General features: G+C 48.7%; 2 protein-coding genes and 1 non-coding gene across 20 annotated transcripts; 2 read left to right on the top strand and 1 right to left on the bottom strand.

The window, feature by feature from the left end:
- Window positions 1–2,916: 2,916 nt before the first annotated feature.
- On the top strand, window positions 2,917–35,433 carry PTPN23 (protein tyrosine phosphatase non-receptor type 23). 8 transcript variants are annotated; one of them, XM_019023919.4, is made up of 25 exons: window positions 2,917–3,181; window positions 18,157–18,231; window positions 26,673–26,800; window positions 27,026–27,102; window positions 27,770–27,819; window positions 27,936–28,067; window positions 28,346–28,426; window positions 28,502–28,633; window positions 28,724–28,771; window positions 29,155–29,211; window positions 29,334–29,392; window positions 29,530–29,609; window positions 29,721–29,835; window positions 29,914–29,979; window positions 30,369–30,514; window positions 30,790–31,101; window positions 31,177–31,331; window positions 31,431–31,582; window positions 31,669–31,848; window positions 31,942–33,688; window positions 33,785–33,969; window positions 34,095–34,199; window positions 34,284–34,422; window positions 34,515–34,628; window positions 34,707–35,433. In XM_019023919.4, the coding sequence occupies exons 1-25, from the start codon at window positions 3,098–3,100 to the stop codon at window positions 35,184–35,186; spliced, it is 4,899 nt and encodes a 1,632-aa protein (XP_018879464.4). In that variant the 5' UTR covers window positions 2,917–3,097; the 3' UTR covers window positions 35,187–35,433. The 8 variants fall into 8 exon arrangements, with proteins under 8 accessions (XP_018879464.4, XP_063559815.1, XP_055238200.2 ...); XM_063703745.1 differs by having other exon boundaries at window positions 2,919–3,181; window positions 27,966–28,067; XM_055382225.2 differs by having other exon boundaries at window positions 2,919–3,181; window positions 27,966–28,067; window positions 34,515–35,433.
- Window positions 35,434–35,704: 271 nt separating this feature from the next.
- On the bottom strand, window positions 35,705–100,824 carry SCAP (SREBF chaperone). Of its 11 annotated transcripts, none has more exons than XM_031009019.3 (23): window positions 100,618–100,824; window positions 67,932–68,151; window positions 60,076–60,205; window positions 50,216–50,373; window positions 49,150–49,370; window positions 48,860–48,965; window positions 47,701–47,873; window positions 47,189–47,315; window positions 45,637–45,749; window positions 44,155–44,249; window positions 42,638–42,736; window positions 42,261–42,479; window positions 41,040–41,416; window positions 40,370–40,558; window positions 40,036–40,237; window positions 39,849–39,964; window positions 38,971–39,490; window positions 38,789–38,874; window positions 37,088–37,170; window positions 36,817–36,983; window positions 36,562–36,642; window positions 36,170–36,376; window positions 35,705–36,089 (listed from the first exon to the last, which is right to left on the bottom strand). In XM_031009019.3, exons 2-23 carry the CDS (start codon window positions 68,051–68,053, stop codon window positions 35,844–35,846), a joined length of 3,837 nt encoding a protein of 1,278 aa, XP_030864879.1. In that variant the 5' UTR covers window positions 68,054–68,151; window positions 100,618–100,824; the 3' UTR covers window positions 35,705–35,843. The 11 variants fall into 11 exon arrangements, with proteins under 11 accessions (XP_030864879.1, XP_030864876.1, XP_030864878.1 ...); XM_031009016.3 differs by having other exon boundaries at window positions 38,971–39,493; window positions 100,618–100,814; XM_031009018.3 differs by lacking the exon at window positions 100,618–100,824 and adding an exon at window positions 91,473–91,552 and having other exon boundaries at window positions 38,971–39,493.
- Window positions 91,446–91,545, top strand: LOC115934240 (small nucleolar RNA U13). Its single transcript, XR_004070060.1, has one exon. It is a non-coding gene; the product is annotated as a small nucleolar RNA U13 (small nucleolar RNA).
- Window positions 100,825–119,903: the final 19,079 nt, after the last annotated feature.

The following is a 119,903-nucleotide window of genomic DNA, read 5'->3' on the forward strand; positions in this document are numbered from 1 at the left end:
TGAGCCACCATGCCCGGCTTTGCCCGAAATTTCTCTATCTCTGACCAGGTGACCTCAAGATGGTCTTCCAGGCTGGGCGCAGTGGCTCTTGTCTTTAATCCCAGCACTTTGGGAGGTTGAGACAGGCAGATTGCTTGAGCCTAGGAGTTCAAGACTAGCCTGGGCAACATGGCAAAAACCCATCTCTACAAAAAATACAAGAAAAAATTAGCCAGGCCTGGTGGCACACGCCTGTACTCCAGCCACTAGGGAGGCTGAGGTTGGAGAATTGAGTGAGCTCAGGAGGCCAAGGCTGCAGTGAGCCGACATCACACCATTGCACTCTGGCCTGGGCAAACAGAGCAAGACTCTGTCTCAAAAAAAAAAAGTCTTCCAGAAACAAGCTCTTCTAAGATGCTGGAAGAACTGGCAAAATTTTTCTTTCTCTTTAAATAAATTATTTGCAAGGTCTTATATTTTATTTTTTTTAAACTGTGGTAAAATATACCTAACAAAGTTTACAATTTTTCTTTTTTTTTTTTTTGAGACAGAGTTTCGCTCTTTGTTGCCCAGGCTGGAGTGCAATGGCACAAATCTTGGCTCACCGCGACCTCCGCTTCCCGGGTTCAGCGATTCTCCTGCCTCAGCCTCCCGAGTAGCTGGGATTACAGGCATGCACCACCACGCCCGGCTAATTTTGCATTTTTAGTAGAGATGGGGTTTCTCCCTGTTGGTCAGGCTGGTCTTGAACTCCCAAATCAGGCGATCCACTCGCCTTGGCCTCCCAAAGTGCTGGAATTACAGGTGTGAGCTACCGTGCCCAGCCACAAAGTTTACAATTTCAAGCGTACAGTTCAGTGGCATTAAATTGTTCAGATTGTTATACAGCCATTAAACAGTAACTCTCCATTCTCCCCTCCCCTAGCCCAACAGACACCATTCTACTTTCTGTCTCCATAAATCTGACTAACTAGGTATCTCAAGTAAGCAGAATACAGTATTTGTCCTTTTGCAACTGGCTTATTTCACTTAGCATAATGTCTTCAGGGTTCATTCATGTTGCAGCATGTAACAGAATTTCATTCCTTTTTAAGGCTGAATAATAGTCCATTGTATGTACACACATCATCTTTATTCATGCATCCATCCATCACTGCATGGATTGCTTCTCTTTTGGCTACTGTGAAATGGTACTGCTATGAACATTCATGTAATTTCATTTTCTTCTGGTCTAACTCCAACTGGAATGAAGCTAGGCCCTTGACTAAGTCTTGAAAGGGTTTGAGGTCTCATAACAAAGGGACCTGGGCTCTACCTTGTGGGTGAAGCCTGTCTTAGAATCCCAGATCCCACCCACATCCCACGGTCTCCACAATTTTTCTTTTTCTTTTCTTTTTTTTTTAACACATGGTTTCACTTTTGTCTCCCAGGCTGGAGTACAATGGCACAATCACGGCTCACTGCAACCTCTGCCTCCCGGGCTCAAGGATCCTCCCGCCTCAGCCTCCTGAGTAGCTGGGACTACAGGCGTACATGAGCCACCATGTCCTGCTAATTTTTGTATTTTTTGTAGGGACGGGGTTTGGCCATGTAGGCTAGGCTGGTCTTGAACTCCCGGGCTTAAGTGATCCGCCCGCCTCGGCCTCCCAAAGTGATGGGATTACAAGCGTGAACCACCGCACCCGGAATCGTGGTCTCCACATTTCATCCAGAACGAGTCAAAGGCCTTGACCTCGAGCTTAACACGGACCTGAACCTTTGCTCTTCCCTTGTTTTCCCTTTTCAGTAAACAGCCCCACAGCCACCCAGCTGCACAAGCCAGAAGCCTGGAAATCATATTCGACGTCCTCATGCCCTTACATCCATCCATTCCAAGTTCTGATACTTTTGTCTCCAAAATATTCCTCAAATATTTCTCAAAGTGGGCAAAATATTTCTTTGCTCACTTTTTACTTCCCTCTGCTCCAAGCCACAATCACCTGTCTCCTGGAAGACTACAAAAGCCTCACTGATCTCCCAGCTCGCACTTTTGCACTCACTATCTCCAGGCCATTCTCTGTTATTTATTTCTATTGTTACTATTATTATTTTGAGACGGAGTCTCGCTCTGTCGCTCAGGCTGGAGAGCAGTGGCACGATCTAGGCTCACCGCAATCTCCGCCTCCCAGGTCAAGCGATTGAACCTCCAGCCTCAGCCTCCCGAGTAGCCTATTATTTATTTCTAAAAGCAGGTGATACAGCCATATGATTTAACAATTCCTGCTCTATAGGTCCCCTCTCCAGAGGCAACAGGTGCTCTCCATTCCGTGGTCTCCTTCCAGATACTGTGGGCGTCCCTGGGTGCTCACCTGGCCAGATACCTTCCCCCACCCACTTCCCCACAGGGCCCGGGGCCTCCTCGCTCCGCTTGAGACCCTCCATCCAGACGCTCCCTCCCTATCGTCCGTCTCCCTTGGGCACTGCCCGGCCTCCCAGGCTGGGCTGAGTAGGCCAGTCTCCGATCAGTGATTCTGTTCCAAAGCTCGAAAGCCTTCGCAGCACTGGGACTGAAACCCCCTGCTCTCAGCCCCGACTCCTTCAGGCCAGGTGCTCCCTCCGCACCCTCTCTAAGGCCCGTTTTCGCGTCATCTCTTTCCAGCGGCCCGCCCGCCACGTCATCTCTACCACAGCACCAGTCCTCCACGGCCCTTGACAATACGTGGGAGGGCAAGTTCATAGGTGAGGTCTCATGCTCTTCCTAGGAGGGAGGAGCGCGGCGGGCGGGACCCGCAGCTGGGCTTGGCCCGGGAGCGGGGAATAAGCTCGCTCCGCGACTCTCAGTTTACTGGATGAAGACTACTATCCCAGAAACCCTTTCGCCTCGGGCTGGCGAGCTCCTCCCCGCCCTACTCCCTCCGCGCGAAGAGGACTGAGCATGCGCAACTGGGACAGCGCCTGCGCAAAAGACTACGCGGGCGGGTGGCTGGGTTCACTGCAACTCCCGGCAGGCCGGTGGCATTTTTCATTCCCTCCCGTGACCAGTGACTTCCGTCACGAAGGGGCGGGGCTGGGCTCGTGGCTGAGCCAGCAGCTGCAGCAGCTACGGGAGTGGCCGGGTGGCCGGCGGGTGCCAGCCGCCATGGAGGCCGTGCCCCGCATGCCCATGATCTGGCTGGACCTGAAGGAGGCCGGTGACTTTCACTTCCAGCCAGCTGTGAAGAAGGTGAGCTTGCCTTCCATCTTCCCCCCATCCGCCGCGTATCTCCGTCGTCTGCAAGCGCGTGACGCCCCCCTGCGCGCCCATCACCTCCTCAGGCCCGGTCGCAGGGTCCGGTGAGGCCAGGAGGGGCCTCCGCCGGTTTTCCTCAGCCTGTCCCACACCCCGGCGCCCGCAGGCCATTCTTCTCCTCCCCGATAGCCCCGTGCTAGCACCTGCATCTTCATCTGAACCCGGTTCCCGACTTCTGCCCCGAGTCATCCGCTGTTCCCACTGAGGCAGCACACTTCCTCCTTCTGACGCTCGGGACCCAGTTCTGCCCCGCCCCTCCTCCATGCCAGGACCGCCCCGCGCGGGAGCGGTGGGCGGCCCTGACCGTGCGGATTCTTTTGCTGCGCCCGGCCCTCGGTGCGCTGTCAAGTCCACGACCCGCCTGGGACAGACACCGGGGATGGCTCAGGGGCGTGTGTTTAAGACGTGAGCCCCGGTGGCCCAGGGAGATGCCCGACCCCTGCGGTGAGGGTTTGTTTTACAATTGCTGCGATTCTGTATGGTCTCCCATTCGGGAGTCTCTTTGGACCAAACAATACAATCCCATGACATTTTTAGGAGGGTTACTGCTTTTCGTAACCGACTGGAGGGCATAAACAGTGTTGTAGAGCTCAGAGAAATCTTACTGTGTTGGAAGAACAGACGGGCAGGTTTGGCGTTGACTAAGGCAAGGAACTTCTGTGGAGAGGTTCAGGTGTGGTGATTGAACACAGGTGCCCTCCGAGACATCCGCTGTATTGGTAACACTGAGGGCTAGAGCAGAAATGAAAAGGAACAACCAGGAGGCCGTCGCAGGTGGGGGGCCTTGTGGGCTTAGCACAGCAGATGCCAGAGTAAGCCCCAATCTAGATGGTGCACCACTTAGCGAGACGCTTGGGAAAACAAATAGGAAAAAGAAAATGGGTTTGGAAGTAGTTTCCCAAGAAGCTGTCTCCCCTCTAATCGCCATACACCATTGCCTTAGTTCAGACAGTGTTTGAGTCCATCGTCTAGCCTCTTGGGCCCAGGAAATGAGGGTAATTGATCCAAAATTCTAGAATTTTGTTAACGGTTATCCAGACGTTGCTCTCTTCTTCATCTGCTGTTTCTTTTTCCTACCTTTTTTTTTTTTTTTTTTTTTTTGAGACGGAGCTTCGCTCTTGTTGCCCAGGCTGGAGTGCAATGGCACGATCTCGGCTCACCGCAACGTCAGCCTCCCGGGTTTAAGCGATTCTCCTGCCTCAGCCTTCCAAGTAGCTGGAATTACAGGCATGCGCCACCATGCCCGGCTAATTTTGTATTTTTATTAGAGATGGGGTTTCGCCATGTTGGTCAGACTGGTCTCGAACTCCTGACATCAGGTGATCCGCTTGCCTCGGCCTCCCAAAGTGCTGGGATTACAGGCCTTCATCTGCTGTTTCATACAAATACAATTGGATGAATTTTTCTAAGACACAACAAAACTCCTGTTTTCTTTTTCTTTTCTTTTTTTTTTTTTTTGAGACGGAGTCTCACTCTGTCACCCAGGCTGGAGTGCAGTGGCGCAATCTCAGCTCACTGCAAGCTCCGCCTCCCGGGTTCACGCCATTCTCCTGCTTCAGCCTCCCAAGTAGCTGGAACTACAGGCACCCGCCACCACGCCTGCCTAATTTTTTGTATTTTTAGTGGAGAGGGGGTTTCATCGTGTTAGCCAGGATAGTCTCGATCTCCCGACCCGTGATCCACCCACCTTGGCTTCCCAAAGTGTTGAGATTACAGGCATGAGCCACCGCGCCTGGCCAAAACTCCTGTTTTCTATTTTACAGAATAGATCCAGTAACTTTTTTTTTTTTTTTTTTGGAGACGGAGTTTTGGAATAGAGCCAGTATCTTTAGTTTTCCATTAGAGTTCTTCCAGACTTATCCCACTTCTTTCAGCATTTATTGAGTCCCCACTGTGTGCTTCATCTACTGTGTGCATCTGATAGAGGTACCCTAGATTCTGTTCTCAGTCACTTGCTGTTTCCTTACCATACTCTGTTTCCTCTTCTGTGCCGTTGGTCATGGAATTCCTCCTGCCTAGAAGAGGTCTCATTTTGCCCTGTGGGGTGGTGAGGTGCCCTTCTTCAATCTCCGTGAATTCCATTTTCTTGTCTCCCATCCAACTTTCAAGGTCTACTTAAGCTCTCCTTTCTGCAGAGCCTTTCTTAATCTTTCTGCCTGGATTAATCTTTCTCTTCTCTTAATTCCTTAACTCTTTTCATCCTTTCCCTGGTGACAGTTATGTATGCTGTGTTTTAACCCCCCTGTTCAAGTGTGTGTTACCTGAGAAGCATCTCTGTGTTCCCCAGAGCCTAACAGTGTACCCTCTACATAGTTGGCAGTCAGAAAAATATTTCTCAAATGATTGAATTACAGGTGAGCGGAAATTTAGAGATGGTGACCATAAATATATGGGAATGCAGTAGATAAAATCTTGGCCCAGAAACTCCTAGGAAGTATTTTTGTTTGAACTTAGCCTTTGCTGCTCTGACGATTCACACCGACCCAAAGGGTATTGTGTGACCAGTGACTTCCCTCCATGCACCTGGGCCTCCAGGAGAGGAGCTGCTCATTAGCCCTTTAGCCCGAGGTGGTATCAGATATGAAACAATTCCTCCTATAGACATTGGAGGAGACTGTGCAGACACCACTGCAGCCTGGGGACTCTTCCCAACCTGCACCCCCTTCCCCAACTGCAGAGCCCCTTCTCTGCCTTCTGCCACTGGCACCCTTGTCCTGCTTTATGCTTGCTCTGAGCTGCGGGAACCTCTGCCAGTGAATTGGAGCTGAGGGTTAGAATTTAATTTAGAATAGAAGGGTGAAAATTGGTTCTGTTTACATCAACTGGTTAAGTACTATGCTGAACCTTGATAAGCAGACAAATAAGAGACAGCCTTTTTTTTTTTTCAAGGAATTCATAAAGGAAATTTAAAAATTATAGTGATGACATTAAGAGTAGAAGTATTTGTAGGCCGGGTGCGGTGGCTCACGCCTGTAATCCCAGCACTTTGGGAGGCCGAGGCGGGCGGATCACGAGGTCAGGAGATCAAGACCATCCTGGCTAACACGGTGAAACCCCATCTCTACTAAAAATACAAAAAATTAGCCGGGCATAGTGGCGGGTGCCTGTAGTCGGGAGGCTGAGGCAGGAGAATGGCGTGAACCCGGGAGGTGGAGCTTGCAGTGAGCCAGGATCGTGCCACTGCACTCCAGCCTGGGCGACAGAGCGAGACTCTATCTCAAAAAAAAAAAAAAAGAGTAGAAGTATTTGCAGTGTATAGAAATACCAGCCTGAGGAGGGGCCATCAGGGAAGGCTTGCCAGAGATGGATTTTAAAGGATGAATAGGAGTTTTCCAGACAGGTAAAGGGGTTCGTTGTTTGAGAGGGCTGGGCTTTTGACAAATCTTTCATGGTGGCTAGTATTGATTTTCACTCCCAGTGGACAAGCCTTCCATTATGGCATAATGTGAAATAGAAGCCAGAAAAGCAGGATGGTTTTGAACTGCAGTGGCAAACTTTAGGTTAGGATACTGGACCCGTGTGAATTTTTTTTTTTTTTTTTTTTTTAGATGGAGTTTTGCTTTCGTTGCCCAGGCTGGAGTGCAATGGCACCATCTTGGCTCACCACAACCTCTGCCTCCCGAGTTCAAGTGATTCTCCTGCCTCAGCCTCCCAAGTAGCTAGGATTACAGGCATGTGCCACCACGCCTGGCTAATTTTGTAGTTTTAGTAGAGACGGGGTTTCTCCATGTTAGTCAGGCTGGTCTTGAACTCCCGACCTCAGGTGATCTGCCTGCCTTGGCCTCCCAAAGTGCTGGGATTACAGGTATGAGCCGCCACACCCAGCCATACCCACGTAATTTTTTAGTGGGGAAATGCTGCTGGCCTTGCATCTTCTTAACTTGTGCTTTGGAGGCCAGAGTGCTGATTCACTGGAAACTGATGATGGATGACTCTTGTCCTCCTTATCAGTGAGTGATTTGGCCTCAGGTATTACTGTTTGAAGTTCTTTATTCTTTCTGGCCCAAACACTTGCCCTTAACCAGCTGTACTTGAGCTCAAGTCCAGCTTACTTGGACTGAGCTGTTACGTTCATCCCTGATTCATTCATTGAACAAATAGTTATTGAGTGCCTGTCATGTGCCAGCCCTGGGTACAGTGGTGACAAAAACCTGTGTCTTGGCTGGGAGCAGTGGTTCTAACCTGTAATCCCAGCACTTTGGGAGGCTGAGGCAGGTGGATTGCTTGAGTCCAGGAGTTTGAGACCAGCCTGGCCAATATGATGAAACCCCATCTCTACTAAAAATACAAAAATTAGCTGGGCATGGTGGTGCGTGCCTTGTAGGCCCAGCTACTTAGGAGGCTGAGGTGGGAGGATCACTTGAACCCAGAGGTGGATGTTACAGTGAGCCAAGATCACACCACTGTACTCTAGTCAGGGCGACAGAGTGAGACCCTTTCTCCAAAAAAACACCACAAAACCCTGTCTTCATGAAACTTACCTTCTAGTAATCTACACAGTAACCCTCATCCTCAAGTGCAGGTGTACATCTGGCTGGTAGCCACCCTGCCTGTCACTTGGCTTCTCTTCATCTCCCATCCTCCCACTCTGGCTGAGTTGATCTCTAAATCTCTACTTTCCCATCAGGCTGCTCATGGCCTGTCCCCAGCTTGCTTCAGCCTGTCTCTCTAACTTCACTCCCCAGTCCTGTCCTATGAGAACTTTCAGCTTCTCTTCCTTCCACATCTGGTCACTGCCCTTGCTCAGGCCCTTACTGGAATTCCCTTCCTCTTGTTTATCACATGGGTTGAACTGTACGTCATTAGGGTCCTCTCAGCCACCCAGCAAGTGTTTGGGCCAGAAACAAGAAAGAACTTTTCCCTCCTCTGAATTCAGACTGTCTTGCTGTCCACCACTGGGTTAGCCTGCACCACAGAGTGCACGCTGGTTTTTTTTCTTTTTTTTTGGAGACAGAGTCTCGCTCTGTCACCCAGGCTGGGGTATAAATGGCGCAATCTTGGCTCACTGCAACCTCTGCCTCCTGGGTTCAAGCAGTTCTTGTGCCTCAGCCTCCCGAGTAGCTGGGATTACAGGTGTGTACCACCACGCCCAACTAATTTTTGTATTTTTAATAGAGATGGGGTTTCGCCGTGTTGGCTAGGCTGGTCTCGAACTCCTGACCTCAAGTGATCCGCCCACCTCGGCCTCCCAAAGTGTTGGGATTACAGGCATGAGCCACCGTGCCCAGCCCACAGTGCACACTCTTGTTGCCTTTTTTTTACTGTTCATTTTATTCACATCCGGGTAGAAACCTGGTTTTTCAGGCTTATGGAATTTTTTCCCCTTCCAGATTTTGCATGGGATGGCTGGCTCTTGAAAAACTAGCTTGCACATGTACGTACATACACAGACACACACATAGAAAGGTAAATAAGAGGACTAGAGGCCTAAAAGGCCTCTGGCTGCTCAGCAGTGAGGGGCATGGGACATTGCCAGTTACCTGTGGTGGTGACCTGTCTTGTCTCTTGTCACAGATTTGGAGTCACCCAGTTGCCTGATCCTGTCTGTTCACTTGTATTTGCAGCAGAACAGCTCCAGGCACAGATGACCTGGATTGTCCATTATTCTCTGACTTGAATCTCATACACCAGATGCCTATATCCATTTCAGTTAGAGTTTAGACCAGATTCTTTCCTTTACTCAGGACGTAATAAAATATTTGTATATAGGGAGTGCTTAACAAGCATTGGTTGAATGACCTAGTCTAGTTCTAGGACCTTCTGGGAGAGGTAACCTGAGTCTTCCTCACTGTGTTGTTCAGACAGGCAAGGGGCCATTCAGAAAAGATGTGGGAACGAGGCCTTGAGTATTATTGTAGGGATTAGACAAGGGGAGGATGAAGGTATGTTTTTATCCCCAGTACTCTTGGCCTGTGGCGGTTTTCTTTCAGGCTTGCTGACATGGACCAAGGAGCTGAAGATTTCACTTGGCAATACGCCATTCTCTGAATATAATTAGTCTCATTTGAAATTTAGTAGCTGAACATATACTGTATTAATTAACAATACTGGTCAGGCACGTTGGCTCATGCCTGTCATCCCAGCACTTTGGGAGGCCAAGGCAGGAGGATCACTCAAGACCAGGAGTTTGAGACTAACCTGGGCAACAAAGCAAGACCCTGTCTCTACAAAAAAAAAAAAAAAAAAAAAAGAAAGGTCAGGTGTGGTGTGGTGGCACACACCTGTAGTCCCTGCTACTCGGGAGGCTGAGGTGGGGGGTATGGCTTAAGCCCAGGAGGTCGAGGCTGTGGTGAACCAAGATCTCGCCACTCCAGCCTGGGTGTCAGAGACCGTGTCTCAAAAAAAAAAAAAAAAGTTTGTTTCTTAGAGTAGCCCAAGGAGTGCCCTACATTTGAGTCAACTCTGGAACTGGAGAAAAAAGAAACATAATGTAATTGGTGAATAAAGGTAAAACTAACACATGTGATGCCTTTAATTGCCTTTTCTTCTTGTCTTATTGCTTTAATTAGCATGATGAAATTCCAAATGTTACATCAAATTAAGAGCAAAGCATACATAGAAGAATGAGAACATACTAGTACAAGAGAAGGTGACACAGAGGGATTAATATTAGGTCTGGAGTCAGGAAATCTGTCTTGGGGTCCTAGCACTATCATTGCTTATCTGTGGTTTGCCCTTTCTCTAATCTGCAAAATCATGGCAGGACCAGGATGGATGTTTCCAGTGATCTCACCTAGCTACAAAATTCTCTACTGTTTGGTGCTCAGTAAAATAGCAGAGTAGCATCATGGAAATAGCATAGCTATTGGAATCAGACCTTGGTTTAGGTCCCCTCTCATTCCTTTAATAGCTGAATGACCTTTAGCTGTCACAAAGATTACGTAACTAATGTAGTCCTCACTTTTCTTACCTGAAACATGGAACTAATAATATACCTCATAAGCTTCTGAGAATCAAAATTAATGCTTCTAAGTTCTTTTTTATTTTTATTTTTTTAGAGATGGGGTCTTGCTGTAACACCCGGGCTGGAGTGCAAAGGCACGATCTCAGCACACTGTAGCCTCTGCCTCCAGGTCTCAAGTGGTCCGTCCACCTCATCCTCCTGAATAGCTGGGACCGCAGGCACGCACCACTCTGCTAATTTTGCTTATTTGTTTTAGAGATAAGGTCTCACTGTGTTGCCCAGGCTGGTCTCAAACACCTGGGCTTAAGTAGGTATATAAGTATATACACCTACTATGTACCCATAAAAATTAATGGGGTACTTGATATGGCCAAACAGGTATAGTAATCACATCAGGGTAAATGGAGTATTCATTACCACAAGCATTTATCCTTTCTTTGTGTTACAGACAATCCAATTATACTTTTATTTTTAAATGTAATAAATTATTGCTGACTATAGTTACCCTGTTTTGCTGTCACTACTAGATCTTTTTTTTTTTTTTTTTTTTTGAGACAGAGTTTCGCCTTGTCACGCAGGCTAGAGTACAGTGGCACAATCTCGGCTCACCACAACCTCCGCCTCCCGTGTTCAAGCGTTTCTACTGCCTCAGCCTCCCGAGTAGCTGGGATTACAGGCATCTGCCATCATGTCCAGCTAATTTTTGTCTTTTTAGTAGAGTCTGGGTTTTGCCATGTTGGACAGGGTGGTCTCGAACTCCTGACCTCAGATGATCCACCCGCCTTGGCCTCCCAAAGTGCTGTGATTACAGGTGTGAGCCACCATGCCCAGCCTCAAATACTAGATTGTAGTCATTCTATCTAACTATATTTTTGTACTCATTAATCGTTCCCACTCCATCCCCCCACCCCACTCCCACTACCCTTCCCAGCCTCTGGTATTCATCATTCTACAGTCGGTTTCCATGAATTCAGTGGTTTTAATTTTTAGCTCCCACAAATAAGTGAGAACATGCAGAGTTTGTCTTTCTAATGCTTGTTAAGTTCTTAGTACAGGTCTTGGCCTATTGTAAACAATATTTTCACCTGAGCATCTTCCTTCCCTGTTTAGGAAATAACTCGAATCCTTATGACAGCTCTGAGCTAGACGTAGCAAGTGATATTAACCCCATTTTACACATGAAAAAAGCCAAGCCTAGGCTGGGCATGGTGACTCATGCCTGTAATCCCAGCGCTTTGGGATGCCGAGGTGGGAGGATAGCTGGAGGCCAGGAGTTCGAGACCAGCCTGGGCACCATAGCAAGACCCCTGTCTCTACAAAATAAAAATAAAAATTAGCTGAGGCCAGGCATGGTGGCTCACGCCTGTAATCCCAGCACTTTGGGAGGCCAAGGCGGGTGGATCACGAAGTCAAGGGTTCGGGACCAGGGCCTAGCTCAGTGGCTCACGCCTGTAATCCCAGCACTTTGGGAGGCCGAGGCGGGTGGATCACGAGATCAGGAGATCAAGACCATCCTGGCTAACACGGTGAATCCCCGTCTCCGCTAAAAATACAAACAATTAGCCAGGCGTGGTGGTGGGTGCCTGTAGTCCCAGCCGCTCAGGAGGCTGAGGCAGGAGAATGGCGTGAACCCGGTGGGTGGAGCTTGCAGAGAGCCGAGATGGCACCACTGCACTCCAGCCTGGGTAACAGAGCGAGACTCCGTCTCAAAAAAAAAAAAAAAAAAAAAAAGAGTTCGAGATCAGCCTAGCCAACATGGCAAAACCCCATCTCTACTAAAAATACAAAAATTAGCTGGGTACAGCTGCATGCGCCTGTAGTCCCAGCTACTTGGGAGGCTTAGGCAGGAGAATTGCTTGAACCCAGGAGGTGGAGGTTGCAGTAAGCCGAGATGGCGCCATTGCACTCCAGCCTGGGTAACAGAGCAAGACTCCGTCTCAAAAAAAAAAAAAAAAAAAATAGCTGGGCATGGTGGCACACAGCTGTAGTCCTAGCCACACAAGAGGCTGAGGTGGGAGGATCACTTGGAGTTTGAAGCTTCATTGAGCTATGATAGTACCACTGCACTCCAGCCTGCCTGACAGAGCAAGACAATTTCTAAAAAAACAAAAAACAAATACCAGGCCCAGATTTCACAGCAACTCAGGGGCACTGTTTCCCACTTGTAATCTGGTAACTCCTTTCTTTTCTTTTTCCCCTCGGTGGCTGTGATCCCTGGATGTGCCCTCACTGAGAGCTCTCCACGGGTCTTCTCTTATTCCTTCAGAAAAGGATCCCCAGCTACTTCAAAGCCTGGCTGTTTTTGGAGGTTCTCTGGTCTTCTTCCTGTTAGTTGTGTAGGTACTGGGGTCCTGTCAGGGCCTCTGGTTATTTCTCCTCGTCTGCTGCTGGGCCTGCCTTCTCAGCCTCCATTGGAGCTTCTTACTTCCCGCTAGACTGTTCCGAGTTCTGCAGAGTCCCAGACCATAGCGAAATGGGGACAAGGTCTCTGTCCCTTACTCCAGGAACTTCACCCAGCCTCTTTCTTCTTTTTTAGTGGAGTGATCAGCAGTCACAGAGGATTTTGTTAGGGTTTTAAAAATATCCTTTTTGCTTCTAACAGGCTGCAAATAATAATAATAACATAAATATCCTGGCTGCTCCACTGACTCACTGTGTGGCCAGGGATTCATTTTCTGTGCCTGTTTTTCAGAGTTGTTTGTAAGAACCATATTTTTAAAAAATAGAAATGCTCTGGGAGGCTGATGTGGGTCAACTGCTTGAGCCCAGGAGTTTAAGACCAGACTGGGCAACATAGTGAGACCCCCATCTCTATAAAATAAAAAAAAGTTTGGGCGTGATGGCTCATGTCTGTAATCCCAACACTTTGGGAATCTGAGGCAGAAGGATTGCTTGAGGCTAGAAGTTCCAGACCAGCCTGGGCAATATAGCAAGACACTACCTCTACAGAAAATTAGCTGAGTATGGTGGTATGTGCCTGTAGTTCCGGCTTCTTGGAAGGCTGAGGCAGGAGAATTACTTGGACCCAGGAGCTTGAGACTGCAGTGAGCTATGGTTGCAGTACCACTGTAACTCCAGCCTGGGCAAGAGAACAAGACCTTGTCTCGAAAATAAAATAAAACAATAAAAAATAAACTAAAAACAATTTAAATAGAAATGGAATGGTCTAATATGGAAAGAACATGGGCTCTGGAGCCCAAATGCCTGGGTTTCAGTCATATCCCCATCAGTTATTAGCACTGTGACCTTGGTGAATACCCTAACTCTTTGCCTCAGTTTCCTCATTTCCTCATCTGTAAAGTGGTGATGATAATAGTGTCTACCTCTTAGGGTTGTTCTAAGGACGGAGTGATTACTAGGCACTCAGCACAGTGCCTGACCTGTGGTAGGTTCTCAGTTAAGCATCTGCTGCTGATCTTATAGGAGGACGGAGATGAGATTCAGATAGAATGTGACCTCTAGGCATGATTTGCTAGGGGTGGGAGCAGCATCTTTCTGTCACCATTGTGTGAACAGCAGGGTCAGATGTTCCTAGTGATATCACGGGAAGCCTTGTTTCTAGGACGTAGGAGTCTCCTGTCCATCTGATTCCTTTGGCCTCTATCCTACGAGACCTCTGAGCTACACTTTTACTCATTTTCTCTAACCTAGGGGTGGGCAAAACCTCTTACTGCAAAGGAGTTAACCACAGAACATTCTCTCATATAGTCAAGTTTTACCTCATAGCTTAGGCCACATTTTAAAAAATATTTTAGTTAATTAATTATTTTTGAGATAGTGTCACACTGTCACCCAGGCTGGAGTGCAGTGGCACAATCATGGTTCACTGCAACCTTGAACTCCTGGTGTCAAGCAGTCCTCTCACCTCAGCCTCCCAACTGGCCAAGAGTGTAGGCGTACACCACCACACCTGGCTAATTCTTGTGCTTTTTGTAGAAATGGGGTTTTGCCATGTTGCCCAGGCTTGTCTTGAACTCCTGGGCTCAAACGATCTGCCCACCTTGGCCTCCCAAACTGCTGGAATTACAGGCATGAGCCACTGTGCCTGGCCTATTTTTATTTTTTAATACAGACAGGGTCTCACTCTGACACCCCAGCTGAAGTGAGGTGGTGCCATCATAGCTCACTGCAGCTTCAAGCTCCTGAGCTTAAGCAGTCCTGCCTCAGCCTCCCAACTAGCTGAGACCACAGGCATGCACCACCACTCCTGGCTAATTTAAAAATTTTTTTTCGTAGAGATGGGGGTCTCGCCATATTGCCCAGGCTGGTCTGGAACTCCTAGCCTCAAGTGATCCTCTCACCCCAGCCTACCAAAGTGTTGGGATTATAGTCATGAGCCATTATGCCCAACCCAAGGCCACTTTTTATAGTTGTGTTTTTGTTGTTGTTGTTGTTGTCATAATTATTTTTGAGGGAGGGAGTGGAGAGGGGGTGGAGTTGGATAGATCAGAGTGAGGATTGTTAAATGCCTGTCAGCTCCCTAAAGTTCTTGGTAAATCCTTATGTTTGTGCATAGTTGAAAATTTCTAGGGGGATTTATTTCATGGCTTTTATCATATTCTCAAAGGACCCACAAAAGGCTAAATAAAAACCACTGATAGGGGAAAGTGGTATTCAGGTACCATTTAGCTCTTCAGCAACTCTTAAGACATTTGTTTTCCAAATTTCAAACATATAGAAAAATTGGAAGAATAATTCAGTGCTCACCCAAATTCTCACTATCTAGTCTTTTTGTTTTGTTTTGTTTTTAGAGACGGGATTTACTCTATGTTGCCCAGGCTGGACTTGAACTGCTAGGCTCAAGTGATCCTCCTGCCTCAGCCTCTGGAGTACCTGAGACTACAGATGTGCGCTGCACCTGGCTGATTCATTTTTAAATTTTTGTAGAGATGGGATTTATTGTTATGTTGCCAGTCTGGCCTTGAACTCCTGGGGTCAAGTGATCCTCTGGCCTCGGCCTCCCAAAGTGCTGGAAGTACAGGTGTGAACCACTGCACCCAGTGTGTTACCTAGTTTTGTTTGTTTGTTTTGTTTTTTTAAGATGGAGTCTTGCTGTGTGGCCAAGGCTGGAGTGCAGTGGTGTAATCTCAGCTCACTGCAACCTCCCCCTCCTGAGTTCAAGTGATTCTCCTGTCTCAGCCTCCCGAGAAGTTGGGATTACAGGTGCCCACCACCATGCCTGGCTAATTTTTGGTTTTTAGTAGAGATGGGGTTTCACCATGTTGGTCAGGCTGGTCTCGAACTCCTGACCTCAAGTGATCCACCTGTCTTGGCCTCCCAAAGTGTTGGGATTACAGGCATAAGCCACTGTGCCCGGCTACGTAGTTTTGATGGATGTATTTCACCTTATTTGTTTTCTCTCCAGATAGATAGAGAGAGAGAGAGAGAGAGATCCCACAAGCCCTTTGAAAGTAAGTTTTGGACATCACTTTTCCCGGACACATCTCAGCATGTGTTTCCTAAGAGTGAGGACATTCTACACAATCACAATATTATTATCATACCTAAGAAAATCTACAATAATTTTCCCCTATCTTTTATGACTTTTCTTTTTTTTGCAGACTCAGATCCAGCTGGGGTTCTCATATTGCATTTAGTTGTGTTCTGTCCCTTTAATCACTTATTTATTTGTTTATTATTATTATTATTTTTGGAAACAGACTGGAGTGTGCACACAGCTCACCACAGCCTCAACCTCCCAGGCTGATTCTCCCACCTCTCCCTCTTGAGTAGCTGGGACTACAGGCGTGGGCCACCATACCCAGCTAATTTTTTTTTTTTTTTTTAATTTGTAGAGATAGGGTCTCATGTTGCCCAGGCTGCTCTGGAACTCCTGGGCTCAACAGTCCTCTGACCTCAGCCACCCAAAGTGCTGGGATTACAGACTTGAGCCACCATATCCAACCTGTTTAATCATTTTTAATCTAGAATAGTCCACTGCTCAACCCCCTCCTTTTACATGACATTAATTTTTTGAAGAGAGTGGGTTCATTGTTGCCCCATTTTCTGAATTTTTTTGAGTGTTTCCTTTTCGTGTTCATCTGTCCTCTGCATTTCCTGTAAAAGCAATCATTTGCTGAGTATACAACACATCTGATAAGGCCCCTACCATTCCTTAATGCTTATTGTTTGAGGTTGGGGTCACTGGCATGACCCTGCCATCGGCACACAGTATGTTGGAGGCATGTTTGGAATGTGAGCGGAAGAGCAGCTAATGTTCAAGGCAGTGACATTTCGGCTGAGTCTTAGTAGAGAAAGTAGGGACAATGTAGATAGGCATTGATACCTGAGAGCAGCAATTCCCAAGTACTATTGGCTGGTTGTCCCTGGGAGGTGCCAGAGGAAAATCCTTGAAGGTTGTGGGGAGCAGGTTGTTTATTTTTGTAGAGACGGGTCTTGCTCTTTTGCCCAGGCTGATCTCTAATTCCTGACCTCAAGTGATCCTCCCACCTTGGCCACCCAAAGTGTTGGGATTACACGCTTGAGCCACCTCGCCCGGCCAGGAACAGGTTGTGCAGGGTCATAAACTCTATGCCAAGATTAGATTTGGTCCTAGAGGCTTTGGGAAGCTACTGCACACATTCTTTTTAGATTATACATCATTTCCTATCATCTCACTGTCCTGAGATAAGCATGTTTTGGTCTATCTTCTCCCTAAGGGTGTGTGTGTGTTTCAGAAGGATTTAAAGCTGGAAGTCACCTCAGAGTTGTGCTAGAAATAACAATTCTGGCTACTTGGTAAGGGACGGATTTGAAGGGGTGGGTTGTCCAGGACAGAGGTGGCATGGGGAGAGAGAAAAGAGCTTATGGACACAGGGACTTTCAGGAGCTGAAACCAACAGAAGAACCAGGGTTAGACTCAGAGGTTTGGGAAAGGGTTGCTTGGTGCTGTAATTAGCTCAGCTGTCGCCTCCCTGCCATCTGTTCCTCTTCTCCCTTTGCTCACCAGGCAGACAGAAGCTGTCACACAGGCTTCCCGGTTCCCATCTGGCTGATTCCTTAGCTATACATCCTGGGTCCTGGGAAGGGACCTCAGGAAAGATGGGTGGGCCACACACATGGTGTGAGTGAGTGTGCTCCCAGACAGAGCAGGCTGCCTCATCTCAGCCTTTCTCAGCCACCTCTCTCTACCTTGCAAACCTTGGTCATGGCCTTAAGGAGCCCTGTGAGGTGGGTATCAGTGCTCATAGTGTTTGTGGCGTGAGTGGATCTGGCCTCCCAGATTGCTAGCCAAGACACCAGCAGCAAGTACTGCAACAGGGACAGTTGCAGTTGCCTTAGTCTGGTGATCTGAGTTGAACAGGGGGCCCTTTGGGCTAAGCCTGTGCCTCCAGGTGGGTGTGTATGCTCACTGTCCAAGACAGTCTGCTCTGGAGGTGGTGAGTGCCACTGTGGACAGGCACTCCAGTGCTCTCTCTGATGTGGGTAGTGACCTCCCCTTCTCACCTTCTCCCACCTGGGCCATTCTCCTCACACAGCTGCAGGTCTTTCCTCACAGATGAGGACACTGCAGATCACATATTTCTATGCTATCCTTTCCCAGGCCAGGAGAATGGGTTGGTGAGAGAGGCTTTCTGTTCCCACTCTTGTTTGGTGCCTCTTGCCTGCAGTTGCTATCAGCTTAGGGTTATGGTAGTCACCCCAAAACGCAGCAGGGCCCAATCTTCTAGGGAGGCTTGAGTTCGTGACCCTTTCTGGAATCCTTATTAGGACCCCATTTCAGTCCACTGAGTTCCTTGGCTTCCTGAGCTGGCAGACTCCTGGACTTTGTAGAGAGACTGCAGCGTTAGGAGGACCTGCCAGAGTGTTGGTGCAGGGTCAAGGCTCTCGTGGTCAGCATTTTGGTGCTGCCTGTTCAGGAGGTGAAGTTCCTGGTGGTCCAGGAGACACGCTTATGGTTGTAGGTCTGCACTTAATCCTGAGTCCTGGTTGGTGCTTGCCCAGGACTCAGAGGGCAAGGCGGGGGTCTTCTCTGCCACTGGCTTATGTTCTTCTCTCTCTATAGTTTGTCCTGAAGAATTATGGAGAGAACCCAGAAGCCTACAATGAAGAACTGAAGAAGCTGGAGTTGCTCAGACAGGTAGGAGGATAGTATTGTCTTTTTATGCATGGGTAGACAGGATTGGTTTGATAGGGAGATAAAGAAACTGCCTAGGCTGGGCGTGGTGTCTCAACGCCTATAATCCCAACACTTTGGGAGGCCGAGGTGGGCAGATCATTTGAGGTCAGGAGTTTGAGACCAGCCTGGCCAACATGGTGAAACCCCATCTCTACTAAAAATACAAAAATTAGTCAGGTGTGGTGTCATGTGCCTGTAGTTCCAGCTACTCAGGAGTCTGAAGCAGGATAATTGCTTCAACCCAGGAGGTGGAGGTTGCAGTGAGCTGAGATCATGCCACTGCACTCCAGCCTGGGTGATAGAGCGAGACTCCATCTCAAAAACAACAAAAAAGAAACCACCCGGCCCATTTCTAGCTTTTGACGTAAAGTGAAAGACAGCTGGATGTGTGACTCATGCCTATGATCCCAGCACTTTGGGAGGCCAAGGCAGGAGGATTGGTTCCTCCTGGAGTTCAGGCCCAGGAGTTTGAGACCAGCCTCAACATAGTGAGGCCCTGTCTCTACAGAAAACAAAAAAAATTAGCCAGGCATGATGGTGCACAGCTATGTCCCCAGCTACGCAGGAGTCTGAGGAGGGAAGATCACTTGAGCCCAGGAGGTTGGGACTGCAGTGAGCCAACCATGTTCAATACCACTGTACTCCAGCCTGAGTGACAAAGTGAGACCCTGACTGTTTAGAAAACAAAACAAAAGTGAAAGATGTGTGACTCTTCCTTTCACTTAAACACTTAAGAGGCCATTGTAGGTTATTAATTGGCCTAATTTCAATATTATTGTGTCTCAGGGAATAGGGAGCCTGAGGAGAGGGAGAGAGGCAGGAAAAGGCCAGCCAGTGAAGCAGTGAGAACACATGGAACATTTATAAGTCTGCCGTCTTCTATGGGTGCAATTCATGGCACCAAAAACAATTATAATAGTAACATCAAAGATTACTGATCACTGATCACCATAACAGATATATAATAAAAAAGTTTCAAATATTGTGAGAATTACTAAAATGTGACACAGAGTCATGAAATGAGCACATGCTGCTGGAAAAATGGTGCCGACAGGCCTGTGTGATGCAGAATTGTCACAAACCTTCAGTCTGTAAAAAACACAGCACCTGTGAAGTGCAATAAAATGAGGTATGCTGTATTTTTTTCCTGATTATTGTATGTACTATTGGATAACAACATGTTTTCCCTTATGTTTTTGTTAGAAGGGTGAGAGTCTGCACTGGCATGGCTGAGCTTGAGTACCAGTGATATAGATACATGCCATAGAAATCAGTAGCTGTTAGTGTTTTCTTGTCTATCATGGACCACATACTAATCCTTGCAATAACCCAGCAGTATTAGCAACTATTGTCAGTGTACTACCCATCAGTAAATTTTTGGATACATTTTCATTTAGTCTACTGAGTGAAGATATTTTCTTTTTTCTTTTTCTGAGACCTAGTCTCACTCTGTCACCCAGGCTGGAGTGCAATGGTGCGATCTCAGCTCACTGCAACCTCCACCTCCCAGGTTCAAGTGATTCTCCTGTCTCAGCCTCCTAAGTAGCTGGGACTACAGGTGCCCACCACCATGCCTGGCTAATTTTTTGTATTTTTAGTAGAGACAGGATTTCAACATGTTGGCCAGGCTGGTCTCGACCTCCTGACCTCAGGTAATCCACCTGTCTCGGCTTCCCAAATTGCTGGGATTACAGGTGTGAGCCACCGCGCCCGGCCTGGTGAAGATATTTTCTATGTCAGTTATTCAAAATTAGTACAAGGCCAGGTGCAGTGGCTCACGCCTGTAATGCTATCACTTTGGGAGGCTGAGGCAGGTGGATCACTTGAAATCAGGAGTTCGAGACCAGCCTGGCCAACATGGCGAAACCCCCTCTCTACGAAAAATACAAAAATTAGTCGGGCATAGTAGCAGCGCATGCCTGTAATCCCAGCTACTAGGGAGGCTAAGGCAGGAAAATTACTTGAACCCGGGAGGTGGAGGTTGCAGTGAGCCAAGATCGCACCCCTGCATCCAGCCTGGGCAACAGAGTGAGACTCTGTCTCAAAAAAGAAAAGCTAGAAATTATTACACTTAGTAAGGAAGGCACGTGAAAAACTGAGACAGGCCAAAAGCTAGGCCTCTTGCACCAGATCACCAAGTTAGGAATGCAAAGAAAAAATTCTTGAAGGAAATTAAAAAAGAATCGAATGATGTCATATCTCTGGATATCAGATTCTCCCCCTTCCCCGGGAATTGCTGGGTTTTTTTGTGTGTTTTTGATTGTTGTAGGCTACCCCTGTGCCAATAATCAGCCTGAAATGTAAACTTAAAGTTGTTTTTTTTTTTTTTCCCGAGACAGGGTCTCGCTCTGTCGTCCAGGCAGGAGTGCAGTGGCACAATCACGGCTCACTGCAGCGTCCATCTCCCCAGTTCAAACCATCCTCCCACTGCAGCCCCCAAGTAGCTGGGACTACAAGTGCACACCACCGCATCCAGCCAATTTTTAAATTTTTTGTAGAGATGGGGTTCCCCTGTGTTGCCCAGGCTGGTCTCAAACTCCTGGGCTCAAGTGATCTTCTGGCCCCAGCCTCCCAAAGTGTGGGGATTAAAGGCATGAGCCGCAGCACCCGGCCTTCTAAACTTAAGGTCTTCACAGGTCTTTTCTGAGCCTGTATCATTCCCTGCACATGCGCAGTGACTTTCTCATTTGCCCTATATATGTGGTTGCTTTTGAACATCTTACTCTTTAGTGTCTGCCTCCCAAAGGAGGAAAAAGAGAAAAATGAAGAAGGGAAAAGATGCCAGGCCTTTAGATCCCTTGGAAGTTCCTTCAGCTAGAGGTGAAGAAGCTTACGGCCATGGAGGGAGGTGCAATAGTGGAGGAGCTGCCTCTTTCTCTGTACCTCTGTGATCAGAAGCAGCAATCAGCAAGATCTCCTGTATTTGGAGGACAGAGTCCTTTTTGTCCATGCTGGCTCCCACAAGCTGCTCCTGGAACTGGTGCTGGGGGTGGGAGATGGGTGGCTGCTACTATGGTAGGGGCTGAAATTGACCAAAATTAATGGCAGTGAGCTGTACTGTCAAAGCCTTTGCCTAGAAGTTGTAAGCCTTTAATAGACTCCAGAGTTAAGTCAGATTCTGCCAGTGCAGCTTGTCTTGGTGGGGAGACCAAGCTTCTTCTTATGCTGTCTTCTCAGAACCCTCCTCATAAATTGAATCTTTAAAAAGGGTTTATTTGAACAAAGTTTGAAAACTAGTGAGATAATCTTAGCCCCTGGGGCAACCATCATTTTGCACACACAGGCACACACTACACACAAGGACGCAACACACCCTAGAAGGAGCATTACCACCAATCTCCAAAGCATCCTCTGAGACATATCCTCCAAAGCATAAGGCAGGCAACCTGCACAGAGCAATGGGCTGGGTAGAGCAGCCCCTGAGAGAGCTGTGAGCCAGCAGCCTTCAGACCTGTGCTTTTCCAGTGCAAAAAAAGCTCACACGTGGCCATCTGGGGTAGCCACTTCCCCTTCCTGGGACTTGGTTTAATTTATCCCAGCAATGTGGGAGTTGGACTAGATCACTGTTTTGTTTTTGTTTTTGTTTTTGAAGACAGAGTCTCACTCTGTCACCCAGGCTGGGGTGCAGTCTATCTCGGCTCATTGCAACGTCTGCCTCCTGGATTCAAGCGATCCTCCTACCTCAGCCTCCTGAGTACCTGGGACTACAAGTATGCACCACCATGCCTGGCTAATTTTTGTATTTTTTGTAGACATGGAGTCTCGTATATTCCCCAGGCTGGTCTTAAACTACTGGCCTCAAGCAATCCTCTGCCTCAGCCTCCGAAAATGCTGGGATTACAGGCGTGAGTCACCACGCCTAGTCTAGATCACTGTTCCTTAAACTTGTGAAACCCCAGAACAAATTTTCTTACACAGGACATTGATAATAATCTTTCAGTGAAAAAGTTATTGGAAGCTTTAGGCAGTCCTCTTTCCCTGATCTGAGCCTCAGTTTCCTCATCTGTAAAACCAGGGTTTGAATAGTTGTTTCTAGGAAGACTTTCCTTTTTAAACTCTGAAATAAATTCTTGGCTCTGTGATTACAGGGAATAAAACTGACAGGTGCAGGGGATGCTATGGGGGTGTCGCAGCATCAAGCTCTCTCTCAGACTTCTCTGTGTGGCTCTGCGCAGCTCGTCTGAGAGTCTGACAGACCAGGCTAGAACCACAGGGGGCTGCATTCTTGGGTGGATTAAAGGGTACAGGTGATCTCTTGGATCTGGAGGGGAGACTGCTTCCATTGTTTCCCAAAGATGGTTTTAGGAAGTACAAGACAAATTTTATTTTATTATTTATTTATTTTTGAGACAGAGTTTCACTCCTATTGCCCAGGGTGGAGTGCAATGGCACAACCTCGGCTCACCACAACCTCTGCCTCCAGGGTTCAAGCTATTCTCCTGCCTCAGCCTCCCGAGTAGCTGGGATTACAGGCACTCGCCATCACGCCCAGCTATATTTTGTATTTTTAGTAGAGACAGGGTTTCTCCATGTTGGCCACACTGGTCTCAAACTCTTAACCTCAGGTGATCCACCCGCCTTGGCCTCCCAAAGTGCTGGGATTATAGGTGTGAGCCACCGCACCTGGCTTTTATTTTATTTTATTCTATTTATTTTGTTTTATTATTTTATTATTTGAGATGGAGTCTCACTCTGTTGCCCAGGCTGGAGTGCAGTGGCGCAATCTCGGCTCACTGCAAGCTCCGCCTCCCGGGTTCACGCCATTCTTCTGCCTCAGCCTCCCAAGTAGCTGGGACTACAGGCGCCCGTCACCATGCCTGGCTAATTTTTGTATTTTTAGTAGAGACAGGGTTTCACCTTGTTAGCCAGGGTGGTCTTGATCTCCTGACCTCATGATCCGCCTGCCTCGGCCTCCCAAACTGCTGGGATTACAGGCGTGAGCCACTGCGTCTGGCCTTTTATTTTATTTTTTGAGTTAGGGTCTCACTCTGTTGCCCAGGCTGAAGTGCAGTGACATGATCATGGCTCACTGCAGCCTCCACCTCCCAGGCTCAATCACTTCTCCCCCTTCCCAAGCCTGTAGTCCTGAGTAGCTGGGACTACAGGTATGCATCACCGCACCTGGCCAATTTTTGTATTTTTTGTAGAGGCGGAGTCTCACCATGTTCCTCAGGCTGGTCTCAAAATCCTGGGCTCAAGTGATCCTCCCACTTTGGCCTCCCAAAGTGCTGGGATTATAGGCATGAGCCACCATGCCCGGCCAAGATTTTTCAATATTTTTATATGTGCTATTTTAGTGAGTATTGAAAAAAACTGCGTGGCTAGCGCATCACACCTGTGATTTTAGAGCTGTTATTGCTTAGGATGTGGCTCTTAATTTTAAAAATGGATTGTTTAAAGAAAAATGTTAAGTACAAGTGGTATTTGGATATGGCAGAGGTCATGATGGAGGGGTATGATAAGAATGACTAGATTTGAGAAGCATTGGCCTAATGCTGTGAGCTGCAGCTGTGACATGCCTTATTCTTGCACTGGGCATTCTAGAAGCCTCACTACCAGGGAGATTATCATCCCTGTTTAAAGAAGAGACTGAGTTTCAGAGTCTCCCAAGACACTGCTGGGAAGTGGTGTAGAGTACAACTGGTGCCTGACTCTTCTGTTCCACTGTCCCCAGGGTGTATGTACCCCTTCTGAGAGCATCCCTGCTGGCAGCTCAGAGCCGAGCTCCCAGAGTGGAGTGTCCTGGAGGATTTCTTCTGGCTAAGTCCTAGTGAGAGGCTCTGGTCCTCTCTGCAGGGGGCTGAGGGCAGACAGGTGTCAAGCCATCCCCCTCACTGTGCACCTGCTCCGTGGAGGGTGTATTGTTTGCTTTTCTGTTTGTTTAAGCAGAGGGTTCATTTTTTTGTTGTTTTCCCCCCAAAATAATAGCTCTGTTGTTTATCATAAATATTGAAAATGTTTAATATAAATACATAAACAATATGAAGAATTAAATACATGTCTGTCAGATGTATACATATTTATCTATCTATTTATTATTATTATTATTATTTGAGACCGAGTCTCACTCTGTCACCCAGGCTGGAGTGCAGTGGTGCAACCTCAGCTCACTGCAACTTCTGCTCCCCGGATTCAAGTGATTCTCCTGCCTCAGCCTCCTGAGTAGCTGGAATTACAGGTGCGCACCATCATGCCTGGCTACTTTTTGTGTTTTTAGTAGATACGGGGTTTCACCACGTTGCCCAGGCTGGTCTTGAATTTCTGGGCTCAAGCGATCCACCCGCCTCGGCCTCCCAAAGTGTTGGGATTATAGGCGTGAGCCACCTCGCCCAGCCATATCTATCTATTTATATAGAATAAGATAAATTACTTAAATCCTGTCATTCAGAGATAATCATGGTTAACATTATGGTGTACAGTCTTCTGAATTCTCTTTTTGTTTATGTACCTATTTGTGGGTTTTTTTGTTTTTTCTTTTAAGACAGAGTTTTGCTCTTGTTGCCCAGCCTGGAGTGCAATGGCATGATCTCAGCTCACTGCAACCTCCGCCTCCCAGATTCAAACGATTCTCTTGCCTCAGCCTCCCAAGTAGCTGGGATTACAGGCACACACCACCACGCCCAGCTAATTTTTGTATTTTTAGTAGAGACGGGTTTCACCATGTTGGCCAGACTGGTATCGAACTCCTGACCTTAGGTGATCCGTCCGCCTCGGCCTCCCAAAGTGCTAGGATTATGGGCGTGAGCCACCTTGCCTGGCCTGTGTACCCATTTGGATATCAGTATTTGTATGATCCCATTTGTTACATTCTTTTTTTTTTTTTGAGATGGAGTCTCGCTGTCGCCCAGGCTGGAGTGCAGTGGCGCGATTTCGGCTCACTGCAGGCTCCGCCCCCCAGGGTTCGCGCCATTCTCCTGCCTCAGCCTCCCGAGTAGCTGGGTCTACAGGTGCCCGCCACCATGTCTGGCTAATTTTTTGTATTTTTAGTAGAGACGGGGTTTCACCGTGTTAGCCAGGATGGTCTCGATCTCCTGACCTCGTGATCCTGCCGCCTCGGCCTCCGAAAGTGCTCGGATTACAGGCGTGAGCCACCACGCCTGGCCACATTCTTTTCTTTTTTTTTTTCCCCCAATAGCATGCCATAGGCATCTTAACATATGAGTAACTAGAGACTCTTGTCTTTAGTTTTCATGGCTGCAGCATATTCTCTTGTGAGGCGCCTTGACATAATTAATTTAAAACAGTCCCCTTTAGTGGGAATTTTGGTGGGTATCCAGTTTTACCTTTTGCTTTTTTTGAGAGACAGGGTCTTGCTTCATCACCCAGGCTGGAAAACAGTGGTACAACCATAGCTTACTGCAGCCTTAACCTCCCAGGCTCAATCGATCTTTTCCCGTCGGCCTCCCAAGGAGCTGCGACCAAAGGCACCACCACGCCTAGATAATTTTTAAAATTCTTTTTTGTTGAGACAGGGTCTTGCTACATTGCCTAGACTGGTATCTAACTCCTGGCCTCAAGCAATCCTCCCACCTTGGCCTCCCAAAATGCTGGGACCACATGTGTGAGCCCCCGCACCTGACCTGGAGTCCAGTTTTTGATCCTGGTAATAATGCTGTGATGAATATCCTTGCGTTCATATCCAAGCATTTGCTTTCCTGGATGTCTGTTACTGTAAACTTTTAGATACAGAACTGTAGGTCATGCTGAGTGTGGCAGCTCACACCTTTAATCCCATCACTTTGGGAGGTAGAGATGGGAGGATCACTTGAGCCCAGGAGTTTGAGAACAGCCTGGGCAACATGGCAAAACCCTGTCTCTATTAAATTCAAAAAACTGTGGGCCAAAAGTTAAGTACAGTAAAAAACTTAAAACATGTTGCAAACTGCTTTTCAGATATTTGAGATGGGCTGGGCACAGTGGCTCATGCCTGTAATCCCAGCACTTTGAGAGGCTGAGGCGGGTGGATCACAAGGTCAGGTGTTCGAGACCAGCCTGGCCAAAATGGGGAAACCCCGTCTCTACTAAAAATACAAAATTAGCTGGGCATGGTGGCGTGTGCCTGTAGTCTCAGCTAATTGGGAGGCTGAGGCAGGAGAATTGCTTGAACCCAGGAGGTTGCAGTGAATACTGCATTCCAGCCTGGGTGACAGAATGAGACTCCGTTTTTTTTTTTTTTTAAAAAGGAAAAACTATGTGGGATAGATTCAGTCAGCCAGCTGCCAGCCCTGGCTTGTGGAATGTTTTGTTGAACGACTATAGGTATAGCCATGGACTTTTTGGGATCCCTTGGTGTGTGCAGTCGGCCAGCTGTGATGCATTTTCCTGGCATTTGTGAGTTAGCTGGCCTGCCTGTCCACTGCCCCATATGACAACAGGCCTGCTTCTCCCATCCTGCCCCCCAGAATGCTGTCCGTGTCCCACGAGACTTTGAGGGCTGTAGTGTCCTCCGCAAGTACCTCGGCCAGCTTCATTACCTGCAGAGTCGGGTCCCCATGGGCTCGGGCCAGGAGGCCGCTGTCCCTGTCACCTGGTGAGAGCCGCAGGCAGGGCTGGAGGATCCCACGGGGAGTCTGGGTGGTGGGGGTGCTCCTCCCCTCTCTTCCCCCTTCTCCTTGCTGCATAGGATGGGGAATGGCCTCATATGGTCCCCCCAGGCCTCCCCACATCCCCACAACGGGGTGTTTAGTCCCCTTACCTAATCTCAGGGCCCTGGCCAGCTCCTGCCCTCGAGATAACTGGGGTGCCATGTCTGCAGGACAGAGATCTTCTCAGGCAAGTCTGTGGCCCATGAGGACATCAAGTACGAGCAGGCCTGTATTCTCTACAACCTTGGTGAGCTGCCTGATCCCTTCCCCATGGCCCTACTCCCAGTCCTGCCAGCCTAGCTTTCAGCTCTTCAGATGGCCACAAAGGCAGTGGGCTGATAAAGGGAAGACTCCAGGATTCCCGCCCCTCCACTGACTTGCCCACAGCCTTGCCAGCTCCTCCACTGTTTTCTGGGCTGGGCCCGTGGGGAGCCTCTGCTGGGGCAAGGCTCTACTGGGCTGGCTGCCACACAGAGTTGCCACTGTGTGCTCTGTCTGGGAGAGAGGGCCTTTCTTCTTTGACTGGACAGCCCCTCCCCACTGTGGTTTTGGGCTGCTTCAGGCAGGAGGAGAGCGTGGCTGGCCTCAGCTTGCCCTGCTAGTCAGCCTTAGCCTGGCTCAAGGGAGAAGCCTGGGGAGCCCCAGAGTTCTGTGCAAACATCCCTGAAGCTTCAAGATTGGACCCCTTGGACAGGAGCCCTTCCATCCTCTGCCAAATGCAGAGCAGGAGACTGAGGGCTGGGCAGGACTTCTGAGTTTCCCTGTTCCCTTCAGCTTGGGTGTCCTTGGACTTGTTGCCCTGGTTCTCAGAGCCGTGTTGTCCTGATTGTGGATAACAGCAGTGCCCCCTCTGTCTCACCTTCACATGGGTGTGAGCAGCCCCAGGCCCCTAATACTGTCCCCTCCCTCCCCAGGAGCGCTGCACTCCATGCTGGGGGCCATGGACAAGCGGGTGTCTGAGGAGGTGAGGAGAGGGGCAGTAGTGGAACATGTGGACATACCAGGGAGGGGCAGCCTCCCAAGTATGGATGAATCCTGACCCATGGAGTGGACACAGGCCATCCTCCCACTCCCTCCCAGGGCATGAAGGTCTCCTGTACCCATTTCCAGTGCGCAGCCGGCGCCTTTGCCTACCTACGGGAGCACTTCCCTCAAGCCTACAGCGTCGACATGAGCCGCCAGATCCTTACGCTCAACGTCAACCTCATGCTGGTGAGGAGGCGCCCTGGTTGGAGTGGAGTTGAATCCAGGGAAGGGGATGGCCAGGGAGGGGGCAGTTGGGCCTGGATCGTGGACCAAGGCAGTGAGGGACAAGCAAGGGGCCTTGGCTTTGTTGAATCAGGAGCATGGTGGTGCTGCTTGGAGTGGGGGCAGCTGGGGGAGAGGGCAGTGAAGAAGGATCCCTCAGTCTGCCCCTGGGGAAGGATAAAGGGAAGGGGAAGGGGGAGGCCTTGGGTGAGCGAGGGAGTGCACCTCACGTGTCGCCCCAGGGCCAGGCTCAGGAGTGCCTCCTGGAGAAGTCAATGTTGGACAACAGGAAGAGCTTTCTGGTGGCCCGCATCAGTGCACAGGTAGGGACGGGGCTGAGGGGAGGCCTTCACTTTACTGCTGACTCCCCCACTCATTGGGCCCCACCCTGTTCTCAGGTGGTAGATTACTACAAGGAGGCATGCCGGGCCTTGGAGAACCCCGACACTGCCTCACTGCTGGGCCGGATCCAGAAGGACTGGAAGAAGCTTGTGCAAATGAAGATCTACTACTTCGCAGCCGTGGCTCATGTGAGGGCCTGGGGCCCCAGGGCGGGGCAGGGTGGGGCTGAGTGGCCACAGCTCAGGAAGCAAGTCGTGGCGTCTCTTCTTCTTTCCCAGCTGCACATGGGAAAGCAGGCCGAGGAGCAGCAGAAGTTCGGCGAGCGGGTGAGTGAGTTACAGCGAGGAGGGGACTGGGGACCAACGGCAGCCTTCAGTGAGATGCTGGTGTGCTCCCGCTCCTTACACACCAGGGGGTGGCCTTCTCTGTCTCACCCTGGCCATCACCCTGCTGGAGGCCTGGTGTCTTAAGTGTTGTCCCATCTGTGCAGCCCTCGTCCCTCGGGGTCTGAGAAGGTGGGGCAGGCTCCCTACAGAGCAGGTGGCTGGGGCAGGGTGTGGCACCACCTTGCAGCTGTTGGCTGGGGTGGTGCCCGGCTGCCTCCTGAGCTGCTTGTCATCTGATGGACAGGCAGGGCCGGGTGGGAGGCAGGAGGAGAAGGGGTCCAAGCAGAGGAGGACAGAGCAGGCTTTCCTGCCACCCTCCACAGGTTGCATACTTCCAGAGCGCCCTGGACAAGCTCAATGAAGCCATCAAGTTGGCCAAGGTAAAGCTGAGGAAGGCCTGGCTGCCCTGAGGGTATAGGAGCAAGCCCGGTAGGACTGAGGGGGTGTCCTGGTGCCAGCCTTGGTTGGTGCTAAGGCCCCACCCCTGTCCCTAACCCCACAGGGCCAGCCTGACACTGTGCAAGACGCGCTTCGCTTCACTATGGATGTCATTGGGGGAAAGTGAGTCTGTGGGGGTGGCCCTGGTTCCCTCTTTTTATGAAGGGTCTTGTCCCTCTGCTGGCATCTACATGGGAAGTAGGTTCTGGATCCCCACTGACACCCCGTGACTGCCCACTCCCCCTGCTCCTGATCCCCAGGTACAATTCTGCCAAGAAGGACAACGACTTCATTTACCATGAGGCTGTCCCAGCATTGGACACCCTTCAGCCTGTAAAAGGTCGGGGAGCTGAGAGGTGGGGGCAGAGGTGACGGTGGGGTGGGGACAGGACACAGGAGGCTGCCTCAAGGACTCTGCGTGGGCCTGATCTCCACAATTCCCACCCCCCAGGAGCCCCCTTGGTGAAGCCCTTGCCAGTGAACCCCACAGACCCAGCTGTTACAGGCCCTGACATCTTCGCCAAACTGGTACCCATGGCTGCCCACGAGGCCTCGTCACTGTACAGGTGGGTGGAGGGTGGCACAGAGGGAGGTGGGGTGTCTTGAGATGTGGGTCTTCAGCAAATGCTCTGTCGCTTCTGCAGTGAGGAGAAGGCCAAGCTGCTCCGGGAGATGATGGCCAAGATTGAGGACAAGAATGAGGTCCTGGAGTGAGTGTGGGACTTGGGCGGGGAGGCGGAGGCAGGCAGCACTTCCCGGGCCTCTGGGGGCCCCAGGGCTGCCTATGCTGGGAGAGGAATGAAATGTCCATTCCAAACAGGTTTCCCAATGCTGCCTTCCCGCCCAGGGTGGTGGGGCTAGTGTGTAAGGCAGGAGTCGTGTCCTGGGAGGAGGAGGTGCCTTCTGTTCCACTGTTTCCAGCAATGCCCTGGGCATGTTCTGTGAGACCAGGCCAGACCTGGTAGTAGGGGTCCGAGGTCACAATTTGCTCTCTGCTGAGACCTCAGATTGAGTGGTGAGGCTCGCCCTAGCGGCTCCTTTGACACGGTCAGAGTTGGATCAGCACCCAGCACCCACCTGGCCGTGTTGCTCCCCACAGCCAGTTCATGGATTCAATGCAGTTGGATCCCGAGACGGTGGACAACCTTGATGTCTACAGCCACATCCCACCCCAGCTCATGGAGAAGTGCGCGGCCCTCAGCGTCCGGCCCGACACTGTCAGGAACCTTGTCCAGTCCATGCAAGGTGAGTAAGGGGCAGAGCAAGCAGGTGGAAGGGAGTGTGGAGGTCATCTGCTGTGGCCTCCTCCGTGTCCCTGGTCACTGAGGATGGAGGCTGCACCCCTCTAGGCCCTGGCTCGGGCATCCACACCCACTCGTCTGAATCAGCATACCTCATGCACCCTGCTCAGTGTGCGCTGGGCCTCACTCAAGCCCTGACCTGAGGGGGGGGTTCTGTCTCTTGGGGGAGGGGCCCGGTCAGCCTGCCTCAGGGGCTGCCTGTACAATCCACAACCCCAGTGCTATCAGGTGTGTTCACGGATGTGGAGGCTTCCCTGAAGGACATCAAAGATCTGTTGGAGGAGGATGAGCTGCTAGAGCAGAAGTTTCAGGAGGCGGTGGGCCAGGCAGGGGCCATCTCCGTCCCCTCCAAGGCTGAGCTGGCAGAGGTGAGGCGAGAATGGGCCAAGTACATGGAAGTGCACGAGAAGGCCTCCTTCACCAACAGTGAGCTGCACCGTGCCATGAACCTGCACGTCGGCAACCTGCGCCTGCTCAGCGGGCCGCTTGACCAGGTCCGGGCTGCCCTGCCCACACCGGCCCTCTCCCCAGGTGAGCCCCACCAGACCCCATTGGGAGACTCGAGCTGGGGGTTTCTCTGGCCTCACTGACCACTGCTGCCCACAGAGGACAAGGCCGTGCTGCAAAACCTAAAGCGCATCCTGGCCAAGGTGCAGGAGATGCGGGACCAGCGCGTGTCCCTGGAGCAGCAGCTGCGTGAGCTTATCCAGAAGGATGACATCACTGCCTCGCTGGTCACCACAGACCACTCAGAGATGAAGGTGGGCTGGGTGAGCAGGGTGGAGGGGCTCTGGCTCCGGGCCCCACCCTTAGGAGTCGAGGCCCTGAGTGTCCATCCCCGGCCCCCACCCCTTCCTCAGAAGTTGTTCGAGGAGCAGCTGAAAAAGTATGACCAGCTGAAGGTGTACCTGGAGCAGAACCTGGCCGCCCAGGACCGTGTCCTCCGTGCACTGACAGAGGCCAACGTGCAGTACGCGGCCGTGCGGCGGGTACTCAGCGACTTGGACCAAAAGTCAGTGCCCAGTCCTCTGCTCTTTCCCGGAGCCACCTGGAGCCCAGCCCCATGGTTCACCTGGAGCTGGCCCTTCTGCCCACCAGGTGGAACTCCACGCTGCAGACCCTGGTGGCCTCGTATGAAGCCTATGAGGACCTGATGAAGAAGTCGCAGGAGGGCAGGGACTTCTACGCAGATCTGGAGAGCAAGGTGGCTGCTCTGCTGGAGCGCACACAGTCCACCTGCCAGGCCCGCGAGGCTGCCCGCCAGCAGCTCCTGGACAGGTTTGTGTGGCCCTGGGGCTGTGGTGCGGCTTGGGTCCAGACAGGCTGGGGTGATGGGAGCCTGGCCCCACTTTTTCCCTGCCTGTCCCACAGGGAGCTGAAGAAGAAGCCGCCGCCACGGCCCACAGCCCCAAAGCCGCTGCTGCCCCGCAGGGAGGAGAGTGAGGCAGTGGAAGCAGGAGACCCCCCTGAGGAGCTGCGCAGCCTCCCCCCTGACATGGTGGCTGGCCCACGACTGCCTGACACCTTCCTGGGAACTGCCACCCCGCTCCACTTTCCTCCCAGCCCCTTCCCCAGCTCCACAGGCCCAGGACCCCACTATCTCTCAGGCCCCTTGCCCCCTGGTACCTACTCGGGCCCCACCCAGCTGATACAGCCCAGGGCCCCAGGGCCCCCTGCAATGCCCGTAGCACCTGGGCCTGCCGTCTACCCAGCCCCTGCCTACACACCGGAGCTGGGCCTTGTGCCCCGATCCTCCCCACAGCATGGCGTGGTGAGCAGTCCCTATGTGGGGGTAGGGCCGGCCCCACCAGTTGCAGGTCTCCCCTCGGCCCCACCTCCTCAATTCTCAGGCCCCGAGTTGGCCATGGCGGTTCGGCCAGCCACCACCACAGTAGATAGCATCCAGGCGCCCATCCCCAGCCACACAGCCCCACGGCCAAACCCCACCCCTGCTCCTCCCCCACCCTGCTTCCCTGTGCCCCCACCGCAGCCACTGCCCACGCCTTACACCTACCCCGCAGGGGCCAAGCAACCCATCCCAGCACAGCACCACTTCTCTTCTGGGATCCCCGCAGGTTTTCCAGCCCCAAGGATTGGGCCCCAGCCCCAGCCCCATCCTTCACAAGCGTTTGGGCCTCAGCCCCCACAGCAGCCCCTTCCACTCCAGCATCCACATCTCTTCCCACCCCAGGCCCCAGGACTCCTACCCCCACAATCCCCCTACCCCTATGCCCCTCAGCCTGGGGTCCTGGGGCAGCCGCCACCCCCCCTACACACCCAGCTCTACCCAGGTCCCGCTCAAGACCCTCTGCCAGCCCACTCAGGGGCTCTGCCTTTCCCCAGCCCTGGGCCCCCTCAGCCTCCCCATCCCCCACTGGCATATGGTCCTGCCCCTTCTACCAGACCCATGGGCCCCCAGGCAGCCCCTCTTACCATTCGAGGGCCCTCGTCTGCTGGCCAGTCCACCCCTAGTCCCCACCTGGTGCCTTCACCTGCCCCATCTCCAGGGCCTGGTCCGGTACCCCCTCGCCCCCCAGCAGCAGAACCACCCCCTTGCCTGCGCCGAGGCGCCGCAGCTGCAGACCTGCTCTCCTCCAGCCCGGAGAGCCAGCATGGCGGCACTCAGCCTCCTGGGGGTGGGCAGCCCCTGCTGCAGCCCACCAAGGTGGACGCAGCTGAGGGCCGTCGGCCGCAGGCCCTGCGGCTGATTGAGCGGGACCCCTATGAGCATCCTGAGAGGCTGCGGCAGTTGCAGCAGGAGCTGGAGGCCTTTCGGGGCCAGCTGGGGGATGTGGGAGCTCTGGACACTGTCTGGCGAGAGCTGCAAGATGCGCAGGAACATGATGCCCGAGGCCGTTCCATCGCCATTGCCCGCTGCTACTCACTGAAGAACCGGCACCAGGATGTCATGCCCTATGACAGTAACCGTGTGGTGCTGCGCTCAGGCAAGGATGACTACATCAATGCCAGCTGCGTGGAGGGGCTCTCCCCATACTGCCCCCCGCTAGTGGCAACCCAGGCCCCACTGCCTGGCACAGCTGCTGACTTCTGGCTCATGGTCCATGAGCAGAAAGTGTCAGTCATTGTCATGCTGGTTTCTGAGGCTGAGATGGAGAAGGTGAGAAGAGGGGGTGGGTGCCCACGAGGGCAGTGTGGGGCGGCAGGGCAGGGGATCCTGGAAAACCAGGTCTGTCTTGGCTTGTCTGTCCCTCAGCAAAAAGTGGCACGCTACTTCCCCACCGAGAGGGGCCAGCCCATGGTGCACGGTGCCCTGAGCCTGGCATTGAGCAGCGTCCGCAGCACCGAAACCCATGTGGAGCGCGTGCTGAGCCTGCAGTTCCGAGACCAGAGCCTCAAGCGCTCTCTTGTGCACCTGCACTTCCCCACTTGGCCTGAGTTGTGCGTCCACTGCTCTGGATGGTGGTTGGGGTCTAAGTGCTGTCCAGTCCTTGGTGCTGGGAGGGATGAGAGCCTCAGGTCAGGCCTGGCTCATAGGCTCTTCCCCGCCCCATCCTGTCCCACAGAGGCCTGCCCGACAGCCCCAGCAACTTGCTGCGCTTCATCCAGGAGGTGCATGCACATTACCTGCATCAGCGGCCGCTGCACACGCCCATCATTGTTCACTGCAGGTAGAGGGTGGGCCTGAGGGTCTCTCCTCTATGGGCTCTTGGCCTAGCCTCATACCCCGGCCTCATACCCCCTTCTTGGCACAGCTCTGGTGTGGGCCGCACGGGAGCCTTTGCACTGCTCTATGCAGCTGTGCAGGAGGTGGAGGCTGGGAACGGAATCCCTGAGCTGCCTCAGCTGGTGCGGCGCATGCGGCAGCAGAGGAAACACATGCTGCAGGAGAAGGTGAGGATCTGGGCAGGTGGGGCTGGGATGGGCCTTCTGTCCCAGGGTGACGGGCTCCTGCCCAGCTGACCTGGCCAAATGCACCTGTGCAGCTGCACCTCAGGTTCTGCTATGAGGCAGTGGTGAGACACGTGGAGCAGGTCCTGCAGCGCCATGGTGTGCCTCCTCCATGCAAACCCTTGGCCAGTGCAAGCATCAGCCAGAAGGTGAGGAAGGTTCCGTGGAAGCTGCTGGGAGAGCCACAGCCTTGGGACTCCCTCTCCTCACTCACTCTGTCTTCTCAGAACCACCTTCCTCAGGACTCCCAGGACCTGGTCCTCGGTGGGGATGTGCCCATCAGCTCCATCCAGGCCACCATTGCCAAGCTCAGCATTCGGCCTCCTGGGGGGTTGGAGTCCCCGGTTGCCAGCTTGCCAGGCCCTGCAGAGCCCCCAGGCCTCCCTCCAGCCAGCCTCCCAGAGTCTACCCCAATCCCATCTTCCTCCCCGCCCCCCCTTTCCTCCCCGCTACCTGAGGCTCCCCAGCCTAAGGAGGAGCCGCCAGTGCCTGAAGCCCCCAGCTCGGGGCCCCCCTCCTCCTCCCTGGAATTGCTGGCCTCCTTGACCCCAGAGGCCTTCTCCCTGGACAGCTCCCTGCGGGGCAAACAGCGGATGAGCAAGCATAACTTTCTGCAGGCCCATAACGGGCAAGGGCTGCGGGCCACCCGGCCCTCTGACGACCCCCTCAGCCTTCTGGATCCACTCTGGACACTCAACAAGACCTGAACAGGTTTCGCCTACCTGGTCCTTACACTACATAATCATCTCATGCACACCTGCCCACACCCAGCAGAGCTGCTCAGTGGGCACAGTCTCTTACTCCCATTTCTGCTGCCTTTGGCCCTGCCTGGCCCAGCCTGCACCCCTGTGGGGTGGAGATGTACTGCAGGCTCTGGGTCAGGTTCTGCTCCTTTATGGGACCCGACATTTTTCAGCTCTTTGCTATTGAAATAATAAACCACCCTGTTCTGTGGCCCGTGTCTGAGTCTGCCCATTGCTGCCTCAGCTCCAGTAGCACTGCCAGGAACTTAATTAGCACCTTTTGTGGATGACAGGATGGTACCAAACTGCCACACTACCAGGACAGTCTTTCTTTAAGGGCCCTGCAGTTCTGGCTTGCTCATCCTCCCCGTGCCACACTGTATGTATGTTTCCTCAGCAGCTCTGAGGAGGATCCAGGCAGAGTGTGTGCACAAACAATTCCAAGAGACACAAGTAGCTCCCAAAGTGCCTGACAGATGATGTGGTTTTTTAAAAAACTTTAATATTACAGTCAGGAGGCAGCGGCTGGAAGATACTCGGCTCTTTCCCCCAAGTCCAGGTTCAGTGCATTGGCCCCCACACAGCACCCCAGCCTCCTGCCTGGGCAAGGAGGCCCTGTGCTCAGTCCAGCTTCTCCAGCACAGAGGGCACATACACCAGGCTGAGCTCACTGCCAAAGTTGCAGACAATGGCAGCGTTGTCCAGCACCAGGATCTGGCGGGCAGGCTGGGCCTCACTGTTCTTCCCCAGGTAGACTGTCTGTAACAGGTCCCCGTAGTTTAGGTCCCAAAAGGAGACACAGCCCTGGCCGCCAGTCACCAGCAGGTTGTCTGAGATGACACCCAAGCTTGCACCACAGCCCAGGTCCTGGAGGCAAGGACATGACAAGCTCAGTCCTGAGTCCTTCCCTAAAATCCCAAGAATCCTATCATCCCCACCCCCTCTACCTGCTGAATGGAGTAGAACTTGATGCCTGTGCTACGGTCCCAGATGCTGATGAGGTCATCCAGGCCACTGCTGATGACACAGGAAGTGGTACAGGTAAGGGAGGTGACATCCCCACGGTGAGCAAACATGTGGCTGACCCGGCTGCCAGTCAGTACATCCCACAGGCAGATGGCCCCATCTTGTCCTCCACTGGCCAGCACCATGGTCTGGGGAAACAGGCCAGGGGAGTGGGGTCACCATGGTGTAATACCTCTGTCAACAGTGGTGTCCCTGTGCCCCAGTGGGTGGGGCCCTGACTGCTTCCTGGAAGGCCCCTGGGGACCAGCTCCCAGGAGTCAGCAAACATGGGCCACAGACTCTGTACCCCCTACCCCACCTGCAGGCCCCTTACCTGGTCAATGTACACGGTTGTGATGGCCCCTGAGTGGCCCTGAAGGGTGAAGAGGCAGCACGAGTCCTCCAGACGGAACACCTGGGACAGGGATGGGCCTCAGGTTCTGGTCTCTGGGATTTTCCAAGTTATACTTTGGCCGGGAAACGCCCTCTGTTCTTCACCAGGACTCTTCCAGCCTCTCCCTGACGAATGCATCAGGCTCCCACCCCGTGCCGGGCCACTCCAGCACCCAAGAGACAAGACAATACTCACTCTCAGTGTGTGGTCTTGGCTCCCAGTCACCAAGCGCCCAGCAGCGGCTTTCAGGGCTGTGATGGGTTTTTGGTGTGCACAGGGCACTGTGTGGGTCAGGTGACAGGCCACTGTGTCGCTGCTGCTGTACACTGGAGAGGCAGGGGAACTGCCCCGCCCTGGGGTCCCTGAGGACAAAAGGCCAAGTGAAGGATCTCTGAGAAAGCAATGGGTAGACGGCTCCTGCCCGTCCCACCAAGTGTGAACACCTGCCCACCCCAGGCCCTCCGACCTCTAAACTGCAGGGGGCTGAGGGCAGTGTGGGTCTCCAAGGAGAAGAAATCAAGGGAACCGTTGAGCCGTGCAGCCACAATCCTGGAAGAGAAGAACAGCTGCCAGGGGCCTCTCCCTTAGAGCCTCAGCCCTGGGGCTGAGCATGTGGACACGAGAGTTAAGGGCCAGTTCAAGAAGGCACAGGACGGACATGGCCAAGAGGAAAGCACATGGTGCCAGAACAGATGCTGGAGCCAGAGGGCAACTCCAAATATTAACCACCTTGTGCCTCAGTTTCTTCATCCGTAAAATGGGGATAAGAGTACCCACCTCACAGGGTGGTCCTGAGAATCAAGTGAGCTAACGTGTAAGGTGGTACCTGGTGAATATCACTTAAGTTTATAAATTAAAAACAAGCAGAGGGCTCCATGTAGCCTGGAGCTGAAGGGAGGGCTGCTGAGGGGAAACAGGATGCAGGGTGGGCTATGTTGGGTGTTGCGGAAGCCTGCATTCTCCACATAAAAGCAGCTTCAACCCAAGCACAGCTCACACCAATTCCTTTTTCCACAAAGAAACAAGGATTTTCTTTGCTCTCCAAAATTCCTAGGTACAGTCTGACAGGCAGGGATGGATATATTTGCCCAGTAACCCCAAAGCCTCAAAGCAGATGAGGTTCAAAATCTTACTGCAGGGAAAGGCAATGCATGTCTGCCTACAACCTCTGCCCATGAATTTGAAGGGCCTACACCAGAGCTGGGGAAGCCAGTATTATGATTGGAAGTGGGTGGACAAGGAGAGACCACAGTCACCAGGAACCCTGATGGTCAGGTTGAGACATCGGGGCTTTCCTTAAAGCTAAAACAAGCAGCAAAGGAGAACTTCCAAGAAGCATGGAGGGACCTGGTGAAATTGGCCAGGCTGGAGGGGAGGATGTCAGCCAAAGCCCATGCAGAACCTGTGGTGACAGGAATGACGGCAGCAGCCCACTGGCAGAAATCAACATCACTAAGGGCAAGGGACGCCCCCTCCCCAAGAAAAAAGACTCCAGCTCTAGGTCAGATGGTGCTGCCACCAACAGTCAAGGAGCCTTGGAGGAGGAGCCAGTGTGGGACAGGCAGGCGAAGGCATCCAGCAGAAGGCACCTGGCCACTGGGTGGAGACCCAGGTTCACCAGCTTGGAGGTGGGGCCAGAACCCAGGTGGCTGAGACTCCCCAAGGAGTGTGCATGCAGACGGAGTACTGGGGACGCCCACAGCCAACAGGCTTGCTGAGGAGGCCAAGCACGACAGAGGCAGGGAGAGCAGAGAACAGCTGCCAGCGGCCAAGGAGAAGAGAGGGTTCTGCAAGCGCACTCTGTAACTAAAAATGCAACCAAGATACCCCAAAGGCTCAATATTGACAAGCTAATCAGAGAAACTGGCTTCATTGAGAAGGGCAAGAAAGGATAGGAGTGTATCACTCCCCACTGTCACTGCTTAAGGCCCCGGGAGGTCACCATGTGCCATGCCCTATTCCAAGCACGTCACACCCCTAACGCTTTTAATTGTTACCTTCCCATCCAAGTGGACTGCCCTCTGCTCACAGGTGTGGAAGTGGGCACCAAGAAGGTCAATCGAATCATACAGTACAGCAGTGGAAGAGAACCAGAACTCAAGACTCAAGAGTATGGCCTAGCCAACAAAGGCTGGGGACATCTGGGGCTGAGGCAGGCCACGCTCACCTCTTGTCCAAGAACACCAGAGCGGTAATGCCTGAGGAGACCTCCTCGCTGCTGCAGCACAGCACCCCTTCAATGGCGTCCCACACCTACGAGTCCAGAGGCTGTGAGCACCTGCTGGCCAAAAAGGCCCACAATCCCCAGGGCGGACAGCCGCTCTGCCCACCTTTAGCCCCTCTGCCCACCTCCAGCCGGCCGCTGCTCCGCCCCACCACGATGAGGTTGCCCTGCAGCTCCAAGCTCCAGATGGAACCCTCCGCACTGGGGGCCCAGGCGAGGGAAGGGGAGCCTTTCTCGGGGGAGCCACCCTCGTCCTCAGGGGCCTGGGACAGCACCGGCCCAGGCGAGGGTGGGCGCAGGGCTGGTGTGCAGGCGGCCGCCAGCCCCTCCTCCTGGTACACCCGCTGCACCAGGCGGCTGAAGTCATAGCCTGGGGAGTCCCGAGCGCGGCCACAGACCGCCCGGTGCCGGGGCTCGGGCTGAGTGGGCTGTGAGGACCGAGGCTGCGCCGAAAAGTTGGTGTCAATTAAGCAGGTGAGGTCAGGCTGGTCCCCGAAGAGGGAAGGCAGCGGAGGGCCCCGGGGGTGGTGTCTCAGGGGAGGGCTGTCCCCAGGCTCCTCTGGGCCAGCCTTCCCACCATCTGAAAGTCGTTCCCAGCTCTCCTGAGCCTCAAGCCCGCTGCCCACGCCACTGTCCCGGCGCTGCCTGCTGGGGGCCAGGAGGGCGGAGTGAGAGGGGGCACGGGGGAGGGGGGTGAGAGGGGGCGCGGGGGAGGGGGGTGAGAGGGGGCGTGGGGGAGGGGGGTGAGAGGGGGCGGGGGAGAAGTGAGAGGGGGCAGGGGAGTGAGAAGGGGCAAGGGAAAAGGGGGTGGGGGGAGAGGGTGGTGCGGGGTGGGGAGAGGGGGGTACGGGGTGGTGGGAGGGGGTGCGGGGGTGGGGGGAGAGGGGGGCTGGAGGGGTTGGGGGATACCTCGGAGGAAGAAAGGAGGGGAGATACGTGGCGGCAGGGGGTGGGGTGAGGGGGGTTGGGGAGGCACAAAGTAGGAAAGGGCAGCCGCACCTACCCTGGGCGCGGAATGCGCGTTAGGCAATCCCCGGTCTGCGCGTCCCACACGCAGACGTGGCCTGCCAGGCAGCAGCTCACCAGCAGCATGCCGTCACTGGCCAGGCACTCGATGTCCTGCAGAAGTCTGGTGTTGGTATGGGCCAGGCCCCGGCCCTCCCCTGCCCGGCCACTGTGCCCCTGCTCACCATGAGGTGGCCGCGCAGCACAAGCGGCACGATCTCCGTCTCGGGTGGCGCATAGCCGTAGTCGTCGCAGGGCAGCTCCCCGCGCCTCCGCCGCCCGGGCCCACCACCCGGCTGCCCATAGTTGCGCGGGCACAGCACGCGGTAGAGGCAGAGCAGCAGCAGCACCAGGACGATGCCAGCGGCCAGGCCCAGCGCCGCCACCCTGCACGGGAGGGCGGACTGCTGTGAGACACACCTCACAGCCTGTCCCCTCCCCTCCTCCCTCTCCCCTACTCTTGCCCACCCATCCCCCTCCCCACACTCTATCCCACCCCACCCCACCCAGCAGCCTTACTTGTACAGCGTGACGTCTCCATGGGCCTGCACCCCACCTGGGCCCTTGGGTCCCGCTTCCCAGTGCCCAGCAGGTATGGGCCCCGGTGGGGGCCAGGCACTGCGGCCGTCCTGAGGGTGCCGGCCCTCCAGAGCCTCCCTCGGGTTCAGGCGGAGCGTGACTGGGATGACGGGCAGCAGGCTGATGTACCTGGATCCGGACAGTGGGCAGCCTCAGCAGGGGGCCTCCCAAGGCTTCCTCCTGCTGTGCCCGCCAGCCAGTCCTCTCCCTCCTCCCCAGGCAGGCCTCAGCTCCACCGGCCAGACTCTCCCAGCATGCGGGTTGGGGACAGAGGTAGGTCCCTCCCCAGCCCAGCTTAGCAGCCAACTTGCTGTCCCAGATACCAGCACCCAAGCAGCCCTGGTGGCCGTGTGGGATATCTCCCTCCCCACTCCTGGCACAGGTGGGTGGGTCTCATTCTGGTGAGGGCTGGCAGCCACCAGTGACTCCTCAGAGCAACCTAGGCCTCCTCTCTTGGGTTATGGCTGCCTAAACCACCAGTTCCCACCTCACAACCTTATGAACTGTTAATTATTTGCACAATTCAAACCTGTGGGCCTCCTGCATTGGGGAAAGGAGATGGTGAGTTGACACCATCGAGTGAGGTGGCACCTGGCACAGCCCAGCTCACCTCTTGGCCAGTGTGATGTTGTAATAGCTGAAGAGCGTCGGCCAGTGGCGGAAGGACAATTTCCTCCAAAGTTCCTCATCCTCAGGCCCCCAGGTTACCTCTGGGACTGGGCTGTCATGGACAACCTCTGCTGGACCTCCACGCTCAGGTGACTCGCCTGGCGACGTCTGGTTCTCAGGTAGCTTAGGGGCATCAGGTGGGAAGATGGAGAAGGCAGGGTCCGGGTGGCTGGCGGGCAGCATGCCACTAGGCACGGGCATGGGAGCCAGGGCTCCCTCACCCAATGGGCTCTGTTCCGTCACCTGGGCAGCGAGGTAGTTGCGCAGCCCTGCTGGGTCTGTGTATACCAGGATGCCAATCCAGACAACGGTGCCAGCCTGTAGTGGGGCAGGGGGTACTCAGTGGGAGGAATGGGCCCCAACCCCCAGCAGCTTCAGCCCTCATGCTGAGAGGAAGCAGCACAGGGACCTCAGGCCTGGGGATGGAGAGAGGACACAGGCCCCACTGTGTCCTTTCCTCCTGCCTCTCCAAGTCCTCCTGCTAACACCTGCCAACACTTGCTGCTGAAGGGGCCTGCTTGCCTTTCCACAGTTAGAGGCTGAGTTTCTTGGCCTGGAAATACACTGAAGGACCCTGAGGTTTGACACAGAATGTCCCCACCCCTAATCTCCACCTCAGCTGGAGCCAGAAAGCTGCTACCATTCCTACGGTCAGAGGGCCAGCTACCTGACCTGCTCCAGAGTCCCCCAGAGGTCCTAGTCCCAGGGGGCCTCAGCCTTCCTCCCATCTCAGTTCAGCTCCCTGGAAGAGGCACTGCTGCCCCACGGCCAGCCCAGCCCGGCTGGTGACTGATTTTGCCCAGCACTTTCCAGTGTCTGCACACCATGCAGCGGCCGATGAAACCGACCCAGGGCAATGTGGTGGCCACAAGTGGGTCCATCCCAGAGCACTCAACTAACAGGCTCCTGTCCTGGGCCACTCTGGGGAGAGGATGGCTCCTGTACCTGAGAACCCTGGAGCTGCTTCTCCCACAGGCTTATCTCCTCAGAAGCCACCAGGGTCTGGGCAGGGAGGACACAACGGGCAACTCCCCAGAGCCAGGCTTCCAGGGGCCACCAGGGCTTGAGGAATACCCCTCGCCACTCTAAGGCCAAGTGCAGCACCACAAGGGGCCTGGAGCACCGGCCCTCCAGAAGAGGGCAGGGCAGGGGTGGCAGGTACCATGATGAGGCGCTGTGCCAGGCGGGTGCGGGCCAGGAAGTAGACAACACGCAGCCTCTTGGGGAGCCGCAGGTTTCGGAAGGAAGACGGCTGCAACGTGATGGTGTGGGGTGTGGACGGCCGCACAGCCAGCTGCCGCTCGTAGCGCGTTGGCTGCCCCACTGGCTTGGCTGAGGGCAGGCAGGCCTCAGGGGGCAGTCGCTTGTTCAGGTCCGCTAGCTGTTGGGGGCACAGTGGTCAGGGCCTGAGTCCACCGTCCAGAGGCTGCCCGCACAGGACCGCTGTCCTGCCCAAGGTCTACACCCTTCTCACCCAGGACTCCCTCAGTACAGCCAGGGCTGAGGAGGCGGGCAGGGCAGGGCTCAGCCCACTCCTACCTCCATCCGGCGAATGTCAATGGACAGGACAGTGGTGAAAAACAGCATCTGAAGGAAGAAGTCAGACACCAGCCCCACGACGGCAAAGAGACAGAACTCCTGGAATCAGAGCACATGGGGGTGGGGGGGTGCCGTGACCTCACTGTCCCAGCCCAAGAGAAGCAGTGCCCGGACTGCAGCCACCTCATAACCGGCAGGGCAGCAGCAGGCAGGGCATAGCAGAGATGAAGAGAGATGCTGGTTGGTCCTCAGCTCACATACCACCAGCAGCTCACCCCGTCTCCACCAGGGGGCAGCAGAAACCCTCACACTTTCTTCAGAAAGGGCTGAAAGGGAAGGGGAAGTACCTTCCCTGAATCTTCCGGTCCCTCTAGAGAGGACTGAAGGCCTGATCCAACCCGGAAACCTCTAAGCCCCACCAGCCTGCTCCCCAAAAAGTCCTTCCCCACTGAGCCCCCGCCCTGCTCATGCATCACCAACCCAGCTAGAGCCCAGGCCTGATTCAGGGGCTCTCAGAAAGGTTCCCAGCCAGCAACTGCCCCGGAACAATGAAGAGAGAGAGAGAGGGATTAATTCTCCTCTAAAACTGAAAAAGGGTGAGCTCTCTGCTCCCCAAGCTCTGTCAGCAGACAAAATTTTCTGAGATGTCGGTGTTGAGACCTCTAGCACATCACCACAGTGCTACTCCGATCTGGGGTAAGACCATGGAGTGCAGATAGTGGCACAGTGGTTGTCTCAGCTCTAACGTCCCAAGACTGTACCCTATCCTGCAGATACTACTGTTTTTCCAGGAGAAGCAGCCCACAGCCCATCTGTTCTCTGCTCACCCCCATCCCTCAGCTGGCCTGCCAGCCCTGGGGGAAAGACGGGGGAGAAAAGATGGCATCCTCCCCTTCCTGCAACTCCTTCTGGAATGGCTGGCATCAGTCTGGGGTTCCAGCTCAGTGCAGGGCCACCTCCACCTCTGCTCACAGCCCACAGCCGAGTGAGGGCACTTTGCCAAGAGCAGGGTCACTCTGGGCAATGGGTCGTGGCCCTCCCACCGGTCAGGCCAGGCAAGGCCATGCGTCTGGCGACTGCGGCACAGGCCAGGGCCAAGGGAGGAGACCGGAGGAAGGGTCTAGGAACCCCACGGTGCTTCTCCCTCAAAAATGGGAAACAGGTGTGACAAACTGCACAGCCAGTCCCCAGCTCCTGCCATGCCCTTGCAGCCTCCTCCTGCCACTTGGCTGAAGGGGAAGCAGGCAGGGAGGGGTAGGAAGACAGGGTCAAGGGCAGAGTCTGCCTGGCTAGGTGCTCAATCTGGGAACCCAGCCAGGGTTTGCTGAGCACTTCTGAGCCAGGCATGCCAGGGGCCACCTGTGTGCTGTAGTGATCTGCTTGCCAGGCAAAGAGGTCCCACCTCAGAAGCAAGGATGCCTGTGCTGAAGAGGGGAGCACCCTGCCCATGGCTGCACAGCTGGGGAGCACAGCAGTTGCTTCCATGCTCATCCAGGTGGCAGGCCTTGGGACCTTACCTGGATGGCCGGCACTAGGGTGAAGTAGCCGATGAGGATGATGCCCAGCTCCGTGGCCATGTTCTTCATGATGGACCAGCTCTCGCTGCTTAGGCCTGCAGAGGGCAGCAACAGGGCCCAGGGCAACACGTGGCCACTCTGCTACATGACTCACACAACCTCATGGGCCTCGGAGTGGCAGAGGCATGGCGAGGCCCCCCAGCCCTTTGAAGCAGCCATTCCACCAAAGCACCCCAACCCTCAGGGTCCTGCTAATGCCCAGACTTTAAGGGGCCATCACCACCACAGCTGCTATGGGGAACGGGTGTTCACAGCCTGGAGGGTGCAGGGGAGAGCTATAATCATCAAAAGAGGGAAGAAGCAGAGTGTGGAGATGAGAAAATCCACAAGGAAAGCCAAGTGCCACCCACAACAACCACATCCAACCTCCACATGTGGTTCTTGTCTGGTCTGCACGGGCCAGCATGACAGTGTGCCCATCAACCACATGGCAGAAGCACTTGGCGGGTAGAGGACCTGGCTGCGTTCTTCCTCAAGCCCCTTCCTGTGGTGAGCCCTGATCCCACGCTATCACACTGTCACATGTCTAAGGCTCTGTGCTCCTACTGGGTAAGGACAATTTCGCCCCATCTCTTCCTAACTCCATATCCAGCACAGGGCCTGGCTTCTCACAGAGGTCTGCTGGATGAATGGACGGCTGCCTACAGCCCCATTCCTCACAGACATGGGGTGACGAGGAAGAAGAGGCTCAAGTGACCAGGCCTCCAAGGCCAGGCTCTCCCTTTTCTCATTTTCCCTAGAACCCCAGATCCCCAGCTTCTACCAGCAGGGCCAGAGGGAGCTTTTCTGGCAGCCGTGAAGGCAGCGTCTCTGAAATGGCCAGCCCCCGGGGCTTGGGCCTAGTGTGCTGGAGTGAGGCAGTAAGAGAAAATACTAGGCGCTAAACTCCCCAGACAGAAAGCCACCACCAAACACAAGCCCCACCCACACTGAAGTGCAGTGGTGTGATCACGGCTCACTGTAGCTTTGACCTCCCAGGCTCAAGCAATCCTGCCGCCTCAGCCTCTTGACTAGGTGGGACCACAGGTGCATGCCAATATGCCCTGCTAATTTTTCTATCTTTTGTGGACATGGGGTTTCACCATGTTGCCCAGGCTGGTCTTGAACTCCTGGGCTCAAGTGATCCACCTGCCTCAGCCTCCCAAAGTGCTGGGATTACAGGTGTGAGCCATGGCACCCAGCCTGGTTTACTTTCTTACTGACACATGAACCAGGACGAAGTACAGTCCAGTGGCCCCATGGCTCCCCAGGGCACACACTCAAGAGCTGCCAGAGCCCAGTGGCCCACTGCATATTATGCCAGAGGCAAGAGCAAGGGACATTTCAAGGGCTCTGTTTGCTCACAGAGCGTTAACAGCAAGAGGAACAGGCCCCACTCCAGCCCCTCCTGCAGCCCTCTGCCCAACTCTCCCACTGCGTTACCTTGGGCGATCCGCAGCTTCACCTCCAGGTCTACCGGGGTTGAGACCACAGACTTGGTGAGCACCAACACATTCTCTAACCCAATAACCACCACAAGGTAGGGGAAAATCTCGCTGGGGACAGAGAAGGAGAAGGTGAGGACAGTGCTGTGGTGGTTCCCAACAGACTGGGGCCCTCGGGAAGGCTGTGGGGTTTCCAGCCTGTCATGGGGGCTGCTGAGTGACTCCCACAGGTGCTGGGCAGAAACCCTCCCTTGTCCACCTCACCCAACAAGACCTGCATCTACACAGCACTCAGCTTTCAGGCAGGCTCCAGAGCCTTGCAGAGGGGCCAGCAGCCATCCTGTCTCTAGCCATCCAGCACAGGAGGGCTGGACGAGGCCCCTCAGGGAGAGCTGTGCAGCGCCACTGCTAGACCACACTTCTGCTGGCCCTTCCCAGGAGAAGACTGCTGGCTAAAGACAATGACTGCTGCCAAGACCCACACCAGTAACTCTGGGTGGACCCATCACAGCTAAATGCAAGGAGATGAAACCACCCTGAAGGCCCACTCACCTTTGTTGAGAAGCTGTGTGTGGAGAAGAACGACTGTTCCTACAGAAAGCTCTACCAGCTATCTGAGCCCACCGTCCCACACTCCCCGCAGCAAACCCTAAGAAAGTCTATGTGCGAGGAATGCCAGCCAAGTTATACCTTGCAGGACCTCTGCTTTGGAGCCGAAGGAAGGGAGGGCCCTGTGGAGGGTACGGCAGACGGTATGGGGGAGGGTGGTGTTTAACACTCAGGCTCAGGAAAGGGAGCAGGTATCTAAGAGCAAGGAAACTACCAGAAACAAAATACGACGTCGCTTTTCATAGGACCAGCCTGATGGGCCAAAGTGGGGGACAGGCCAATCCATAATCCATTAATAACCATTAACAGACAGGCAGGCGGGCCTAGCCAGAGCCAAGATCAAAGCCTGAGGACAAGCCGAGGGAAGGGCTTCCAGACTAAGGTTCAGAGAGGAGTGGCAAGGGGAAAGTAAACATCAGCGAAAAAGGCGACAAATTACAGTGTGCTCATATCTTCCAAAGAGCTTCCTCTAAAATGACCTATTTCATTAGGCATTTAAATATTCTAATCATGAAAAAAAAGAAATGTTCTCTTCTCTATCTCACACCTCCAGTGGCTTAAGCCATCAAGCTGCAGTTTGTGTGTGGTGTGTGTATACAGAATACATAAACACAGACACACAAATCCAACTACACACATGCAATACATACTCATGTATACACAAACATACCAACACACACCCCTTATATACAAACCCAGCCCACAAATATGCATTTTTGTACATATGGACACTCACTATAGCTAGATATGCTATATACAAAGACAAGTATGAATACAAGCCAGACAAAGAAGAGGAAGAAAATGTACCTCTTAAATGTCAAAAACAACAATGTGAAGACGTGAGGTCACAGCAAAGTGCAGGGAAGGCCAAGTACCCAGAAGTGCAAGGCTCTCTGGCCTGAGCCCACCCTGTGGCCCAGTGGAGCCTGCTAGGGACCTACCCGCCATTGAGGGTGGGCGTCAGGCCGAAGAGTGTGCAGAGTCCCACAGACATGAGCAGCGAGCTAAGCACTGTGACCACGGCAGCCAGGGCCAGCCCCCACTTGGACTTGACCATGTCGATCTTCCCTGGAGGGCAGAGATGGCATATCAGGGCGGCCCCTCCCCCCGCCCCCCGCCCACTGGGGCTCCCGGGAGTAGGTTGCCCTGACAGTCGAGGAAGGGAAAACTCCTGGTTTCACCAAAGGAAAGGGACAGGCACAAGCACTTCCCAGTGTCATGGACATAGTACACCTTTTAGGAACCCTAACTCAGGAAGGGGCTGAAAGTGGGAAGAGCCCCGGCCCCACCCAAGCTCCTAAGACCCTGCTGGGGGACAAAGCCCTAGCTCTGACGACCACCAGGTGTGTTCTATCTCTCTACCCCAAGACACCTCCAGAGCCAGGGAAGCAGGTGACATGGAAATGCCCGTTTAGCTTGGAGAAAGCCCTCAGCCTCCCTGCTATGAACCTACGCGTGGAGAAGTAGATGTAGGCAAACAAGATGATGTAGGTGGTCACAAGGGGGATGAGCTCAGCGACACCAATCTCCTCCTTGAAGTGCACGTGGACCAGGCTCTCCGCCCGAAGGCTGCAGTTGGGGCTGGGGTGCAGAAGCATCAGGCGGGCACGCAGGCTGCCCAGGAACCTGGTCAAGGAGCAGGGTGGGGGTAAATGGAAGTGTTGCTCTTGGTTCTGGGGACAAAGACAATCCCCGGACAGAGGGTCCATCAGGACCTCCCTCCTGCCCCTGTGTTGAAAGGGAACTTCTCTATGGTGCCTGAGCTTCTCTATAGTCTCCAGGGGCACTGGGAAAATCACAAAGGGGACAAAGTTTTCTCAGGAGCTCCCCCTGCTCCTTTCTTTGTCTCCCTTTCCGGACCTACTCCAACACTCTCTTTTTTATTTATTTATTTATTTTATTTTTTATTTTTTGAGACAGAGTCTCGCTGTCGCCCAGGCTGGAGTGCAGTGGTGCCATCTGGGCTCACTGCAAGCTCCGCCTCCTGGGTTCACGCCATCCTCCTGCCTCAGCCTCTCGAGTAGCTGGGACTACAGGTGCCCGCCACCACGCCCGGCTAATTTTTTGTATTTTTAGTAGAGACGGGGTTTCACTGTGTTAGCCAGGATGGTCTCGATCTCCTGACCTCATGATCCGCCCGCCTCGGCCTCCCAAAGTCTGGGATTAGAGGCGTGAGCCACCGCGCCCGGCCTCCAACACTCTTGATTGCCAGAGGCCTAGGAGAGCCAATCAGAAGCACCTCGAGTGCCCTTGCCAATTGGGGAGCTGCCTGCAGTGCCCCACTGGGAAGGACACAGGCCATATAGGGCGCTCAGTAGTAACCAGCTGGGGATGCCTGCCCTAGGCTCAAGAGAGACCAGAGGAGGCACCAGGACACTGAGACCGCCAGCCCTGCCTTAGTCCCCTATGCTTAACCAGCTGTCAGGTCATCCCCATTAAAATGTGGTAGACAGCATCATCTAGTCTGAGGGATGTAAACATTCAACAGGAGGCCTGGAAACTCTCCCAAGTTTCCAGGGGGCATTCAGAACACTCTAACCAGAAGAGGGACTACTCAAAGCCTCATGTCACCCAGCAGACCAGTCAAGAGCCCAGGGTACTGTCAATCTTACTTGGCATGGTAGTGCTGGAAGACCAGGGTGATGGTGTAGGAGACCATCCTCTTCCTGGTGTAGAGGCTCACCCCACTGTACTTCCCGGGAACACCAAATAACAAGTCTGCAAGCAGAAACCAGCAGGTACTGACAAAGAAATGACAGCTACTGCAGAGCCACCAAGGACCCCTTTTTCACCCCCATCCTGGGAAACAAAGGGTAAACCCTGATCTGCCTAAGCACACATCAAAAAGACGGTGACCAATGGGCACCTTTACAGGTCTGAAGGGAACTTGTACTGGGGCTACCTTTGAGTGTGGCTGAAGTCTGCAGGGTTTTAGGCTCGTGCTGGTGGATGGTCCCAATGATGTCAGGATCAGCATGGAAGCGTTCCCAGTCATTCTGCCAGAAGTTCCCAGGGGACAGCAGCAGGCATCCATGCTCAGGGAGTAGGTTCCTGAGCTTCCTGAGGCCTGGCAGCAGGTCGGTCACTTGCAGACACAACTCCTCCAAGCTCCTGGTCCCGGAGCTGCACAGGAGACAGGACAAGGCACCTGCTGTGTCTGCCACCACAGGACAGACCTGCTGTACTTAGGGGACGTCCTCTGTCTGTTCTTCAATGCCCCATATTTGCTCTCTGGTATTGCCAAAGAGCCTGACCACTAGGGCAGCAGGGGGAAGTACTTCCAGGTGGCCAATAACCTAACCATGTGGCTGTCTGACTTTCAAAGTGCATCTGAAGCCCAAAAGCCCATCAGCTCTGAGGATGGGCAAGTGTACTATAAGAGCATGCACAACCCCACCCACTAAAACACCCTGGCCAGTTCAGTGGATGAGCAGGGACTGGGGTAAATTAGGGGCTTCATTTAGTTCACCAAAATATCTGTCAACGCCACTAGCTAACTAAAACCTGGCAGTGATGCAGCTTGCCAGTTACACACATTGTATGCCAAGCCAGCATAACCCAGGGACCCACTGATAGGCAGGGGAGCACGACTTGGGCTGGGGCTTCAGAAGGTACCCCCAGGTAGAGCTTGCTTCTCGTCGGCAGAGACACCACCATTACATTCACACCATAACCCACAGGCAGGAAGCCATGTGGGTCATGAGTTAGCACAGTGGACACTGACTCCATCTGAGATGTAAGGATGAGACTCAAGGCTATGTGTGTGCCATCTGCATAGGTTCAAGCGGAATGCAGCCACCGTAGACCCACAAAGATGCTGAGAAATTCAAGGCTAGCTCACCCTCCATCCTTCTTGCTTGTTCTATCTCTGCAGAGCCGACTGGCTCACTGCAGTTACACTGAGGACTGTAACTCTTCCTTCAGTACAGAATGGGATTCAGGGAGGCCAGGGTCCCTGAGAGGGGTACCTGTCTCTCAGCACGTGGTTCCGGATCTCCTCCACCAGTTGGAATGCCCGGGACAAAGGTGAACGAAATACATCTACTGCCAGGAGGTTCTTGTGCCAGGGAAACACTGAGGACTTCACAAATATCTGCTGGACATAAGCCACCGGGGCACCCACATACTGCAGAAGAAATGAGGGAGGGCAGAAAGGGCAGCTGAGCACAGGAAGAAGAAAGACGGTCCAATTCAAGGGACTTAATGGGCATTGGAAACAGTGCCCCACAGAGTTAAAGAAACCAATGACTAATACAAGTTCTTGAGTTTGCAGGATGGCAGATAAGAAAAGAAACAATTTGCTGAAACCCAGAAACTCCCTCCGCTTATGAGATAAAAGAACTGGCTGAAATAAGCTGGAACCAAGATGGCCGACTGGAGTTGTGCAGAATGAGCTTGCCGATGTCACAGCCTGAATTTCCACTGCATGTTTCATACTAACTCCCCCAGAATTTGCACATGGGACCTGTGAGGTGGCATCAAGAGATAACTGGGCATGCTCAAAGACTTCCCAGAAATCACCCTTCCTTCCACCAATCATCTGCTAATCCTAGTATCCACCCTCTAAACCTTTCCTAATAAAATTACTGCCTTAAAGCCAGCACAGGGAGACAGATTTGAGCTGGACTCCTGTCTCCTAGGGAGTCAACCTTCAATATAAAGCTTTTCTTTTCCCCATATCCCGGTGTCACAGTATTGGCTTCTAGCACATTGGGCAGTGAGCCTCTTTTGCTCAATAACACATCTACTATGGGCAAAGCACTGTGGGACCAGGTGTAGGCAAACGATGGCCTGTAGGCCAAATCAGGGCCCATGCCTGTTTTTCTTTTTGAGACAGGGTCTTGCTCTATTGCCCAATCATGGCTCACTGCAACCTCAATCTCCCAGGCTTAAGAGATCCTCCCACCTCAGCACCCCCACCCACCAAGTAGCTGAGACTAGAGGTGTGTGCACCACCACCATGCCTACTTTTCAAAAATGTTTTGTAGGGACAGGGTATCACTATGTTGCCAGGCTGGTCTCGAACTCCTGGGCTCAAGCGATCCTCCCATTTTGGCCTCCCAAAGTGCCACACCTGGCTAACTTCTTTATTTTCTGTAGAGATGGGGTCTCACTATGTTGCCCAGGCTGGTTAGTGCCTGTTTTTCCACTTCCAATTTTTACTGAAGCACAGCCACACCCCTACCATTACTATTGTCTATGGCTGCTTTCACTCTACAACAGCAGGGTCAAATGGCTGCAACAGAGGCCGTCTGGCCCGCAAAGCCTAAATGTTTACTATCTAGCCCTTTATGGAACATGTCTGCTGACCGCACTATAGACTCTACACTCCCCAAAGCATGTAACCTGTCTTACTGATTCAGGTTTTGTCACTTGCAGCAGAGTAGCGGATTTTGAAGATCAAAGGACCCAATTTAAAATCACAGCTTTCCAAACATATGGCCTTGAAAACACTTTTGACATCTCTGGACTTCAATTTCCTCATTGTGAAAGAGGAATAACGACATTCACCCTGCAGCATCAAGATGTATGCACACACCACACACGCATACAAACAGTGTCTGAGAGATTAGCAGAAATATTAACAATGAACAATCAGGCATTTCACTTCATCTGACCCTCACAACAGCCTGATGAGAAGCAAGGAGAGGCTCAGGCATTGTGCCTGCCTAGAGCTTCACACTCCAGGCAGGGTGGTGTAAGGACTCAAACCAAGGTCTCCTCACTAAATATTACATACTTTTCTCACTAGAATCTGCCATCTCCCCTTCAAGAGCTTAACAGGGATGTAAATGACAAGAGTGTTCACATATGCAACCCTCAGTGACAGGCATGTCGCGGAGCACCCCAAAACATGCTGGGTCAGCCACAGCAGGGTTATGGCCCAGGAGAAGCTGAGTGGAGCCATAAGGTTAGAAAAGAACAGGTAGGAGAGGAGCAGGAGGGAATGTGAGTTGCAAGGGATGCTGAGAGCACAGAAGGCCTGGACATCTGCACCAAGGAAACCTGTCAGGGGATAACAGAAATTACGAGGAAGATGACAAGCAGGCTTAGACTGAAGCCTTACTGAGCTGTCAGGATTTTAATCAGTTGACAAAGCAAAGCCCAGTGTCTCTGAGGTGAAGGGGCAACCTGATGAAAGCAGTGCTCTGTAAAGACTCCCCGGGAGTTGGTGACAACTGGAGACAAGGAAACATGGCCCTAGACAGCGGTGTACTTCGAGGTGTGGACTGAATGGGGCAGGGCCCAGCCCAGCTGAGGGATGAGGGGCTGTCTCCATGCCTGGGCTGCAGTCAGGAACTCCAAGGGGCATGCGTGTGGATGAAAGGGAGGCCATGGAGCCACTCACCAATGCAGTACTCCAGGTTACAGCATAGGCAAGGGCCAAGATGCTGACCAAGCACAGCAAGTTAATGCCTCCTGGGACCCTGGGCACAAAGGAACAACCAGAGGCAACCGTCTGAGCCTTTGTGAACTTTATGTGGCTGTGCCTTAGTGAGGGCTCTGGGGACAGAAGGCCTCATCCACTTTGTCTTCTGTATCACGCTCAGCCACTAGAAGCTGCTGGGAGGCACAGAGGCACCTGGATAGAGCTGGCTGCCACAGGCTATGAGCAGAACAGAAGCTCACACAGGCCTAAGCAGGAAAGGAGCACTAACCTGGTAAGGAAGATGTGCGCAGGGCCCACACTCACTGTGCTGAGTGAGCTCCCACAATCCCTACTTAATATTCAAGAGAGAAATGGACATGGAAACACTGGTATCTTGAGTGGGTGATGGAGGAAGTAAGGGCCAGTGGGGTCCAGATGCCCCTAGGCAAAAGACTCCTAACTAGAGAGAGGCTGTGGTAGGCAGCCTTCTAACACGGTCCCCAACAGTCCACACCTCCTGGTGCTCATGCCCTTGTGTAATCCCATCCCCTTAATAGTGGGCTGGACCTAATGATTTGCTTCTGACAAATAAATACAGCCAAAGCAATAAGAAATCACTTTTCCAATTAGGTTACAAAAGACTATGACTCCTTCTCCCACCCTGGCCCCCTTCTTTTGGGAGCCACCACTCTGATGAAACCAGCCACCACACTGTGAGCTGCTCAGGGAAGGCCTATGTGGCAAGGAATTGAGGGAGGCCTTCAGCCAATGCACAGTGAGGAACTGAGATCCTCAGCCCAACAGCCTGTAAGGAACCTACCTTTAAGTGAGCTTGGAAGGGGATCCTCCCCCAGTTGACCTTTGAGATGGCAGCAGCCTTGGCTGACAGCTCTATTGTAGTCTTGTGAGAGACCCTGAGCTAAAGGGCCCAGATAAGAAAACCATGGCTCAGAGAGATAAAATGAAGTGTCCGAGGTCACACAGCTGATAGGCAACAGAGCCAGGATTGAAACCCAGGGCTGGGTAGCTCTGAACAATATGAGTCTTATGGAGAACAAGACACAGAAGGAAAGGCCTAGCACAAGCGGCGTGGGAGAGGAGCTGAGGTCCTGGAAGCCCTGGAGTCTCCAGCCACCACAGTTCAGAGCATGAGGCTCCCACCCAGAGCTTCCTGGAAACCCTGTGTCCACGCTCACGCAGCCACCACAAACACTGCAATGTTGGCCGTGGAAGTCCAGCATGGAACAAACCCAGCCACCTCTGTGGACCTGTCAGCTAGGCCTTCGTGTGAGGCTCAGGTTTTCACAATGAGCTAGTCTTGGGGACCCAGGCAGTGCTGGAGACCTCAGGTTTTTGAAAAATGGAATCCTTCCTTTCTATTTAGATACAGCAACCTAGAGCTCCAGGTATTTTACCTTTACACCAGCATACCCGTGGGCTCCCTCAGAACAGGATGTGGAGGACTCCTGCCACTCAGCTCTTCCTAGAGAAAAGGCCTCCTGATCCTTGCCCTCCAACCCTGGTGGGCAAGGGCTGTGGTGGGAAGAGCAGGCTCAGGAGACCTGCCTGAGTTCAAATACCAGTGCCACCACTCCCTGGCTGTGTCCCTTGGATGATGGTCTCTATACTCTCCAAGGCTTGTTCCTTACTGAGGGAAATGAGAATAAAACCTCAGCCCTCACTAAAGCACCATGAGGACCAAACAAAACAACTCCTGTGAACCATCCAGATCTAGCAAAGTGTCTGAAAATATATTAGTTATATCATTTATATTATCCCTTAAAACTATGAAAACGAGTTGGTGTCCCATGCACAATCATCTCAGTCTACAGGTTTCTCCAAGTTCAATACGATGGGTCTTCTTATCACCACTGTCGTCGAGTCATTGCCTCTAAGGGAATGGCTTCCCAATGCCTATGGAATTAAAAGTTTAAACTTCACAGATCAGGAGATTCAACTTGGTTCCACCTAACATGCTCCAGGAAAAACTGCAGACTCACTGTCTCCTAAATAAGCCATACTGTTTCTTTATTTAACAAGAAACCTTTCTTGAGCATCTACTGTGTGTAAAACATTGGAGTGTATAAACTTGAATGAAACATGACTCCAATGGGGTCGTCATGTAGAACACAGAGAAGAAGCAGAGGACATATTGTAAGGGAGCTGGGGAAGGCTTCCTGGAGGAAGTGACTCTGAGCTGAGGTTGATAAAGCCTCAGGAGTGTACTTCTGGTGCACACCACAGGGCAGTCCAAGCACATGAATCTACATTCTCCCCTCTGCTTGACCAGTCAGACTTGATCAATGACAATGATGACAATGGCAACAGCCACAATCATTTGCTGAATGCAAGTGATGAGCCAGGCACTGTACTAAACCCTTGCATTGTTTCACTTAATCATAAGAATGACAATGTATAATGTAGGTATAATTATCCCACTTTATGGATGTGGAAACTAAAGCACAAGGTGATAGTAACTTGCCCAAGGTCACAGTGCTGGAAAACGTAAAGTCTCTACTGTTTCTGCTTCGTTCTTCTCTTCCTCTGGTAAAAACATCCCTCTGCCCAGAGAGAAATGCCCTTCCCCAAGAGTGGCCACAGAGGCCAATGGTCACAGTGACAACACAGGGTGAGCCGAACTCAGAGCACAAAGACATGGCAGAACTGACTGGAGTCCTTTCTGGAGGACACATAAAGGTTTAACTGTAGGGTGCAGCCATCAATCCCATTGTGGAGAAGCATCTAGCAAAAGGGGAGGAGGAGGGCTACATAAAAAGAGAGCCGTCTCCAGCATAGAGAAAGATCCACAATTTAACAAAAAGAAGTCAAACAACTCAAAATGGGGTCATCTGAACACACACATCACAAAGGAAGACAGGCAAATACAATAAGCACTTGAAAAAGTGACTAAGGTCATTAGTCATCTGGGAAATGAAAATTCAAATCACAATCACAATGACATGTCCCTATATTAGAATACGGCTTTTTAAAAAATCCAAACAACTGAAGATACCAAGAACTTTACAGCACAAAGACTGAATCTTAATGTATGCGAATTTTTAAATAATTTAGGAGGCTGAGGTATATAAAAAGAAGGACATTTCATCTCTGTAGTCCTCCTTCTGAAAACCAAAGTCCACAGTGAAATTCTTAACCAAAGTCCAAAGTATATTCAGGTTTTCTAAGTTTTTGCCTAATGTCCTTTTTCTTTTCCAGGATCCCATCCAGGAAACCACGTTACGTTTAGCTGTAGTGTCTGAGGCTTCTTGTAGCTTGTGACAGTTTCTCAGACTTCCCTTGCTTTTGATGATCTTGGCAGCTTCAAGGGGTACTGGTCAGGCATTTTGTAGGGTGTTCCTCAACTAGGATTTGTCTGATGTTTTACTTCTGATTATACTGCGGTTATGGGTATGGGGGAAGAAGATCAGCGGTAAAATGTCCTCCTCCTCCTCACATATCAAGGGCATAATCAATCAATGTGATTTATCACTGCTGCTTTAACCCCAATCACTTACTATAGGAGGTGTCTGTCAGGCTTCTTCACTGTAAAGTTACTTTTTCCCACAGTCACACTGTCCTCTTTGGAAGAAAGTCATCATGCATAGTCCACACTTTAGGATACATTACTTAGAATTTTTTTGCCCAGGAGATTTGTCTATTGTCATCCATTCATTTATTTATATTTATTCAAGCATATGGACTCAGGAATGGACTCACAGAGAATTATTTTATATTTTGGGTCTTAATTCAATACCAGTTTATTTTGTTGCAAAAACTGCTCTAGGCCAGGCACGGTGGCTCACGCCTGTAATCCCAGCACTTTGGGAGGCCAAGGCGGATGGATCAATCACAAGGTCAGGAGATCAAGACCATCCTGGCCAACATGGTGAAACTCTGTCTCTACTAAAATACAAAAAATTAGCCAGGCGTGGTGGTGCGTGCCTGTAGTCCCAGCTACTCAGGAGGCTGAGGCAGGGGAATCACTTGAACCCGGGAGGCGGAGGTTCCAGTGAGCTGAGATCGCGCCACTGCACTCCAGCCTAGCGAAAGCAAGACTCCGTCTCGAAAAAAAAAAAAAAAAAGAAAAAGGAAAAAAAAAAAGAAAAAAAAATTGCTCTAGCACTGACCACTGGGGAGCTCTTTCGATTGCCCCCCTATGTCTCTTTGACATACACTATATTTACTTTAAACTTTGAAAAATCTTTGTCTTCTCTTTCCAAACAGTATAGGATCTCCTCAAGGACACTGAGCCTCTATCTGTCCCCCACATCATCCCACACCACGCGTATGCAATAAACGAGTGCTGAACTGAGCAGTGAGTCGAGTAGGGAAGGAAGTTTTGGCTCCTTCGTATAGGCAGCAGATGCCTGCAATGTACTGTCTACTGCCCGAGTCTCCTATTTTCCCTTTTTTAAAATTTATTTACTTTTTATTTTTTTAGAGACAAGGTCTCACTCTATTGCCTCAGCTGGACTGCAATGGTGTGATCATGGCTCACTGCAGCCTTGAACTCCTGGGCTCAAGCGATCCTCCTGCCTCAGTACTGGGATTACAGGTATGCACCACTGCACCCAGCCCTATTGTCCCTTTGGAAACCATCCTCTCTCATTCCCAGCAAGGTGCTGACAACAATGAAATACCTGCCTTTAGCCATAGGGCTTGGGAAGGGGACAGGCAGGTAACCCTATTCATAGCCAACTGGGCTCCCTTTTATCCTCCACTGGATTGGATGATGCAAAAACATGGGGCTGAAGCTGCTAGGGCCACTGTTGGGACGACCAAAAGTGAAGCTGACCCAGAGAGGACAAAGTCAAGAGATGGACTCCTTTTGAGGCTCAAACTATATCGTGCTTAAGTCAGCCCTGCACCTGGCTCAGTTATATGAACCAAAAATTCCCTTTCACTTACTCTGATTTGGGTTGAATTTTCTGTTCTTCATAACTAAAACAGTCCTTACCACCCACTTCAGTATCGCTGGCCTGTATCTTTACCAAGGACAGTCAGTGGAGGTGAGATAAGTGACCACTGAGCTGTGTGACACCAGGTGACTGCCCTGGGCCCATCTCCTTCTCAATCCTGCAGGGGATGAGCGCTCCAATCAGAGAGAGAGAAAATGGACAATGCTCCTGATTCCAAAGCCCTCTAGATATTCTGCACCAACACTTTCTATCATCATCCTATCATTCAAAGAGCTCACAAACACATCACACCCCTTACAGCCTCATCATTAAACATCTATTCCACACCAATGGGCCAAATGAACTCTTCTAGTCAGGAAACACAAATATTCCCTTATGTGCTAACACTGCATTAAAAGGTTAATGAAGTCCGGACACAATGGCTCATGCCTGTAATCCCAGCACTTTGGGAGGCTGAGGCAGGTGGATCACCTGAGGTCAGGAGTTTGAGACCAGCCTGGCCAACATGGTGAAACCCCACCCCTACTAAAAATACAAAAATTAGCCGGGCATGGTGGCAACATGCCTGTAGTCCCAGGTACTCAGGAGGCTGAGGCAGAAGAATCGCTTTCAACCCAGGAGACAGAGGTTGCAATGAGCTGAGATCACGCCACTGTACTCCACCCTGGGCAACAGAGTGAGACTCCATCTCAAAACAATAGAAAAAATATTGTTAATGAAGGTAAAAGGTTTAAGCAAGAAGGTCCCACAATGAGCCAGTGAGCCAATGGCCAACCTGGGACATAAAGCCACAAAACTGGTTTCACCACAAAACTGGTTTCAGCCAGCATCAGACCTTGCATCCTTTGACCTTCATAGGCAGAGCCCCATGAAGCCAGGGTGGTGCACTCCCCACTGACACCATGTATAGTTGTGCCACAGACCTATCTTGCCAGATATGCCTCTATTTCAGCCGCAGAGTCAAGTTCATAACAAGTTACCTGACTACTACATTAACCAAAAAGGAAATGGGAATATGCTATGACTGTCAGAGAGAAGGGGGAGGAGAGCTCTGTTTGCTGAGCTTTGGTTTTCCTCAACAACAGATTCAGCAAGTCCAGCACGAATCCAGGGACCACAGAACAACACAGAAGAAAGGGCACTTTGTCCACACCTGACAGGCAAAAGGTACACAGATGAGCTAGTCAAGCTTCAATGAGCTCCAAATAATGAGTGCGGTGTGATGGTGAGTTAGGTCCCTTGACTGAGCCCCTCAACTGAAGACCTTTTTTCTCTTTTATATCAGTGTTCAGCCCAGAGACAGTCAACTGAAAACAGCACAGTCCAGAAGGAGGAGTGGGCTGGGGTCAGGAGACCTAGAGTTCCAAACTAAATAACTGGCCGGGTGCGGTGGCTCATGCCTGTAATCCCAGCACTTTGGGAGGCCAAGGTGGGTAGATCACCCAAGGTCAGGAGTTCGAGACCAGCTTGGCCAACATAGTGAAACTCCATCTCTAATAAAAATACAAAATTAGTTGGGTGTGGTGGCGCACACCTACAGTCCCAGCTAATCGGGAGGCTGAGGCAGGAGAATCACTTGAACCCGGGAGGCAGAGGTTGCAGTGAGCCGAGATCATACTACTGCACTCCAGCCTGGGCAACAGAGCAAGACTAAAATATAAAAATTTAAAAATTTAAAAAATAAATAAATAACTGAGGCACTTAATCATTCTGAGCCCAGCTTCCTTACCTGGAAAAGAGATCTAAAACCTGAACTTTTTGGATTGTGAGAATAAAATAGGACCTGACAGACCTGAAAAAATTAGGTGCGCGATACAAATACTAGACAGTGCTGGCACTCTGTGTCAGAACACTCTCAGGGATGTGCAGTTGTTCTGACTGCCCAGGGACAAGAAGGAGACGGCCTGTGTGTCTGCCAGGATACTGCCACACACCCACGCAGCATGTGTGAGCAACTCAGGGTATGAACCCAGACCCGGCTGGCCACAGCTAGAACAAGCACAGATCTCAGTTTTACTACAATAGTCAGGCTTTGGCATCATTTGGTGTTTCCTTTCAAAAAAAGTTACTCAATAAATGTATAAACTAGCCAGGTGCGGTAGCTCACATCTGTAATCCCAGCACTTTGGGAGGCCGAGATGGGTGGATCACCTGAGATCAGGAGTTCAAGACCAGCCTGGCCAACAAAGTGAAACCTGGCTCTACTAAAAATACAAAAATTAGCTAGGTGTGGTGGCGGGCGCCTGTAATTCCAGCTACTCTTGAGGCTGAGGCAAGAGAATCACTTGAACCCGGGAGGCGGAGGTTGCAGTGAGCCGAGATTGTGCCATTGCACTCCAGCCTGGACAACAGGAGCAAAACTCCATCTCAAAAAAAAATGTATAAACTAAGTATCTATATGGTACACTGATAAAGCTGTTAAAGTACATGAATTCACAAATCAGAAGCTGACCAACCTCAATCTCACTGGCAGACCCCTGCCTCAGCCAGTCTCCACCCAATGCTCTGTGCTGGCCTCAGGAACATGACGAGTACCCACCCACTCAGGCTGCTCAGTAGGCTCTCCTTGTTTGCGGTCAGAGTCCACAGGCGGGGGCGAGTAATCCTTCACAGGGGTGGTGAATTCCACAGGTCCTGTTCCTGGCAAGGGGAGTTTCAGCAGTGGGTAGCTGGGATGTACAAAAAGGAGATAAGAATTAGACACTATGAGAGGCAGTCCTCTCTCAGCAGTGACACAGGAGCCACTGGAGTTAATAACTAAATTCTGTCAGGACTGTACAAATGTGCAAAATATTAGAATCACAAAATTGCAAAGCTGAAACTCAGAAGTCATCTAGATTAGAATTTTTCAAACTTATTTTAGTCACATAAACCTTACGAAGAAGCCCAACTGGTAAAATAGACTGTTCTGTTAAATGTTTTCAGGCTGTATAAGCTAAGTATGTATAAATATACTTAGTTATACCATTATATATAACATTAATATATATAATATAAACATACATACATACACACACACACACACACACACACACACAGATAGATAGATAGGCGCCTGCCACTACATCCAGGTAATTTTTGTATTTTTGGTGGAGACGGGGTTTCATCATGTTGACCAGGCTGGTCTTGAACTCCTGACCTCAGGTGATCCACCCACCTCAGCCTCCCAAAGTGCTGAGATTACAGGCGTGAGCAACCGTGCCTGGCTAGTTTATACATTTAATGAGTAACTTTTACTGAAAGGAAACACCAACATGTTATAATATATAACATTATATTAATATTTTCAGGCTGGGCGCAGTGGGTTATGCCTGTAACCCCAGCACTTTGGGAGGCCCAGGCTGGAGGGCTGCTTGAGCCCAGAAGTTTGAGACCAGCCTGGACAACATAGTAAGACCTCATCTCTACAGAAAATCAAAAAAATTAGCCAGGCATGGCCGTGTGAACCTGTGGTCCCAGCTACTCAGGAGGCTTAGGTGGGAGGACTGCTTAAGCCTAGAGGTAGAGGCTGCAGTGAGCCATGATTATACCACTGCACTCCAGCCTGGGCAACATAAGACCCCTGTCTCTGAAAGACAAAATTTTCAGAGACTTAATAAAAGCAAGACGCTAAAAACAAACAAAAAAAATCACCTTGCCAAATTAGATATAAGGGAACAATAAAAAACAAAAGTGGGGGTACCTTTAAAAATCCAGAAAGATTCCAATTCAGATAGCTAAGCAACTATTCCACTTAAAGGGACAGACCATGAAAATTATGTATAATTAACTAAGGATGTGGTTTATACTAGGATCATGAGGAAAGTTAAGTTAATGGACCCGATATACGCAAGGAAAAGCCCTGACCTTGCATCAAAAAGTTGGCAAATAAGCTGGGTGCGGTGGCTCAAGCCTGTAATCCCAACACTTTGGGAGAGGCCAAGCAGGCGGATCATTTGAGCTCAGGAGTTTGAGACCAGACTGAGCAACACAGTGAAATCCCATCTCTACCAAAAATACAAAAAATTAGCTGGGCGTGGTGGTGTGCACCTGTGGTCCCAGCTACTGGCTGAGGCAGGAGGATCATCTAACCCTGGGAGGTAGAGGCTGCAGTGAGCTGAGATCATGCCACTGTACTCCAGCCTAGGCAACACAGTGAGACCCCATCTCAAGTGAAAAAAAAGAAAAAAAAGAAAAAGTTGGCAAATAGATGTACATTTTGTTTCAGATCTCACTTTCTTAAAATTTAGAAATAACTTCTATATAGTACAATGCACAGATCTTAAGTATAAAGTGCAGTAAGTTTTTACATGTGTATATCTGTGTAACTACTATCTAGATCAAGCTATAGAACATTTCCAGAGCCTCAGAAGGCAGCCTTGTGCCCACTCCCAGTCAACAGCATACTGCTCCCCACCACCAAAGGTAACTATTAGAATCTCTATCACCATAAATTAGTTTTACCTATTTTTGAATGTCATATAAATGAAACCATTCATTCTACTTATATACTGTTTTATGACTGGCTGCTTTCACTCAAATTCTATCTGCTAGATTCTCCACACTGGCGCACATAGCAGATCATTCCTTTTTGGATACATACTAGTCCACTAATGAATAAAGTATAGTGCATTTGTCTATTCCACTGGTTGAGGAACATTTGGCTGTTTCTGGTTTGAGCTATTAAGAATAAAGTTGGGCCGGGCACAGTGGCTCGCGCCTGTAATCCCAGCACTTTGGGAGGCCGAGGCAGGTGGATCACCTGAGATCGGGAGATCGAGACCAGCCTGACCAACAGGGAGAAACCCTGTCTCTACTAAAAATTCAAAATTAGCCGGGTGTGGTGGTGTATGCCTGTAATCCCAGCTACTCAGAAGGCTGAGGCAGGAGAATCACTTGAACCGGTGAGCTGAGATGGCGCCACTGCACTCTAGCCTGGGCAACAAGAGTGAAACTCAATCTCAAAAAAAAAAAAAAAAAAAGGAGAATAAAGTTGGCCAGGTGAGGTGGCTCATGCCTGTAATCCCAGCACTTTGGGAGGCCAAGGCAGAAGGATTTCTTGAGCCCAGGAGTTTGAGACCAGCCTGGGCAACATGGTGAAACCCCATCCCTAAAAAAAAAAAAATACAAAAGTTAGCCAGGCATGGTGGTGCACACCTGTAGTCCCAGCTCGGGAGGCTTAAGTGGGAGGATCGCTTGAGCCAGGAGGCTGAGGCTGCAATAAGCCATGATCATGCCACTGCATTCCAGCCTAGGTGACAGAGTGAGACCCCCATCTCAAAAAAACAAAACATTTTGGGCTGGATAATTGTTTTTAATTAAAAAAAAGAAAGAAAAAAGAATAAAACTATTATCCTTTATTGGTTTTTGGTGGCCCCATAAGCACTTATTTCTGTTGGGTATATTCCTAGGATGAAATGGCTGGGTATGGAGTTATATGCACATTGAGCTTAGTAGATGATACCAAACAGTTTTCCATAGCGGTTGTACAAATTTATGTTCCCACTATCACCAGTGTAATAGGAGTTCCGGTTTCTCCAAATCCTTGTCACCTCTTGATATTGTCAGTCCAATTAATGTTAACCATTTAGAGGAAGAGACAGTGGTATCTCAGCATGGTTTTAATGTACATTTTCCTGATAAGAAACAATTTAAAAAATTATTTCATATACTTACTACTGGCCACTTGGATATAGCAACTTTTGTGAAACGCCTCTTCTTTTGACAATACCATGTTTTGAATATTTTAAATACATTTATTATGTTAATTACAGAAAACAATTACACAATCTCCTTACCTTCACAAAAATCAATTTTTACTTTTCTCTGGCTTTTCCATCTTTACCTACACTCAAAAACCATTTATTAAGTATGTATTACATGCTGGGCACTGAGAATACAAAAGATAATACTACGGTCTGCCTCCAAGATGCTCTAAGTAGGAAGAGAGAAACGACTACAAGAGAATGTGATCAGAATTCATTTAGGGCTGCTCTGCCTATGGAGTAGCCATTCTTTATTCCTTTACTTTTCTAATAAACTTGCTTTCACTTAAAAAAAAGTTAATTTAGGCTGGGCACGGTGGCTCACGCCTGTAATCCCAGCGCTTTGGGAGGCCGAGGTGGGTGGGTCACTTGACGTCAGGAGTTCAAGACCAGCCTGGCCAACATGGTGAAACCCCGTCTTTACTAAAAAAACAAAAATTGGCTGGACGCGGTGGCACACGCCTGTAATCCTAGCTACTCGGGCAGCTGAGGCAGAAGAATCGCTTGAACCCGGGAAGTGGAGGTTGCAGTGAGCCAAGATCATGCCATGCCAGTGCACTCTAGCCTGGGCAACAGAGAGAGACCCTGTCTCAAAAAAAAAAAAAAAAAAAAAAAAATTAGGCTGTGGCTACAGCGTTTGCATAGCAATCACAGAGTATAGTCAGTTTTTGTTCTATGTTTAGACTATACATGTTTTTGGATTCTGCTTGTGCTTTCTGGCTGTGAAGGTAGAAGACTAGGAAGACAGTGAACAATAACAATGAAAAACTCATACATGATATTTAATATGTGGAGGCACTATTCTAAGCACTTGACATGTACAGATACGCCTTGACTTACGATGGGGTTATGTCCTGATAACACTGTCGTAAATTGAAAATATCCTAAGTCAAAAATGCATGACTAGGCTGAGCAAGGTGGCTCATGCCTATAATCCCAGGACTTTGGGAGGCTGAAGTGGGCAGGTTACTTGAGGTCAGGAGTTTGACACCAGTCTGGCCAACATGGTGAAACCCCATCTCTACTAAAAATACAAAAAATAGCCAGACGTGGTGGCTCACACCTGTAATCCCAGCTACTCGGGAGGCTGAGGCAAGAGAATCACTTGAACCTGGGAGGCAGAGGTTGCAGTAAGCCATGATTGTGCCATTGCACTCCAGCCTGGGCGACAGAGTGAGACCCCGTCTCAAAAATCAAAAACAACACAATGTGATTCCAATTTCCTCTCCAAATTAAAATCCACCTTCTCTCACCATGAGCAGCAGCTTGTTGAATCAAATGTCTCAATGACTCACATCACTCTCTGACCTGCACATAGGGCAGTCCAACTAACATGGCATCTGGGTGCTCTTTTTATCCCAGGGTGCACCCACCGCTTACCAGGGCAGGTTCAGATTAACAGTACCCTCTGTCTTGCTGGGCTGCTGCTGGGACATATCCTGGGCCCAGTGGTCTAACCTCCAAGAGTTATAAACAGACACCTCTTGCCATAATGCCTATTTGCTACACATTTCATCAGATTTTCCCAGAGGAAAGAACAATCACTGCACCCAGGGGCCAGGCAGGAAGAACAGCTAACTCTAGCTCACCTGCAAGGCTCAGCACTGGGTTCATTTGAAGTAGTGTCCTTGGCTCTCAGTCACTGAAACCTGCAGCCTCAACAGCAGCTCAGAGAAGAAAGTCACACATCCTCAGTGCTGTTTGGGGTGAGCCTGACGCATATACAGATGCCCTCTCTCACTCCCTGGATTCTTCTGCCTGATGGAGACAGGCACATTCCCAAGCTGTCATTGATCACCACCCCCCCAGTACTGCTCTGTACTTTCCCTGGGGTGACCCAGTGGTAGTGAGCCAGTGGTGTGCAAAAAGTATTTCTGCAGCTCAGGTGGCTGTTAGATCTGAATAGGGAAATTAAGTGCAGCAGTCCTTTGGGTTTGGCTGTACAAGTCTTTCATCCCAGGAACAATAAAAGGTAAGCAATTAAATGGAAACTGAATGTCTAGCAAAACTACTAGAAGCAGTCTATATCCATACTTTATTTTCTGTAGGCAATCCCAGGCTCTGGAAGAAGGGGGCACTGCTCTGCTGCTCTGGACAGAAAAGCTTCAGTGGGTTGAAGACAATGATGAGGCTTGTGTCCCTGGGTCCATGATCTCTGGTTTTCTGGCCAAGTCCCAGAATCTATGGATTCTCTTATACAACCTTTTATTAGTCTTTGGAGGCTGAGAGACTTCACCCAGCCTTGGAAAAATTTTCTCAAGTCAATCAGGTTTTAAGAAAAAAACAAAATAAAAAAAAAAACTTTAAGATCACATGACAAAGATACTCATTTGGGAAAATAAGTACACAGCACTAAGAATGTGACAGTACAAGGCCAGGTTTGGTGGCTCACACCTGTAATCCCGACACTTTGGGAAGCCGAGGCGAGGGGATCACGAGCTCAGGAGTTTGAGACCAGCCTGGGCAACATGGCGAAACCCCAGCTCTACTAAAAATACAAAAAATTAGTGGTGCACGCCTATAGTCCCAACTACTCAGAGGGCTGAGGTAGGAGAATCACTTGAGCCCATGAAGTCGAGACTGCAATTAGCAGTGATTGCACCACTGCACTCCAGCCTGAGCAACCGAAGCGAGACCCTGTCTCAAGGAAGAAAAAAAAGAATGGGATAATACAGAAGGGTCTTTCCTCCTCTTTTTTTTTTTTTGAGATGGAGTCTCACTCTTTCGCCAGGCTAGAGTGCAGTGGCGCGATCTCAGCTCACTGCAATGTCCATCTCCCGGGTTCAAGCGATTCTCCTGCCTCAGCCTCCCGAGTGGCGGGGACTACAGGTGCAGGCCACCACACCCAGCTAATTTTTGCATTTTTAGTAGAGACGAGGTTTCACCATGTTGGCCAGGATGGTCTCGATCTCCTGACCTCGTGATCTGCCCGCCTCGGCCTCCCAAAGTGCTGGGATTACAGCCGTGAGCCACCACGCCCGGCCAGGTCTTTCCTCTTAAAAGAAAAACAGGGTGACTACAAAAGAGGAAACCATAGTACCATCAGAGAGTGAAACCAAAGGAGGGCAACATAATGAGACCCCATCTCTACAAAACACGAAAAACAGCCAAGCGTGGTGGCGCACACCTGTGGTCGTGGCTTCTTAGGAGGCTGAGATGGGAGGGTCGCTTGAGCCTAGGAGGTTGAGGCTGAGGTGAGCTGTGATTGTGCCACTACATTCCAGCCTGGCTGACAGAGTGAGACCATGTCTCAAAAAAATTATTTTAAAGAAGAAAAGAGAAAGGTCAATTAACTTAAAGGAAAAAAAACCCAAGAGCTGAGTTCTTCGAGCACTCCAAATTCATCACTTATGGGACACAGCTATAAGTATTTTATCTTGTACAACACAATTTAGCAGTTTAAACACCAATACAAACATACTGAGCCAGAGTGAAACCAGGTGACAGTAACACAGGTGCAGGCGGGCACCAGAGTCCCTATGGCTTGGATTTGAATTTGAACCCCAGTTTCCCTAATTATTAGTTATGTGGACCAGACAAATCTCTAAGTCCCTACCCCTCTTTGTTAAATGGAAACATAACTGGACCACTTCCTAATGTTATACCTGAAGCATCAACACAGCACCCAGCAAGAAACTCTCAGTGATGTTCATCTTTCTTTCTTTTTTTTTTTTTTTTTGTCTTGCTATGTTGCCCAGGCTGGTCCTGAACTCCTGGCCTCAAGTGATTCTCTCACCTCAGCCTCCCAGTGTTGGAATTACAGGTATGAGCACTGCACCTGGCCAAAGTTCATCTTTCTTACTGATAATCAGGGAAGAGCCTGAGATCATTAGCAACTGAACTGAACAGGGAGTTCCCTCCTGACTTCTCATCCTCCCTTCAGCATAGCACTGAAAACATCTATAAATGTTTTAGACAATGAATCTGAAGAACAGAATTCTTTCCAGAGAAAAGAATAAGATGGGCTCTTTTCACAGCTGTCAGCATTTTAGAGCTAAAAGGGTCATCATATGTCATCTCATATCAAACTCCTCCTTTACAACGTCATTGTCAGCCATAGCCTTCAGGCTTCTATGAGGCCTTGAGAAAGACAGACAGGAAAAAGGGCAGCTACAGCTCTCACAACTGTCCTTGGCAAGTGCAGCTGGCCACAAGAATCAACAAGAAGTCTGAAGCAAGCTCCATGTGAACACAAGAAAATGACTAGAGAGCAAAGAAGCAAGTCTCTGAGGTTAGCCTGCCACAGGTTGTCCAAGGTACTGTTCTAATGGACTTTGCCTCGCAACACACAAAAAAGGCTCTTGCACTTAACCAGGTACTAAAAGGAAACCACTACTATTAAGAAAGAAAACTGAAATATCATATCTTTCAATTATTTCAGTGTCTTAGAAGTATCTAAACATTATTTGGAGATAGAGTACCAGCGATATGAATAAATCTGGTGAATCAGTAGGTCAGGGCCAGCCGGGACTATTTTATTATATTAGCTAACCAGGCCAGGACTAGAGTTCTCCACTCACAGTTATAAGGAGCACAAGCTCCCATTGTGTAAAAAGCATACAGAGGCCAAGGGCTCCATAGTAGTTAGGGTTAGAAAACCTACTGTCCTAAGACACTGGCCCACCATATCCAAGGCAACCCAAAAACATACCAGCAGGCTAAGATGCAGAACCCCGTGAAGAGGATGATGGGGATGGGATAGGATGCACAGAGGAGCCCATGGTTGTAGAAGGCCCGAGATATCTTCTCACGCAGCCTTTCAGTCAGGGTCATCCTCAGCCGAAGTCACCTTGCTGCCATCCCGGAAAGTGACCATGGATCACCCTGGCACACACTTGACAGCACTGACAAAGAACAACATGTGCAGGTACCTGGTAAGAAGGGAGAAAAGCCGGTTAACAAAGAGTACTTGGCTCTGCACACTAGGGCTGCTGGAGGGAGGCGATAGTTATGTGGCTGGGGAATGGTTTCAGAATGCCTATATGCAAGGTCTAGTGACCTCAATCCCAAAATACACACACACACACACACACACACACACACACACACACACACACACTCTCTCTCTCTCTCTCTCTCTCTCTCCCCCTCCCCGCCCAACTCCCTCCCTCCTATATTAGGCATTGCTAAAAGGCCACTCCCCAAAGGGCATTTTTCTCACGTGTGGCACAGGAAACCATGCCTGTGTAACAGACGTCACCTTCAGCTGCTCTCTGTCAAACAGGCATTCTTCCCCACCCTTCTCTATGCACAAATCCCACTGAGAGAAGTCCTTTACATAGGGCTACAGAGAAACCCTTTACATAGGGATGGCCTCCTCAAAACACACTGTTGTACAAATAGTGCTTCACTCATGAAGAATGTCTAGTGAGGTCAGCCCTCAACATAAAAACGCTAAAAAGCTTAGGTCTCTGACACAATGGTCACCAAGCAAAATTCACTCTGGTAGAACTCTCTGCTCTTGGTCCTATAGTTGTTCCTGGGAGTGCAAAGGCAGAGAGCAGCTCCTGTTCCTGCCTGCCCAGTAGCTGTCCCCTTCTATAAGTTAACAGCAGCCTGGTATGGCTCAGGGGAACCACCTCGCTCCACAGGATTTAACCTGGATTAACTATGAGTCAAGGTGCCCCCTGCTGACCCAAGCTACACAAATTGGGCCTCTCTCCCTGCACTTTGACTTCTGAACACAAAGAAACAGGAACTTGGATATTCATGATGTTTATTCATCTCACAGAGGTTCCTGCTCCCAAGATGCCCAGGCTGTTCTGGCTCCCATCCTTTCTGAGGACTGGCTCATCAACTTTTTTTTCCATTTTGTAAGCTATTCTATACCCTTCTAATAAATTATCTTTTTGCTTATGTTGGCCAAAGTTAATTTCTGGTGCTTTCAAACAAATAACATTAAACCAATAAAATCAGAATAGAAAACTCTAGGAGGCCCAGGGATCTAGAATTATCTTCCCTACTGAGCCCTCTAATGGAATCCAAGTTTAAACCTACTTCTCTTGTTCCATGTTGCTGTTTTCTTCGGTCTGTGCTAGAGGGAACCTGCCCAGACACATTTCTTGGCTTTACTGTACTCACTGATGAAAACCCAGACTCAAAGATGACTCCTCCTAAGTGTCAAGACCAGAAACAAGAAGCAAAAGGAGTCACACCACAGCCAACTCAAAAGCCAAAAGGAATGCCTATTGCTCGTTCTACCTTTCCGAAAGCAGAAGCGTTAAGCGCACATGCAAGTTTCCAATCCAGGAACCTTTTTTTTTTTTTTTTTGACACAGAATCTCACTCTATCGATCAGGCTGGAGTGCAGTGGGCACTCTCTTGGCTCACTGCAACCTCTGCCTCCCAGGTTCAAGTGATTCTCCCGCCTAGTTTTCCAAGTAGCTGGGATTACAGGTGTGCACCACCATGCCCTGCTAATTTTTGTATTTTTTTGTAGAGACAGGTTCTCATTATGTTTTCCAGGCTGGTCTCAAACTCCTGGGCTCAAATGATCCAGCTGCCTCAGCCTCTCAAAGTGCTGGGATTACAGGCACGAACCACCACACCCGGCCAATACTTCATTACTTTTTTTTTTTTGAGATGGGGTTGCCCAGGCTGGAGTGCAGTGGCACAATCTTGGCTCAATGAAATCTCCGTCTCCTGGGTTTAAGCTATTCTCCTGACTCAGCCTCCCAAGTAGCTGGGATTACAGGTGCCCGCCACTACACCTGGCTAATTTTTGTATTTTTGATAGAGACCAAGTTTCACCATGTTGGCCAGGCTGGTCTCAAACTCCTGACCTCAAGTGATCCGCCAGCCTCAGCCTCCCAAAGTGCTGGGATTACAGGCATGAGGCACCCAGCCCAGCCACTTCATTACTTTTTATGGCTGAATATTTCATCAAATGGGTATGCCACATTTTGTTTATCCATTCATCAGTTGATAAACATTTGGGCAGTTTCTATGTTTTGCCTATTGTAAATAGTGCTGTGATGAACATTCTAACATTCCTGTATTTGTTTGAATACCTGTTTTCAATTCTTTTTTTTTTTTGAGATAAAGTTTCACTCTTGTTGCCCAGGCTGGAGTGCTGTGGCGCAATCTCCGCTCAATGCAACCTCCGCCTCCCAGATTCAAGCGATTCTCTTGCCTCAGCTTCCTGAGTAGCTGGGATTACAGGTGCCCGCCACTACACCCAGCTATTTTTTCGTATTTTTAGTAGAAATGGGATTTCATCATGTTGGCCAGGCTGCTCTCGAACTCCTAACCAGGTGATCCACCGCCTCGGCCTCCCAAAGTGCTGGGATTACAGGCATGAGCCACCACGCCGGGCCACATTATTCTTGTTTACTTGGTCTCGAACTCAAACTTTTTTTTTTGAAACGGAATCTTGCTTTGTCGCCTAGGCTGGAGTGCAGCAGCATGATCTCAGCTCACAGTAAACTCTGCCTTCCGGTGGTTCAAACAATTCGTGCCTCAGCCTCCCTTGTAGCTGGGAGCACAGGTGCACACCACCACACTTGGCTAATTTTTGTATTTTTAGTAGAGATGGGGTTTCACCATGTTGGCCAGACTGGTCTAGAACTCCTGACCTTAGATGATTTGCCAGCCTGGCCTCCCAGAGTGCTGGGATTACAGGTGTGAGCCACCACATCCTGTCTCAATTTTTTTTTTTTTTTTTTTTTTTTTTTTGAGACAGAGTCTTGCTCTGTCACCAGGCTGGAGTGCGGTGGTGTGATCTCGGCTCACTGCAACCTCCACCTCCTGGGTTCAAGCAATTAACCTGTCTCAGCCTCCTGAGTAGCTGGAATTACAGATGCGCGCCACCACGCCCAGCTAATTTTTGCATTCTTAGAAGAGATGGGGTTTCACCATCTTGGCCAGGATGGTCTCAATCTCTTGGCCTCGTGATCTGACCGCCTCAGCCTCCCAAAGTGCTGAGATTACAGGCATGAGCACCTGGCCAACCTTTTTTTTTTTTTTGAGATGGAGTCTCGCTCTGTCGCCCAGGCTGGAGTGCAGTGGCACAGTCTCAGCTTACTGCAACCTCCACCTCCTGGGTTCAAGCGATTCTCCTGCCTCAGCCTGCCAAGTAGCTGGGACTACAGGCACTCACCACCACACCCGGCTAATTTTTTATTTTTAGTAGAGACGAAGTTTCACTATGTTGGCCAGGCTTGTCTTGAACTACTGACCTCATGATCTGCCCTCCTTGGCCTCCCAAAGGGCTGGGATTACAGGCGTGAGCCACTGTGCCTGGGCCCCCCTCAATTCTTATGTTTACTTTTTTTGTTGTTGTTGTTCTTCAGTTGGGGTTTTTGTATTTTTTTTTTTGTTTTCTTTTGAGTATATTCATTCTTAGGAGTGGAATTGCTTGGTCATAAGGTAATTTTCCCCAATGTCTTCTCCTAAAAATTTGTAGTTTCACATTTGTTTAAGTCTGTAATCCAGCTGAGTGCAGTGACTCATGCCTGTAATCCCAACACTTTGGGAGGCTGAGGTGGGAAATCACTTGAAACCAGGAGTCTGAGACCAGCCTGGACACTGTGAGACCCTGTCTTTACAAAAAAAAAACATTAACAATTAGCAGGGCAGGGTGGCACATGCCTGTAGTCCTAGCTACTTGGAAGGCTGAAGTGGGAGGATCACTTGAGCCAAAGAGTTTGAGGCTGCAATGAGCTATGACCACACCATTGCACTCTAGCCTGGGCAACAGAGCGAGACTGTGTCAAAAAATAAAAATAAAAATCTGTGATCCATTTGAGTTAATTTTTAGATAAGGTGTGAGATATAAATGCCTTTTTTTCCCCTTTGGTCTAAAGATAGCCAATTGTTCCAGCACCATTTGGTGAAAAGACTGTCCTTCCTCCATTGAATTGCTTGGCATCTTTGTCAAAAAGCAGTTGTCTGGACCAGGCACAGTGGCTCACACCTGTAGTCCCAGCACTTTGGGAGACCGAGGTGGGCGGATCGCTTGAGGCCAGGAGTTTGAGACCTGGCTAACACAGTGAAACCCCTTCTCTACTAAAAACAGAAAAAATTAGCTGGGTGTGGTGGCACACACTTGTAATCCCAGCTACTTGGTACGCTGAGAATCACTTGAACCCAGAAAGCAGAGGTTGAGCAAGCCGAGATCATGCCACTGCACTCCAGCCTAGGTGACAGACTGTGACTCTGTCTCAAAAAAGGAGAAAAAGGCCAGGCGCAGTGGCTCACGCCTGTAATCCCAGAACTTGGTGAGGCAAAGGTGGGCGGATTACAAGGTCAGAAGTTCAAGACCAGCCTAGCCAATATGGTGAAACCTCTTCTCTACTAAAAATACAAAAATTGGCTGGGTGTGGTGGCGAGTGCCTGTAATACCAGCTACTTGGGAGGCTGAGACAGGAGAACTGCTTGAACCCAGGAGGCGGAGGCCACAGTGAGCCAAAGACTGCGCCATTGCACTCCAGCCTGGGCAATACAGCGAGACTCTAACTCAAAAAAAAAAGAAAAGAAAAAAGAAAAAAAGGCCAGTTGTGGTGGTTCGTGCCTGTAATCCCAGCACTTTGGGAGGCCAGGGCAGGCAGATCTCCTGAGGTCATGAGTTCAAGACCAGCCTGGCCAACATAGTGAAACCCTGTCTCTATGAAAAATACAAAATAGCCGGGCATGGTGGCGTGTGCCTGTAATCCCAGCTATTCTGGAGGCTGAGGCAGGAGAATCGCTTGAACCAAGGAGGCAGAGGTTGCAGTAAGCTGAGATAGCGCCACTGCACTCCAGCCTGGGCAAGAGGGAGACTCCGTCTCAAAAAAAAAAAAAAAAAAAAAAACTTGATAGAATTTTGATAGAAACTGCATTAAACCTGTTTATCAAATTTGCAAAGAACTGGCATGTTGAGTCTTCCAATCCATGAACACGGTATATTTCTCCATCTACTTAGATCTTTGATTTCTTTCATCAGCATTGTATAGTTTTCAGCATACATGACTATACATGTTTGTTAGATTTATACCTACCATTTCACTTTTTAGCAACTATGTTTTCAATTTTGATTTTCACATGTTCATTGCTAGTACACTGATTTTTTTATGTTAATCTTTTATCCTGCAACTGTCCTGAAATCACTTATTAGTGCCAGAGTCTTTGTGTGTGTGTGTGTGTGTGTGTGTGTGTGTGGATTCTTTGGAAATTTCTACATAGACTTATCATGTTATCTGTGAACAGAAACATATTTATTCCTTTCCATAATTTCTTCAAATTTTTTTCTGCACCACTCTTTCTCCTCTCTTTTTGAGACTTCAAAAACATAAAAGATAAACTTTCTGTTATTGTCCCATGGGTCCCTGAAGCTCTGTTCATTTTTTTTTTCATTTTATTTCGATCTCTGTTGGTCAGACTGGATAATTTCTATTATTCTACCTTCATGTTCACTGACTCTTCTGTCTTCTCCATTCTGCTATTGAGCCCACCCAATTAATTTTTCATTTAGGTTGTCATATTTTGCAGTAAATAAATTTCTGATTTTATGTTCATTTCAAGAGTATTCACCCTTACTTCTTATAGCAAGGTTTTAATTAATACTTTAATTATACTTTGGCTTTTAATTTTTTGATAATTTCAACATCTGTGTCATGTTGTGGTTGCCATCTGTTGGCTGTCTTTTCCCCTTATGATTTTCCTGATTTTTCATAGCTGAAGTAATTCTGAATTACTGGACATTTTGAATATTATGCTATGTGACTCTAGCTCTTGTTTAAGTCCCATGTAAAATTTTGAATTTGTCTTTGCAGCAATCAACCTAATTAGGTCCAGTCCACAAATTCCTACCCACCTTCTGTGGGCTGTGGTACCAATATGATATCAGTTTTCAAAGCCTTTTAAGTATTATTTTGATTTTTCCCAAGCATACCGTCCAGGGGCCAGTGCAGAACTACTTGAGCAGTAATCTACTCCACAGTTTGGTCCTCAAAGCCTTTGGTATGCTGTTTAGGGTCAGATGCATGTATGTTAGTTCTGAGGAACAGCCCAAGAGTTCATATGCAACTTTATGAGTTCAATTTGTTGAGCTCCTTCCTCTACACAATCTTCCTAACACTTTCCAGATCCCAAGGGCCCCTTTCCTGGTCTTCTGGCTAAAAGTCAGGGGTTTAATTTCCCTAACCTGCTGAGTACCTCCCACAACTGTGACTACCTCCAAGGAAAAGCAATGAGAGAAAGGAAAGAACAAAATCAAGGATTCCCTCCATGCTCCTGGGACCGCAGTCCCTTTAAATAGAAGACTTCCTCTCCTATCCATTTGCCAATGTCACTGCTGTCTCCACCACTACACAATTACGTGGAGGGCCAGAGCAAGAGAAAAGGAGAAAAGACAAAGCAAACAACACACAAGATTTCTTCCTCCATCCCCATTCCTGACCCATGAGGATCCCCTTTCCTGCTCCTCAAACTAGAAAGATGGCTTCTGTTAGACCTCTTTCTGTGCACATCCAGCACACATTTCCAGGTTTGGGGCTGACTTTAAGTCCAGGCTGGAAAATATCATATGGAGGAAAAAAATTTATGGGAAACTCACTACCAGTTCACTGGTATTTGGAGTTCTGGTTTCCTTCTCCAATTCGCATGCTAACATTTATCTTTCTGGGGTTACTCCACTGATCCATGCATTCTGTCCAGGGATTTCAGCTGCTCTCTGTCAGACATAAAGGGTGGAGTATGTTTACTCCATCTTTATCACATCAGAACTCTTAAATTTTTTTAATGTGAAAATCTTCCTACATTTCAGGATTCTTTGCCTTCAAAGAAACTTTTTTTTCTTTTTTTGAGATGGAGTCTTGCTCTGTCACCCAGGCTGGAGTGCAGTGGTGTGATCTTGGCTCACCGCAACCTCTGCCTCCTGGGCTCAAGCAATTCTTGTGCCCCAGCCTCCCAAGTAGCTGGAGTTACAGGCGTGCGCCACCCCACCCAGCTAATTTTTATATTTTTGGTAGAAACGGGGTTTCACCATGTTGGCCAGGCTGGTCTCCAATTCCTGACCTCAATCAATCTGCCTGCCTCAGCCTCCCAAAGTGCTGGGATTACAGGTGTGAGCCACTGCTCCTGGCCCTAAGGAAACTTTTCACACTATGCCTACTGGCATTTTTCTGTCAATCACATCATTTCATTGTGAGAAGCATGTAGTACAAGTTTTCTACAAAAAGCACACATTACTTTTACAATTTGAAAAAATAAAAATTATATACAAAAAGTGCACAAAAGGAGAATAGAGGGAAACATTAGTAGTGGTTGCTTGTCTTTGTGTAATGTGATTATATGCAGGGTTTTTCTTTTTTTTTCTTCCATGAGACAGAGTCTCACTCTGTCACCCAGGCTGGAATGCAGTGGCAGGATCACAGCTCACTGCAGCCTCAATCTCCCAGGCTCAGGTGATCCTCCCACTTTAGCCTGCCTATAGGCACGTACCACCATGAGAGATAATTTTTGGTATTTTTAGTAGAGACAGGGTTTTGCCACGTTGCCCAGGCTGGTCTCAAACTCCTGGGCTCAAGCAATCCTCCTGCCTCAATTTCCCAAACTGATTATAGGCATGAGCCACCACACCCAGCAGAGAAATTTTTAAACTCAAATCTCAGTATCTTTACATTTTTCACTATAAGCATTTATTTATTTTTCTTTTTTTAGAGATGGGGTCTCACTCTGTCACCCAGGCTGGGGTACAGTGGCACTATCATGTCTTACTGTAGCCTTGAATTCCTGGACGCAGTCCTCCCAGCTCAGCTTCCCGTGTAGCTAGGATTACAGGCATGTGCCACCATGGCCAGCTAATTAAAAAAAAAAAAATGTTGTGGGGAGACAGGGTCTCAATATGTTGCCCAGGTTGGTCTTGAACTCCTAGTTTCAAGCAATCCTCCTGCCTCAGCCTCCCAAAGTGCTGGGATTACAGACATGAGCCACCGTGCAAGCCTATTTTAAATAAACTTTTGCAGTTTAGAATAACATATCACAGAAAAGCATACAAATTATAAGCACACAGCTCCATGAATTACCACCAAGTAAACAAAGCCATGTAACCTAAACACCATTCCATCAAGAAACAGAACATTACCCCAAAGGTCCCCTTTATGAGCCCCAATGCTGACTATTTTTCAATTATAAAAGTAAAAATATACATGTTTATATTCAAATATTCAAACAGTCCTGGAATGCCTTTTTTTTTTTTTTTTTTTTTTTTGAGACAGGGTCTCACTCTGTCACCCAGGCTGGAGTGCAGTGGCACGATCATGGCTCACTGCAGCCTCCACCTCCCAGGCTCAATCAATTCTCCCACTTCAGCCTCCCAAGTAGCTAGGACTATAGGCATGCACCACCACACCCAATGAAATGTTTGTATTTTTAATAGACATGGGGTTTTACCATGTTGCCCAGGCTGGTCTTAAACTCTTAGACTCCAGCAATCCTCCTGCCTCAGCCTCCCAAAGAGTTGGGATTACAGGCTGAGCCACCCACCATGCCTGGCCCTCATAGACCCCTTCCTATCCCTTTACAACTCACTTTATCTCAGAGGTCAGAGTGGACACAGATTCTACTAATGCCGTGAGCTGGATACCCTTCTGCACTTAGAACAAAGCCCAAATGCCTCCCCCTAGCTCTCAGGGCTCTGCACAACCCACCCCGGTCCTCCGCAACTTCACCTCGCGTCACCTCTCCCTGTTCTGGTTTCTTCCAATGCCTTATGTGTGCCAACCTCATTCCCATCTCAGGGGCCTGGCACATACCGTTCCGTCCTCTATTCCCTCTTCTCTTTATAGGCTGGTTCCTTTTCATTCTTCAAGTCTCAGCTGAAATATCACTTCTACAAAAAGACCTCCCTTGACCATATATTTTCCAGTAGTTCTCTTTATTGTTCCTTACAGAGCCTATTTCTTCTTTTTCAGTGCATTTAAAACTCTGTAATTGTACAAATGACTTATTCCCTGGTTTACTATCTGTCCTCTGTCAAGACTATAAATAAACTCCCTGTCTGTTCTTCAGGGTCTTTAATAGTACTTGGCATGTTAAATTTTTATTAAATGCACCTATAATCCCGGCTACTCAGGAGACTGAGGTGGGACAATCCCTTGAGCCCAGGAGTTTGATGCCAGCCTGGGCAACATAGTGAGACCCTGTCTCTGAAAACAAACCACTTGTTGAATAAGTGATGAACAAACCAACCAACCCAACCAGGATCAGATATTATTAGGACAGTGCTCAGTACATATCTTCTCAACTTCTAACTGTGATACAAAGCACCTCAGGCATTCTGGAAGAAAGAGAGCTAATAATCCCCTCTCTCTGAATGAAATCATAAACAAGGAACACGTCATCCATCCTGTTCTTCACAAATGTCCCATTCTAAATCCTTGTTAGAAATGCAAATTATTGGGCCTATCCCAGACCTGGTGAATCAGAAAATCTGGCGGTGAGGCCCAGAAATCTCTATTTAACACATCCTCCAGCTGACAGTGATATGCTCAAATTTGAGAAACACTGCCCTACCAAACCTGGAGCCCAAGAGTTGCCTAAGTCAACTCTATGGTGTCCATATCTTGAACATATGTCTAAACTGGAAGAGCAGGGCAGGCATCATAGCTAACTAATGTCTGTAATCCCAGCAGTTTGGGACACTGAGGCAGGAAGATTGCTTGAGGCCAGGAAAGTTCAAGACCAGCCTGGGCAACATACAGAGATCCTGTCTCTACAAAAAAAAAAAATTTAAATTAGCCAATTGTGGTGGCTCATGACTGTAGTCCTGGCTACTTGGAAGCCTGAGTGGGAAGGACTGCTTGAGCCCAGGAGGTCAAGGCTACAGTAAGCTGTGATTCCGCCACTGCACTCTAGCCTGGGCAGAAGAGCAAGGCCTATCTCAAAAAATAAAAAATAAAAAATGAACTGGACTAGTGGTAGATATCCAAAACCACCAGCCTGAAAAATTCTAATAGTCTCCTACCTGATTTTGCTACCTGCATTTGCACTTCACTTCTGGTTTGTCTTCCCACATGGTCAGCATGGACAGCTTCCTAAAATAAAGACCTGCTTATGGCCAGGCACAGTGGCTCACACCTGTAATCCCGGCACTTTGGGAGGCCGAGATGGGAGGATTGCTTGAGCCCAGAAGTTCGAGACCAGTCTGGGCAACACAGTGAGACCCCATCTCTTTAAAAAAAATTTTTAATGGAAAAAAAAAAAGACCTGCTTATGTCACCCCTTGCACAAAAGTTCTGAATGGCTCTCCAGTGCCTGCATATCTGAGGCCATACTTCTTTGCTTATTATACAGGTACACTCAAAATATACTGAAACCTCTTTCCAGCTTTATTCTCCTGTCAAATAAAAATAACTAGTATTTACAAACCATGTTTCAGCCTCTGGGCTAAGACTTTTGCCTACATTATCTCCTGAATCCTTGTAACAACCCTTAAACTAATAACTACTTTTACTATTTCCGTTCCACAAATGAAGAATCTGAAGTCCAGAGGTGTAATATGCCCCCATGTTACCCATCTAGAAGGCCCTCATGAATATCACAGTAATGTTGGGATGTTGGCATTCTTCCCCAAAATAACCTGCATTCCCACTTTCCGCACCTTTGCAGTCAAGGCTCTCTCTTTACTGAATGCCCTTTTCCTATCTTCCCACTCTAATTTCCCACCTCTAATTTTCTCCATTCAGCCTTCAGGCACTAGATAAAATGCCATTTCCTCCATAAGCCTTCTCTAAACATCATCCTATTCATTTTGTACCAGAAACAAATGTTAAAACAATGTTATGTTCAACATATTAACAGAGATCACTCTGCCAATGCTGAAGACATCTGATAAAATTCAACCCTCATCCTTTTAAAATAAGAATAGACAGGCCGGGCGCGGTGGTTCATGCCTGTAATCCCAGCACTTTGGGAGGCCGAGGTGGGCGGATCACAAGGTCAGGAGATTGAGACCATCCTGGCTAACACAGTGAAACCCTGTCTCTACTAAAAATACAAAAAATTAGCCGGGCGAGGTGGTGGGCACCTGTAGTCCCAGCTACTCGGGAGGCTGAGGCAGGAGAATGGCGTGAACCCCGGGGGACGGAGCCTGCAGTGAGCAGAGATCACGCCACTGCACTCCCGTCTGGGCAAAAGAGTGAGACTCCGTCACAAAAAAAAAAAAAAAAAAAAAAAAAAAAAGAATAGACAGATGCTTAGCAGATATGTGTACGTTGATTTACATACATACATAAATACATACATATAGGCCAGGCACGGTGGCTCACACCTGTAATCCTAGCACTTTGGGAGACCAAGGCTGGTGGATCGTTTGAGGTCAGGAGTTCAAGACCAGCCTGGCCAACAAGGTGAAACCCCCGTCTCCACTAAAAAATACAAAAATTAGCCAGGCATGGTGGCGGGCACCTGTAATCCCAACTATTTGGGTGGCTGAGGCAGGAGAATCGCTTGAACGCAGGAGAATCGCTTGAACCCAGGAGGCAGAAGTTACAGTGAGCCAAGATTGTGCCACTGCACTCCAGCCCAGATGACAGAGTGAGACTCTGTCTCAAAAAATAATATAAAAAATAAATACACATATATATATAAAAAATAAATACAGACTTCAACTAAATGTTTACATCTTTCTCAATCTCAAAGCTAAAATCAAGCCCAATGGGAACACACTAGAAGTGTTCTCACTAACGTCAGGGGCCATACAGGCTATGCATTTAACCATCATTATTTATTACTATTGTGGAACTACTAGTTATCACAATTAGTCAAGACAAAGAAAACATAGGTATACAACTAGAAAGGAAAAAGTTAAATTATCATTATTTGCAAATGATATTATGTACAAAATCCAAATATATATACAAAAAAATTATATATAATCAACTGAAAACATTTTACAGTTGATAAAAGAATCACCATAAGGTGGTGAAAACTAATATATATCAATGCCTTCACATACATCAACAACAAGCAGGCAGAAGTAAAATAATGATAATATTGATTATAATAATGATTCATTAACACTAAAATAAATAACAAAACCAAAAACTTGAAAATAAACTTAAAAAGAAATGTAAGAAATCTCTGAAACTCCCAGCAGGACACGGTGGCTCACGCCTGTAATCTCAGCAACTTGGGAGGCCGAGGTGGGCAGATCACCTGAAGTCAGGAGTTAAAGACCAGCCTAGCCAACATGGTGAAACCCCGTCTCTACTAAAAACACAAAAATTAGCTGGGCATTGTGGCACGTTCCTGTAATCCTAGCTACTCAGGAAACTGAGGCAGGAGAATCACTTGAACCTGGGAGGTGGAGGTTGCAGTGAGCCGGGATTGCACCACTGCACTCCAGCCTGGGTGACAGAGCAAGACTCCATCTCAAAAAAAAAAAAAAAAAAAAAAAAAAAAGAAACCAAAAGAAATCTCTGAAACTCCGAAAGACAGAAAAGATGACTTCAACAAAAGAAAAACATGCCACATTCTTAATGAGGAAAAGTCAATATAACGTAACCAAAGTGTCACTCTTCCTACATTCATCTAGAAATGTAACAGTCCCAATAAAAACAGGACTTCTTTAACTAAACAAACTTAAAGTTTATACAGAAAAACAAATATAACCAAGAAAGTTCTGGAAAATAAAGATGATGAAAGGGAACTAACTTCACCAAATAACAAAACATGCTAGAGTAATTAAAACAGTGTGGTCCTAACACATAAATACACAGATTAATGTAACAGAACAGAATGTCCAGGAATAGACCAAAATGTACACATATGGCAAAGTATATTATATACAGTAAATGATAAACAAGTAGGAAAAAGATCAATTGTGCAACAAAAGGTGTTGCAACAAATGGGTAGCCACGTAAAAAAATTAAGCTGGATCTAACACTTCACATCAAAATAAATTCCAAAAAGCACAGTGGCTCACGCCTACAATCCCAGCACTTTGGGAAGTCAAGGCAGACAGATCACTTGAACCCAGGAGTTCAAGACCTGCCTGAGCAACATGGCAAAACCCTTCTCTACCAAAAGTACAAAAATTAGCTGGGCATGGTGATGCACACCTGTAGTCCCAGCTATTCAGGAGGCTGAAGCGGGTGGATTACCTGAGCCTGGCAAGGTCCAGGCTGTAGTGAGCCATGATCATGCTACTGTGCTCCAGTGTGGGCAACAGAATAAGACCCTGCCTCAACATAAAAATAAAAAATAAAAATAAATTCCAAATAGAGAAAAGATTTAAAGGTAAAATATGAAATATAAAAATTACTTTAGGCCAGGTGCAGTGGCTCATGCCTGTAATCCCAGCACTTTGGGAGGCCGAGACAAGTGGATCACCTGAGGTCAGGAGTTTGAGACCAGCCTGACCAATATGGCAAAACCCTGTCTCTACTAAAAATACAAAAATTAGCCAGTGTGGTGGTACACGCCTGTAGTCTCAGCTACTCAGGAGGCTGAGACAGGAGAATCGCTTGAACCTGGGAGGCGGAGGTTGCAGTGAGCCGAGATCACCCAAGATCGTGTGAGATCGTGCCACTGTACTCTAGTCTGGGCGACAAAGCGAGACTCCGTCTCAAAAAAAAAGATAAATAAGATCTGGAAAAATACAACTGCAATTCATATCGCTGACAAGGTGCTAAGTTCCCGAGTATATAAGCAATTTTGACAAAATCAATTTAAAAATACCAAAGCCCGGCTAGGCACAGTGGCTCACACCTATAATCCCAGCACTTTGGGAGGCTGAGGCGGGTGGATCACCTGAGGTCAGGAGTTCAGACCAGCCTGGCCAACATGGTGAAACCCTGTCTCTACTAAAAATACAAAAATTAATGATAAACTATCATAAAGAAACATTCAGAGAAAAAAGCAATGGAGAAGTGTCCTACTTTCATGTAAGAGAACAGAAGTCTCTGCTTATTTGTCTATAAATGCACAAAACACCTGGGAATGGACACATGAGAAGTGGCAGCACCAGCAGCCTCTGGGGAGAGGATCTGGTAGCCAGGTGCAGGATGGAAGGGAAACTTTCCCATGTAGTTTACCTTTCCAATTTTGTGTCATGTAAATGTATTTCTACATTGAAAAGCTGAAATTAAAAAATAATGAGCAAAGTTTCCTGTGGAAGCAGCAGCCCTCTTCTCTGAGCTTCTCTAACTATGAACTTCCACCTTGCTCATTCTGACTCTCTCAGCCTCCTGGATTGACTGCGTTCCCCTTCAGGAGAAGGGCATAACTGAATCACCTTGTGTTCCCTAGAGCACCCAGCACCTCACCTGGTGCCGAGCAGAAAGTCACTATAGGTCTGCTCACTGAGCTAAACTAGTCCACTGGTGCAAACAATTCATCCCTTTAGGATAATGTTTTTCTGAAAGTTGTCAAGCGGACCAATGCTAAGGGCAGAAAATTGCTTCTCTGGGCCGGGCACGGTGGCTCATGTCTATAATCCCAGCACTTTGGGAGGCCGAGGTGGGTGGGTCACAAGGTCAGGAGATCGAGACCATCCTGGCTAACATAGTGAAACCCCGTCTCTACTAAAAATACAAAAAATTAGCTGGGCCTGGTGGCGGGCGCCTGTAGTCCCAGCTACTCAGGAGGCTGAGGCAGGAGAATGGCATGAACCAGGGAGGCGGAGCTTGCAGTGAGCTGAGATGGTGCCACTGCACTCCAGCCTGGGCAACGGAGTGAGACTCCGTCTCAAAATAAATAAATAAAAAGAAAATTGCTTCTCTAAGCTTCAAAATTAGCCAGTAACCTGGGAGAATTTTCAGCAGATCAAGTTAATAGTATTGAAAAAAGGTCAGGCACGGTGGCTCACGCCTGTAATCCCAGCACTTTGGGAGGCTGAGGTGGGCAGATCACCTGAGGTCTGGAGTTCAAGACCAGCCTGGGCAACATGGTGAAACCCCGTCTCTACTAAAAATACAAAAATTAGCAGGGCGTGGCCAGGCGCAGTGGCTCATGCCTGTAATCCCAGCACTTTGGGAGGCCGAGGCGGGTGAATCACGAGGTCAGGAGTTCAAGACCAGCTGGCCAACACGGTGAAACCCCGTCTCTACTAAAAATACAAAAATTAGCTGGGCGTGGTGGCATGCATCTGTAATTCCAGCTACTCAGGAGGCTGAGGCAGGAGAATCGCTTGAACCCTGGAGGCAGACGTTGCAGTGAGCTGAGATTGCACCACTGCACTCCAGCCTGGGCAACAGGGGCAAAACTCTGTCTCAAAAAAATAATAATAATTAAATAGTATTGAAAAAATAAAGGACTTTCAGTTAATGAACGAAAGCTGATTTCAGAGAATTTAAAGCCTAAAAACACACATATTCAAGATGAGTACTGGCACATTTTAGAGTAACTGTTGGGATGGCACAGCAACACCCAAATTGAAGGAAGAACAAATTATATTAGTTGGTTGTAATGGTTGTCACAAATAACCACATGCGTAATGTCAACCCTCTTTACAATAGAACACCAACAAACCTATTAAAGATTTTCTTCCACAATGCCAGTTACCTACATTCTTACTCCCTCTTGACCTGGTCAGGAATGACTAACAAAGGGACTGAACTGCTGCTGCTAAGAATCAGTTTTATTTTTATTTATTTCTTTATTTGAGACAGAGTTTTGCTCTTGTTGCCCAGGCTGACGTGCAACGGCGTGATCTCGGCTCACTGCAACCTCAGCCTCCCGGGTTCAAGCGATTCTCTTGCCTCAGCCTTGCAAGTAGCTGGGATTACAGGCATGCGCCACCATGCCTGGCTAATTTTTTATTTTCAGTAGAGATGGGGTTTCACCATGTTGGTCAGGCTGGTTTCAAACTCCTGACCTCAGGTGATCTGCCCGCCTTGGCCTCCCAAAGTACTGGGATTACAGGTGTGAGCCACCGTACCCAGCCAAGAATCTGTTTTAAAGCTAGAAACAACTTGAGAGCCCATGGGGGTAGCCCTGTCATTTCACACAATGTCTCGGCCCATGGACAGAGTGTCCTCAGCCTCCACTCCAGCAGGTACTTGTAGGAGCACAGCCAGGACCAGCCTCCTGCCACCAGCTACACATGAGCATATCATGCCACACAGCCTAAACACCCTTTGCCTGATTTCCTGCAACAAGTGTGCTTTGCTGGAGGGCATCAAAGCTCTTGACAGTTTTATACAATCAAATCCCAAAATGGGAGATGTGATGAGTCTCATTGCATTACTACTTCAATATTAGGGGAACCCACCCCCAATATTTCAACATAGGTTCTTTCTATTTTCCGTAAGTGTCGGCCGGCTGAGAAATAAAGAGAAACAGTACAAAGAGAGGAATTTTACAGCTGGGCCTCCAGGGGTGACATCACATATCAGTAGGACCGTGATACCCACCTGAGCTGCAAAACCAGCAAGTTTTATTAAGGATTTCAAAAGGGGAGGGGGTGCAAGAACAGGGAGTAGGTCACAAGATCACATGCTTCAAAGGGCAAAAAGGAGAACAAAGATCACATGCTTCTGAGGAAACAGGACAAAGGCAAATTCAGAACTACTGATAAGGGTCTATGTTCAGCTGTGCACGTATTGTCTTGATAAACATCTTAAACAACAGAAAATAGGGTTCAAGAGCAGAGAACCGGTCTGACCTCAAATTTACCAGGGCGGGGTTTCCCAATCCTAGTAAGCCTGAGGGTACTGCAGGAGACCAGGACGTATTTCAGTCCTTATCTCAACCGCATAAGACAGACACTCCCAGAGCGGCCATTTATAGACCTCCCACCAGGAATGCATTCCTTTCCCAGGGTCTTAATTATTAATATTCCTTGCTAGGAAAAGAATTTAGCGGTATCTTCCCTACTTGCACGTCCATTTATAGGCTCTCTGCAAGAAGAAAAATATGGCTCTATTCTGCCAGACCCCACAGGCAGTCAGACCTTATGGTTGTCTTCCCTTGTTCCCTAAAATAGCTGTTATTCTGTTTTCAAGATGCACTGATTTCATATTGTTCAAACACACGTTTTACAATCAATTTGTACAGCTAACACAATAGTGGTCCTGAGGTGACGTACATCCTCAGCTTACGAAGATAACAGGATTAAGAGATTAAAGTAAGACAAGCATAAGAAATTATAAAGTATTAATTTTGGGAACTGATAAATGTCCATATTAAAAGGAAATCTTCACGATTTATGTTCAGAGATTGAAGTAAAGACAGGTATAAGAAATTATAAAAGTATTAATTTTGGGAACTGATATATGTCCATATTAAAATGAAATCTTCACCATTTATGTTCCTCTGCTGTGGCTCCAGCCAGTCCCTCTGTTCGGGGTCCCTGACTTCCCACAACACTTCAAGAACTGTTTTTTGGTTTTTTGTTGTTGTTGTCTTTTTGAGACGGAGTCTCACTCCGTCCCCCAGGCTGAAGTGCAGTGGCACAATCTCGGCTCACTGCAACCTCTGCCCCCACCCCCAGGTTCAAGTGATTCTCCTGCCTCAGCCTCCCAAGTAGCTGGGATTACAGGTGCCTGCCACTGTGCCCAGCTAATTTTGGTATTTTTAGTAGATATGGGGTTTCACCATCCTGGCCAGGCTGGTCTTGAACTCCTGACCTCGTGATCCACCCACCTCGACCTCCCAAAGTGCTGGGATTACAGGCGTGAGCCACTGTGCCCAACAAGAACTCTTAATATAAACGTTGCATGGAAGAGGGTTCCAAACACAGTGCAAAGAGGGGAGGAGTTTGTGAGGGGAAATGTGGAAAAGAAGAAAGCCAAGAGATGAGGCTCACCTGGGCCCCTTTTCCTTGGGGTGAGCGTTCAGGAGCCCCTAGAGCTCTCTCCAGCACACCAGACTTCACCGGCCCCTTCCACCACCTTATCTCCCAGGAGAGCCTCCCCTCTGTACCCCCTTCATGCCCACCAGCTTCTAAGAACCTTTCATCCTGCTCACCACTGGCCCTAAGACTCCCTCCACACTCTTCAAGGCAAAGGGTGGTACTCTGGGCTCACAAACCTAAGTGCTATGGGTTCTTGTCAAGTCACAATGTGTGAAGCCTCACAGATAAACAAATCACATCTACAGAGTGCTCATTCCCAAATATTTGGTCAAAGTCTAAAAAACAAAGATTTTGTTTCTGTCTCAAATTGTAAGGCCTGCTGTAAGTTTTAACTGCTTCTTTTTCATATCTATAATCTGGTACTAAGTAAAACTTTCCAGCTAACAGGACAACTGTGGACTGTGATATGCACTGGGACCACACAATTCTTCCAAATGTTCACAGTCACTTCTCAGACTGGAACTTGCTTGCCTTCCAGACATTTATAGAGACAAAGGAACAGAAAGCTACCAGATTTCAGAGCTAGGAGAGATGGGATCCTCCAGCACAATATCCTATTGGTAAGGAAGAAACTGAGGCTTATGGAAGGTCATGCCAGATGACCCAGCATGTAGCAAATGACAACAAACACTCTGGTTCCAACTCCCAGCCCGGGGAACATTTCCATGACAGAGTTGATTCCCCAGCACCTCCCAACAAAATAATGTGTTTTAACCTATGTAAGAGCAGTCTAGGCCGGGCACGGTGGCTCACTCTTATAATCCTAGGACTCTCGGAGGCCGAGGCAGACAGATCACTTCAGGTCAGGAGTTTGAGACCAGCCTGAGCAACACGGTGAAACCCTATCTCTACTAAAAATACAAAAATTAGCTGAGCATGGTGACAGGCACCTATAATCCTAGCTACTTGGGAGGCTGAGACAGGAGAATCACTTAAACCCAGGAGGCAGAGGTTGCAGTGAGCTGAGATCACACTGCTGTACTCCAGCCTGGGCGACAGAGTGAGACTCCATCTCAAAAAAAAGCAATCTAGCATTCAGATTTAAATGTTTACTATAATCAGTAACAAAGTATTCTACTTCGTTTTGTGGTAAAAAAAAATTATTAACATAAACATCATTTTAACCCCTTTTAAGTGTACAGTTTAGTGGCATTAAGTACATTCATACTGTTGTACAGCCATCACCACCATCCATCTTTTTCATCTTCCTAAGCTGTAACCTTTTGTCTTAGCTAGAAGATCAACTTTTTCTTTTAACTAGTTTACTATATAACTTGTCAAAGGTTTTTCTGTAAAACAGTCATCTGACAGCCTCTGCCCCATCGGCTATACAACCTCTGCCCCATCGGCCATCTGTGTAGTAAAGGCACACGCAGTGAAGCCTCCATTCTTTCAATCTAAGGACCTGCCTGCTTGAAGACAGACTGTAAAACACCTTCATGGATGAGTTATGACTTATGATCAAACACCATCAGAGGCAGCCACTGAAAGGGCTGACCATAAAGACACTATGCTGAAATGAGAAACGCCTACAACCATCCTGGCTAACACGGTGAAACCCCGTCTCTACTAAAAATACAAAAAATTAGCCGGGCGTGGTGGCACATGCCTGTAATCCCAGCTACTCAGGAGGCTGAGGCAGGAGAATCGCTTGAACCTGAGAGGCGGAGGTTGCAGTGAGCCAAGATCGCGCCATTGCACCCCAGACTGGGCAATAAGAGCGAAACTCCGTCTCAAAAAAAAAAAAGAAAGAAAGAAAGAAAGAAAGAAAGAAAGAAAGAAAGAAAGAAAGAAAGAAAGAAAGAAAGAAAGAAAGAAAAACACCTACTTATTTCCTAGTTGTGAGTGACATCATGTCCCTACTGATGTCCTAGAAGGTTGTGCTTCTCAGCCTCCCTTCCTGCTTCCCCATAGGCTTTGTTCCTGGCCAGCTTTCCTCATCTACCCTTTCTCCCCAGGGCTTCTCAGCCTGACTCCTGGCTCCAATTCTCATCTGTTTGCTGATGTCTCTTACATACACACCTCTCAAGCCTCTCCCCTAAGCTCCTTATTTACACTATGTCCACTTGGTATCTCCACTCAAATGCCTAATAAGCACTTCAAATCTAACAAGACCAAAAACAGAATTCTTGATTTCCCCACAGTAGCTGTTCTTTCCCAGCCATCTCAGTTAATTATACCACTAGCTACCCTGTTTATTCCTCCGGCTGAAAGTTTAGGAAACATCCTACAACAAGCCCACATCTGAAACAGCTGGTTACAACAGTTTTACCTCCAAGTCAGATCCCCAACCTGACCAACTATCATCATCTCCCTGGCTACTCTCCCATCACTGACCATGGGGACAGCAGGAATGCCTCTATTCATTCCTGCCTCATTCCATCCTCGATAAATCTTTCTAAAGCACAAATCACTAATGTCACTACCCTGCTCAAAACACTCCAGTGGGCCTGGGTGCGGTGGCTCACGCCTGTAATCCCAGCACTTTGGGAGGCAGAGGCAGGCGGATCACTTGAGGTCAGGAGTTTGAGACCAGCCTGGCCAACATGGTGAAACCCTGTGTCTACTAAAAATACAAAAATTAGCTGGGTGTGGTAGTGCCTGTAATCCCAGCTACACGGGAAACTGAGGCACGAGAATAACTTGAACCCAGGAGGCAGAGGTTCCAGTGAGCTGAGAATGCATGACTGCACTCGAGCCTGGCAGCCTAAGTGACAAAGTGAGACTGTCCCTAAAAAAAAAATTAAAATTAAAAATTAAAAGAAAACAGGGGCTTAGCCTTGTTCACTGCTGAATCCCCAGAACTTTAACAGTGTCTGACACCTAGGAAGAATTCAATAAGCATCTGTTGACTTGTAAGTTTTTTGGTTTTTTGTTTTATTTTTGAGATAGGGTCTTGCTCTGTCACCCAGGCTGGATACAGTTGTACAATCGTGGCTCACTGCGGTCTCGACCTCCCAAGTGATCCTCCCATCTCAGCCTCTCACACTGCTGGGACTACAGGCATGAGCCACCACATCTGGCTAATTTATTTTATTTTATTTTTTAATATTTATTTATTTGAGACAGAGTCTCGCTCTGTCACCCAGGCTGGAGTACAGTGGCATGATCTCAGCTCACTGCAACCTCCGCCTCCCAGGTTCAAGCAATTCTCCTGCCTTAGCCTCCCGAGTAGCTGGGATTACAGGCGCTTCCCACTATGCCCGGCTAATTTTTGTACTTTTAGTAGAGACGGGGTTTCACCATGTTAGTCAGGCTGGTCTCGAACTCCTGATCTCAGGTGATCCGCCCGCCTCGGCCTCTCAAAGTGCTGGGATTACAGGCGTGAGCCACTGCACCAGGCTTTTTTTATTTTTTGTAGAGATGAGGGTCTCACTATGTTGCCCAGGCTGGGACTGATTTGTTTTTTTTTTTTTTAAGTAGATATTAAACATACATCTCAGATGACAAGTGGAATTTATTCCCAAAGTGCAAGGATGGTTTAACAAAAATCAATTAAGGTAATATGCCACATTACTAGAATGAAGGAGAAAAACAATGATCATCCCAACTGATGCAGAAAAAGCATTTAACAAAATTCAAGATAACTTTTTGATTAAAAAACACTCAATGAAATAGGAATAGAAGGCAATATCCTCAACATAATAAAGGGGTATATATGAAAGTCTCACAGCTTACATCACACTTGATGGTGAAAGACTAAAAGCTTTTCCCCTAAAATCAGGAACAAGACAAGGATGCCACTTCTATTTAATCCAGTACTGAAAAGTTTTAGCCAGAGAAATTAAGCAAGAACCTTCTCACTGCCTCATTTACCCTTTCTCTCCAGGCATCTCAACTGGACAGGAAGTAGTAAAATTATTTCTGTTCCTAGATGACATGATCTTACATGTAGAAAACCCTAAAGATTACACACACACACAGCTAATAAATGAATTCAACAAAGTTGTAGGATGCAAAATGAACATGCAAAAATCACTTGCATTTCTATTGTTCACTGACAGTGAACAATCTAAAAACAAAATTAGGAAAACATTCCATTTATAATAGCATCAAAAAGAATAAAATACTTAGGAATAAATTTAAGCAAGGGAGACAAAAGACATAAACTGAAACATTGCTGAAACAAATTAAAGACATAAAATAAAGGGAAAGAAATCCCACTTTCCCACTTTCATGGATTGGAAGATGATATTCTTTTTTTTTTTCTTCTTCTTTTTAGACAGAGTCTTGCTCTGTCACCCAGGCTGGAGTGCAGTGGCACAATCTCGGTTCACTGCAATCTCCGCCTCCCAGGTTCAAGCGATTCTCCTGTATCAGCCTCCTGAGTAACTGGGATTACAGGTGTATGCCACCACACCTGGCTAATTTTTGTATTGTTAGTAGAGACAGGGTTTCACCACGTTGGCCAGGCTGGGAAGACAATATTCTTTAAATGACAACGTTATCCAAAGCTATCTACAAATGCAATCCATATCAAAATGCAATGCAATCCCTATCAAAATTCTAACAGCTGGCCAGGCACGGTGGCCCATGCCTGTAAACCTAGCACTTTGGGAGGTCAAGTGGGGAGGACTGCTTGAGCCCTGGAGTCCTCAAGACCAGCCTGGGCAACACAGTGAGACTCCATCTCTACAAAAAATTTTTTAATTAGCCAGGCACAGTAGTACATTCCTGTAGTCCCACCTACTTAGCAGGCTGAGGTGGGAGGATCACTTGAGCCTGGGAGCTCAAGGCTTGTAGTGAGCAGTGACTGCGCCAATGCATTCCAGCCTAGGTGACAGAGCAAGACTCCGTCTCAAAAAAAAAAAAAAAAAAAAAGAATATTGTCTTCCAATCCATGAATGTGGGATTTCTTTCCATTTACTTGTAAAAAAAAAAAAAAAAAAGCTGGGCGCAGTGGCTCACGCCTGTAATCCCACCACTTTGGGAGGCCAAGGCAGGTGGGTCATGAGGTCAAGAGATTGAGACCATCTTGACCAACATGGTGAAACCCCATCTCTACTAAAAATACAAAAATTAGCTGGGCGTGGTGGCAGGTGCCTGTAATATCAACTACTCAGGAGGCTGAGGCAGGAGAATTGCTTGAACCCAGGAGGTGGAGTTTGCAGTGAGCCAAGATCGCCACTGCACTCCAGTCTGACAACAGAGTGAGACTCTGTCTCAAAGAACAAAAAAAAACAAAAAAAAAAAAAAGAAAAAAATTCTCCCCATTACTTTGTCCAAAGAAAAAAGGGGGAACCCTGAATAGCCAAAACAAACTTGAAAAACAAGAACTAAGTTGGAGGACTCATACTTCCTGATTTCAAAACTTACTATAAAGCTACAGTAAGCAAAACAATGTGGTACTGGCATAAGGTCAGACATATAAAACAATAGAGAGCCCAGATCTTCTGTAGTTCATCAGTATGATACCTGGGTGTTTCACACACATGTGAGATGAGTCATTCTCGAACCTTGTTATGATGTCAGCACTACCCATCTAACCTGAAAAAAAGAAAAGAAGAAGAAAAAAGAAGCCAAAAATAAACTCTCACAAATATAATCAACTGATTTTTGACAAAGGTGCCATGACCAGTCACTGGGGAAAGGACAGTCTCTTCAACAAATGCTACTGGGAAAACTGGATAGTTACATGTAAAAGTGAAGTTGGACTCTTATACACAAAAATTAACTCAAAATAGATCAAATAAATGAAAGAAGAAGAGCTAAAACTATAAAGCCCTTAGAAGAAAATATAAGAAAAAGATCTTCATGATGCTGAGTTTAGCAAGGATTGAAAAGTATAGGCAACAAAAGAAAAAAATTGATAAACTGGAATCCATAAAAATTAAAGACTTTTGGCCAGGCGTGGTGGCTCACGCCTTAATCCTAGCACTTTGGGAAGCCAAGGCAAGCAGACTGCTTGAGCTCAGAAGTTTGAGACCAGCCTGGACAACATGGCAAGACCCCATATCTTAAAAAAAATAAATACAAAAAAAATTAGCCAGGCGTGGTGGTGTGCACCTGTAGTTTCAGCTACTTGAGAGGCTGAGGTGGGAGGACTGCTTGAGTCCAGGAAGTGGAGGCTGCAATGAGCCAACACTGTAGCACTGCACTCCACCCTGGGTGACTGAGGGAGACTCTGTCTTAAAAAAGAAAAAAAAAAAGTTAAAAATTGTGCAAATCACACAATAAAGAGAGTGAAATGCTAACCAACAGAATGGGAGAAACTATTCACAAATCATATATCTAACAAGGGTTTAATATCCAGAATTTGTAAAGAATTCCTACAACTCAACAATAACAACAAAATAACAATTAATAACTCAAAGTGAGAAAAGGACCTGAATGAACATTTCTCTAAAGAAGATATACAGGCTCGGTGGGGTGGCTCATGCCTGTAATCCCACCACTTTGGAAGGCTGAGGTGGATGGGTCACTTGAGCTCAGGAGTTCAAGGCCAGCCTAGGCAACATGGTGAAACCCCAGCTCCACAAAAAATATGAATATAAGCCAGGCATGGGGGCACATGCCTGTAGTCCCAGCTACTCGGAAGACTGAGGTGGGGGGATCACTTGGGACCAGAGGCTTGAGGCTGCAGTCAACTGTGATTGCGCCACTGCAGTCTGGGCAACAGAGCAAGAAGACCCCGTCTCAAAAAAAAGAAAAAGAAAAAAAAAACCCAAACAACAACAAAAAAGAAGATATACAAATGGCCAATCAACATATGAAAAATTGCTCAACATCAATATTCCTTAGAAAATACAAATTGAAATCACAATGAGATACCAATTCCCACCCACTGGCCCTTGGGTACATGTGCACAACATATAGGTTTGTTACATATGCATACATGTGCCATGTTGGTGTGCTACACCCGTTAACTCGTCATTTACATTAGGTTTATCTCCTAATGCTATCCCTCCCCCCTCCCCCCATCCCCCGGCAGGCCCTGGTGAGTGATGTTCCCATGTCCAGGTGTTCTCATTGTTCAATTCCCACCTATGAGTGAGAACATGCGGTGTTTGGTTTTCTGTCCTTGCGATAGTTTGCTCAGAATGATGGTTTCCAGCTTCATCCATGTACCTATAAAGGACATGAACTCACCCTTTTTTATGGCTGCATAGTATTCCATGGTGTATATGTGCCACATTTTCTTAATCCAGTCTATCATTGATGGACATTTGGGTTGGTTCCAAGTCTTTGCTATTGTGAATAGTGCCACAATAAACATATGTGTGCATGTGCCTTTATAGCAGCATGATTTATAATCCTTTGGGTATATGCCCAGTAATGGGATGGCTGGGTCAAATGGTATTTCTAGTTCTAGATCCTTGAGGAATCGCCACACTGTCTTCCACAATGGTTGAACTAGTTTACAGTCCCACCAACAGTGTAAAAGTGTTCCTATTTCTCCACATCCTCTCCAGCACCTGTTGTTTCCTGACTTTTTAATGATCCCCATTCTAACTGGTGTGAGGGTATCTCATTGTGGTTTTGATTTGCATTTCTCTGATGGCCAGTGACGATGAGCATTTTTTCATGTGTCTGTTGGCTGCATAAATGTCTTCTTTTGAGAAGTGTCTGTTCATATCCTTCACCCATTTTTTGATGGGGTTGTTTAATTTTTTTCTTGTAAATCTGTTTAAGTTCTTTTTAGATTCTGGATATTAGCCCTTTGTCAGATGGGTAGACTGTTAAAATTTTCTCCCACTCTGTAGGTTGCCTGTTCAGTCTGATGGTAGTTTCTTTTGCTGTGTAGAAGCTCTTTAGTTTAATTAGATCCCATTTGTCAATTTTGGCTTTTGTTGCCATTGCTTTTGGTGTTTTAGTCATGAAGTCCTTGCCCATGCCTGTGGCCTGAATGGTATTGCCTAGGTTTTCTTCTAGGGTTTTTATGGTTTTAGGTCTAACATTTAAGTCTTTAATCCACCTTGAATTGATTTTTGTATAAGGTGTAAGGAAGGGATCCAGTTTCAGCTTTCTACATATGGCTCCTGGATCGATAGTTTCTATGTAGAATAATGAAAACATTCTGGAAATGGATAGTGATGATGGTTGCATAACAATGTGAATACATTTAATGTCACTAAATAGTACACTTAAAAATGGTTAAAATGGGCCAGGCGCGTTGGCTCACACCTGCAATCCCAGCACTTGGGGAGGCCAAGGCGGGCAGATCACTTGAGGTCAGGAGTTCAAGACCAGCCTGGCCAACATGGTGAAACCCCATCTCTACAAAAAATACAAAAATTAGCCAGGTGTGGTGGCACATGCCTGTAGTCCCAGCTACTTGGTAAGCTGAGACAGAAGAATCGCTTGAAGCCGGGAGGCAAAGGTTGCGGTGAGCAGAGACCGCGCCATCGCATTCCAGCTTGAGTGACAAGGAGACTCCGTCTCAAAAAAAAATCACAAAATAATTTTTGTTTGCTTGTTTTGAGAGTCTTGTTCGGTCACCCAGGCTGGAGTGCTGTGACACGATCCTGGCTCACTGCAACCTTTACCTCTGGGTCCAAACAATTCTTCCTCAGCTTCCCAAGTAGCTAGAATTACTGGTGCGCGCCACCATGACCCTGCTAATTTTTGTATTTTTAGTACAGGCAAGGTTTCACCATGTTGGCCAAGCTGGTCTTGAACTTCTGACCTCAAGTGATCCACCCACCTTGGCCTCCCAAAGTGCTGGGATTACAGGCATGAGTCACTGCACCCAGCCACCAAATAATTTTAAAAGTATAATGAGACGAGGCTTGCCTGCCACCATGTAAGACATGCCTTTGCTCCTCTTTCACCTTCTGCCATGATTGTGAGGCCTCCCCAGCCATGTGGAACTTATATTCATTGCTCAACAAGGAAGAGACCTGCAAGGCTATTACCCTGGGCAGTTGGCAAGACTCCATTTTGATCATAGTGCAAAGAGAGCTCTCAGATTGGAACAAGAAATTAGCCACAGTTTCACTGAATCCTTGACCTCTTAGTTCACTGCCACAGCTCTACTACTGTGAAGAGAGAAGCGGCTCTGAAAGAAATAACTTTTAAATTAAAATAACCAAGGCATTCGAACAAAATATCGTTTGGCATTCTTAGGTAACTCTTTTAGACTAACGTAATGGTAGCAAAACTACTTTTAAGTGTGTATACAGATGGCTCTAATCCTAAAATATTTACATGCTGCAAATTATTTTCAGATTAAGTTGGTCAGCTTACAACAGGGGATCAAGAGCTAGCCTTAAGAGAACTTGTTTTTTACCCCATTACCAGTCTTATTGCTGATGCTGGCAAACCATCATACATTTAGGCCAATGGTTATATGTAGGCTCAGGTAAGAAGATTACTGCATCTGCTCAGTAAGTGCATCACCGTTGGGAAAAATAAAAAAGAACCTAGGGTACATAGCCAATGCGGAAGAAGACTGGCACTAGAGACCCTAAAGGGGCTTGGGATGGAGAAACCCAGGTATAGCATAGGGCTGTAGTGAGATGTGGGACTGGTAAAAAGGATTAAGTGAACATCTGTACACAGGAGTTAACACCCTTATCTGGGCAAGAAGAAAGCCTGACGACTAGGCATCAGCTCCTCAGGCAGAAAGCTAAAGGGTCTTCTCTAAGGACAGGAAAGGATCCCAAAGAAAAGAACCTTGGCGGGGCGTAGTGGCTCACGCCTATAATCCCAACACTTCGGGAGGCCGAGGCAGGCAGATCACCGGAGGTCAGGAGTTCAAGACTAGCCTGGCCAACATGGTGAAATCCCGTCTACCAAAAGTACAAAAATTAGCCAGGCGTGGTGGCAGGTGCCTGTAATCCCAGCTACTTGGGAGGCTGAGGCAGGAGAGTCACTTGAACCCAGGGGGGCGAAGGTTGCAGTGAGCCGAGATGGCACCACTGCACTCCAGCCTGGGCGACAAGAGCAAGACTCTGTCTCAAGAAAAAAACAAAAAAACCTTACCAGTTCCCCAGCATACTAGTTGGCTCCCTCCTCATTTACCCCAAAGTAACACCTATCAATTAATAAACTTCTCCCCCCCAAAAAAGTATAATGAGGATTAAAGGATATAGATGAAACAAGAGTGTCCCCAAGTTAATGACTAAGTGACAGACATAACTGAGTGATAGGTACACAAGGGCTTATTGCTCTCTATTTGGATGTATATTTGAGTTTTACTATAATAAATATTAAAAAACAAACAAGTCTTCAAAATGTGCAAAGCTTTTCAAGAATTTATCCCCTTACAAATTTTAGCAAAAATGAGTACAGAGGAGGAGGCAGGGAAAGGCAAGTCTCAGAGGGATTCAACAGTATAAAAAATAAAAGAAAATAATAAGAACAAAGATTTGGCTATAAGAATACAATCACAGTAATGTTTAGAACAGGAAGAAAATGTGTTATGTATTTTACAGTAAAACCTGAGACAAAGAGCAGAAACCATTAAAAACAATCTAGACGATCAAAACACTAAGCGCAAGCTGGAAGACCCTGGATACAAACCTGACTCTGAGCTTCCTAGTGGCCAAGGCAGAGAGAGGAAAACATCAACATAGCTCTAGTATACTTAGAGGTATACTACAGGCGCATGCCACCACACCTGGCTAACTTTTGTATTTATAGTGGATTTATAGTGGAGACAGGGTTTCACACATGTTGGTCAGGCTGGTCTCGAACTCCTGACCTCAGGTGATCCACCCACCTCAGCCTCCCAAAGTGCTGAGATTACAGGCATGAGCCACTGCGCCTGGCCAACACCTTGTATATTTTATGCTTTCTGAAAATGCTAAATATCAAATAAGCCACTGGTTCCCAAATGTTTTGATCATGAATGCCCAACAACAAAAATTCAAGTATATGCTCCCAATACATGTACACTTACATATAAATTATATATGTACTACAGTGATAATACAGTGTACATTATAAAGTACATAATGAAAATTATTATGGTGGTTCATGCCTGTAATCCCAGCACTTTGGGAGGTTAAGGTGGGTGGATCACTTGAGGCCAGGAGTTTGAGACCAGCCTAACCAATATGGTGAAACCCCATCTCTACTAAAAATACAAAAATTAGCCAGGTGTGGTGGTACACAGCTGTAATCCCAGCTACTTGGGAGGCTGAGGCAGGAGACCAAGATTGCAGTAAACCAAGATAGCATCAATGCACTCCAGCCTGGGCAACAGATTGAGGGAGACTCCATCTCAAAAAAATAATAATAATAATTAAATGAGGCTGAAATAAACAGGAATATTAGTTTTATTTTTTTCCTGAGATCCACGTGCATCTTTATGCTTACATACCAACTTTGGACCCCACTGCAAAGCTTCCTTATGATTTAGCATCCCTGCAACCATTCTAGGTTAGTGCCCTTGACTGCTTAAGCAGAAACTGTCAAATGGCAGTGGTCAAATTGCTGTCACCTTCTTGCTGAGTTCCGCCATCCCCACACTCGAGTCAGTGACGCTGGCTTCCTCCCACCACCCCTACCACCTTCTTCCACTACCCTTACCTGCCAATGAGCAACAGAAAAGACTGTGGGCTGGGTGCAGTGGCTCATGCCTGTAATCCCAGCACTTTGGGAGGCCGAGGCGGGCGGATCACCTGAGACTGGGAGTCTGAGACCAGCCTGACCAACATGGAGAAACCTCGCCTCTACTAAAAATACAAAATTAGCCGGGCGTGGTAGTGCATGCCTGTAATCCCAGCTACTCAGGAGGCTGAGGCAGGAGAATCGCTTGAACCTGGGAGGCGGAGGTTGCAGTGAGCTGAGATCACGCCATTGCACTCCAGCCTGGGCAAGAAGAGCAAAACTCCATCTCAAAAAAAAAAAAAAAAAAAACAGACTGTGGAAGCAGGTACAAGAACAGCATAAAAGGATGGACTCTTTTGTCAGCCAAATCTCAGTTTGCACACAACACACTCCGTCTCAAATTCACTAGGTGACCCAGGGCCAGTCAAATAACTTTTCTAAAACTCTCCGTAAAGGGGGTGATAACAGTGTTATCTCATCTGGTTATTATGAAAACTAAGTGAGATAAGCTAATATTACAGTACCTAGGACACTGCCTAAACAGCACAAGTGCTCGATATCACCCAGAATTATTACTCTGAGTGGCAAAAGACGACACCTGAACCTTGTTTCTTTAGCCAACTCAGTAAGGTAGCAAATTCTAACGGAAGGAGCTCAGGTGGCAGAGGTGTGGCAGACCTGGTTTGAAGGATGATCCACCCTTGACAAGCTGGGTGACCTTGTAAGAACCCAGCTTCTCTATGAGGAGTCCTCTCATCTGTTCAACGGGGGTGATGACACAAACTGTATATGAAGTACCTGTCAGAGCCGGTAAAACACTGGCAACCACCAATGGTGAGAGTAAGCAAACAGCACATGAACCTGTCATTCCAGGATCCCTGAGGCACATTCACGTGCATGGCTAGATTCTGAGAGAGAAAACATCCCTAAAGTCTACCACCAAATGTTAATATACATACATGCAGTGAAGCCCACAGGCACACGGTTCCTTTCCCAACTGGGTAGTTTATTTGTTCATATACGACCTCAGGCAAATCACAATCTTTATGCCTCCATTTTCTTTCCTTTTTTAGTTTATTTAATTCCTGAATTGCATATGCCTCCATTTTTCTAGTAATAAACTTGGAGTAAACTTTTTACCCACCTAATGACAGTGACTGAGGGAACGGGGGAAGGGCCCCAAACCAGTGATTATAAAGTCCATGGAGATCTCTAGAGAGGGGCTGTTTTTGCCGCAACAGCAAAAGAAAAGAGAGAGCATTCAAGCCAGGCGCGGTGGCTCACGCCTGTAATCCCAACACTTTGGGAGGCCGAAGCGGGCGGATCATGAGGTCAGGAGATAGAGACCATCCTGGCTAACACGGTGAAACCCCGTCTCTACTAAAAATACAAAAAAGTAGCCGGGCATGGTGGCGGGCGCCTGTAGTCCCAGCTACTCGGGAGGCTGAGGCAGCAGAATCGCTTGAACCCGGCAGGCGGAGGGTGCAGTGAGCCGAGATGGCGCCACTGCACTCCAGCCTGGGCGACAGAGCAAGACTCCATCTCAAAAAAAAAAAAAAAAAAAAGGAAGAAAGAAAGAAAAGAGAGAGCATTCAAAAAAGAGAGATCAGTTCATAATAAATTTAAAAAGCCTAATTCTTTCCATTTCAATTTATGACCAAAAGAATAAATATGGAAATATATTTATAGTGTTAAATATATTTATATAGTGTTTTTTACATCATGTGCTCAGTGGGAATACTGCAAATGTGTAAAACACCTAAAATGTAAACTATATTAACACACATTTTAAAAGATAGAGATCTTGGCCGGGCACGGTGGCTCACGCCTGTAATACCAACACTTTGGGAGGCCAAGGCTTGTATAATGCTTGAGCCCAGGAGTTAAAGACCAGCCTGGGCAACACAGCAAGACCCCCATCTCTACAAAAAATACAAAAATTAGCCGGGCGTGGTGGCACACACCTGCTGTCCCAGCTACTGGGGAGGCTGAGGTGGGAGGATCACCTGAGCCCAGGAAATCAAGGCTGCAGTGAGCCGAGATCGCGCCACTGCACTCCAGCCTGGGAGACAGAGTGAGACCCTGTCTCCAAACAAACAAACAAAAAACAAGTCTTTAGGCATCACTGAGGAACACTTAAAATGGATACAGCACTAATTAGACACCCTCGACCCTGACTCCCTAATAAAAGCGTCAGTCTTTTGCTCAATATCCTGACCTGACAGCAAACCAATAAAGACACCGCATAACCAAACTCCACAAATTTTTGGCCAAATAAAAGAAACACGCAACGCTAACATTAAACCTTTTCTATGGCCGCTTCACAATAAGTATTACAAAATCCCCAGAAAGAGTTTATTCACCTAGCTCCGACTGTCGCCATACAAGGTGGAGCAGTGAGTGACCCGAACCAGGGGCTGACTCCCGCCAGAGCCCCCACAGCGATTCATTGCCCCCCCTCCCCCCGCATTCCCATCTGCACAACTTTCTGAGATTCAAACAGTCCGGAGCCAGGGCTCCCAGCAACTAACGCTATCGTGACATTATAAGCCGGTTTAATACTGAAGTCATAAACCCACTCAGAAGTAAACAGAAGCAACATTAGTGAGCAAAGTTGAGGTTTAAGCAATACGGAAAACCAGCGTTGTCTCTCAATAAGATCTTCCAAAAGAGGCAAAGTGGAGAACATGCTCTCCCCCGCACTCCGGAAAACCCAGACAGCACCAAAGCAGGTTCTACAACAGCTGCCCGGGGCAACTAGGCCAGGGGATGCGACGCCGCGCATCTCCCCCCGTCACACCAGGGGCCCGCGGAGGTCTGGTAGGGACGCGGAGCTCCAGGGGCCGGCCGGTGCAGGGACACGGCCGGGTTGGGGGTGGGGACGCGGCGGCCCTGCCTCCTTGCCGGCCTGCGGTCTCCAGGGCCGGCCCGCACGGCTGCTGGACAGCGCCATGCCCACGCACCCCCGCCCCTAGCGGCCCCCATTCCGGAACTCCCAGCTCCACGCGGCTGGGGTCGAGCTGGGGCCCGCGGGCAGGCGCCCTGAGCACCCGCGTGACGGTACCTGTGGTGGCAGCAGCTCCCAAGCTGCGGCGGCGGCGACGGGGACGGAAGCAGGGGCGGAGCGCGGCGTGCGCGCTCTCGGCCCGCAGTCCGGTGCGTGGCGCCCTCCCTCCCCCTCCTGGCCGCCGGGTGCCCGCCCCTTCACCTCTCACCTCCTACCTTTACCCTCCCGCCCCGCCGCCCTCCGCACGTGCTCCCAGCGGCGTGCGCATGCGTAGTCGAACCACATTCGCGTCTCCCGTTCGCCCTCTGGTGGACACCGGAGGGAAGTACGGACGGCCGGGCCGGGCCGGGCCGGGCGGAGCGTGAAGCCGGGTTAGGGCCCGCCGGGTTAGGGCCCACCGGCCCTCATCGGTCATCAAGAACTTGCAGAAAACCGGGCACGGTGGCTCGCGGTTGTAATCCCAACACTGTGGGAGTCCAAGGCGCGAAGATCGCTTGAGCCGAGGAGTTAGAGACCAACTTGGGCAACGTAGGAGACCTCCGTCTCCACAAGTAAAATTAATTAGCCGGCTGTGGTGGCGCGCACCTGTGGTCCCAGCTACTCAGGAGGCTGAGGTAGGAGGATCACCTGAGCCCGGGAGGTCGAGGCTACAGTGAGACAAAAAACAGAAACAAAAAACCCACCCTGCACAAGATGCTCATGTTCCGTTTTATAATGGCAAAAAATTAGAAGCAGCTGGGCCGAGATACACTGCAAATGCAGATGAGAAGAATAAATAATGTCCATAAAACTAGTTTCCCTATAGATATTTAAAAGCATAAGTTGACATTTAACCATTTTCCACAGGGAACAGGTATTTGTTATAATAGCAACAGCTACGTTCACTGTTTACTAGGTGTGAGTTGCGGAGCTGGTATTGCACATGTCCTCGCATTTGGCCCTCCTGAAAACCCGAGGTAGGCCTTGTTACAGGGCCTCACAGAAGGGGAAGGGGAGGCTGCCTCCCCCCGAGGGAAACACAGGTCCCCACCTGCCCAGCTCTGGCCCAACTAGAGACGCTGCCCGGACCACTCTGGGGGGACTTTGATCATGCTACTGCATGCCCTTGCTGTACCCAGGTCTTGTGTCAGAGGTAAGCCTCCCCTCAGCCCCTCCCTACTGCCCTAGACACCCGCACCCACCCCAGGGCTACCTGGATAAGGCAGGCCCTGTACCTGCCCTCAAAGGCACCAGCAAACTTCTCTGGGAGTTCCAGAAAGTGCAGATCTAGTCACCAATGCAAGGCAGAAATTAGAGGTGGCCCTTCTGACCGCACCAGCCCCCTGACCCACTACACATTCTTCAAATACCTCCTCCTAAAACCCAGTTCCCACCGGACTCTGGCCTCCCTCCTTGCCCACCACACTATTGTCACGATGAAAGTAACAATGGGGACAGTGGGCCTTGGCCCAAAGTGACTTTCAGGGTTATGACATTTTCAGCATTGTCTTTTGGCTTAATATGGGAATTTTTATCCTATAAAGAAAGTATTTGCTGGGTGCAGTGGCTCACGCCTGTAATCCCAACACTTTGGGAGGCCAACGCGGGCAGATCATGAAGTCAGGAGATCGAAACCATCCTGGCTAACACGGTGAAACCCTGTCTCTACTAAAAATACAAAACAAAACAAAAAAATTAGCCGGGCGTGGTGGCAGGTGCCTGTAGTCCCAGCTATTCGGGAGGCTGAAGCAGGAGAATGGCATGAACCCGGGAGGCAGAGATTGCAGTGAGCCGAGATCATGCCACTGCACTCCAGCTTGGGCAACAGAGCGAGACTCCGTCTAAAAAAAAAAAAAAAGAAAGAAAGAAAGAAAGAATTTTTTAGGTTATTTTTATTTTTACATTTGAGGTCTCACTCCTTTACCCAGGCTGGAGTGCAGTGGTGTGGTCATAGCTCACTGCAGCCTCAACCTCCTGGGCTCAAGTGATCCTCCCAAGAAGCTGGGACTACAGATGAGTGCCACCATGCCATTTTTGTTTTTATTATTTTTATCAAGATGGGGTCTTTTGCTGTGTTGCCCAGGCTGGTCTCAAACTCCTGGGCTCAAGCAGCCTTCCCATGTTGGCCTCCCAAACTGCTAGGATTACAGGCGTGAGCCACCGTGCCCATCCTGTTTGTTGTATTAAATGAGAGAGAAGCAACAATAGAGAGCATTCAGGGGAACTTACCTACACCCCTTACCTATCCTGACATCACTCTCTCCAGGTCTGATCCCTTGAAATACCATCACTTGTCCCCTCAGAAACCGTGGGCATGAAGGAGTCCTCCTGAGCCCTAGGCCCACTGTACCAAAGTCTTCTCTCCAGAGAGGGTCAGGAGCCTGTCTTCTAACCACCTCCATGGCAGGACTTAGCCAGACTGCCTTGGGAACTGCTGTCATTCTCCTCACTCACCACCTCTTCCCACCCAACCACTCCATCAAAGCTGTGTTTGCAGAGGACTGACCCTCAGCAAAGTCTGGACACTCCCCCACAAAAAATAAGAGGCTCCAAAACTCACAAGTACCTAGCTAAGTACCTTTGTGCCTTGAAGCATGGCAAACAATCCTCCACTGCCCTAAGAGTTCCCACTGAGAATCCTGTGGAGCCTCTGGGGAAGCTGGGGTTTATGGGGCCCTGGTAAATCTGCTACAGAATGCCCCCCATGGAGTATAATGAAGTGGACATGATTTTAGGGCTTCTCCCACAACATTTTTTTTTTTTTGAGACACAGTCTCATTCTGTTGTCCAGGCTGGAGTGCAGTGGTGAGGTGTTGGCTCACAGCAACCTCCCCCTCCCAGGTTCAAGTGATTCTCCCACCTCAGCCTCCTGAGTAGCTGGGATTATAGGTGTGCGCCACCATGCCTGGCTAATTTTTTTTTTTGCATTGTTAGTAGAGACAGAGTTTTGCCATGTTGGCCAGGCTGTCTCAAACTCCTGATCTCAGGTGGGATCCACCTGCCTCGGCCTCTCAAAGTGCTGGGATTACGGGCATGAGCCACCTCACCTGGCCCTTTTTTTTTTTTTGTGACCAAGTCTGTCACCCAGGCTGGAGCACAGTGGCACAATCTTGGCTCACTGCAACCTCCACCTCTCAGGTTCCAGCGATTCCCGTGCCTCAACCTCTTGAGTAGCTGGGACTACAGGCTTGCGCCATCGCGCCAGGTTTATTTTTGTATTTTTAGTAGAGACGAGGTTTTTGCCATGTTGCCCAGGCTAGTCTCGAACTCCTGGGCCCAATCGATCCACCCGCTGTAATCCCGGGATTACAGGCATGACCCACCATGCCCAGCCTCCTACAACATTTAATATGAAAACATAACAGAAAAGTTGAAAGAACCATAGAGTGAACACTCATATACCCTAGATTCAACTATTAATGTTTTGCTTAGTATCTCATGTCTATCTAAAAAAATCTATCCTTTTATCCATCTATCTGTAATTGCCCAAGGGTTCTTCTTGCCCACTGCGCAGACAAAATCAATTCACTGAGGCCTTGGCATTGCAGTAAAGAGTTTCACTGACGCAAGGCTGGCGATGCACAAGGCCACGCAGAAAATGGAGCTATTACTCAAATCAGTCTCCCCAAAGGCTTAGAGGTCAGGGTTTTTCAAGGATAGTTTGGTAGGTAGGGTGCTAGGGAATGGGAAATGTTGATTGGTTGGGGATGCAATCATAGGAGGAGTCCTCAAGCGCTGAGTCAGCCTCTGGGTGGAGTCAGCAGAAATACAAAAGTCTGAAAAGAAACACCTCAAGGCCGGGCGCGGTGGCTCACGCCTGTAATCCCAGCACTTTGGGAGGCTGAAGCAGGTGGATCACGAGATCAGGAGATCGAGACCATCCTGGCTAACACGGTGAAACCCCGCCTCTACTAAATATACAAAAAATTAGCCGGGTGTGGTGGCGGGCACCTGTAGTCCCAGCTACTCTGGGGGCTGAGGCAGGAGAATAGCATGAACCCAGGAGGCGGAGCTCGCAGTGAGCCGAGATCCTGGCACTCTAGCCTGGGCAACAGAACGAGACTCTGTCTCAAAAGAAAAAAAGAAGAAAGAAAGAAAGAAAGAAAGAGGGAAGGAAGGAAGGAAGAAAGATCTCAAAAGGCAAGTCTTAGGTTCTACAATAGTGATGTTATCTATAGGAGTAACTGAGGAAGTTACAAATCTTGTGACTTCCAGAGCAATGACTGGTTATCATTTAACTACACCTACACCTTAGCAGAATTCAGGCCCCTCCTATAAAAATCCTAGACTTGTGGCTTTTCATTAGTTTTACAAAGGCGGTTTAGTTTTGGAAAGGGCTAATGTCATCCTTGCTTTAAGGTTGAACTATAAATTCCTCCCAAAGTTACCTTCGCCTATCCCCAGGTTGGAGGTTAGAAGCAAGATAGAGCTGGGCACGGTGGTTCACTCCTGTAATCCCAGCATTTTGGGAGGCCGAGGCAGGCAGATCACCTGAGCAGGAGTTCGAGACCAGCCTGACCAACATGGAGAAACCCTGTCTCTACTAAAAATACAAAATTAGCCAGGTGTGGTGGCGCATGCCTGTAATCCCAGCTCCTCAGGAGGCTGAGGCAGGAGAATAGCTTGAAACCGGGAGGCAGAAGTTGCGGTGAGCCGAGATCGTGCCATTGCACTCCAGCCTGGGCAACAAGAGCAACACGCTGAGAGAAAAAAAAAGAAAAAGAAAAGGAAGCAACATGGAGTCAACCATGTCAGGTTTTCCTTACTGCCATAATTTTGCAAAGGTGATTTCGTATCAATCCTTTATTTTAAGAGATAGGGTTTTGCTCTATGGTCCAGGCTGGAATGTGGTGGCACAATCACAGCTCACTGCAGCCTTGACCTCCTGGGCTCAAGCAAGCTTCCCAAGTAGCTGGGACCACAGGTGGGTATGACCACTCCCAGCTAAATTTTAGAGTTTTTTAAATAGAGATGAGGGTCTCTCTGTTGCCCAGGCTGGTCTTGAACTCTTGGCCTCAGGCAACTCTCCCATCTTGGCCTCCACAAGTGCTAGGATTATAGGTGTGAGCCACCATACCCAGCCCCTATCTTATTTTTGATGCACTTCCAGTTAAGTTGTAGAAACCTGATTTTAGTTTTTATATATAGTAAATCAAATGAAACACTTCCATTTAGCCCTAACTAGGTAGAGCTCAACTTTACTTCAGATTGTTCCCCATAAGAAAGGTGAATTCAGGCCGGGCACGATGGCTCATGCCTGTAATCCCAGCACTTTGGGAGGCCAAGGCAGGCGGATCACGAGGTCAGGAGATTGAGACCATGCTGGCTAACATGGTGAAATCCCGTCTCTACTAAAGAAAATACAAAAAATTAGCCAGGCGTGGCGGCGGGCGCCTGTAGTCCCAGCTACTGGGGAGGCTGAGGCAGAAGAATGGCGTGAACCTGGGAGGCAGAGCTTGCAGTGAGCCAAGATTGTGCCACTGCACTCCAGCCTGGGAGAAAGAGCGAGACTCCGTCTCAAAAAAAAAAGAAAGAAAGGTGAATTTGAATTCAGGCCAGGCATGGTGGCTCACGCCTGTAATCCCAGCACTTCGGGAGGCCAAGGCGGGCGGATCACTTAAGGTCAGGAGTTCGAGACCAGCCTCCCAACATGGTGAAACCCCATCTCTACTAAAAATACATAAATGAGCCAGGCGTGGTGATGCATGCCTGTAATCCCAGCTACTTGGGAGGCTGAGGGATGAGAATCCCTTGAACCTGGGAGACGGAGGTTACAATGATCTGAGATCACGACACTGCATTCCAGCCTGGGCAACAGAGTGAGACTCTGTTGTTGTAACCGAGTGAGTTATAGAGAAACACCACACTTTGAGATGAATTGAGGAGTCCTTTATTAGCCAGCGACCGAGAGACGGCTAGCACTCAAAATTCTCTCAGCCCCAAAGAAGGGTCTAGATTTTCTTTTATACTTTGGTTTGGCAAGGGGAAGGGAAATCGAGCTGAAGCAATCTCACAGAAGTAAAAACAGGCAAAAAAGTTAAAAAGACAAATGGTTACAGGAAAACAGTTCCAGGTGCAGGGGCTTTAAATTCATCACAAGGTGATAGGTGCGGGGGCTCTGGGTGCTATCTACAGGACACAAACGCGGGGGCTTAGGATACTATCACCTGAGCGAATTTCTGGGAACTGTGGACAGAGCTTGCCACAGTACCTTATCAGTTAATTGCACTTTTTGATGTGCTGGGAGTCAGCTTGAACAAGTTAAGTCCTTGAGGAAGGGGGTGGGTAAGGAGCCCTTGATGTCTTGCAAATGAAGGAGCCAAATGGAGTCTGGCTGGCTTTCTCAGCTAAGGAAGAGTCTATTCATATTAAAACAAGGTAAGGTATCACACTGTCTCAAAAAAAAAAAAAAAAAAAGAAAGGTAAATTCAAAAACTTTAAAAACTAAATGTGGCATGGAAATCAAGAAATGATAACAATTTCTAATACTTGAGCTTCTACCCTGGGCCAATTCTCAAACCTGATCTCAATTAATCCTCAGAACAATCGTGAAATATAGAGGCTGAGTTTATTTTACAAATGTAGAAAATTTCTCTGCAGAGAGGAGATGATGTGTCCAAGGTCACTCTGAGAACTGAACAGAGGGCCGCCTTCTGGGACCCAGGACTCCAGGTTCCAGCCCACTGCCCAGCTGCCTCACCCTGTCATGAGCACAATAAAGGAGTTTCATGATTATGTGGATGTGTCTTTGCAATCACTCACACTGAGGATCATGCTTATCATGAATTAGCCATTAGTGATAGCAGCTGGCAACATCTTAAAGTGGAAAGAGCTGCTTCAGGGCCAGACTCCTTTTATTCAAATCCTGGCTCTGACACAAGCAGTACCTCTGTAGCTGGGAGAATTAACTTCACCTCAGGAAACCTCGAATTAGGAGTCAGGTTCCGAGATGCAAACAACACCAACAGCTGTGGGTTTTGAAAACAATAAAATTGGAGGGTGAACACATGTAAAATGCCTACACTGAAATAAACGGTAGCTTTTTTTTTTTTTTTTTTTTTTTAGATGGAGCCTCGCTCTGTCGCCCAGGCTGGAGTGCAGTGGAGTAATCTCAGCTCACTGCAAGCTCCGCCTCCCGGGTTCACGCCATTCTCTTGCCTCAGCCTCCCGAGTAGCTGGGACTACAGGCGCCCACCACCATGCCCAGCTAATTTTTTGTATTTTTAGTAGAGACGGGTTTTCACCATGTTAGCCAGGATGGTCTCGATCTCCTGACCTCGTGATCCGCCTGCCTTGGCCTCCCAAAGTGCTGGGATTACAGGCGTGAGCCACCGCGCCCAGCTTTTTTTTTTTTTTTTTGAGATAGAGTCTCACTCTGTCACCCAGGCTGGAGTGCAGTGGCGCGATCTCAGCTCATTGCAACCTCCACCTCCTGGATTCAAGTAATTCTCCTGCCTCAGCCTCCTGAGTAGCTGGGACTGCAGGCACGCGCCACCACAGCCAGCTAATTTTTGTATTTTTAGTAGAGACAGGGTTTCACCATGTTGGCCAGGATGGATGGTCTCAATCTCTTGACCTCGTGATCCGCCCGCCTTGGCTTTCCAAAATGCTGGGATTACAGGCATGAGCCACCGCACCTGGCCCCAATGGTAGCTTCAATAACCATGATACAATCATTTAAAAATATTTAAAATGTCAAAGTTGAATGAATACATTTATTCAATGTCTTTATTACCTATCAAATTCCTACCATGTGTCAGAGACCAGGAATACAATAAGTTAATTTCCTGTACTAAAGAAGTTAACTGTCTTAGTGTTGAACCTTTAAACAAAACCTTATAGGAAATATAAGGGTTATTACAGAGGTCATAATAGCCCATAATAATAACCAATTATTGATTGTTGGGTTCTTGCCAGAAGCAGGTTTTACAATATATTTATCTCAAATAATCCTTGTGATGACCTTTAGAGGCAGGTAAGATAAACCCCTTCTTTTTTATTTTTATTTTTTTGAGATGGAGTCTCGCTCTGCTGCCCAGGCTGGAGAGCAGTGGCAGGAACTCAGCTCACTGCAAGCTCCGCCTCCCAGGTTCAAGCGATCCTCCTGCCTCAGCCGCCCCCAGTAGCGGATTACAGGCACATGCCACCATGCCCGGTTAATTTTTGTTTTTTGTTTTCTCAGTAGAGACGGGGTTCCGCCATGTTGGCCGGGCTGGTCTCTAACTCCTGACCTCAGGTGATCCACCCGCCTCGGCCTCCCAAAGTGCTGGGACTATAGGTGTGAGCCACTGCGCCTGGCCGATAAACCCCATTTTAAGTTGTAAAAACCATTGCATCCAGAGCTCTGACAACTTCTCTGAGGTTCCACAGTTGCTGTGTTGCAGAGGCATCATCACATGTTGATCCACCTATCCCCAAAGCCCCTGCACTTCTGCCACTGAGCTTCCAAATGCTATGAGGAAAAGGGAATTGGAAACCAAAGACCAGGAATCATGAAGAAGATGCTGATGTGATTTTGGGTAGGGCTTTATAGGGTAAGAGCTTGTCAGGCAATAAGAACAACAGCAGTCAGCCAGGCGCGGTGGCTCATGCCTGTAATCCTAGCACTTTGGGAGGCCGAGGTGGGCAGATCACCTGAGGTCAGGAGTTCGAGACCAGCCTGGCCAACATGGAAACCCCATCTCTACTAAAAATACAAAAATTAGCTGGGCGTGGTGGTGCACGCCTGTGGTCTCAGCTACTCAGGAGGCTGAGGCAGGAGAATTGCTTGAACCCAGGAGGCAGAGGCTGCAGTGAGCCGAGATCATGCCACTGCACTTCAGCCTGGGTGACAGAGCAAGACTCAGTCTCAAAAAATAATAATAATAATTAATAAAAAGAACAGCAGCAGTGGCTAATCCTTAAACCAGTTACTAGGCCTACTTTATATGTCATTGCTTACTGATCCTAACAACCCCAATAAAACCCATGAAATGGGCACTCTTTTCTCCTTTTTTTTTTTTTTTTTTTTTTTTTTTTTGAGACGGAGTCTCACTCTGTCGCCCAGGCTGGAGTGCAGTGGCGTAATCTCGGCTCACTGCAAGCCCCGCCTCCCGGGTTCACGCCATTGTCCTGCCTCACCCTCCTGAGTAGCTGGGACTACAGACGCCCACCACCACGCCTGGCTAATTTTTTGTATTTTTAGTAGAGACGGGTTTTCACCGTGTTAGCCAGGATGGTCTCGATCTCCTGACCTCGTGATCCGCCCGCCTTGGCCTCCCAGTGTTGGGATTACAGGTGTGAGCCACCACGGCCAGCTTGTCTCCCCATTTTATAAATAAAACAAACTGGGGCCTAGAAATGTCCAATCGCGGCCAGGCGCTGTGGATCACGCCTGTAATCCCAACACTTTGAGACGCCAAGGCGGGCAGATCACGAGGTCAGGAGATCGAGACCATCCTGGCTAACAAGGTGAAACCCCGTCTTTACTAAAAATACAAAAATTAGCCGGGTGTGGTGGCGGGCACCTGTAGTCCCAGCTACTCGGAAGGCTGAGGCAGGAGAATGGCGTGAACCCGGGAGGTGGAGCTTGCAGTGAGCTGAGATCACACCACTGCACTCCAGCCTGGCCAACAGAGCTAGACTCCATCTCAAAAAAAAAAAAAAAAAAGATAAGAAACCCCTTCTCTACTGAAGAATACCAAAAATTAGCCGGGCGTGGTGGCGGGTGCCTGTAGTCCCAGCTACTCAGGAGGCTGAGGCAGAAGAGTGGCATGAACACAGGAGGCGGAGCTTGCAGTAAGCCGAGATCGCGCCACTGCACTCCAGCCTGGGCGACAGAGCGAGACTCTGTCTCAAAAAAAAAAAAAAAAAAAAAGAAAGAAAGAAATGTCCAATCACTTGAGTAAGATCACTATAGTCAGTTAGTTATTTCGTTGTTGTCTTCTCTGTAAGCTGATCATACACATGCACCCCTTGCCCAATGTCCAGTGGCTGTGGAGCCTCCTGGCTGGATGAGTGCACCTCCCCTCTCCATTGTCAGCCTTGGCCAATAAAGCGTGAGTGAACACGACCTACACCAAGTCTAGCAGAAGCTTTAAGAGCCACTGCTTGTGTGAATGTGCCTTTTGTTCTTCCCCTTAGCCAGGAGAACATAGTCCTGTGTTGGAACTGTTCCTTCAGACCAGGTGCCAGGATGAGAAGCCATGTGGAGCAGAACTGCAGCACATGACCCATGGTCCCCTATATGTAATGTGAGTGAGGAATGTGCTGTCCGTTTTAAGCCAACTGGGATTTGAGGGCTGTTTGTTACTACAGGAGAGCTGTAAGTGGCCGAGTCAGGATCGGTAACCTCAATAGATGTAAACACCATAAAATTCACCCATTGTCCAGTGTATATTTCAGTGACTTTCAGTAAATGTATGGTGAAACTATCATCACAATCTTCTTTTAGAACATTTTCATCACCCCCTTTCCATTCTCACTCCCAGCCTCAGGCAACTACTAATTTATCATCTATCTCTATAGATTTGCCTTTTCTGGACATTTCATATACATGGAATCATACTATATATATATATATATATATATATATATATATATATACACACACACACTATATATATATACACTATATATATACATATATACACACATATATATATACACATATATATATATACACATATATACATATATATATATTGCTCTATCGCCCAGGCTGGAGTGCAGTGGCACAATCTTGCCTCACTGTAAACCTCCGCCTCCTGGGTTCAAGCAATTTGTCCTGCCTTAGCCTCTCGAGTAGCTGGGATTACAGGAGCCCACCGACACACCCGGCTAAGTTTTGTATTTTTAGTAGAGATGAGATTTTACCATGTTGGCCAGGCTGGTCTCGAACTCCTGACCTCAAGTGATATGCCTGCCTCAGCCTCCTGAAGTGCTGGGATTACAGGTGTGAGCCACTGTGCCCGGCCTCTTTTGTATCTGGCTTAATGGTTTTTGGTCTCACTATGTTGCCCAGGGTGGAGTACAGTGGCTATTCACAAGACATGATCACAGCACATTACAGCATTGAACTCCTGGGCTCAAGTGATCCTCCTGCCTCAGTCTCCTGAGTAGCTGAGACTACCGGTATGTGCCCGACTAGCATACTGCTTTTGAGGTTCACCCATGTTGCAGAATGTATCAGTACTTTAATTCCTTTTTTTACTGCTAACATTCCACTGCACAGATAGACTACATGATTATTTTTATCATCAGTTGATGGACATTTGGATTTTTTCCACTTTTCAGCTATTATAATAAACACAGCTGTGAATATTCCCATGCAAGTTATTCCATGAAAGGGCCATATATGCAAAATGACCCCCAAATGCAGAAGGAGCTGAGAAACCAAAGAACAAGGCAGACAAATCCAGTTTATCAGCAGAGGGCAATTTATTAGGGAACTTATGGACACAAGCATGGTCTTGGTCAGCAACAAGTCAGGTAGATCTCCACACCATTATTCCCCAGACCCGGGACTTATATACCATAGGAAAAAGGGTATGTGCACTATAGAGACAATGAAAGGCAACCCTCTAGAACAGGCCAGAATGAGTTGCGTGATAACATCAAGGTTGCTTTGACCTAAAGGTAGGATATATTGTGAGTACATATTCTTACATTAAAGACAGTAAATAAACAAGGAATCAGGAGGCATTCACAGGACTGCGGTTAATCTGAGGTCAACATGGCAGATTAGCATCCAAGATGGAGTCACTTTTGTCACCACACAAGAGTTTGTGTAGAACTTTGTTTTCATTTCTTTTGGGTAGATAGCTATGAATTGAATGGGTTGAGTCATATAGTATTTATTTATTCATTTATTTATTTATTTATTTTGAGACAGGGTCTTCTCTGTCACATACTGGAAGTGCAGTGGCGCGATGTCAGCTCACAGCAACTTCCGCCTCCTGGGTTCAAGCAATTCTCGTGCCTTAGCCTCCTGAGTAGCTGGGATTACAGGCGTGTACCACCACGCCCAGCTAATTTTCTGTATTTTTAGTAGAGATGGGGTTTCACCATGCTGGCCAGGCTGGTCTCAAACTCCTGGGCTCAGGTGATTCACCTACCTTGGCCTCCCAGTGCTGGGATTACAGGCTTGAGTCACTGCATCCAGCCTAGGTTTAACATTTTAAGAAACTGCCAAACTATTTTCCAAAGTGACTGCCGCATTTTACATTCCCACTAGCAATGTACGATATGAGGGTTCCTATTTCCTCACATCCTTGCCAGCACTTGTTACTGTCAGTCTTTTTGATATAGCCATTTTAGTGGCTATGTAGTGGTATCTCATGGTGGTTTTTTTTTTTTTTTGAGATGGAGTCTCGCTCTGTCACCCAGGCTGGAGTGCAGTGGCGTGATCTTGGCTCACTGCAACCTCCGCCTCCTGGGTTCAAGCGATTCTTCTGCCTCAGCCTCCCGAATAGCTGGGACTACAGGCTGGGACCACCAAGCCTGTCTAATTTTTGTATTTTTAGTAGAGATAGAGTTTCATCATATTGGCCAGGCTGGTATCGAACTCCTCATCTTGTGATCTGCCCGCCTCGGCCTCCCAAAGTGCTGGGATTACAGGCACTTGTGCCCAGCCCTCACTGTGGTTTTAATTTGTACTTCCCTAATAATGTTGAGCACTTATATACGCATGTTAGCCATTCCGATGTCTGCTTTGATGTCTATTCCAATATTCCGCCTTTTTTTTTTTTTTTTTTTTAAGAGACAGGGTCTCAGCCAAGCACGGTGACTCATGCCTGTAATCCCAACACTTTGGGAGGCCAAGACAGGTGGATCATTTGAGGCCGGGAGGTCAAGACCAGCCTGGCCAACATGGTGAAATCCCATCTCTACTAAAAATACAAAAATTAGCTGGGCATGGTGGTGCACGCCTGTAGTCCCAGCTACTTGGCAGGCTGAGGCAGGAGACCTGCTTGAACCTGGGGGGCAGAGCTTGCAGTGAGCCGAGATTATGCTGCACTTCAGCATGGGTGACAAAGCAAGACTGTCTCAAAAAAATAGGACAGTATCTCACTGCATCACCCAGGCTGGAGTGCAGTAGTGCAATAATTGCTCACTGACTGTTGCCTTAACTTCCTGGGTGCAAGCAATCCTCCCACTTTAGCCTCCTGAGTAGCTTGGACTATAGCCATGCACCACCACACCCAGGTATTTTTTTTTTTTTTTTTGAGATGGAGTCTTGCTCTGTTGCCCAGGCTGGAGTGCAGTGGCGCGATATCAGCTCACTGCAAGCTCTGCCTCCTGGGTTCATGCCATTCTCCTGCCTCAGCCTCCTGAGTAGCTGGGACTACAGGCGCCCGCCACCAAGCCCGGCCAATTTTTTTTGTATTTTTTAGTAGAGATGGGGTTTCACCTTGTTAGCCAGGATGGTCTCGATCTCCTGACCTCATGGTCTGCCTGCCTCGGCCTCCCAAAGTGTTGGGATTACAGGCGTGAGCCACTGCGCCTGGCCACACACAGGTATTTTTTAAAAAATTTTTTGTAGAGACATGATTTCACTATGTTGTCCATGCTGGTCTTGACCTCCTGGCCTCAAGGAATTCTCCTGCCTCGACCTCCCAAAGTGCTATGATTACAGGCATGAGCCACCATGCCCAGCTTGCTGCCCATTTTTTAACTGGATTATGTGTCTTCTTCTTCTTTTTTTTGACATGGAGTCTCACTCTGTCGCCTAGGCTGGAGTGCGATGGCGTGATCTCGGCTCACTGCAACCTCCACCTCCTGGGTTCAAGTGATTCTCCTGCCTCAGCCTCCCAAGTAGCTGGGATTACAGGTGTGCACCACCACACCCAGCTAATTTTTGTATTTTTAGTAGAGATGGGGTTTTACCATGTTGATCAGGCTGCTCTTGAACTCCTAACCTAGTGATCCACCCGTCTCAGCCTCCCAAAGTGCTGGGATTACAGAAATGAGCCACTGTGCCCGGCAAGTGTCTTCTTTCTTTTATTCTTTCTTCCCCCTCCCCTCCTCTTCCCCCCCCTCCCCCCACCCCTTTCTTTCTTTCTTTCTGTTTTTGAGACAGAGTCTCGCTCTGTTGCCCAGGCTAGAGTGCAGTGGCAGTCTCGGCTCACAGCAACCTGCATCTCCTGGGTTCAAGCAATTCCCCTGCCTCAGCCTCCCGAGTAGCTGGGACTATAGGCGTGTGCCACCATGCCCTAACTTTTGTATTTTTAGTAGAGACGGGGTTTCACTATGTTGGCCAGGCTCGTCTCAAGCTTGTGACCTTGTGATCCACCCACCTTGGCCTCTCAAAGTGCTTGGATTATAGGCGTGAGCCACCACATCCAGCAAGTGTCTTCTTCTTATTCAGTTGTTAAGAGTTCCTTCCATATTCTGGATACAAGTCTCTTATTATAAATATGACCGCAAAATTTTTTTCAGGAAAACAAGTAGAATGAATAACTATTTCAGAAAAGGACTATTAAAACTGATATCACGAAGTGACCGGAAATAAAGACCAATAAAAAAGAAAAAAATTTTAGATACTCTCCAAAAAAGTTATTTTCTTGGCTGGGCGCGGTGGCTCACGCCTGTAATCCCAGCCCTTTGGGAGGCCAAGGCGGGCGGATCACGAGGTCAGGAGATCAAGACCATCCTGGCTAACACAGTGAAACCCCGTCTCTACTAAAAATACAAAAAATTAGCCAGGCGTGGTGGCGGGCGCCTGTAGTCCCAGCTACTCAGGAGGCTGAGGCAGGAGAATGGCGTGAACCCAGGAGGCAGAGCTTGCAGTGAGCCGAGATCGCACCACTGCACTCAAGCCTGGGTGACAGAGCGAGACTGTCAGAAAGAAAAGAAAGAGAAGAGAAGAGAAGAAGAGAAGAGAAAAGAAAGGTGGGGGGAGGGGAGAGAAAAAGAAAAGTTATTTTCTTTTTTTTTTTTTTTTTTTTTGAGTGGCTGAGATGACAGGCATTCACTACCACACCCAGATAATTTGTGTATTTTTAGTAGAGACAGGGTTTTGCCATGTTGATGAGGCTGGTCTTGAACTCCTGGCCTCAAGTGATCCACCTGTCTTACCCTCCCAAAGTGCTGGGATTACAGTCATGAGCCACTGCACCTGGCCTACAAATTTTAAATGAGTTGAAATGTTATCCATATTTTAAAAATTATTTTACACTAGAAAGCACAGAATAGCAACTTCATTCCAGTGAGAAAGAAAAACATATTTTTGAGTCCTGAAGAATTAAGACACCATCAGAGATGAAACAGGAACATTACAAGGTCTTGTTCAAATAGCACTGCCCCCATAAATTCTTCCCCAATTTTCCGCGCCCGCAACAAAAAAGAAAAAAAAATTTAGGGGGAAATAATTGTTCTTTCCTATGAACATCAGCCTCATGTTAGTAGAATATTTTTATGGCCCATATCACACCTTATGATCCTGTTTTTCTATCCCTGTATTAGTCCATTCTCACACTGCTATAAATAAATACCTGAGGCTGGGTAATTTATAAAGAAAAGAGGTTGAATTTGCTCACAGTTCTGCAGGCTGTATAGGAAGCATGGCAGCATCTGCTTCTGGGGAGGCCTCAAGGGAACTTTCACTCGTGGTGGAAGGCAAAGCAGGAGCAGGTGTCGTATATGGCAGGAGCAGGACCAAGATGGGGTCTGGGGTGGTGGTGGGTAAGTGCTACACACTTTTAAACAAAAGATCTCATGAGAACTCAGGACAGTACCAAGAGGGAAATCCACCCCTGTGATCCAATCACCTCTCAGCAGGCCCCATCTCCAACAGTGGGAATTAATTTCCACATGAGATTTGGGCAGGGACACAGATCCAAACTATATCAACCTCTCATTAGGCTACAGCAGTCTTTAGGATTGTTTTGGTTTTTGGTTTCAGGGGTTTTTTTTGTTTGTTTGTTTTTTTGAGATGGAGTCTAGCTCTGTCGCCCAGGCTGGAGTGCAGTGGTGTGATCTCGGCTCACTGCAAGCTCCACCTCAGCCTACCGAGTAGCTGGGACTACAGGCGCCTGCAACCACTCCTGGCTAATTTTTTGTATTTTTAGTAGAGACGAGGTTTCATCATGTTAGCCAGAATAGTCTTGATCTCCTGACCTCGTGATTTGCCTGCCTCGGCCCCCCAAAGTGCTGGGATTACAGGCGTAAGCCACCACGCCCGGCCGGTTTTGGGTTTTTTTTGAGACAGTGTTTCGCTCTGCCATCCAGCCTCGAGTGCAGTGGCTTGATCATAGCCCACTGCAGGCTTGAACTCCTGAGCTCAAACAGTCCTCCCACCATAGCCTTCCGAGTGGCTGGGACCACACCACCATGCCCAGCTTTTTGTTGTTGTTGTTCAAGACAGGGTCTTACTATTTTGCCCAGGCTGGCCTCCAAACTCCTGGCCTCAAGCAATCCTCCCACCTCAGCATCCCAAAGCGCTGAGGTTACAGGTATGAGCTACCATGCCCAGCCTTTAGGATTGTTTTTATCTTTATAACCCTTTTTATAAAACAGATCTTCTGGCTGGGCACGGTGGCTCACGCCTATAATCCCAGCACTTTGGGAGGCCGAGGCAGGCGGATCATGAGGTCAGGAGATCAAGACCATCCTGGCTAACATGGTGAAACCCCGTCTCTACTAAAAATACAAAAACTTAGCTGGGCGGGGTGGCAGGCACCTGTAGTCCCAGCTACTCGGGAGGCTGAAGTAGAAGAATCGCTTGAACCTGGGAGATGGAGGTTGCAGTGAGCCAAGATTGCGCCACTGCACTCCAGCCTGGGCAACAGGGCAAGACTCTGTCTCAAAATAAATAAATAAATAAATAAAAATAAAATCCTAGACTCAAGTGATCTGCCTGCCTCAGCCTCCCAAAGTGCTGGGATTACAGGCATGAGCCACCATGCCCGACCAACACCAGGTTTTAATTGATAAGTAAGCAAGGATAAGGAACAGATTCTGTACACACGGAAAAATACAGAGAAAATTATATGCTAGTGATTAAAGAAATGTCCATTTCACACTAGAATCATTTTTATGGACCATATCACACCTTATGATCCTGTTTTTCTACCCCTGTATTAGTCCATTCTCACACAACCACCACTATTAAATTAATTAAAAATAAGTTAAACCCAAAGTTGACAGAGCAAAATCTCTGCATCATTGTCAACTGGCTCCATCATTCTGAAGAACAACCTGATAATGTGCCAGGGCCAGTTTCTGCTGTAATTCAGTAATTCCATTAGAGGGTATGGACTAAAATGTTATCACCCCTCACTTCTCACAGGCCCCTGTGCTGGTTTATTTATAGCACTTATTGTGGTCTAAGTTAAATATGTCCTTTGTCGATTCTGTTGATTGCCTGTCTTCTCTTCCAGAACGTAAGTTCTATGAGCTCTGCCAGTGACCTGGTTTGTCAGGTTCTAAACAAACAAGTACTTATCCCCACCCGCAATAGGTAGAGTATATAAAATTTATAACAGCATAATTGATAACTGTAAAAACCACAATCTACATGCCCAGAGGATAACTAAACAAACTAGAATATAATGATAGCATAAAATGCTGAATAGCTTTTTTTTTTTTGAGACTAAGTTTTGCTCTTGTTGCCCAGGCTAGAGTACAATGGTGCATTCTCGGCTCACTGCAACCTCTGCCTCCTGGGTTCAAGCGATTCTCCTGCCTCAGCCTCCCAAGTAGCTGGGATTACAGGTGCCCGCCACCACACCCAGCTAATTTTTGTATTTTTAGTAGAGATGGGGTTTCACCATATTGGCCAGGCTGCTCTTGAACTCCTGACCTCAGGTGATCCACCCGCCTTGGCTTCCCAAAGTGCTGGGATTACAGGCGTGAGCCACTGTGCCCCGCCCTCAATAGCTATTAAACATAAAATATTTAAGGGGAGGCTGAGACGGGAGGATCTCTTGAGCCCAGGAGTTCAAGACTACCCTGGGCAGCAAAGTGACACCCCGTTTCTACAAAAAAATTAAAAACAGCCAGGCATGGTGGTGGGCACCTGTAGTACCAGCTACTCAGAATGCTGAGGTAGGAGGATCACTTGGAATTCACGTGAGCTAAGAAGTGCCACACTGCACTCCAGCCTAGGCAACAGAGAGAGAACCTGTCTCAAAAAAAAAAAGTGAAAACATTTATAAACTAAGTGAAGAAACATGATAGCAACATTTATGTCATGTAAAAAATGGTGCCTTGCCCATTCAAAACCGTAGCTCAAATGAAGTTTGCATAAATAATGAAGTCTTAGTCAAAGAATAATTAGATTCTTTAATAACTACTTTCTCTTAATTTTACTCATAACTTTCAAATATTCTATCAGGTCTACAGTATTTTGAGAATAAAAGCAGCTTACTGTTTCAGAGGGATAACATACACAATGGTATGATTTGAAGAGAAGTATGATAAATTTTTCCTAAAGACTAAAAATCCAAAAAGTTAAAATTAAACAACAGATATGAGCTGGGCATGGTGACACGCACCTGTAATCCCAGCTACTTGGGAGACTGAAGTGGGAAGAGCCCTTGAGCCCAGAGGGTTGAGGCTGCAGTGAGCTATAACCACACCACTGCAGTCCAGCCTGAGCAACAGAGAGAGACCATGTCTCAAAACAAAGAAAAGAGGCTGGGCATGGTGACTCATGCCTGTAATCCCAGCACTTTGGGAGGCCAAGGCAGGCAGATCACCTGAGGTCAGGAGTTCAAGACGAGCCTAGCCAATATGGCAAAACCCCATCTCTACTAAAAATACAAAAATTAGCTGGGCACAGTGGCACGTGCCTGTAATCCCAGCTACTTGGGAGGGTAAGGCAGGAGAATAGCTTGAACCCGGGAGGCGGAGGTTGTGGTGAGCCAAGATCATGCCAGCACTGCACTCCAGCCTGGGTGACAGAGCAAGACTCCATCTCAAAAAAAAAAAAAAAAAAAAAAGGCCGGGCATGGTGGCTCACATGCCTGTAATCCTAGCACTTTGGGAGGCCAAGGCAGGAGGATCATGAGGTCAGGAGATCAAGACCATCCTGGCTAGCATGGTGAAACCCCGTCTCTACTAAAAATACAAAAAATTAGCCGGGCATGGTGGCAGGTGCCTGTAGTCCCAGGTACTTAGGAGGCTGAGGCAGGAGAATGGCGTGAACCCGGGAGGCAGAGCTTGCAGTGAGCCGAGATCGGGCCACTGCACTCCAGCCTGGGTGACAGAGCAAGACTGTCTCAAAAAAAGAAAAGAAAAGAAAAGAAAAGAACAGCTATGTAAGTTCCTTAGTATACAGCAAAATAGTATTATTTTTTCATTTTAAGATAAAATTCATTGTAATATAATTTATATACCAAAAAAGCAACCATTTTAAGAGAATACACCTGGCGTCTACTCTG

This window comes from Gorilla gorilla, chromosome 2 (genome assembly GCF_029281585.2).
Source record: "Gorilla gorilla gorilla isolate KB3781 chromosome 2, NHGRI_mGorGor1-v2.1_pri, whole genome shotgun sequence".
Taxonomy (NCBI): Eukaryota; Metazoa; Chordata; class Mammalia; order Primates; family Hominidae; genus Gorilla; species Gorilla gorilla.

Excerpts from the sequence above, each read along its gene's own strand:
- PTPN23 (XM_055382224.2), top strand. The coding sequence starts at position 3,098 with ATGGAGGCCGTGCCCCGCATGCCCATGATCTGGCTGGACCTGAAGGAG. Across the intron at positions 29,836-29,913 it reads GAGGCCTCGTCACTGTACAG|TGAGGAGAAGGCCAAGCTGC; the intron begins GTGGGTGGAGGG and ends TCGCTTCTGCAG. Across the intron at positions 31,583-31,668 it reads CTCAGCGACTTGGACCAAAA|GTGGAACTCCACGCTGCAGA; the intron begins GTCAGTGCCCAG and ends TCTGCCCACCAG.
- SCAP (XM_031009016.3), bottom strand. The coding sequence starts at position 68,053 with ATGACCCTGACTGAAAGGCTGCGTGAGAAGATATCTCGGGCCTTCTAC. Across the intron at positions 47,874-48,859 it reads TTCCAGCACTACCATGCCAA|GTTCCTGGGCAGCCTGCGTG; the intron begins GTAAGATTGACA and ends CTCCTTGACCAG. Across the intron at positions 38,875-38,970 it reads GGAGCAGCGGCCGGCTGGAG|GTGTGGGACGCCATTGAAGG; the intron begins GTGGGCAGAGGG and ends CTGGACTCGTAG.